This window comes from Oncorhynchus tshawytscha, linkage group LG07 (assembly GCF_018296145.1).
Source record: "Oncorhynchus tshawytscha isolate Ot180627B linkage group LG07, Otsh_v2.0, whole genome shotgun sequence".
Lineage (NCBI taxonomy): Eukaryota > Metazoa > Chordata > Actinopteri > Salmoniformes > Salmonidae > Oncorhynchus > Oncorhynchus tshawytscha.
The window spans coordinates 6,534,725-6,678,903 of NC_056435.1; the positions used below are offsets into that span (position 1 = coordinate 6,534,725).

At 41.2% G+C, this 144,179-nt stretch overlaps 1 protein-coding gene and 1 long non-coding RNA gene across 2 annotated transcripts; one reads left to right on the top strand and one right to left on the bottom strand.

The window, feature by feature from the left end:
* Window positions 1–60,681: 60,681 nt before the first annotated feature.
* LOC112255408 lies at window positions 60,682–96,696 on the bottom strand. Its single transcript, XR_002954248.2, has 5 exons — window positions 96,597–96,696; window positions 89,937–90,693; window positions 69,755–69,837; window positions 61,330–61,383; window positions 60,682–61,200 (listed from the first exon to the last, which is right to left on the bottom strand). It is a non-coding gene; the product is annotated as an uncharacterized LOC112255408 (long non-coding RNA).
* Window positions 96,697–98,918: 2,222 nt separating this feature from the next.
* LOC112253736 (SLIT and NTRK-like protein 6) lies at window positions 98,919–109,227 on the top strand. Its single transcript, XM_024425703.2, has 2 exons — window positions 98,919–99,391; window positions 106,304–109,227. Exons 1-2 carry the CDS (start codon window positions 99,300–99,302, stop codon window positions 108,813–108,815), a joined length of 2,604 nt encoding a protein of 867 aa, XP_024281471.2. The 5' UTR covers window positions 98,919–99,299; the 3' UTR covers window positions 108,816–109,227.
* Window positions 109,228–144,179: the final 34,952 nt, after the last annotated feature.

Below are 144,179 nucleotides of genomic sequence, written 5' to 3' on the forward strand. Positions count from 1 at the left end.
CATGGAAAAACTGGGACATTCAAGGAATTTTGTACATTCCTTACGACATGGGGCCCTGCATTATCATGCTGAAACATGAGGTGATGGCGATGAATGAATGGCATGACAATGGGCCTCAGGTTCTCTTCACGGAACCTCTGTGCATTCAAATTGCCATCGATAAAATGTCATTGTGTGTATTGTTTGTAGCTTATCCCTACCCATACCATAACCCCACTGCCACCCAGGGGCACTATGTTCCCAACATTGATATCAGCAAACCACTCGTCCACACGATGCCATAAACACTGTCTGCCATTTGCCTGGTACAGTTGAAACTGGGATTCATCCATGAAGAGAATAATTCTCCAGCATGCAAGTGGCCGTCAAAGGTGAGCGTTTTCCCACTGAAGTCGGTTATGACATCTAACTGCAGTCAAGTCAAGACTCATGTGAGGACAGTGAGAACGCAGATAAGCTTCCCTGAGACGTCTTCTGACAGTTTGTTCAAAACTTATTTGGTTGTGCAAACCCACAGTTTCATCAGCTGTCCGGGTGGCTGGTCTCAGACGATCCAGCAGGTGAAGAAGCCGGATGTGGACGTCCTGGGCTGGCATGGTTACACGTGGTCTGCGGTTGTGAGACAGGTTGGAAGTACTGCCAAATTCTCTAAAAGGATGTTGGAGGGAACTTATGGTAGAGAAATGAACATTCAATGCTCTGGCAACAGCTCTGGTGGACATTCCTGCAGTCAGCATGCCAATTGCATGCTCCCTCAAAACTTGCAACATCTGTGGCATTGTGTTGTGTGACAAACCTGCATATTTTAGAGTGGCCTTTTATTGTCCCCTGCACAAGGTGCACCTGTCTAATGATCATGCTGTTTAATCAGCTTCTTGAAATGCCACACCTGTCAGGTGGATAGATTATCTTGGCAAAGAAGAAATGCTCACTAATAGGGATGTAAACAAATTTGTGGACACAATTTGAGAGAAACACTTTTCTTGCGCATATAGAACATTCTGGGATCTTTTATTTCAGCTCATGACTCATGGGACCAACACTTTACATGTTGGATTTATATTTTTGTTCACTATATCTGTCGGAATTGGAGACTGCAGAACATTTTAAAAGTGCAAAGTCACTCTGAATTTTTCAAATTTTGCTACACCCATACTACAGTATATACTGTACATACTGTACTGTTCTGTGTCTTATATTTCATCAATCTGATGTTGTGCACTATACTCCGGAGATCTTTAATTATGCAACTATCAATCTTATACAGGAAGGGCCCCCGGAATAATACATTGACCAAACCCAATGATAAATGGAAGACTTTACTCAATATTGTCAAATGTTAAGCTCAATGGCTTATACAGTCATCCGTCACCAGTCCAGCTCTACATGTAATTGGTCAAATCATGTGGTCTGTTAGTCTTGAATGATGGAGGGCGGGGAGAGGGGAAACTGTCGAGTTGAATAATCCCGTTACAGCATAGCCTGTCCATGTCTGACAAGTGTTCACACTGCCCATATTAACCCCATAGAATGCTCCCTAACAAAAATGAACACATCATGTTTCACTCACCAACACTAAAGATTCATGTTCTTAATGTAAGTATAAAACAGACAATACTGTACCTATGCATATAACATACATTGCCTTCAGAAAGAATTCACACCCCTTGACTTATTCCACATTTTGTTGTGTTGCAGCCTGAATTCAAAATGGATTAAATAAAATAAAAATCTCATCCATCTCCACACAATAACCAATAATGGAAATGAAATACCGAAATATCTAATTGACCTAAGTATTCACACCCCTAAGTCAATACTTTGTAGACGCACCTAAGAGCTTTGTACACCTGTATTGCACAATATTTGCCCATTATTCTTTAAAACATGATTCAAGCTCTGTCAAGTTGATTGTTGATCATGGCTGGATAGTCATTTAGATAGATAGATAGATAGATAGATAGATAGATAGATAGATAGATAGATAGATAGATAGATAGATAGATAGATAGATAGATAGATAGATAGATAGATAGATAGATAGATAGATAGATAGATAGATAGATAGATAGATAGATAGATAGATAGATAGATAGATAGATAGATAGATAGATAGATAGATAGATAGATAGATAGATAGATAGATAGATAGATAGATAGATAGATAGATAGATAGATTTTCAAGCTAATTTAAGTCAAAACTGTAACTAGGTCACCTTGGTAAGCAACTCCAGTGTAGATTTGGCCTTGTGTTTGAGATAATTTTCCTGTTGAAAGGTGAATTCATCTCCCAGTGTCTGTTGGAAAGCAGACTAAACCAGGTTTTCCACTAAGATTTTGCCAGTTCTTATGGCTGTATTCAGTTATTTTTTATCCTAAAATACTCCCCAGTCCTTGCAGAAGACAAGCATACGCATAACATGATTCAGCCACCACCAGGCTTGAAAATATGATGAGTGGTTGGATTTTCCCTAAACATAACACTTTGAATTCAGGACAAAATGTTAATGTCTTTGCAAAAAAAAACTGAAGTATTACTTAAGTTCTCATATCACAACCATTAAACTCTAACTGGTGAAATCCCTGAGCAGTTTCCTTCCTCTCCAGCAACTAAGGACGCCTGTATCTTTGTAGTGACTGGGTTTATTGATACACTACCCAAAGCCTAATTATTAACTTAACAATGCCCAAAAGTATATTCGGCATCCAATGCCCTTCTTTGCAAGGTCCTGAAAACCTCCCTGGTCTATGTGGTTGAATCTGTGCTTTAAATTCACTACTCAATTGAGGGACCTTACAGATAATTTAAATTGTAGGCTAAAGAGGTGAGGTAGTAATAAAAAAATTATGTTAACCACTATTAATGAACACGGGGTATATGCAACTTATTATGTGATTTGTTTAGCACATTTGTACTCCTGAACTTATTTAGGCTTGCCATAACTAAGGTGTTGATTACTTATTGACTAATGACAAAAGATATAAGTGCCTTTGAACGGGGTATGGTAGTAGGTGCTTGACACGGTTTGTGTCAAGAACTGCTAAGCTGCTGTGTTTTTCATGCTCAAGTTGCCCATGTGTATCAGAAATGGTCCACCACTCAAAGGACATCCAGCCAACTTGACACAAATGTGTGAAGCATTGGAGTCAACATGGGCCAGCATCCCTGTAGAACATTTTCAACACCTTGTAGAGACCATGCCCTGATGAATTGAGGCTGTTCGGAGGGCAAAAGGGGAAGTGGGAGGGGGTCGCAAATCAATATTAGTAAGGCGTTCTTTTGTACATAGGTATTTTAGGCTTACGGGGCAAAATACAGCTTATTTCCTGAACTGAAATAACCCAACACCAACACACATAAGTGATCCGTACAATTCATGCCTTTTTAATGCTTTAATGTTTAAAAGCTTACGTTGGGTTTTGGGTTTCGATATCCTGCATACACAGCATGTTGTGTCTCTAACTCGCTTAGCTAATGGATGAATAGTCATTTTAGGCCCTGACAGATCTACTGCACCAGCAGGGAGTTGATTGATGTATGTCACTGATGTCTCCCGGACCATGAAGAGATTAAGTAAAAAGCATTGCTGAGATTATGTGCCATGCAAAAGTTGATGTGGCTGATCGCAAATTGTGTTTACCCGGAGATTTATGGGATACTCCACGGACTATATTCATTGGCATGACCTCTGATCACCCTATTTGGTGAATGAGGGTCACGCCTTAATTCCCTCCCCAAGTTCAGTGCAAGTGCAGTACTGCATAACATTTGATTTAGCTACGGTTTAGCTGGGTTTACTGATATACAGTAACTGTAACCACAGATTAAAAATACACATTCTTTAGCCTCTGTGGACAATCAGACTTAATGGACTTTATGGGATAAATCCCTTGTGCAGATTTTGGAGTACGCCACTATATCATGCTGGACATTGTGGCTCAACAAAGGCTTGGAGATTTGCTCTGCTCCTGGACATTACGTACAGTATTGACATTAATTACATATATGGAATGTCTAAGCCTGCCTTGATTACTTATCAGTTCCATATGCCTGTTTGTATCATGGGAACAACAGTCATCATGGGCTCATATACTGTAGCGTGCAGTACTATCATAGCTCACCCTACCTATCATTATTAGGGCTTTCGATGTATACAGTCAGGTCCATAATAAAAGTAGAAATACTAAGCTATATTGCATGCTTACATTTTTGTGGAAATTATACTAATTAATACTGATACAATCCAGTGATATGCGGTGAGAAGGGTGGCTGGATAAGCACTGGCTATTATCAACGCCAGATTTACTTACAAATAAACCTTGATGAAGCACAAGTTCACCATACAACAGATACAGTAGCTCCAACAACCGAAGTGACATAGGCTATTAACCAAAATAGACAATTTTCACCAAATGTAAATACCAACACAAGCAATAGCCTCCGATAGCGACATATTTCATATCATCCAACAAAATTACACACTGCTCAAATCAGGTCAGCCAAAGACTGATGTAGCATCCACTGTTACAATTGATCGGTGGCACTAAAACCAAATATATAGACACATTTAATCAGAATAATTCGCAACGCAAACTCCATAGCCTTTCACAATGGATTTACAATTCTTCCAATGCACCATGTGTGGCGCTTGCAATCACCCCCCCCACACACACACACACACACATAATAATAATATTATCATGTGAAATGTACATAAACAATCGAAATGACTGAAAAATGCAGTTCAAAACGTCAAAAAAGTGTCTCATCAAAACACCATTCTAGCTTGATAAATCAAATGCATTCAAAGAGATGTTAACCAGCAAATTGAAAAGGAAAATGCATTTAGGCCTAACTTCACTTGCTAAAATTAAGTCAATGTAACTGTCCTTCAGGGTGAACAGAGAACAGACATTGTAAAAGTCACAGAAGAACCCCCGTGTCCATTATTTTATTCTGCATGCACACAGCAGGCACACAGTCGTGTGGAAGATGCATCCCCAATACCTCCGTCGATTCCATTTTCACACTGACACACACACACACACGCACACGCACACACGCACACGCACACGCATGCACACACACACACACAAACAGTAGCTGGTGACACAGTTCTACCATGCAGCACACATGCAGATCCATCCATTAGGGCAACCAGCCAGTCGGAGAGCAGAATCCTCCCATACGAGTGTACCGTCATGCAGTCACACACGTAGAAAGGTTTTAGTGTACTTAGTCGCATCTGTCTTGTAGAAGCCAAGGCTCGGGCCCGTATTGAGTGGTGGAAAAAGCTCCATTCCCATTACGTCCACAAAGCAAAAGTAAATGTCCAAGATGTGTAAAAGTCAGGGTAAAAAGTATTAATTGCTAATGACGATCAGACAAGTGTTCAGTCCAGTACTCACTGTTTGCCTGCCCAACAGCTAAGAATGAGGGTGATGGCGGTTGCCTTGCCTGTCATGAAAAAAGTCCCATCTTGTATCAAATCAAATTGTTTTTGACACATGCACCGAATACAACAGGTGTAGTAGACCTTACAGTGAAATACTTACTTACAAGCCCTTAACTTACAATGCAGTTTTAAGAAAAAAAAGTGTTAAGAAAGTATTTACTAAAATAACCTGTAGTAAAAAAGAAAGAAAGAAAAATAATAATTAAGGAGCAACAATAAAATAACAGTAGCGAAGCTATATACATGGGGTTCAGGTATAGAGTCAATGAGCGGGGGCACCGTTTAGTTGAAATAATTGAGGTAGTACATGTAGGTAAATAACAGAGAGTAGCAGCAGTGTAAAAATGGGGGGTTGGGTGGGGACACTGCAAATAGTCCGGGTAGCCATTTCATTAACTGTTCAGGAGTCTTATGGCTTGCGGGGTAGAAGCTGTAAAGAAGCCTTTTGGACCTAGACTTGGCACTCCGGTACAGCTTGATGTGCGGTAGCAGAGTGGACCGTCTATGCCTAGGGTGGCTGGAGTCCTAGGCAATTGTTTGTGCCTTCCTCTGACACCACCTGGTATAGAGGTCCTGGATGGTGGAAGCTTGGCCCCAGTGATGTACTGGGCCGTACTCACTACCCTCTGTAATGCCTTGCGGTCGGAGGCCGAGCAGTTGTTCCTATATGCTGCCTCTGTCTGGTCTTATCTTTCATTATAGTTGACATTTCACTCTTCGAACCCTCCAAACGGCGCTTTACATGAATCCAACTTGGAAAATAGTTTGAGGTGCTTGCTAGCTTTGTTCAGTTCAAGGGGTGCGCGCGCCAAATTATCTGGACCCACCCAAATGTGCAGAGCTTACCACAGGCATTACCCACACAACATGTTTAGGCAATACACATGCACAAAATATGAATATAAAGCTACTTCAAGCTAGGCAAAGCAGCTGGCTAGATAGGCTATTAACCAAAATAGACAAACAATTTTAAACAAATGTAAATACCAATGTAGCCAATATCCACAAGTCATAGCCTGTCCATTAACAGTATTTAGAGTCAGGAAAGGTGTGTCAATGATTTGAATGGATTTGAACAAAAGGCATGAACACCCAGGTGCCTTTCCTGAGGATTTGATGCAGTTTTACCAAATTAAGAAAATCATGTATATAATTATTTATTTTTTGACATATATTTGGCTTTTAATAACAGATTTTGTATTTATAAAATCATCACAGTGAAGGACCAGTGGTCGCAAAGTAGCCCCAATAACATCAAAGATCCACCAACATATTTTACAGTATGAGGTTCTTTTCTGCATATGCATTTTTCTTTCAATGCAAAACACACCACTTGTGTGTGTGGCAAATGAGCTATATTTTCATGTCATCCAACAAATAGAAACGCCTGGAGTTTGCTAAACGGCATTGGCACTTGGATTGGAACCAATGTTATTGTCATATGACATGAAAATAGAGCCTTTTGGCCACGCACACCAGTGTGAAAGATGCATATGCAGTGAGGAACATGCAGTGAGGAACCTCATATACTGTAAAATATGTTGGTGGGTCTTTGACGATATGGGGCTATTTTGCTTCCACTAGTCCTGGGGCCCTTGATAAGGTCAAAGGCATTATGAACTTTACCTATTACCGGGACATTTTAGACAAAAATCTGGTTGCCTGGGCCTCCCGGTGGCGCAGTGGTTAAGGGATATCCTTGTCTCATCGCGCACCAGCCGACTCCTGTGGCGGGCCGGGCGCAGTGCACGCTAACCAAGGTTGCCAGGCATGGTGTTTCCTCCGACTCATTGGTGCGGCTGGCTTCCGGGTTGGATGCGCGCTGTGTTAAGAAGCAGTGCGGCTTGGTTGAGTTGTGTATCGGAGGACGCATGACTTTCAACCTTCGTCTCTCCCGAGCCCGTGCGGGAGTTGTAGCGATGAGACAAGATAGTAGCTGCTAACAATTGGATACCACAAAATTTGGGAGAAAAAGGGGGTAAATTATTTATTTTTTAAATGAAAAAAAAGATATATATCTGGTTGCCTCTACCAGAAGCCTGAAACTTGGCCTCAAGTGTATCCCTCCCAATGTGTTCTCCAATCTCATAAAACATTTTATAAAAAGCCTCAGTGTTGTCAATCTTTGCAAGGTGAGGTATCAAAATGTATTGAAAATAGGGACGCTACGTTTTTATATATTTTTCTTATTGCTCTCTGAGCAGTTGTATTAGAATAAAATAATACTTTTATATTTTTGGGAAGCATAACATTTAGCTCAGTATTTGTATTTATTTTATATAGTCTTTTTAAATCATTTTTATCAATAGTACATGATTGAAATTCTGCCCATCCCTGGCATGTCCTTTATTGGTCGGTATAGGCCGATTCTGTCAAGCAAAGTTGTTGCTTGTGTTCTGTGTTTTTTCCCCCAGTCCTTGTCTGTGGAGGACTCTAAAATAAGAAATCCCCCTTCTACAGATATAATTAATCACTGTGGGAGTAGAAACCATGTAATTATTTAGGTTACCTCGGAATGCTTCGAAGCCCTTCACTTTACATCCTAGAGCACCATTTCACCAGCTACAGTACATAGCCACTTAAGCTATCAATCCTGAAATAATTTTCTTCCCCATAATTTTTTGCTGCTACATGAATAGTTGCAGTCGGTGGAAGTTGCAATTTTTGAAAAGGTTGCTGTATCACCTTGGGTTACTACACAGCTTGCAGTAATGTGTTTTGATTTGAAGAGACCTAATTTGATGGAAAGCACTCCATTGGTACAAGCAATGTAATGGAACCGAGTGATAGACCATTAACATACTCTCTGCTGCAAGCTAAACGTCAGTCATCTGTTTCAGTTCTGATGAAAGCCAATAGAAGTTCAAAGGGAAATAAGTTCAAGCACGCCTCTCTCTCTCTCTCTGTTGAGGAGTAAAGGCTGCAATGGGGAATATGATGGATTTGTCTGGCCTAGAATATGTTTAGACAAGAATACATTCAGCTTGAGACTTCTCTGCAGTACATTTCAGTGTAATTAATTGTTCATGCATCGTTTCACTGAGATCTGCACCAGAAGCATATCTCTTTGGTGTGATACTCTGTACTATACATTGCAATGACTGCTCTAACACAGAACCCAACCGGCTGTGCACGTGTGCCATCGTGCACCATCGTGCATACATGTATTTTGTCCCCCCACACCAAATGCGATCACGACACATAGGTTAAAATATCAAAACAAACTCTGAACCAATTACATTAATTTGGGGACAGGTAGAAAAGCATTAAACATTTATGGCAATTTAGCTAGCTAGCTTGCACTTGCTAGCTAATTTGTCCGATTTAGATAGCTTGATGTTGCTAGCTAATTTGTCCTGGGATATAAACATTGAGTTCTTATTTTACCTGAATTGCACAATGTCCTCTACTCCGACAATTAATCCACACATAAAATGGTCAACCGAATCGTTTCTAGTCATCTCTCCTCCATCCAGGCTTTTTCTTCTCTGGAATTTATATTGTGATTGGCAACTTTCATAAATTAGGTGCATTACCGCCATTGACCTTGTTCGTCTTTCAGTCACCCACGTGGGTATAACCAATGAGGAGATGGGCGTGGGTACCTGCTTCTATAAACCAATGAGGAGATGGGAGTGGCATGACTTGCAGCTCGATCTGCATCACAAATAGAACTGACTTCTATTTTAGCCCTTGGCAACGCAGACACTCGTTGGCGCGAGCGAGCAGTGTGGGTGCAATTTTTGTAACGCGAGCGCACGTGATGTGAGAAGTGTAGTCAGCCTGTAAGTATCCTGTATGCATATTTCTTCCATACCATTTCACATTTCCTAGATTATATGACTCTAATCCCATTTTGAGGAATGGCTGAATGCTATATGTGTCACATGTGCTCCCTCTCCGGCCTCTAGGTCACCAGGCTGCTCATTATGGTGCACACCTGTCACCATCGTTACGCGCATCAGCACATTATGACACTCACATGGACTCCATTACCTGCCCTTTATATGTCACTCCCTTTAGTTCCTTTCCCAGGTGTCATTGTTTCTGTGTCATGTCTGTACATTGTCCGTGTAAATTTATTAAAACACTCACTCCCTGAACTTGCTTGCCGACTCTCAGCGCGCATCGTTACAGAATGACACTCAACCAAAGGGAAGCATCAGGGCATGTTTTTTTGTTGTTGTTTTTTGTTTTGGAGGTGATGTCCGGTCCGGGTGTCAGAACCGGAACAAGCTGGGAGGCCTCAGCTGGTTTGACGGATTCCCAGGCCTCTGCGGGTTCGACGGGTTCCCCTGCCTCAGCTGGCTCGACGGGTTTCGATACCTCAGCGGGATCGACAAGCTGCCATGCCTCAGCTGGCTCAACAGGCTGCCATGCCTCAGCTGGCTCGACATGCTGCCATGCCTCAGCTGGCTCAACAGGCTGCCATGCCTCAGCTGGCTCAACAGGCTGCCATGCCACCATGCCTCAGCTGGCTCAACAGGCTGCCATGCCTCAGCAGGCTTGATAGGCTTGCTCAGCTGGGTGAATAGTTTCCCATGCCTCGACCAAGGTAACTGGTTAGCTGGTTCGTCAGGTTTCTACACCTGAGTGGAGGCGACCGGTCCGCTCCTGAACCCCGGGATCGTCATCTTGGTTGGCATCCTGCGGCTGGAGCCTCGCGTCGGGGAGGGGGTACTGTCATGTGTGCTCCTTCTCCGGCCTCTAGGTCACCAGGCTGCTCGTTATGGAGCACATCTGTCACCATTGTTATGCGCATCAGTGCATTATGACACTCACCTGGGCTCCATCACCTCATTGTGACAACCTGCTGTCATGACGTTGGCCTTGGGGTAGGTTTATGACAGTCATAAATACCTCTTCCCCCCTTTTTCCTCTCTCTACCCTACTGATGTTACATTTGCAAACACATTGGTTAACATAGAGATTCTGGGAACATCAGAAGGTGGGGGGAAATTAACTATATTCTGGTAATCCGACCAATTGAACATATGCTGTGTTACTAAATGAGTATGTTGTCAGTTCGGTTGTCATCTGAGACATTCTCATCAATGATAAGATGACATAAACTCTACAGTTGAAGGTCTACACATCAGAGTTATCTGATTCACATGGAATTGTTGTTCAATATAAATGTTTGAATATGAAATTATTTGTGATGGAATGAAATGTGATTTTAGCTTCTAAAATGTGAGATTTGGGTTTTCACGAGTGAATTAGGCCCGACTCAGTGGCCCGCCCACGTGAAGAGACATAGTTTACAACCTATGAAACACACCCCTTTTCTCCCTTCCTATATAAAACCTTGACGACAATATTACCTCCTGTTCCGAGGATGTGAGGACGACGGTCCGATGTCAGAATCGTTCAGATAATAACTACAGAACGAAGCCAACATCAGAGTGAGCTTTGGTTGCGAATGGTATGAACTTTGAACTCTTATTCACTACAGAAGTGATACCTCCTAGCCGTTGAGTTAGCAACAGCAAATGTAAACGAGGGTTATGAAAGAACAGACAGAGTATCCTGTCTATCACACAACGACGTTATTACAATGTATCCAATTGACCACCAGAGACATTCTTCAAAGGACAAAGGACTCGTTTGGGCAACACGGCCTTCCATCTACCACCAACCTACCGAAGTGCAGCGCAGAGTAAATATTTATTGCATTTTCCTTTTCCAAATGGGTGGTAATTGTGAATTCATAAGATACTGTATTTACGATAGCACAGCTTCGCCCTTTGTTCCTCAGTCTTCCAGCTCTTTCACTCAAACCCAGCCCCTTTTCTTTTGTGTAACAAGCTGCCATATCTGTTCTGCCCACTAGGGACGTTTTCCTTTATGACGTAATTTGTAATCAAGTTGATTAATTATGTGTATGTGTAATTCTGTGTGATTAGTTAGGTATTTAGTAAATAAATAATTAAACCCAATTTTGTATTGCTGATTCAACTTGTTAGCCAGGGTTCTTGAAGATCACCAAGAATTTACAACTTTCAGATGAGACTGTATTAAGGTGACGATTAATAGTGACTGCTATTGATGTAAAATATTACTAGGTCTTTAAGAGTTTATTCGGAAGATAACAGCTCTATAAATATTATTTCGCGGTGCCCCGACTCTTTAGTTAATTACATTTACATGATTAGCTCAATCAGGTGATATTAATTATGTCACTCTCTTTGGTTCTTTCCCCAGGCGTCATTGTTTCTGTTCCTGTGTCATGTCTGTGTGTTGTCCGTTTTTCTTTTTTTGTTTTGTATTGTTTTGTATTGTGTTGTGTTTATTTATTAAAACACTCACTCCCTGAACATGCTTCCCGACTCTCAGCGCACATCGCTCAATATGCAATCATCAACCAGAAAACATATTTCTAAGAAGTAGGCTTTTTTTTAGTAGGTGCTTGAAAAAGTAGTCAATAAACGAGACGTTTTTTGGAAATGTTCACGGTTATTCAGCTCACAGGTCTCCATGACCTACATAAAGACACTGAAGTTTAAGTTTACTATTCCAACGTAGATTGGTGAAATACAAAGTACTGGATACAACACAAACCCTCTGAGAAATACATCATATTTGTTTAATTTAATGAGTATGACCGGTATTCTACAAACTGGCTCAAAACAGAAGGGCATAGCCTCGTCTTCCCCAGGTAATCATAAATTGAATTTACGAAAGGGTAGTAGAGGCGTTTTCACAGTTATTTTATTAACCACAGGCACAAATTGAGTTCCCTAAGTCCCAGTGCAATACAGTATATCTTAAATACAATGGGATGAATAAGGAGAGCACTGGCTCATTGGGATTTCTCATTATCATACTTGTATGGTGAATTGATTCAGTTTGAATAGATTGAAGTTAATTGCAAAGATTATACCTGCAATGGCTTTTTGTATTGAGTGGAATTTTGGTAACACTTTAAAATTTACATAATGCTGATCTGTACAATGCCAATGCATTATGATGAAGTTATATTGCATTATGAGACTTGTCATGAGACTGTTTGTCTTTTGTTTGTTTTTTTTGTTTTTAATGATGTTGTATTACTGTCTCACAATTATCAATTGTTATTTAACTTAAAGGGGCAAACTGGGATTCAAACAACAAAGTGTCACCTCACCACTTCATTGGTCACCAGTTGAGGAATTGAGTAAGACAGTTGAACTAAGTTCAAGAGGCATTTATAAGTCATATTCTTCAATAACCAATTGCTATATATCTATCATTCCTTTAAAAGTCAAAAAATGGATGTAACAATCCCAGATTGTCCCTTTCACTCTTAAAGTGCACCAGTTGTGACATACATTTAAGAAATGATGTCAAACATCATGGGAAGTCACAGTCGGAAAGGTATTCTGTGAGACAGTGAACAAATTATGCTGTGAAGCAGCAAGCACAAAATCCTCAAACCTCTCTCCACCAATTATGATTCACCCCTTTGCTGATAAAGGGTTCAACATTAGTTCAGCTAAAGATGAATACACCATAGTGAACACATCCTTTGGAGTGTTCCAGACCGATTCAGAATTAGAGCGATTAGAGACCTCCGTTGAAATCAGGCAAAGTTGCTATTGTGCAGCGTCAGCTGTTCACGACCAGTAATGTGATCCTTGCCCAATTGGGATAGTACTTGTGTCCAAATGAGAAGTGGCAGGCCTGTCATGATGGTGACAGACCCAGGCTTTTGGCACAGCCCATTGTCTCCAGTCCAGTAAACACAGTGGACACTGATGAGACCGCTATGTCAATTAGACATAGGATACATCAAAGTATTGGGACGACACTTGAGTATCACATTTATTTAGACAATTTCACTATAATTCACATTACTTTTCACAGCTCTAGAACTTATTTCTGACGAAGTGTTTCAGATCTAGGACTGAGGCATCTTGAGATGTTTTTATTTTACTGTACCACTTAGTGAATTAAGAGGAAGAGCAACAGTATGAGCACTAGGTAGTTCCTTCTTTAAAAAACAACAACATGCAAACATATCCGTCTTCAATTACTTTTCTCATATCCCATAAAAGGATATGGTCGCAGGTGTCAAAATGTATTTACATTTTTTAAAATAATTTATTTAATCTTTAAATGTATTTTTGAATGAATTATTATCACTGATGCAGGAGATGCAAAACATTGTCCAGAAAGGTCCAGACATTTTTTTATTTTAAGGAAGAGGAAGTGGTGAAGACCAATTGGAGCCAGGCACGTCCATTACATTGAAATGAAATGCAACCAGCACATGTGTGTTGGGGAGAGAAAAGTCTGTCTATTGTGGAGAAATTCTATGGACTGGCTCACTGAATCAATCTAATCAGTGCATAGGAACTAGTAGATACTGTAGGCATCCGTTTCACAGAGTGGCTGTGTAAACCAAGCAGAAGACGTCCAGGTCACGGTGCAGCGGAGTTAGCTGAGCCAGAAACCAAGAGAGAGATGTTCAAGGACAGACAGTGAGATGACAGAGCAACACAGGAGAAAAGGAGTGTCATTTTACTGAGGGCAAAGAAAATAAAATAAAGGTTGTGGGTGGGTTGGGGAGGTGGAGTGAGGGACATAGATTTGAAGGCAGGGGTAATCGAAACCAAATATGGTGTGTTTTTCGGGAAAGGTACGATCATTCAATACCCACTGCTGTTATTCTTAAAATCTCTGTTCGGTATTGGTAGATTATTTCACAGGTACTATGACCAGCTGATGGAATGATGAGATGTGGTTCACGGTTAACAGAGGACATGCAGATTCGGGAAGACAGGGAGACAGAAATATTACCCTTCTCCTTCATCTTGTGACTGAAACCAAAATGTATTTCAGGAAATAACCTAATGGGCTGGAGACTAAATAACTCACTGTGTACAGTAACAGAAACAGGTATCTATGACACGAGTGAACATCATTAATTCATTTGGGTTTTTAAGTATTCTGAAACTTACTGACATTCAAGTAACCACCAACTATGATCACCTTGATTAATCAGGACAGTATGCTATAACCAAGCTTCCAGTATGCACCTGGCACATCTAGAGTTTTGATGGAAATCCTGCTTAGGCTACAGTTTATGCCCACATCAAAGTGATGGGATGATTGAGACAGCATCAGCTTTGACATATTAAAAGAAAATGGACATTGTCCCTTGTACGCTTCACTCCACCAATGTTGTGTACTGGCAGACAGATACGACACATTTGGTTGAAGTGGCTTTGTCAGTGACAGCTCACCAAAGGCTCTTTGGCATGTCCACTCATCCGTTTATGGAAGAATATTCAGACAGTTGGAAAACTGGTGTAGGAGGACCGTTATCGCACTCAGAAAAAGACCAAGTCAAATAGGATGAAAAGCTGAAACGGCATGCTATTTTCTTGAATTTTCTCAAAAAACAAATCTAATTTACTTAAATTCTGTTATTTTTTATCATTAGTTGTTGCTCTTGACACAGTCAAATAATGCTGCTAATGTTTTCCTGGATCTTAGTTGACCTGCAATAGGCATACATGTCACGCTGGTATGAATGATTCGTGAGACAGGCGCAGGAATGGGTAATAGGGCTTTTTATTTCTTACCCAGAAGACCAAACAAACACGTATACAACACACAGGGTTGAAACCCAAACAAAAGAGCGAGGAGTACCTTGAATAAATAACACACGCGCACAATTATTAACACACGGGACGAGACTCGTAATCATCTGCGCAATCCATAATGGCACGAAAGCCAAAACACACAGTACAGCTACTCACACACACCAACGGACATGGTAAAAATAATCGAAAGGACATTGGTAAACAAAGGGCACACTTATACAATTACTAATCATTGAGAATAGGGGCCAGGTGTTCATAATGAAAGTTCCGGAGGGATCTGTGACAATACAATTGATCTGCAAAAACTTCAGAGGTGCTACAGTGGTATTTCATTTTTGCGGGTATATTTTCTGATATGATTTAGCATGGAAAGGGATCCCAATAATAAGATGTCAACTTGCAGCAAGGTGAACAGAAGTGTTAGGGAGGATGGAAATTGAATTATCTCAAACCTCTGTGGGATTTCATAAAATTGGTCTGTTAGAGAGAGAGAGAGAGAGAGAGAGAGACGAAGAACAGAGAGAGAGAGAGAGAGAGACGAAGAACAGAGAGAGTGAGAGTGGTAGAGAGAGGTAGAGAGAGACAGAAAAAGAGAGAGAGCTTGAAAGAGAGAGAGAGAGAATGGGAGAAAGAGAGAGAAGTCATTATGGCAGAATAAAAAGCACTGTAGCTTTTGGACAGGTTTATCTCTCCTTTTGATAGCACTCCCTCTGAGTTTTCCCAACACAGTGGGCCAGTTCGTTCAGCCAGCACACACATTACCCCAGGCACTCTCTGATCATCTTCATTTGGTTATCAATGCCTTCTATTCAAAATGGGAGCAGAGGTACAACAGAGCCACCCAAACATGTTAATGCCTCAAAAGAAGAGATTCAAGTTACATGCTAGCTAGGCAATGTTTCACATTTGTACACTAACACATTTAATTAATTTAGCTTAACAGCCAAGGGCAATATAAGTTAAAACACACTGATACTGAAACTCAACACTTGTGGTAATCATACACTTGACAGCATCCATTTTCCCCATCTACTAATTGACGATATGTCCCACCAACAGTAACCTATGTGGTTCAACTGTCCAGGGAATAGTCAAATTGTTTTTGACATTACAATTGCAGGTTTCAAGCCATCCACCAGTTGGTCCCAGGACAGGTAATTTCCAATGACAGTGTGGTAGTGTTGGAGGAAATTATAGTTGAAATGATTAATTATGTATACATTTCAATTAGAACCATTTATTCTAATACTATTATGTTATGGTATGAAATGTATGGGTTCTTGGTTAAGCTGTTACTGAAAATGTAAGTAAAACGAATTAATTGTCTGTACCTTGCGGGTTTAAGGGAGGGAGAAAAGTATATATTTTAGACAGATTGGAATGTTTGTTTTATGAGGGGAGTAGAAGAAGGTCTCCAGACCTGAAGACACTGCGCTATTGTGGGGATCGGAGAGAGTGTGTGAAACTGATGACGTCATTTTATGTTCTCTCTTTATAATGTAATGTTCTTTGTATATTGGGTCAGTACTCATCAAGAATAAATGCTGAACTTGTTTTTAAGACTGGTCTCTTGCTAATTCATGCAAAATGATAAACTTACAACTTATTATGAAATAGATAAGAGTGTGAATTTGGTTTTGGCTACAAAACATATAGGAATTTAGAATTCCTCTAACAGGTAGTTGGGGAATCGCCTGACATTTGGTTCCCATGCTCAATGCCTGTTGATGTTCACTATACTATGACATTTTCTGATTCAGAAATGGTTCCCCTCACCACAAATGAAATATTCATCCTCAGTATGAAAGCACTAGTGGGCACCGCTGTAGGTGGGCCTGGCGGGTATCTAAACGGCATTGACAGTTCTTCATATCGTCATTCAGAGGACGTGGAGCTGAGCTGTTTAATTATAAATTGACCTAGGCAAATCCAAAGTTTCAAATCTAATACGGTCTCTGGAATTAATGCTTGCCTAGAGCAATAACAGTAAGTATTAAGGCACTTTCCTGGGCCTACTATCGAGCTCGAGGCTACAGCCCTGAGCCAGCTGGCAATACATTGGATACACAAAGCTCTGAAGACTGAAGAGCTGGAAAGACAGTAGACCTACGTGATTTTGGAGCCGTACGATGCAGATTTCCAAATTAGAAACAAGGTGAAGTTTTGCTTGTTTTCGACAAGTTGCTGTTTTATTCCATGTACTCAATCATGTAATAAAAATGTCGTGTTACATACGAACAATTTAACAGGTACTCATCTTGAAATATCTGTGACGACCCTCCCACTCTGTCTGCCGTATTCTGTCTTTGTTCTTGTTTCCTTATTAGGATGCTGGTGGGCGGAGTTGGGAGGGTCGTCAGCTACATGGGAAACACCTGGGCCAGGTGTCTCCCAGGATAAATAGACCTCTTCCACATTCATGGAAGAGACTCTCTCCATGCAGACACCTTTGTAGATTGTGTTGTGGTTCTTGGTGGTCTTTTGTTTGTTTGCTTTGGCACCTTTCAACACCCTGCATTATCACATTCATGCATGCAAAACACTCACTTATACTACTGATTACTGATTACACACACCATTGTATATTTTCCTTAGTTGCTTTAGTTAATAAATATATATTTTGTTACTCCTTATCTCCACGTTGTCTCCCTTTGTTACGGGCTTTGAGCCGGTTCGTGACATATCGGACACTAGAAAGACTTTTCAACTAAGTGCTGGCGTGCCTGCGATAACTTGCATGGTCGAAATGCCAGAGCACAGTTTCAAGTGCTCACAGGTGTGATCCCAGGCTCTCAGCTTCACTTGACAACTGAGACAAAGCAAGGGGTTCCTGACATGAATTTCTGCCCAATCAAAGTGCTCTCTGGGGCTCCGTGTCTGGCACATTTGGGCCCACCGGCGCTCCCTCTAGTATTTTCCTGTCGGTGTGTAGGAACAATGGCGGCCTGTAAACAGGGTCCCCAGAGCCAACGCAGATCATACAGTAGGCCCTGGCTGCCACTGCTCCAGTGGCGATATGGCTGGTGCAACTAGTCCCTCACCAGTTGAGACGGCTTGAATGTATCACGTGTGGGTGAGGACATCTCCATCCACAGGGAATTGAGTTGGTGTGACTGCATATCCATTGCTTTGTGACATGGATAAGGAGGTAGTGATTTTGGAACCTGGCAGTGCAGACCTTTGTCATGCCTCTACACATGATAATGGCTGTTTAGACTACAGGTGACATCCCATCATGTGACGTGTTTTTGTGCTCTTAGAAGCTCTATGCCCGAGTGTTTGAATTCCTGTTCTATTTTATCTGGGAAGGTATAAAGGAAACACTTGTATGATGAGTTCATATTACTCTCTTTTAATCTTATCTCAATCTTCTGAATCCTAGATTTTCTTTAAGGTAAGATGAGGCAATCTCTATGTTGATGGCCCAAGGCCATCCTGTCTTACTGGCTGTATAGTTTCCACAGAGCCTTTTCATTGCATTATTGCTGCCTCTGGGTAAGCCCTGAGCAAAGTGGCCCCATTCAGTAAACATTACAATGTTCTCTATCTGGATAGAAGCTTCTAAATTCATGTCCTGTACTGAAATGAATTACAACGTAAAAAGCCGATGAAAATAAGTTTACCGGAGAAGTAACCTTAGTAGTAAAAACAAAGAAGCAATCCACAGAATTCAGATATCTACTACATTCAATTTAGATTATTTTTATGGGGCTATAAACGAATAGATGAATTAGTATAGACGTTAATCACACATTATATTTATTAGTTATATCAAAATTGGCTCTCAGTCCTGATTGTTTTTCATAACAGGAACAGTAGCAATAAGAATACTATAAAACATGCTATATTTATAAAGGGATAACGTATCAAACTAAAACATTCCATAATACATCATATTGAAATGAAATGGACCAAAAATGATATAGATGAATCAGATGCAGCCATTTTAGTGGGTTTTTGCCAACATGTCAGACGGTTCCCTGTGTTATAATGTAACCTCTGTGACTAATGTAACTTTAATAGCTAATATCTCCTATGTAATTACTGCCACATCCAGTCAGACGCAGAAAAAAAGGACTGTCATCATTATAATCACTCCAAACATACCCTAGACATCTGTGCCTAAGTGCCTCTCCCACAATGTGTATATGTAATAAGTCTATGTTCAGAGCAGTAAAAGATAGCACTACTGTACACGGTGGGCTATTCAATATGCAAATGCACTGTAACAATAAGAGCAAACATCGATGGAAATGCATGCTTTACATCCCTTTGCGGCAAACCACCAACCCACTGAGTGATTCAACACTGGCAAAGTGGAATGTACATACTCACTAATGCTTGTATTATAGAAGGAAAATGTACTGAGTAAACTCATTGTGAGTGTAGTCTTAGACGAACTGCAGGTGCTTTCAAAGCCTTTTAAGCACGTCTCTGAAAACCTTTTCAAATATGTCTCTCTTTGCCAAGGCACACTTTTTAAATGAGGACTTTTTTTTCTAGGAGGGGAAGCGACTGTCACATTTCCAAAGGGCCATATCTGGGCTGCCTGCTGTGATGTCTGTTTCTTTCCACAATCAGCCTTTACATTCTAAAGAGGCAATGTAATGAGAAAAGTGCATAGGTCTCCTGTCTCTTGGGAGTGGGAATAAATACTTTGAACACACTAAAACACACTAATTAGCTTTTCTCCTTCCTCCGCACTGAGGCTTCTAAAGTGAATAACTGTATTATCTGATAAGTTACATTTTTTTGAAGTAAGTTCAAACTTGACATATACGTAAATGGATTCACATTTAAATCAAATCAAATATTATTTGTCACATACACATGGTTAGCAGATGTTAATGCGAGTGTAGCGAAATGCTTGTGCTTCTAGTTCCGACAATGCAGTAATAACCAACGAGTAATCTAATCTAACAATTCCACAACTACTACCTTATACACACAAGTGTAAAGGGATAAAGAATATGTATATACAGATATATGAATGAGTGATGGTACAGAACGGCATAGGCAAGATGCAGTAGATGGTATCGAGTACAGTATATACATATGAGATGAGTAATGTAGGGTATGTAAACAAAGTGGCATAGTTTAAAGTGGCTAGTGATACATGTATTACAAAAAGATGGCAAGATGCAGTAGTAAGTATTAAGTAGTAGTAAGTATATGCGAAAGTATTCGGCCCCTTTGAACTTTGCGAACTTTTGCCACATTTCAGGCTTCAAACATAAAGATATAGAACTGTATTTTTTTGTGAAGAATCAACAACAAGTGGGACACAATCATGAAGTGGAACGACATTTATTGGATATTTCAAACTTTTTTAACAAATCAAAAACTGAAAAATTGGCCGTGCAAAATTATTCAGCCCCTTTACTTTCAGTGCAGCAAACTCTCTCCAGAAGTTCAGTGAGGATCTCTGAATGATCCAATGTTGACCTAAATGACTAATGATGATAAATACAATCCACCTGTGTGTAATCAAGTCTCCGTATAAATGCACCTGCACTGTGATAGTCTCTGAGGTCCGTTAAAAGTGCAGAGAGCATCATGAAGAACAAGGAACACACCAGGCAGGTCCGAGATACTGTTGTGAAGAAGTTTAAAGCCGGATTTGGATACAAAAAGATTTCCCAAGCTTTAAACATCCCAAGGAGCACTGTGCAAGCGATAATATTGACATGGAAGGAGTATCAGACCACTGCAAATCTACCAAGACCTGGCCGTCCCTCTAAACTTTCAGCTCATACAACGAGAAGACTGATCAGAGATGCAGCCAAGAGGCCCATGATCACTCTGGATGAACTGCAGAGATCTACAGCTGAGGTGGGAGACTCTGTCCATAGTACAACAATCAGTCGTATATTGCACAAATCTGGCCTTTATGGAAGACTGGCAAGAAGAAAGCCATTTCTTAAAGATATCCATAAAAAGTGTCGTTTAAAGTTTGCCACAAGCCACCTGGGAGACACACCAAACATGTGGAAGAAGGTGCTCTGGTCAGATGAAACCAAAATTTAACTTTTTGGCAACAATGCAAAACGTTATGTTTGGCGTAAAAGCAACACAGCTCGTCACCCTGAACACACCATCCCCACTGTCAAACATGGTGGTGGCAGCATCATGGTTTGGGCCTGCTTTTCTTCAGCAGGGACAGGGAAGATGGTTAAAATTGATGGGAAGATGGATGGAGCCAAATACAGGACCATTCTGGAAGAAAACCTGATGGAGTCTGCGAAAGACCTGAGACTGGGATGGAGATTTGTCTTCCAACAAGACAATGATCCAAAACATAAAGCAAAATCTACAATGGAATGGTTCAAAAATAAACATATCCAGGTGTTAGAATGGCCAAGTCAAAGTCCAGACCTGAATCCAATCGAGAATCTGTGGAAAGAACTGAAAACTGCTGTTCACAAATGCTCTCCATCCATCCTCACTGAGCTCGAGCTGTTTTGCAAGGAGGAATGGGAAAAAATGTCAGTCTCTCGATGTGCAAAACTGATAGAGACATACCCCAAGCGACTTACAGCTGTAATCGCAGCAAAAGGTGGCGCTACAAAGTATTAACTGAAGGGGGCTGAATAATTTTGCACGCCCAATTTTTCAGTTTTTGGTTTGTTAAGAAAGTTTGAAATATCCAATAAATGTCGTTTCACTTCATGATTGTGTCCCACTTGTTGTTGATTCTTCACAAAAAAATACAATTTTATATCTTAATGTTTGAAGCCTGAAATGTGGCAAAAGGTAGCAAAGTTCAAGGGGGCCGAATACTTTCGCAAGGCACTGTATGTGATGAGTAATGTAGGGTATGTAAACATTATATTAAGTGGCATTTTAAAGTGGCTAGTGATACATTTTTTACATCAATTTCCATTATTAAAGTGGCTGGAGTTGAGTCAGTATGTTGGCAGCAGCCACTCAATGTTAGTGGTGGCTGTTTAACAGTCTGATGGTCTTGAGATAGAAGCTGTTTTTCAGTCTCTCGGTCCCTGCTTTCATGCACCTGTACTGATCTCGCCTTCTGGATGATAGCGGGGTGAACAGGCATTGGCTCAGGTGGTTGTTGTCCTTGATGATCTTTATGGCCTTCCTGTGACATCGGGTGGGGTAGGTGTCTTGGAGGGCAGGTAGTTTGCCCCCGGTGATGCGTTGTGCAGACCTCACTACCCTCTGGAGAGCCTTACGGTTGTGGGCGGAGCAGTTGCCGTACCAGGCGATGATACAGCCTGACAGGATGCTCTCGATTGTGCATCTGTAAAGGTTTGTGAGTGCTTTTGGTGACAAGCCACATTTCTTTAGCCTCCGGTGTTGAAGAGGCGATGCTGCGCCTTCTTCATAATGCTGTCTGTGTAGGTGGACCAATTCAGTTTGTCCGTGATGTGTATGCCGAGGAACTTAAAACTTACTACCCTCTCCACTACTGTCCCATCGATGTGGATAGGGGGGGTGCTCCCTCTGCTGTTTCCTGAAGTCCACCATCCTCTCCTTTGTTTTGTTGACGTTGAGTGTGAGGTTATTTTACTGACACCACACTCCAAGGGCACTCACCTCCTCCCTGTAGGCCGTCTCGTCGTTGTTGGTAATCAAGCCTACCACTGTAGTGTCGTCCGTAAACTTGATGATTGAGTTGGAGGCGTGCATGGCCACGCAGTCGTGGGTGAACAGGGAGTACAGGAGAGGGCTCAGAACGCACCCTTGTGTTGAGGATCAGTGGGGTGGAGATGTTGTTACCTACCCTCACCACCTGGGGGCGGCCCGTCAGGAAGTCCAGTACCCAGTTGCACAGGGCGGGGTCGAGACCCAGGGCCTCGAGCTTGATGACGAGTTTGGAGGGTACTATGGTGTTAAATGCTGAGCTGTTGTCGATGAACAGAATTCTCACATAGGTATTCCTCTTGTCCAGATGGGTTAGGGCAGTGTGCAGTGTGGTTGCAATTGCATCGTCTGTGGACCTGTTGGGGCGGTAAGCAAATTGGAGGGGGTCTAGGGTGTCAGGTAGGGTGGAGGTGATATGGTCCTTGATTAGTCTCTCAAAGCACTCCATGATGACGTGGTGCTAAGGGGCGGTAGTCGTTTAGCTCAGTTACCTTAGCTTTCTTGGGAACAGGAACAATGGTGGCCCTCTTGAAGCATGTGGGGACAGCAGACTGGGATAAGGATTGATTGAATGTCCATAAACACACCACCACACCACATTTAGAGATTACACATGTGTTTGAGTCTAATCAGGGTACTATTTTCACGATTTGAGATTTATGTTTTTTTAGACCTATTATTATTTGATTTAATATTAAGATTACCTTGTTTTGTGGTAAACTTAAACTAGATAGCACTGTCCAACAGATATCCATACAGACAGGTGGAAATAAGAAGCAAACTTGATCCATGTTATGTCCAGATCCAATGAGGTTATGTTGATGATACTGTGTATCCACTAACTAGTCAGTAGTTATAAAAGGGAAGTAAAGTGGCAAGGAAGGAAAGTGACAAGATACAAGTAACTGCCAAAATAATGGAAACTCTTCAGTAAATGGGGGATACAAAGTATATTGAAAGCAGGTGCTTCCACACAGGTGCAATTCCTGGTTTAATTAAACAATTAATATTCCATCATGCTTAGGGTCATGTATAAGAATGACTGACAAGCAATTATTTTGGCAATTATTTTGCTACCATGGTTAGGATGAAATTGCCCCCATCCATGGGGCACGAGTGGTAACTGAATGGTTTGATGAACATGAAAACGATGTAAACCAAACGCCATGGCCGTATCAGTCACCAGATCTTAACCCAATTGAAATCTTATGGGAGATTCTGGAGCGGCGCCTGAGACAGCGTTTTCCACCACCATCAAACCACAAATGATGGAATCTCTCATGGAAGAATAATATTGCATCCCTCCAATAGAGTTACAGACACATGTAGAATCTATGCCAAGGTGCATTGAAGATGTTCTGGCTCATGGTGGCCCAACGCCCTATTAAGACACTTTATGTTGGTGTTTCCTTTATTTTGGCAGTTACCTATATGTAGCAACACTACCTAAAGTGAAAGGGTAAAAACAATAACATAAAGTAAACTCCTCCGTAGCTCCATTTTGGATTGCTTTATGTTTTTCTATTAAGCTGCACAGTCATTTATTGCCAGTGGATTTTATGTTACATTCCTATCTGGGAAAAGCTAGGAACAGCAATGGCAGGTCAAGCATAAGGTGCCCTTGCTAAGCAATATTCTAAAATTACAGTTCTTATACTGCCTCTGGCCCTCTGCCTGGACCAGGCTATTGTTCCTGCCATATAGCAGCAGTGACATTAAATAACAAGTAAATGAATTATTTTGCAGAGGAGCGAACCAGTGAAATTAATCTAAGGTGCCAGTCTGCTTTGTACCCATGCACTCCACTGATGACATTCTGCATTCTGAAAGGGTTCGAGAGAGGCCGGTTTCATTCTTACATCCTTGGAGTTTCTGGAACACAATGGCTTTTGGGCGATGCGTGTCGATAGATGAAATGAGAAGATGATAATTCCCGTTTCCATTTCTATATTAGCGGATCACATTCGGCATTCATCTTTGTTTACCGGAGACTGCCTCGGCCTCATACATATTTAATGATGTTTCGGACTCAGGCAAGCCGCTGAAGCCTTTATTAGATAGATGGAGTTTTTATTCAATTCAAGACAGTTATGAAAAAGTACAATACCAAGATAGAAAACATTTTTTTCCAGCCACAGAATCACTTCAATTAACACAACCCGGCGCCATTTTGTGCCAACCCTATTTCCTTTTTGGGGGCGGTTATGAACAATTGTCACATGCTTCCTAGGTTCTGGCCTTTCTAGGGAGTTTTCCTAGCCACCATGCTTCTACACCTGCATTGCTCGCTGTTTGGGGTTTTAGGATGGGTTTCTTTACAGCACTTTGAGATATCAGCTGATGTAAGAAGGGCTTTATAAATACTTTTGATTTGATTTGATGATTTTCAAGCTGAAGGTTTTTTCCACTGAACAAATTTCATTGTATAAATACTTCTTGGTCTGTATTTTTAAATTGTCTCAGATTAAGAGTGCTGATTTAGGATCAGTTCGGCCTTTTATATTATAATGAATGAACAGGGGACCTGATCCTAGATCAGCACTCCTGCACTGAGACGCTTTATGAATATGGGCCCTATTCTTAGAATATCAATATGATATTATCTTACTCCTTGAGAATAATCTGGCTAACATGGTTACTCATACTAACTGTGGGTTAGCAAACTGAATAGTAAAATCCCTATCTATGGCATCTGACTGTTTGAATGAATGGACAACTCGCTAGTTATCCATTAATAAGGTTGATTAGTCGATTAGTACAGAGTGAACTCTCTCTTTAAAAGGCATTTTGCACATTTGCATTGACCCATTCCCCTTTGAACAGGCCCAGCGGGACATCTGGAGAAAGCACAAATTAGCAAATAGGAGCAGTAATTTGAACATGTTTGTGCCTGCATGAAATGAGTCAGGTGTTTGCACTGCATGGGGTACGTCAATGTTTCTCTCTCATTCTGTCTATTTTTCTCTCTACCTCCCTCCCATTATATGTCTATCACTGTGTGTGTGTGTGTGTGTGTGTGTGTGTGTGTGTGTGTGTGTGTGTGTGTGTGTGTGATCGCTTGTGTGCTCGCGTATGGATGTGTGGTGAGTTCATTTCATACCATAGAGTGAACCACAACACCATCAATGCCTTGCAAACTCCTTCATACATCATTCCCAACACAATCACCTTTCAGACAGAAAACTATGTCCAGTTATCTCACTGCTCCACCAATTATACTGTGGAAAACAATCATGACATTGGAACATTGAAATAAATTCTAATCTACAGTATGTATCTACATAATGTGGAATCATCCATTAAAAGTCCCTGCGACCATAGCGAAGATGATATGTTAGCTACCTCATTATTGCAGAAAGGAAAGGCAGAAGTAGGGCATTCCCGAAGAGGTAGCTAGCATATGACTGGAGGACAGTCTGCAGAAAAGATGAAGCTTCTACTGAATGTCTTGATCATATCCCTCTGGGCGAACAGGAAAAACAGCCTTCGTTCCCTGTATCTGCCATCAAAGACCCTGTTACGTACCAGTGCTGCTTTTGCTATTGCAAAACATGCAGAGTTATGTTGTGCAAAAAAATATCAATTGCAACTATAGACTATGAAATGATGCACTTCGTATATATTTTAGTTGAAATGTGTACTAATCATTAGGATGTCAATCCAGCGGATAATTGCAGAATCTTTTCATGATGCTTTGAGGACGTCTTGTTCTTATCTACTGAACTCAATGCTGCTTCTGACATTTGGGAACAACAAATCATTAGTACAGTAAGACAGAATCTCTCTCTCTCTCTCTCTCTCTCTCTCTCTCTCTCTCTCTCTCTCTCTCTCTCTCTCTCTCTCTCTCTCTCTCTCTCTCTCTCTCTCTCTCTCTCTCTCTCTCTCTCTCTCTCTCTCTCTCTCTCTCTCTCTCTCTCTCTCTCTCTCTGTGTGTGTGTGTGTGTGTTGTCAGCTCAGCATTGCTTATGTTTGTCCCGGCTCACTCCCTGTCCTAGTAATTACCTCTTCACTCTGATCCCTTAATGCTGGAGTGTGGTTCTCGCCTCCTCTGGGGCTCCATGTGCTAGATAAATAACTATGAGTTAGAAATTGATTAGCCACCAGTTAAATCCTGGGTATTAAACTTATTATGAGAGTCCATGACCTGAGCGGAGTGTACGGAATATGGCTTTAGCTCATCATAGATTGACAGCATGTTACTAAGCCATATTGATTCTCCGTATGGAAGGAGGAGGATATGCAGTGTAGCATAGTATGGAGTAATGTTTGTGCCAACTTGGGTCTTTGTCATTTTCCGGGTAGTATTGCATTTGGGAGCAAAAGCAATCATTTTAGCTATTTTTTCTTCTCAAAATCACAGTTGAATAACTTGTGGAATTACAAGGGGTAGCCAAGGCAATGGTCGCCTTCTCCTTTAAGACTCATGAGCCACTAGAGCTGTAGCTTGGAAAATTACAGCTAAATACGGTAAAACCAGAGCCAAAGAGCTTTCCAGAAATTGCTCTAACGACAATTCCAGGGTCGGGGCCCGGTTGCATAAAACATCTTAAGTGTTTCCCTTAAGGGTTTACCTAGGTAAGGGCATACTTAAGGGATTTGATGTTAGTTTGAAGGCAGGTACGGCAGAAAGAGTATCTGGTTACCACGTCTACTGTAGCTACCTATGTAGCTGGTTGATGTTTTCCTTTTGAAACCAAGGCAGAGGAAAGCAACATTCACTTCCACTATTGCTGTTAACATTGATATCCATATTAAATTAAGCAGTTAGGAACCCTTAATATTAAACTTAATAAAAGGGGAACATTCACCTTAACTTTTGTGCAACTGACTTAAAGTTAAAGAAACTTTAAGTGAAAATATATGGAGGTTAAGACAACAGAAGTCTAATATCCCACCATTGTTTGCAAAAATTGGACAAGCTATGCTAGTTAGCAATGATTCTGGTAGTTAGCAACGGCACTAGTAGTCAGCAACGGCGCTGTTCCCAGATTTGTGATGACATTTTCTTACAAAGGGAACTGCCTCCCAGAGCAAACATCTCTTGTTATACATTTCCTATGTGTATCGATATGAGCCAGAAACATTCATTCTAGTGTCAAAATTGTCTACAAAATGTAAATATGATCATTTTTGTCCTAAACTCCGCATTGTCCAAAACGAGATTTGGAAGTGAGTGCATCAAGTTGGGTATGGATTACTTACATGCCCACTTTTGCCAATGATGTCCAATTGCCCAGAGACAACAAGGTGTGGTCCACACCCAGCAGCTTGTGGTCCACACCCAACATCTACATATGTTGTAGACATATTGTCAAGTCTGCAATGCACGCACACTTGCTCAGCATAGGAGTGAAAATAAGCTTCCATAAAGTTGGTGCAAACTTCTAATGCATTAAACAATATTGTGCAAGATGGCAAGGAATGGATTACATACAACAAACATATGATATGATGGCTGTGACTGGTGTGTGGTGAGTAGCTAGCTAGCTAGCTATGATATTGTAACGTAACTAGCTAAATACATAGCCTCTCCCTAATGTGTGATGTTATGTCATAGAGAGGAAGATTTGCATAGCTAATGTTGCACGTGACGATAAGGTTTGATATAGGATCTATTGTTATTCAGCTTACTATCGATAGATACTGTTTCAACTCAAACTGACTAACTAATAAGATTCCTGCAAGCTAACGTTAGCTAGCTAGCCAATTCATTTAAACTCGGATCACTAATCCAGATTTGCAAGTTAGGTAGCTAGCTACTTTTATGAGAACAGGCATGTTGTTTGGGTTAGCACTAGCTCTCGATAACTTAGGCCCTGGCGCCACTCTGCCTTCATTGTAATGGAACTGGGAGTCATGATCAAGGGCTAGGTTAGAACTAGCTAGCTAGCATTCGGGGGCTTCGTCTGCTACTCGTGCTCAAACGACATGTCTGTTCTCATAAAAGTCTATTATTTATTTTCTAAGCACAAAAAGAAACGTGAGTGCCAGTTTCTTTAGCTAACATGCTACAAATATGTGTTAGCAAGCATTCAGCAACACAACTTTACACAGCTGGTTTTATAGTTGTGGTGTCAGGGTCACTGGCCTGAATCTATTCTGTACTTACAGTCACTCACTCATTTTTCTCACAATATGTTTATTGAGTGACTATATTACTCCATTCACAGGCTACTTACAAAACCTGGTGGCTTTGTTGTTCAGCAGTGTCATGGGACAGAAGGGTGAGGCAGTATGTGGACAGGCACCAGTCCCACTTCAGGTTGGTCACAATTGACCTGGTCAAAATACTATCACTTGCCTGCCCTGGAATTCACCTAACATCAATTAATTTAATCAGTGCTGTGTGTATCAACTCTACCAGGTTTTTCACAAGATGGAGGACAGGAGAGATGGTTTGTCATGGGGGGGGGTGGCAGACCCTGTGTATTCCTTAAACTTGTCAACGAACTGTCTTATATGGGACACCATACGAAGGGATGACGACTAACATGTACCACCAGACAAACTGTATGTATTTTAACTCTGCTGGCTGGACCCATGGTTTGAGGTAAACTTTATCATATCCAGGATGGAGAGCCAAGCAATACACACCACCTGCCACCTGACAGCACCTGTCCATAACCTGTAATACATTACATAGAAGGAAGGGACTTCATCACCCACTGGTGACTTGAAGACAGAACCTCACCTCACCCAGAGAGATGTGCATGTCAGTGTGTGGTTAGACAGCCAAATCCTTAGACTATAAAAATAGAATAGAATGCCATGCTAGTTCTGGGACAGCTGACGTTGTACCAAAGATGTTCATGCTCATTGTTCTATCTGTGGCTGTGCTCTACACACATCTTAGGTAAAGTGTAGGCATACTGTCTTTACAAGCAAATCAATATGGCAGCCTGTTTACAGCAAGCAATGTTTTGTCTTTGTAACACACCCATTGATTTCTTTCTGTTGATAAATGTAACTACACTCAAGCTGGCCATGTTTGCACAATGTCCACATGTAGCCTGGACCTGTAGGGATATTAGTTCTGGGATTTGTCCCCCAGGATATAAGGATGGATGCGACAATGCGTTGGGGACAGTGCGTTGGGGACAGAGAATAAAAGGAGCAGATTTCTGGGTGTGGTAGAATAGATTCAGGGCATAATGTGCAAACAGGGGTATGGTGGGGTGCGGGTACAGTGGAGGTAAGCCCAGGCACTGAGTGATGATAAGAGAGGTTGCATCTCTGGACACGCTGGTTATACTGGGTGAGGTCAACACATGTGTGGGAGGTGGGACAAAGGAGGTATCTGAGGCATGTACAGCTAAGACAACAACAACAGGTAAGATGGTGATGAATGGGCAGAGAGGGTCGGTTAACTACACACAGGACCTGAGTTCGCAGTAAACTAAATCAATGATAACTATCCTAAACAGTATACAAGACATATTGACATCTGAGAGAGACATAAAGCGAGGCATAAAGCAACCACAGGTGTTGATTGGGAGAGCTAGCTAAGACAACAACGGGTAAGACAACAACAGCTAATCAGCTAAGACAACAACAACAGGTAAAATGGTGATGAATGGGCAGAGAGGGTCAGTTAACTACACACAGGGCCTGAGTTCGGAGCAAGGGCCGACGGATAAACAAAGGTAAACAAAGTGGAGTACCATGATAAATGAACAGTCCAGCAGGTGTCAGCTATGTAGCCAAGGGATCATAGGGTCCATTGTACAGCAATATATGGAACAGGAAAGCCGCAGGGTAGTCATTGCTACGCTAGCATGCAGGAGACTTGATTTTTATTTTATTTTATTTGGATCTCTTTTCGTCCCCATTTGGACAAATCTTCCAAGAGTCCTTAAATATTAAAATACAATTTATAATACGAACACATTTCCACATATAACACACTATTACAAACATACATAATATACTAACATAATGACCCAATAAATACTCAAACTAAAAGAATATTGATTCTTCATCTACTATAATCCCACAACATTTCTATCTATTACATTTAAATTGTTTTAAAATTATGTTTAAATGTATATATTGAAAGGTTTCTGGTTTGCTCAGTTAATTTATTCCATTTCTTTATTGCTCTAAATCGAAATGTTCTTTCGATTTAGAGCAATGGCGTTTAAATTTAGCAGGCCGGGGTAAGTAGAAGCGTCTGCTCCGACGTCCAGCAAAGGCCGGTTGAAGGCACAGCGGATGGAATTACTTCTGCGGACCAGTCGTGTTGTTGCGGCGGGGCACCATGTCGAAGAAGGGACCGGGCCAGATGTCAAAAGAGGTAATGTAGTTGTGGTCATTTTGTTTGCTAGCCAGGAGATGCGCCTGGCTCAGGGCTAGCTTCGGGGCTGGGTCATTCAGTGACAGCTAGCTAGCTGTGATGATCAGGAGTAATGGTCCAGGGTTTATGGCAGGAATCCGGCGTTGTAGTGTAGAAAAACAGGTTATTGTCCTCCTGAAAGGTGAATTAATCTCCCAGTGTCTGGTAGAAAGCAGGCTGAACCAGGTTTTCCTTTGCGATTTTGCTTGTGCTTAGCTCCATTGCATTTTTTTAATCCTAAAAAACTCTGCGGCCCTTAATAATTACAAGCATACCCAGTAATGAGTAATGTGTTGTATTGAATTTTCCCCAAATTTTCCCCCTGTATTCAGGACAAAAAGTGAATTGCTTTTACAAATTGTTTGCAGTCTTGCTTTAGATTCTTATTGCAAAAAGGATGCATGTTTTGGAATATTTTTATTATGCACAAGCTTCCTTCTTTTTACTCTGTCATTTAGGTTAAAATTGTGGAGTAACTACAATACAATGTTGTTGATCCATCCTCAGTTTTCTCTAAACTCTGTAAATGTTTTAAAGTCACCATTGGCCTCATGGTGAAGTCCCTGAGCGGTTTGCTTCCTCTCAGGCGACTGAGTTAGGAAGTATGCCTGTATCTTTGTAGTGACTGCATGTATTGATACACCATCTAAAGTGTAATTAATATATTCACCATGCTCAAAGGGATGTTCAATGTTTGTTTTTCATCTACCAATAGGAGTTGTTTTTTGTGAGGCATTGGAAAACCTCCTTGGTCTTTGTGGTTGAATCTGTTTTTGAAATTCACTGCTTGACTGAGCAACCTTACAGATAAGTGTATGTGTGTGGGTACAGAGATGAGGTAGTCATTAAAAACTCATGTTAAACACAAATATTGCACACTAGTGGAGGCTCCTCAGAGGAGGAAGGGGAGGACCATCCTCCTCAGTGAATTTCATACAAATAAAAAAATGTGAACATTGAAAAAGTTATCCTTTTTAGATGAAACTATACTAAATGTATTCACAACACCAAATAATTGATTAAAACACACTGTTTTGCAATGAAGTTCTGCAGTAGCCTCAACAGCACTCTGTAGGGTAGCACCATGGTGTAGCCGGAGGACAGCTAGCTTCCTCCTCTTGGTACATTGACTTCAATACAAAACCTAGGAAGCTCTTGGTTCTCACCCCCTTCCATAGACTTACACAGTAATTATGACAACTTCCGGAGGACGTCCTCCAACCTATCAGAGATCTTGTAGCATGGACTGACATGTTGTCCACCCAATCAAAGGATCAGAAAATTAATCTAGTACTGAAAGCATAAGCTACAGCTAGCTAGCACTGCAGTGCATAACATGTGGTGAGTAGTTGACTTAAGGAGAGAGAAAGACAATAATTTAACAATTTTCACCAAATTAATTTCTTCAAAAATGAAGGAGAATCAAGAGAGAGAGAGAGATTTTGTAATTTCTTTTCACTTTCAGTTTCACTTACTTAGATAGCAAATGCAGCTGGCTAGTTTCGTTACTCAAGTAAAAGTAAAGAGTAGAAGTAAATGACTGAAGTAAATGTGAAAGTCACCCAGTAAAGTATTACTTGAGTAAAAGTCTGAAAGTATTTGGTTTAAAATATACTTAAATATCAAAAGTAAATGGAATTGCTAAAATATAAAGTAAGTATTAATAATTTCAGAGTCCTTACATTATGCAAACCAGACGGCACAATATTTATTCAATTTTTTATTTAAGGATAGCCTGGGGCACACCCCAACACTCAGACATAAATTTACAAATCAAGCATTTGTGTTTAGCGAGTCCGCCAGAACAGAGGAAGCAGGAATGACCGGGGATGTTCTCTTGATAAGTGCATGAATTGGACCATTTTCCTGTGAAAATGTAACGAGTACTTTTGGGTGTCAGGGAAAATGTATGGAGTAAAAAGTACTTTATTTTCTTTAGGAACGTAATGAAGTGAAAATATAGATAGTAAAGTACAGATACCCCATAAAATGACTTAAGTAGTATTTTAAAGTACTTTTACTTAAGTACTTTACACCACTGGTTGTGTGTAGCGGTTATTGTATGGTTTGGCCTGGAAAGGATTTTTCGCCTGGTCACATACAACTGGTGTGTTGTTCATTGAAGTCCACAAATGAAGGGAAAAGGTGAGAGGGAATACAACTGTCACGCCTGCTCCTGCTCTTCCCACCAGCCCTGCATTACGCACACCTGCCTTCCCTTGTCACGCGCTTCAGCGATATTGGACTCACCTGGACTCACTCAACCACCTGTTTATTACCTCCCCTATATTTGTCAGTTCCCCAGCTCTGTTCCCCACTGCTGCATTGTTTGTCATATGTCCATGTTATCCGTGTGCTGACGCTGTTCCTGTCGTGTTCTATGTCTGTTCCCGAATAAATGTCTGACTTCCCATACCTGTTTCTCCTGTCCGGCGTCAGCTCTTACAGAATACAGCAGACATCACACATAGCATCGGGGAGTACTGGCGTTCCGGTTGGTGGTGACGTCGGTCCTGGGTCGCTGCCGATGGAACCGGGGGTGCCTAGCCAGCTCGTCGGGCTTCCACGCCCTTGCTGGCTCGATAGGTTTCCTTGCCCTAGTTGGCTCGGAAGGTGCCAATCCCACGTCGGGCCTCAGCTGGATCATCAGGTTAAGGTTCACCCAGCTGGTCCATGAGTTTTCTTGTTTTGTTGGTGACGTCGGTCTTGGATTCTGCAACCGATGGAACCGGGGGTGCCTAAGCCGGATCATCGGGTTTCCACGCTGCAGCGGGATCGTCAGGCTCCTATGCCTCAGCCGGATCGTCAGGCTCCCACACCCATGCCGGTTCGTGGGGAGTTTACCCCAGCCGGCTTGCCCAGTGCCCATGTCTCGGCCGGCTCACCCAGGTGGAACTGTTGCAACTGTTGGACTAATGACTACACACTAGATGCAGGCAAGAGTGTGCAAGGTGGTATTGAATGTGTCTTTCACTGTCAGATTTTTCTCTTGACCTGTGTGGACCTACGTTGTAAACTTTAATTCATAAGCTAGGTTGTAGCAACCTCATGATGGGTACAGGGAAAATTTGAGTATCATGTAGTAGCCTAAATTTATCGATGTTACATTGAGCTGGGTGAATGGAATATAAATGACAGTCATCCAACATACCATAATAGAAATAAGGCCATGTTGATGGAAGAAAAAAACGTCCTCCCTTGTCATAAACGGCACTGACCGCCACTGTTGCACACAGAGAGACTTATTATGCAACTATTATTATGCAACTTATTATGTGACTTGTTAAGCACATTTTTACTCTTTAACTTATTTACGCTCCCCAAAACAAAGGGGTTGAATACATTTAAGGTTTTCATTTTTAGTACATTTGTACAAATTTCGAAAACATAATTCCACTTTGACATTATAGGTTATTGTGTGTAGGCCAGAGACAACAAATCTCAATTTAACCCATGTTAAATCAGGCAATATTACAACATTTGGAAAAAATTAATTCACTTTTAAAACTGCAAAAATATATTCCCCACCCCATGGCAAAATGTGTATAAATTGCAGGAAATTAGTTGTAAAACTGCAATAAAGAAAAGTATTTATTTACTTTTAGTTAATAAAAAAAAAGTTTGCTAACACATCCGTCTGTCCATATGAAATGATAGTTTTTAATCCCGGAGCTGAGTTAATGTGTAGAGGCTAATTGTATAGCTAATAAACTATGTGTTTGTAGACAGACTAAGGTGAATGAAGCTACAGCAACCAATGTGACAATGGTTGTACAGCAACATTTTCCATTCCTGGAAAGAGGAATGTTATTCGAGCCAAATCCTGCACCGTCTCTGTGGTGCCCGCATATGGCAGCTGTGCGTTCCGACCTGAAAGGTTCAGATTGTCTTTATTATTTGCTGCAGAATCTCAGGTCGGAAGAGTTCTGGCTGTAAACAAGCCATGCGATGCAAAAGAAAGATGTGACTTTTTTTGTATCTATGACATTCACAGGCTGAGCAAATGTTGACAGTACACTATATACACTGAGTATACCAAACATTAGGAAAACATTAGGAAGACCCCCTCCCATCCTCCCATCCTCCCATTTGCCCTCAGAACAACTTCAGTTCGTCAGGGCATGATCTCTACAAGGTGTTGAAAGCGTTCTACATGGATGCTGGTCCATGTTGACTCCAGTGCTTTCCACAGTTGTGTCAAGTTGTCTGGATGTCCTTTCGGTGGTGGACCATTCTTGAGCCACATGGGAAACTGTTGAGACCCAGCAGCATCGCAGTTCTTGACACAAACCGATTCACATGACATCTAATACCATACCACGTTAAAGGAACTTAAATATTTTCTCTTGCCATTCACCCTCTGAATGGCACACATACACAATCCATGTCTCAATTGTCTCAAGGCTTAAAAATGATTCTTTAACCTATCTCTTCACCTTCATCGACAGTGACTGAAGTGAATTTAACAAGTGAAATCAATAAGGGATCATAGCTTTCACTTGGATTCACCTGGTCAGTCTGCGTTATGGAAAGAGCAGGTGTTTTAATCAAATCAAATGTTATTAGTCACATGCGCCGAATACAACAGATGTAGACCTCACAGTGAAAGTCTTACTTACAAGCCCCTAACCGACAGTGCAGTTTAAGAATAAGTTTAAGATAAGAATAAGATATAAAAGTAACAAGTAATAAGGTAATTAAAGCAGTAAAAAATAACAAAATATACAGCGAGGTGCCGGGACAGAGTCAATGTGCGGGGGGCACTGTTTATTTGAGGTAGTATGAACATGTATAGTTGAAGTCGGAGGTTTACATACACTTATGTTGGAGTCATCAAAACTCGTTGTTCAACCACTCCACCAATGTCTTGTTAACAAACTATAGTTTTGGGAAGTCGGTTAGGACATCTACTTTGTGAATGACACAAGTCATTTTTCCAATAATTGTTTACAGACAACAATTGTTTATTTCACTTATATTTCAATGTATCACAATTCCAGTGTGTCAGAAGTTCACATACACTAAGTTGACTGTGCCTTTAAACAGCTTGGAAAATTCCAGAAAATTATGTCATGGCTTCTGATAGGCTAATTAACATAATTTGAGTAAATTGGAGGTGTACCTGTGGATGTATTTCAAGGCCTACCTTCAAACTCAGTGCCTCTTTGCAAAAGGAATCAGCCAAGACCTCAGAAAAGAATTTGTAGACCTCCACAAGTCTGGTTCATCCTTGGGAGCAATTTCCAAAACACTTGAAGGTACCACGTTCATCTGTACAAACAATAGTACGCAAGTATAAACACCATGGGACCATGCAGCCATCATACCGCTCAGGAAATAGAAGCATTCTGTCTCCTAGAGATGTATGTACTTTGGTTCGAAAAGTGCAAATCAATCCCAGAACAACAGCAAAGGACCTTGTGAAGACACTGGAGGAAACAGGTACAAAAGTATCTATATTAACAGTAAAAGAAGTCCTATATCGACATAACCTGAAAAGCCGCTCAACAAGGAAGAAGCCACTGCTCAAAAACCGCCATAAGAAAGCCAGACTACAGTTTGCAAATGCACATGGGGACAAATATAGTAGTTTTTGGAGAAATGTCCTCTGATCTGATGAAACAAAAATATGATATATAATGAAAATAATTATGTTTGTAGGAAAAAGGGGGATGCTTGCAAGCCAAAGAACACCATTCCAACCATGAAGCACGGGGGTGGCTGCATCATGTTATGGGGGTGCTTTGCTGGCGGAGGGACTGGTGCAATTCACAAAGTAGATAGCTTCATGAGGAGGGAAAAATATGTGGAAGCAACATCTCAAGACATCAGTCAGGAAGTTAAAGCTTTGTCACAAATGGGTCTTCCAAATGGACAATGACCCCAAGCATACTTCCAAAGTTGTGGCAAAATGGCTTAAGGACATCAAAGTCAAGGTATTGGAGTGGCCATCACAAAGTCCTGATCTCAATCCCACAGAAAATTCGTGGGCAGAACTGAAAAAGCGTGTGCGAACAAGGAGGCCTACAATCCTGACTCAGTTACACCAGCTCTGTCAGAAGGAATGGGCTAAAATTCACCCAACTTATTGTGGGAAGCTTGTGGAAGGCTCCCAAAACATTTGACCCAAGTTAAACAATTTAAAGGCAATGCTACCAAATACTAATTGAGTGTATGTAAACTTCTGACCCACTGGGAATATGATGAAAGAAATAAAAGCTGTTTTAAATCACTCTCTCTACTATTATTCTGACATTTCACATTCTTAAAATAAAGTCATGATCCTAACTGACCTAAAATATGGAATTTTTACTTGGATTAAATGTCAGGAATTGTGAAAAACTGAGTTTAAATGTATTTGGCTAAGGTGTATGTAAACTTCCGACATCAACTGTAGGTACAGTTAATTAAAGTGACTACGCATAGATGACAAAATAGAGTGGCAGTGGTGTGTGTGGGGGGGGGAAATGTGAATTGTCTGGGTAGCCATCTGACTAGATATTCAAGGAGTCTTTTAGCTTGGGGGTAGAAGCTGTTTGGGAGCCTCTTGGACCTAGACTTGGCGCTCCGGTACCGCTTGCCGTGTGGTAGCAGGGAGAACCATCTATGGTTAGGGTGGCTGGAGTCTTTGACAATTTTTAGGGTCTTCCTCTGACACCGCCTGGTATAGAGGTCCTGGATGTCAGGAAGCTTGGCCCCAGTGATGTACTGGGCCGTTCACACTACCATCTGTAGTGCCTTGCGGATGGAGGCCGAGCAGTTGCCATACCAGGCAGTGATGCAACCAGTCAGGATGCTCTCGATGGTGCAGCTGTAGAACCTTTTGAGGATCTGAGGACCCATGCAAAATCTTTTTAGTCTCCTGAGGGGGAATATGTTTTTTCATGCCCACTTCACGACTGTCATGGTGTGCTTAGACCATGTTAGTTTGTTGGTGATGTGGACACCAAGGAACTTGAAACTCTCAACCTGCTCCACTGCAGCCCCGTTGATGAGAATGGGGGCGTGCTTAGTCAGATTTTTCCTGTAGTCCACAAGCCTCTCCTTTGACTTGATCACGTTGAGGGAGAGGATGTTGTCCTGGCACCACACGGCCAAGTCTCTGACCTCCTCCCTATAGGCTGTCTCATTGTTGTTGGTGATCAGGCCTACCACTGTTGTGTCATCGCTAAATTGAATGATGGTGTTGGAGTCATGCCTGTCCATGCAGTCATGAGTGCACAGGGAGTACAGGAGGGGGCAGAGCACGCACTCTTGAGAGGCCCCTGTGTTGAGGATCAGCGTGGCTGATGTGTTGTTACCTACCCTTACCACCTGGGTGCAGCCCGTCAGGAAGTCCAGGATCCAGTTGCAGAGGGAGGCGTTTAGTCCCAGGGTCCTTAGCTTATTGATGAGCTTTGAGGGCACTATGGTGTTGAACGCTGAGCTGTAGTCAATGATTAGCATTCTCACATGTTCCTTTTGTCCAGGTGGGAAAGGGCAGTGTGGAGTGCAATAGAGACTGCATCATCTGTGGATCTGTAGTGGTGGTATGCAAATTGGAGTGGTCTCAGGTTTCTGGGATGATGGTGTTGATGTGAGTCATGACCAGCCTTTCAAAGCACTTCATTGCTACAGACGTTAGTGCTACGGGTCGGTAGTCATTTAGGCAGGTTACCTTACTGTTCTTGGGCACAGGCACTACTGTGGTCTGCTTAAAACATTTTGGTATTACAGACTCGGACAGGGAGAGGTTGAAAATGTCAGTGAAAACACTTGCCAGTTGGTCAGCTCATGCTCGCATTACACGTCCTGGTAATCTGTCTGGCCCTGCGGCCTTGTGAATGTTGACCTGTCTAAAGGTCTTACTCACATCGGCTGCGGAGAGCGTGATCACATAGTCTTCTGGTACAAGTGGTGCTCTCATGCCTGTTTCAGTGTTATTTGCCTCGAAGCGAGCATAGAAGTAGTTTAGCTCGTCCGGAAGGCTTGTGTCACTCGGCAGCTCTCGGCTCTGCTTCCCTTAGTAGTCTGTAATGGTTGAAGGCTCAGCCACATCTGATGAGAGTCAGAGCCGGTGTGGTACGACTCGATCTTAGTCCTGTATTGACGGTTTGCCTGTTTGTATACTCAGTGTATAGTAATGTACCGCATACTGCACAGTAGCTGTGTGGATTTAGAATAAAGTGAGTATGTTCTCAGAGCTGTTTTGTGCTCGTCAGCAGGAATGCAGTAAATACGCAGATATCTGTAGTAACAGATCCTAGAACAGACAGACATGGCTGTCACGTGGCTCCGGCCCTGGGTGGAGTCATCTGCCGCCGCCTCCTAAATCTGCAGCACCACAACTTGGAAGGTAAGGTTCCCATTTCCCTGCCTCCCTGAGCTGTTCCACAAGCTCTGTGACAGAAAAATGAATATACCTGTTCCCTGTAAATGTCATGTGTTGCAGAATCTGCTAATAATGAATTATGGATGTCAACCGCCATGCAATAATTTAGAATCATGAAGATTTGATAAAGCATTTACATTATATACTGAACAAAAATATTAACGAAACATGCAACATTTTAAACAATTTACTGAATTACAGTTCATATAAGGAAATCAGTCAACTGAAATAAATTCATTAGGCCGAAATCTATGGATTACACATAACTGGGCAGTGGTGCAGCCATTGTTGGGTCTGAAAGGGCATAGGCCCACCCACTTGGGAGCCAGCCCACTCACTGGAGACCCAGGGCCAACCAATCAGAATGAGTTTTCCCCCACAAAAGGGCTTTATTAGAGACAGAAATAGTCCTCAGTTTCATCAGCTGTCCGGATGTCTGGTCTCAGACGATCCTGCTGATGAAGCTGATGGATCTGGAGGTCCTGGGCTGGCGTAGTTACACGTGGTCTGCGGTTGTGAGGCCGGTTGGACGTACTACCAAATTCTCTAAAATTACGTTGGAGGCGGCTTATGGTAGAGAAATAAACATAAAATTATCTGGCAACAGCTCAGTTGAACATTCCTGCAGTCAGCATGTCAATTGCACGCTCCCTCAAAACTTGAGACATCTGTGGCATCGTGTTGTGTGACAAAATACATTTTAGAGTGTCCTTGTACTGCCCCCAGGACAAGGTGCAACTGTGTAATGATCATGCTGTTTAATCAGCTTCTTGATATGCCACACCTGTCAGGTGGATGGATTATCTTGGCAAAGGATAAATGCTCACTAACAGGGATGTAAAAAAATACCTTAAAAAAACAACATTTGAGAGACATAAGCTTTTTGTGCATAGAACATTTCTGTGATATTTTATTTCAGCCCATGGAACATGGGACCAACACTTTACATGTTGCATTTCTTTTTTTGTTCAGTATACAGTACAAGTCACAAGTTTGGACACACCTACTCATTCAAGGGTTTTTCTTTATTTTCACTATTTTCTACATTGTAGAATAATAGTGAAGATATGAAAACTGTGAAATAACACATAAGGAATCATGTAGTAACCAAAAGAGTGTTAAAGAAATCTAAATATATTTTAGATTCTAGATTCTTCAAAGTATCCACCCTTTACCTCGCTGACAGCTTTGCACACTCTTCTCTCAACCAGCTTCATGAGGAATGCTTTTCCAACAGTCTTGACGGAGTTCCCACATACAGGTATGCTGTATACTTGTTAGCTGCTTTTCCTTTACTCTGCGGTCCAACTCATCCCAAACCATCTCAATTGGTTTGAGATCAGGTGATTGTGGAGAACAGGTAATCTGACGCAGCACTCCATCACTCTCCTTGGTCAAATAGCCCTTACACAACCTGGAGGTGTGTTTTAGTTCATTGTCCTGTTGAAAAACAAATGATAGTCCCACTAAACCAGATGGGATGGCGTGTCGCTGCAGAATTCTGTGGTGGCCATACTGGTTGTGTGCCTTGAATTCTAAATAAATCACTGACAGTGTCACCAGCAAAGAACCCCCACACCATCACACCTTATCCTCCATGCTTCACATTGTGAACCACATATGCGGAGATTGTCAGTTCACCTGACGATCTCTCTTCCATTCCTCTCAAAAATTTTAGAAAAGGCTGTTGCAAAGCAACTCACTGCCTTCCTGAAGACAAACAATGTATAAGAAATGCTTCAGTCTGGTTTTAGACCCCATCATAGCACTGAGACTGCACTTGTGAAGGTGGTAAATGACCTTTTATTGGCATCAGACCGAGGCTCTGCATCTGTCCTCGTGCACCTAGACCCTAGTGCTGCTTTTGACACCTAGACCCTAGTGCTGCTTTTGAGACCCTAGTGCTGCTTTCGATCACCACATTCTTTTGGAGAGATTGGAAACCCAAATTGGTCTACACGGACAAGTTCTGGGCTGGTTTAGATCTTATCTGTCAGAAAGATATCAGTTTGTCTCTGTGAATGGTTTGTCCTCTGACAAATCAACTGTAAATTTCGGTGTTCCTCAAGGTTACGTTTTAGGACCACTATTGTTTTCACTATATATTTTACCTCTTGGGGATGTCATTCGAAAACATAATGTTAACTTTCACTGCTATGCGGATGACACACAGCTGTACATTTCAATGAAACATGGTGAAGCCCCAAAATTGCCCTCGCTAGAAGCATGTGTTTCAGACATAAGGAAGTGGATGGCTGCAAACTTTCTACTTTTAAACTCGGACAAAACAGAGATGCTTGTTCTAGGTCCCAAGAAACAAAGAGATCTTCTGTTGAATCTGACAATTAATCTTAATGGTCGTCTCAAATAAAACTGTGAAGGACCTCGGCGTTACTCTGGACACTGACCTCTCTTTTGAAGAACATATCAAGACCATTTCAAGGACAGCTTTTTTCCATTTGCGTAACATTGCAAAAATCAGAAACTTTCTGTCCAAAAATGAGGCAGAAAAATGTATCCATGCTTTTGTTACTTCTAGGTTAGATTACTGCAATGCTCTACTTTCCGGCTACCCGGATAAAGCACTAAATAAACTTCAGTTAGTGCTAAATACGGCTGCTAGAATCCTGACTAGAAGCAAAAAATGTGATCATATTACTCCAGTGCTAGCCTCCCTACACTGGCTTCCTGTCAAGGCAAGGGTTGATTTCAAGGTTTTACTGCTAACCTACAAAGCATTACATGGGCTTGCTCCTACCTATCTCTCTGATTTGATCCTCCCGTACATACCTACACGTACGCTACGGTCACAAGACACAGGCCTCCTAATTGTCCCTAGAATTTCTAAGCAAACAGCTGGAGGCAGGGCTTTCTCCTATAGAGCTCAATATTTATGGAACGGTCTGCCTACCCATGTAAGAGACGCAAACTCGGTCTCAACCTTTAAGTCTTTACTGAACACTCATCTCTTCAGTGGGTCATATGATTGAGTGTAGTCTGGACCAGGAGTGAGAAGGTGAACGGAAAGGCTCTGGAGCAACGAACCGCCCTTGCTGTCTCTGCCTGGCCGGTTCCCCTCTTTCCACTGGGATTCTCTGCCTCTAACCCTATTACAGGGGCTGAGTCACTGGCTTACTGGGGCTCTTTCATACCGTCCCTGGGAGGGGTGCGTCACCTGAGTGGGTTGAGTCACTGATGTGATCTTCCTTTCTGGGTTGGCGCCCCCCCCTTGGGTTGTGCCGTGGCGGAGATCTTTGTGGGCTATACTCGGCCTTGTCTCAGGATGGTAAGTTGGTGGTTGAAGATATCCCTCTAGTGGTGTGGGGGCTGTGCTTTGGCAAAGTGGGTGGGGTTATATCCTTCCTGTTTGGCCCTGTCCGGGGGTGTCCTCGGATGGGGCCACAGTGTCTCCTGACCCCTCCTATCTCAGCCTCCAGTATTTATGCTGTAGTAGTTTATGTGTCGGGGGGCTAGGGTTAGTTTGTTATATCTGGAGTACTTCTCCTGTCCTATTCGGTGTCCTGTGTGAATTTAAGTGTGCTCTCTCTATTCTCTCTTTCTCTCTCTCTCTCGGAGGACCTGAGCCCTAGGACCATGCCCCAGCACTACCTGACATGATGACTCCTTGCTGTTCCCAGTCCATCTGACCGTGCTGCTGCTCCAGTTTCAACTGTTCTGCCTTATTATTATACGACCATGCTGGTCATTTATGAACATTTGAACATATTGGCCATGTTCTGTTATAATATCCACCCGGCACAGCCAGAAGAGGACTGGCCACCCCACATAGCCTGGTTCCTCTCTAGGTTTCTTCCTAGGTTTTGGCCTTTCTAGGGAGTTTTTCCTAGCCACCGTGCTTGTACACGTGCATTGCTTGCTGTTGGGGTTTTAGGCTGGGTTTCTGTACAGCACTTTGAGATATCAGCTGATGTACGAAGGGCTATATAAATAAATTTGATTTGATTTGACCTACCCTGCGTCTCACAAAGACACGGCAGTTAGAACCAAAAATCTCAAATTTGGACTCATCAGATTAAAGGACAGATTTTCACAGGTCTAATGTCCATTGCTCATGTTTCTTGGCCTTAGCAAGTCTGTTCTTATTATTGGTGTCCTTTAGTAGTGGTTTCTTTGCAGCAATTTGACCAAGAAGGCCCGATTCTCTGAACAGTTGATTTTGAGATGTGTCCGTTACTTGAACTGTGAAGTATTTAGTTGGGCTGCAATCTGAGATGTTTATTTGATTTTTTATTTCACCTTTATTTAACCAGGTAGGCAAGTTGAGAACAAGTTCTCATTTACAATTGCGACCTGGCCAAGATAAAGCAAAGCAGTTCGACACATACAACAACAGAGTTACACGTGGAGTAAAACAAACATACAGTCAATAGTACAGTAGAAGTCTATATACAATGTGGGCAAATGAGGTGAGATAAGGGAGGTAAATGCAAAAAAAAAAGTCCATGGTGGCGAAGTAAATACAATATAGCAAGTAAAACACTGGAATGGTAGATTTGCAGTGGAAGAATGTGCAAGGTAGAGATAGAAATAATGGAGTGCAAAGGAGCAAAATAAATAAATACAGTAGAGGGAGAGGTAGTTGTTTGGGCTAAATTATAGATGGGCTATGTATAGGTGCAGTAATCTGTGAGCTGCTCTGACAGCTGGTGCTTAAAGCTAGTGAGGGAGATAAGTGTTTCCAGTTTCAGAGAATTTTGTAGTTCGTTCCAGTCATTGGCAGCAGAGAACTGGAAAGAGAGGCGGCCAAAGGAATTGGTTTTGGGGGTGACCAGAGAGATATACCTGCTGGAGCGCGTGCTACAGGTGGGTGCTTCTATGGTGACCAGCGAGCTGAGATAAGGGGGACTTTACCTAGAAGGGTCTTGTGGATGGGGGGGCTTGGTGACTAAACGGATGGCACTGTGATAGAATGCATCCAATTTATTGAGTAGGGTATTGGAGGCTATTTTGTAAATGACATAGCCGAAGTCGAGGATCGGTACGATGGTCAGTTTTACAAGGGTATGTTTGGCAGCATGAGAGAAGGATGCTTTGTTGCAAAATAGGAAGCCAATTCTAGATTTAACTTTGGATTGGAGATGTTTGATGTGAGTCTGGAAGGAGAGTTTACAGTCTAACCAGACACCTAGGTATTTGTAGTTGTCCACATATTCTAAGTCAGAACCGTCCAGTGTAGTGATGTTGGACAGGCGGGCAGGTGCAGGCAGCGATCGGTTGAAGAGCATGCATTTAGTTTTACTTGTATTTAAGAGCAATTGGAGGCCATGGAACTAGAGTTGTATGGCATTGAAGCTCGCCTGGAGGGTTGTTAACACAGTGTCCAAAGAAGGGCCAGAAGTATACAGAATGGTGTCGTCTGCGTAGAGTTGGATCAGAGACTCACCAGCAGCAAGAACGACATCATTGATGTATACAGAGAAGAGAGTCGGTCCAAGAATTTAACCCTGTGGCACCCCCATAGAGACTGCCAGAGGCCCAGACAACAGGCCCTCCGATTTGACACACTGAACTCTAGTTGGTGAACCAGGCGAGGCAATCGTTTGAGAAACCAAGGCTATCGAGTCTGCCGATGAGGATGTGGTGATTGACAGAGTCGAAAGCCTTGGCCAGGTCAATGAATACGGCTGCACAGTATTGTTTCTTATCGATGGCGGTTAAGATATTGTTTAGGACCTTGATCGTGGCTGAGGTGCACCCATGACCAGCTCTGAAACCAGATTGCATAGCGGAGAAGGTATGGTGGGATTCAAAATGGTCGGTAATCTTTGTTGACTTGGCTTTCGAAGACCTTAGAAAGGCAGGGTAGGATAGATATAGGTCTGTAGCAGTTTGGGTCAAGAGTGTCCCCCCCTTTGAAGAGGGGGATGACTGCAGCTGCTGTCCAATCTTTAGGAATCTCAGACGACATGAGAGGTTGAACAGGCTAGTAATAGGGGTGGCAACAATTTCAGCAGATAATTTTAGAAATAAAGGGTCCAGATTGTCTAGCCCGTAGGGGTCCAGATTTTGCAGCTCTTTCAGAACATCAGCTGACTGGATTTAGGAGAAGGAGAAATGGAGAAGGCTTGGGAGAGTTGCTGTGGGGGGTGCAGTGCTGTTGACCGGGGTAGGGGTAGCCAGGTGGAAAGCATGGCCAGCCGTAAAACAAATGCTTATTGAAATTCTCAATTATAGTGGATTTATTGGTGGTGACAGTGTTTCCTATCTTCAGTGCAGTGGGCAGCTGGGAGGAGGTGTTCTTATTCTCCATGGACTTTACAGTGTCCCAGAACTTTTTTGAGTTTGTGTTGCAGGAAACAAATTTCTGCTTGAAAAAGCTAGCCTTGGCTTTTCAAACTGCAGTTAACTCTAATGAACTTGTCCTCTGCAGCAGAGGTAACTCTGGGTCCTCCATCCCTGTGGCGGTCCTCATGAGAGCCAGTTTCATCATAGCGCTTGATTGTTTTTGCGACTGCACTTGAAGAAACTTTCAAAGTTCTTGAAATTTTCCAATTGACTGACCTATGTCTCTTAAAGTAATGATGGACTGTTATTTCTCTTTGCTTATTTGAACTGTTACCACATGATTCTATATGTGTTATGTCATAGTTGTGATGTCTTCACTATTATTCTACAATGTAGAAAATAGCAAAAATAAAGTAAAACCCTTGAATGAGTAGGTGCGTCCAAACTTTTAACTGGTACAGTATATATTTTTTTGTAAATAACTGTCATCAGGCATTTAGACTGTATCCCAGAGATCAGATCAAAACTAGGATATGTCCTTCTACAAGGAGAAACAACTCATCGGACTAAGCAGCCAGAGCTTGTTACAGAGCAGAAGCGGTCCCGGCTGCCTCACAGATTGAGGGTATAATTCTATATTTGATCTGACAGCTGAAGGCAACTAAAAAAACTGTCACTGGTTATTTTTGCCATCCCTTCTAGGAGCCTAGGAGGTCTATTGTGGAGTGGTTATGATGTGATGTATACAGTGGTGATTTGTAACTGGACTTGGAAATACAGCCATGAGCGATATTTCTTATGACAGTACGTAAATATCATAATATGATTCATTTTGGGTCTGTGTGTGTGTGTACTGTACATGCGTGTGTGCGCGCGCATGTTTGCATGCATGTGTGTACACGTGTCCATATAAGTGTCTGTCTGTGATTATAGGGTGAGATAAGACACAATACAACTAGCATTGCTGCTAGTGAAAACTGTGGTTTATCTGCAGCAATCTAAATGCAAATTGAGTAACTCAAAAAACGCATAAGGTTTAAGTTGAGACAAAACAAGATTTTCCCATCAAACATCAATAACAAGCCTTTTAGGTCATCCTTGAGTGAAACAGTACATGTGTTAATATTATCCCTAATATTATCCCTGTCCCTACATATTTACACTCCCATAATGTATGATGCTTTTGTTATATATACTCTCTAAATAGAGCAGAGAGAACGCCATTTCCTCAGCAGCAATACTATGGTTTACATAGGCAATGGAGACACTGACGGGGTTGCTGGGAGTAACGGCAAAAACAAGAGTTGCCGGTACATGGCCAGGCAGAACCAGTGGCTGCTATGCTTTGGCAGACAAAGTTGAACTCCTGTCTCTTCCAGTGTGGTCCCCCTTACCAAGACTGATGCAGTCGCTGATTGTCTGGGAACTTCCTCTGTCATCGTTAGCGAGGAAGGAGGCACTTGTCAGAGGCTGCATTAAGAGTTCCTTATGAGCTCAGACACTTCGGCAGTCACAGATAAATACAGAGTGGGCACTAGTGAAGTCCTCTTATCCAGGGAGAGAGGATGGCAGGCTGCTAGAGGATGCCAAAATAGAGGGAATGAGAGATTATTCTGTAGGGTAGAAAAGCTGCATTGTAGTGGTTGAGTGGCACCATGACTCAGGTATTGTATTGCGGCTGGGTTTAGGAGTAGTGCTCAAGCATGAGTCGTCATTTCAAGCTGTTGTAATAACCTTAGTCTCCAGGTATGATGCTTGTTTTTAGTGGACACAGTGGTAGCTCTAGTAAGACTATAGATAGACATTTTATAAAACCAACACATCTGAAGCAACGGCAGAGGAGTGATATGCCATCGATACTGCATTGGCTATTACATTTGTAGTAGAAACAACCTTAATACCAATTGGACATGGATTTCAGGGAATAGCGTTCAACTGTATTTGTGCTCGCATTGTGTTGGGCTACGTACAGTATAATCCCCCCCCAAAAATGCAGTCACTTACACTCATTATCATACTATATGATTCTTACATGTGGCCAAAGCAATTCATGTACTGTATACCCATATCATTTTGATGTTCAAAGTATAACAACTTCACATTTACAGCACTGTAATCTAAAGCAGTAGAGCCATCCTGCAAACCTAATTTTGAACAAAACAGAATTGTCTTTAAACCTCACCGTCTGTCTTCCAACTGTGATCGTCTTGAGGGTGGGGGGTTACATTGCTGCTTCTAATAGAATGTCTGTTCCCAGATATCTGCTCTTCGCGACAAACAGGAAACGGGGATCAATTCCACTGATAAAAAGGCTGGTTGAATAAATCAGGTATAAAGCAGGCCCGGGACTAGCTCTGGAAAAAGGCTTCAGCGTAGAGAACAGTATGTTAAGCTTCACCTACTTGTCTGTAAGATTAATGTGGCGCTATTGTCTCCGGCTCTCATCACAACACTTTTATCTTCAGAAATGACAAAGCTTGCACTTCTCATTATGTATGTTTGTAGCAAGCTACATTCTCCTCAGCAGCCCTTGCTTACTTCAATGAGGTCGTTTTGGTGGTGTTGCTTGTGTGTGTGTGTGTGTGTGTGTGTGTTGTGTGTTTCTGTGCGACCTTGTACGTGCTATACTGTATGTGTTCTATAACAATTTGGACATTTCATGTTTTGTCCGACAACACGGTTGTGTGGAGTATTCATTACTTTCAAGGCAACATTGATTGGAGAAAATGTGTTAGATTTTTTTTTAAAGACTAGTGTCGCCCCGTGAATTGGCTGGCTATGAATCAATACTATTTCTGATAGCAGAGATGAAAGAAATATGAAACACAAGTGGTATGAAGCATCATATGATAGTGATATGCAAAATGAGATTGCCAATTCAATCCCTTTCTCCCAATGGCAGTGACACATGCCAGTGAGAAAAACATGGCCCTGGGCTACAGCACCTTAAAGTATTAGAACATCAGAGAGATGAAGGTCTATAATGTCCTTGTCATTAGCATTGCTTTAACAGAAATTAATAGAGGTCAATACAGTTCCAAGATGGCATCGTCTCTCAAGGCACACCATGAGTAAGAACAATGTGATGTAAAAATGTCAATAATATTCATGTGTCAAATTCAATCTATGAATAAAAGATGGGAGATGGGAGCAACATGTCCCATATTTCTGCCATGGGCTTGGAACAAAGCCATAAACTAAGTGATAACAGAAACATTAACTCTGAGTGTAGGTTGTGAGTGCTGATTCTCACCAGATGCACAAAAAAACCTAGAGCAAAGAAATATACATATGCTACATGGCCAAAAGTATGTGGACACCCGTTCAAATTAGTGGATTCGACTATTTCAGCCACACTGACATGTGTATAAAATCGAGCACACAGCCATGCAATCTCCATGGACAAACATTGGCAGTAGAACAGCCTTATTGACGAGATCAGTGACTTTTAACTTTGCACCATCATAGGATGCCACCTTTTCAACGAGTCAGTTCAAATGTCTGCCCCCCTAGAGCTGCCCAGGTCAACTGTAAGCGCTGTTATTGTGAAGAGGAAACATCTAGGACCAACAACGGCTCAGCCGCAAAGTGATAGGCCACACAAGCTCACAGAACGGGACCACCAAGTCCTGAAGCACGCAGCACGTAAAAATCTTCTATCCTCGGTTGCAACACTCACTACCGAGTTCCAAACTGCCTTTGGAAGCAACTTCAGCAACTTTTGTCGAGATCAGTGTGAACTTGATTGGCCTGCACAGAGCCCTGACCTCAACCCCGTCAAAGACCTTTGGTATAAATTACAACGCTGACTGCAAGCCATGTGTAATCGCCAACATCAGTGGCCGACCTCATTATGCTTTGTGGCTTAATGGAAGGCAAGTACCCACTGCAATGTTCCAACATCAGGTGGAAAGCCTGTTATAGCATTAAAGGGGGGACCAACTCCATATTAATGCCCATGATTTTGGAATGAGATGTTCGACAAGCTTTTGGCCATGTAGTGTATCAAATCTCCAATCCCATTGACTTTTCTCACCAGCCTCACAGCATGTGCATTGTTACTACAATGACAGGAAGGTGTAAACCAAGCATTGCAGTGATTTCAGCATTGCAGTCATTTCCGACATTGCTAAAGTTAATCTAAGCACTGCAGTGATTTCAGCCGCTGCTTTAAAAAATCATATTGCTGTCCCTCATGTGACAACAACTGCAACAGCAGTATGCAGCACTTTCCCAGGACACTTGCCAACTCAGTTAATGTTTTTCTGTGCCAGAGCGCTTAATACATTAATTTAAGTAATTATTTGGAAAGTAGAAGCTAAAATAGCTTAGGTTTCTTGGGGTGTAAATCTGTTGATAATTACATGTTAACTCCAAATCCTGTAGGACTGCAGCAATCCAGAACAGAGAACAAATGGTGGTGGGGGGGGGGATGCTGCACATCACACCGCTAAGAAGTCTCTAAAGAGAACCAGTCGCGCGCCCACCATCTTGAATACAAACAAGCACAGGAGGACTTGCCCGGGAAGGCACTTGATTAGATTTGCCGTTGACAATGCATACGTCTTCTCCCCTGTCTGTAGGAGCTTGTATAAGGCCAGGGAAATTGAATCGGTTGAGAGTGTAGTTATTGACAAGGGTTCTCTGTGGCGATGAATGTAATAAGGTATTCCTCGAGAGGGTTAATATATGTGTGCGTTGTCAAAACACAGTGTGCTGCGGCAAGGACTGTATGTCAACACCCTGTTTTCCAAGAAACCATGAGGTATACTTAGACTATTCCATTGACTCTTTCTCCTGATGTCTGAGTGTTATAGTGCCACATCTGCATACCTGGAGGCCCCTTGTAACCAACCACTACTCTGCATTGTTGATGCATTATTCCCTGCTATATGAACGTCATATGGCCTTGCAATTATTAGTCAGCCCTTAGTTGTATTTTAAAAGCAGACATGGATTACTGTACATATCATCCAGCCTTTAGGTCTTTGTGAATTCTCTTGTTTTTATTTTTACATATAGCTCCTCAGAAGGCTTCTGTTCAAGGACTTGTCAGCGTGTAGACTTCCGTACAGATTTTGGATCTTAATTCGACCAGTGTTATCGCAGCAGAATAATCTGCAGCAACCGGATTTGACCGTTTAGTCCATAATGTTGCTTAATCAGTGGTGAGGCTATTAGCTGGCCAAAATTAGGCTACATGAAATGTGCAAAACCGTTAATATGACAGTGTGTTAATGTAGGGTTTCAGTGAATTTATGTAAATCATTAAGCTCATCTGCATGTCCTGAAGTGCAGGAAAATTCTCAGCAACAAAAGAGTGATCAAATTAAGATCCTACATCTGTAGACTCGGATGGATGTATTGATCAACATGTCATCAACAGGCCGACTTACCTCATAAAACAACAATACATTGCAGTAGCGTCATAGAAAGTAGAGTGTATATCTGGCTGGGTGGAGGTCAGGGCCATTATCTTTAAATAAAACATATAGTTATCTTTTTATGAAATGCCATTTTACTCTATATACTGTAGACTTTGATCAGAGTGAAACTAAATTCATCTATTTGCACAAGCGAAACTAGACTGACACATACTGGCGCATTTCGTAATGGTGGTAATTGAAATAGGGAAATTGATTCGATAGACAAGTTTTACGAGGGCATACATTACAGCAGCCTGGATGAGTGGCTCCAGAAAGGCCAGTGAACCCTGAAATGGAATTTCTCCATCGAACATTTCAGATACTCGCTGAACAATGTTCTAATGCATAAGTAACATCCATCGCTACATTAAAGATATTTTTGATCCTTTTTTGAAAAATTCCCTCAGTTAATCTGCATTTATATGCAGTGGCATTAATTATCTCCCTTCCCAACACATGATTGTATGTTTCACTTTGACTGTTGGTTTACAGTATTCAGGGAACAGACCCCAGAGATAAGCATTTTTAAATGAGGATGCATTTGAAGGGATTATGTCTGTCTGCTCACTTTTACAGCAACATATGTCGTAGGCCCTCTACTTGCATTCTATTTGTGTTTGAGCTGTACATGAGTGGGTGTGTGTTGTGGTGTCTGGCTCTGTTTGTGAATATGGCATTGGTAATCTGAGCAAGTAAGTCAAAAAAATAATGTAATTGTGTCTTGTCCTGCATGAAATATATTTGCATAAATACTTTGAGTGCTATTGGAAAAATCCTGATATTACAAAAATTATTTTAGGGTTGAAACACTGGGAACTCGAAATGTGTTGGAGCAAAAATAACAAACCTCATTAAAGAAAAAAAAATGACATAATACTTATTTATAGACGTGTGTCTTATCCCATGGACCTGGGCACCGCTGTGGATTGAATTGAGCCCCTCGAGAGTGCTATTGCTAATTGTATTACGGTTTCTCCCCGTGAAAATCAAATAATACCTATGTGTTATTACCTTTGTGCGAACGAAGGCCACGGTTTCAGAGTAATCTCTCTTCTGCAGTGTGCCACTGACAACAGGAATCTCTTGGGGCTTCAGAAATGGGTCAATGGGACTCCAAGGAAAATGATTAGAATAAATGTCTTCATTTCCATCTAAAAATGACATCTTAATGGATAATGTTAAGACTCCTTTGGGGTGAAAGATAGGATGTGAAGATAAGTTTTTTTATAAGCGATTAAGGGGCCCGTTTTCGGTCAGTGAAAAAGCTCTCACAATTGAGTGTTACCTGGGCAAAGTATGTTTGACCTGAGTACTCAATATCCAAAAAGACAGTAATGAAATCATCAACCTGCAAAGTTTTGGGAAGTGCGTCAAAGATACAAACACAGGCAAGAAGAACATTTGGGTACTCAATGTTCATTTTCATAATGAATTCACCATACTCTGTCTCATCAAGCAGGCTTATTCTGTGGCCCGTGGCTGTAAGATCCATCTACATCAGTGGAATCTAGAATTAATCAGTCTACTGTAATTAGTAATTGTTCACACAGTCGGAGATGTACCACCCAAACTCCTACCTGGTCTCACACTGTGCTCTGAGAATTCCCATTACAAATTAGAGCCTAGCTCTCTGATATCTGCTGCATCTTATCACCGATTCACTGATTTTCCCATTGACTTTTAAGATGTTGCCTCAAAGCATTGACAAGGAACCCTCCGCAGGGGCACGATACACCCATGCACATGGAATACAATGTGATAGTTCATGAAATGGAATAAAATTGCCTCTCCAATATAGTCAATATGCAAAAATCACCACATTACTCATTTTCAATGTAATGCATACTGGACAAAAAGACTGACTTGGGGATCCTACTATATGCAAATGTCAAAGGTATGATTTTAGCATTTCATTTTCTGAAAAGCTTTTACATTTTAGAAGACCCTCATCTCCAGAGAGACTTACAGTAGTAAGTGCATACATTTTCAAACTTCTTCGTACTGGTCCCCCGAAGGGAATCGAACCCACAACTCTGGCATTGCCAGCTCCATGCTCTACTAACTGAGCCACACGGGAAATGCTTATATTATCCGTTGTATTTATTTTCTCAGAACCTTTCCATGTGTCAATCTATCACCAAGTTGCAATTCGATGCTGACCTCTTCTCCGCACCACAGGGCCAAAACTTTACTCCTCTCATCCCAGCGTTATTACCAAGCTTTAAATAAATCCTAGTTTCTATGGCAACCCAAGTCAAGTTCCTATGTGGAGGGAGCTAATGGTTGAAACTTCAGCAGCGGCTAAGTGTTCCTACGGAGTGACACCAAGTCAGCCAGAGATCAATCACCCTGACCAATCATTCCAATAACCTGTCTCGGCGGTACTGGTCTCAGCGGTACCAGTGTTTTCTACCAGGGTATGAATTATTTCACAATACAGAAAATTAAGTTACAATACAACCTACAATCTTCAACCAATCATTTGCATGTCATTTGATGCCATTCACATGGCATCTACTGAATGGTTTCCTCAGACAAAATGTATAGGCATGTATACATATGCATGGGGTTACATGGTTATTTTGGTGCGCTCACAGGAAGACAAGAGAGGATAATACAAGAGAGTATTTAGAATGTGCCTGAGGCTCTTCGGGTATAGACAGTTATTGCTGATGCTGCTGACTACCAGTGCATTATCTACATCAATTATCTTACTTTTCATCTTCTTCTATTGACCTAAAAAGGAATCATTGATATATCTTGGCCTTTTGTGGAGTATTGAGAAAAGATGTAGTGTGAGGATTTCTATTTTGGTCTGTTTTAATCCTAAAAAGGCACATACTGCGCTCTCTTCATATATATTCCACTATTCACCACGGGTTGCAAAATTATGACAATGGAACAGTTTTAACAGTTTTAACAAAACAGTGTATTATCCCAAACGTGATGGGACACGCCTTTAGCCTGGGGTGACAGATCTATTAAATAGTAAATACATTTGACAGCCTAAGTCTGGTTAATTTGAAATACATTATTTCAAACAAACACTAAATCCTGTGTGTGCTTAGCAATGGAAGTTGTGTAATACATTGCCACGTAAATATAGAGATGTCTTTTTGGGTTCTAATCCTCTAGGTAAAGCATGTATCAAATGAAATCCGTGTCAGTAACATGCAGCCATGGACCATCGCATTAGGTTGCAGTGTCGTTATCATATTCATTTGCCCATCGATTCCTTAAGAGCACAGGTGACATTTAGAAAAATTGCATTTGGATAGCTGAGAGAATCTCTTACGTCACTACAGCAAGAACCCCGGTTGGTCAAATAAACCTTAAAAAGTACCCTTTGAATAGAAGAGAGGCCCAGGGTTTTGTGAAAACAGTTACACTCTTGTGGCAAAGAGGACAGACTGACATATCCCTTAATGGTGGACTTAATGAACATAGATGATGCATAAGAAAAGACTGTCCTTGTCCTGGGGATCCAAATGTGCCAGACGACAAAGGATAGTGTGGGTAGATAAAGTGAAATATAGTTACAAAGGCTTGCTTCCTAAATTGGACAGTTTTGGAATTCCAGGTAGGTTACACTTTACTTAAAGGGGCGATCTGCAGTCCCAACAATAACAAAGAGGCACCACACCACTGATTTGGTAAACAGCTGAGGGATGGGTCTGGAAAAAATATAACCACTCTCAAACTCATGGACAGAGCTATGGATACAATATTCATCATTATATAACAATTCTAGTTTTAACCATGTTTTGAGGCTATACAGTGTTTGTTTACATATACAGTGTTTACAAACAAAGGCATAACCCAAGCTTATATTTTGGGTTCTGATGGGGTACGACAGTTGAACTACACGCTTATGAGGCTTCTATAAGTCATATAGTTCAAGAATCAATGGGTATATATCATTGATTTAAAAGTTTAAAAAATGGTATTTAGCAACTGCACCATGCCCCTTTAAGGCCGACAGGTATAATATGGCAATAATGAAATGCGAGACACTGCATAAATTACAGCCAATTCGTTGCATTACAATTCCTCCTCAAAGAGCTGGAACTATTCATTGTTGTGTATTTGAGCCACGTTTTAAGGTCCTCTAAGCGGTTTCTATCTAGCTTCCTTATCTCTGTGTCGTGCATTTCCTTTTGAAATACAAAAATAATTTCCTCTTATCTCTCCCTTTCATAATAAATGGTCAAAGTAAACATGTGCTCATCTGCTTTTTAACAATGTGGAGCCAATATTTAGAGTGCAACTTAGGCATGCAATGTGGTCACTTAGGTAGCAGAACAATGCCTCTAAATGTTAACAGAACACTACATCAGACAGCTTGAACAATTGAAATCGCCACATGAAAAGAAAGCCCACAGTTATCACAAACTACAAAGACCCCTATGGGGGAAATAATTCACTAGTTTAATTCTAGGACTGTTGATCCTAAACCTTTGATGGGGGGTGTGGGGATTCGACTAAGCAAAAAAAATGAATAAAATAATATAAAATATTGAATTTGGCCTTCACTACTACAGCACATAGAAACACATTGAATAACACATTCATAAATGGCAAAACAGACAGTCAAAAAATAGATAAGAAAGCTCAGGAATTTCTTTCGTTTTTTTTTTTTTTTTACACATATTTAACAATGTCTTTCATTGGCACAAATCTACCTCCATACTTCCATATTTTTTTTAACCGGGTCACCTTCAGACGAATCCCATGAAACTTGTGACACATCGTATTCATGAGAATCTCATCTTTCCCTAAAGTGATCATATTAGTTTGTGGACCAAACCGTTCGGACGCTACAGATGTTTTCATGAGAAGACCGATTTCCGGGATGTCTCCTGGTCTGACAAACACAGCTGTAGCTTTTACACTTTCCACGGCAGATGCAGAAGGCCAACATAGGCAGATGCGGTGGATTGAGATGCAGCCCATGCAAAAAAATATATCTCTTGCTTAAACTGACAGATTTTGACGAGGACTATATTGCCACTCCTATGTGCCACATCTTGAATTTAATTTAGTTTCAGAATAGGCGGCAAGGAATAAGTTAGTCCTAAATATTTCAAAAACTAAAAGCATTGTATTTGTTACAAATCATCCACTAAATGTTCATTAAATCTTATATTGAATAATGTGAACATTTTGCAAGTTGAGGTGGCTAAACTGCTTGAGGCAAAACTAGAATGTAAACTTTCATTGTCAAAACATATTGATACAACAGTAGCTAATATGGGGAGAAGTCCGTCCATAATAAAGCACTGCTCTGCCTTCTTCACAACACTATCAACAAGGAGGGTCCTACAGGCTCTAGTTTTGTCGCACCTGGACTACTGTTCAGTTGTGTGGTCAGATGCCACAAAGAAGGACTTAGGAAAATTACAATTGGCTCAGAAAAGGGCAGCACGGCTGGCCCTTAAAAGTACACAGGGAGCTAACATTAATGATATGCATGTCAATTTCCCATGGCTCAAAGTGGAAGAGATACTGACTTCATCACTTGTTTTTGTAAGAAGTGTTGACAGGTTGTGTGTACCGAGCTGTCTGTTTAAACTACAAGCACAGAGTTCCCATGCATACCCTACAAGACATGCCAACAGGGGTCTTTTTCACAGTCCTCAAGTCCAGAACAGACCATTGGAGGCGCACAGTACTACACAGATCCATGACTACATGGAACTCTATTTCACATCAGGTAACTGATGCAAACAGTATAATCAGATTAAAAAACATGGAAAAATACGCATTGTGGAACAGTGGGGACTGTGAAGAGACACACATAAAGGTACAGACACACGCATACGCACACAGGCGCTTGAACACTCACTCTACACACACGTACATTGTAATATTTTTGAATGGTGGTATTATACATTTTGTATTGTAGATATGTAGTGGTGAAATAATGTTATATGATGTACTGTTGTATCTTTTGTTTTATATGCAATGTAAGTGCCTTAATGTGTTTGGAACCCAGGAAGAATAGCTGCTGCCTTGGCAACAGCTAATGGGGTTCCCTAATAAATACATATACAAATACTCTTAAGGATTAATAAACAATTCTCACATCAATTTATTTGAAAATAATCCACAGTATATCTGACTTCCATCTCTGCCAGACGACACCTGGCAATGTGAGTCAACCTCTGAGGAACCGCAGTGTTGAACTGGCATCCTGCCATATAATAACATAAAAAAGGTCCTCAGAAAGATTAATGGAAACATTATGCAGACCAGAAAAATTGTGATTTCAACACTTCAGCTGCACACAGAATTGTACCCTCATTGCCAGTGCGTTAGATTATATGAATTAAGAGGATATTGACTTTTTACAGATGTGTTTTAGATAAAAGAGGTCACTCAAAATTATTGGACCATTTGAAATCTGGTTAACCCTGACTGGTTGATGTTGGGATCATCTTCATACCCAGAACACAGTATACTCAAGCTGTTGGACTCCCCAGGTATCTTGCAGGGACACGTTAAATTTGCATGAGGTGGCGATAGCTTTTGTTGTGGGGGTAACAGCACCAAGGGTTACTCGAGCTGTTAATCTTCACAGTAAATTCTAATCCGCTTTCCCGACAATTGTAACTGTAGCTAATACTCTAAGTAGTTTAAATATCTATTCACTGACCATGTCCAGTGATCCAGAGAAGGAAAGTGCTTAGTAATCATGAGAAGAGCTCTCCACATTTAAGCCATTGATATTAATCACTTTGCAACAATCGGAGGATAACTTTCCAAACAGATGTACTATACTGTTGAAGAATGGGGATTCAAGTTATTGTAAGAGAGAGAGATAGTTAGTTGAAGCATGGGCTATAGTGAATGTAATTTCCAAATATCTACATGATTTTACTATAATAAAAGTAAAATCCAGAATAAACTCTACGGAAACAAGACCATGACAGATTAAATCTAAACTAGAAAAATAAACACCTTCAACTAATGTATACTGTAAGGATCACCGGTGTGTAGTAAATGAAACGGGAATATCATCTGTTTAGTCGCTTGTTGTCACCGAAATAGTTCTCAGAATGTCACGGCTCGAATCTCCACCATATTTCCCCAAATGGAACAACATCTTAGCGAGTGAGTTAGCACTCTTTCCCCAAACTCCAACATCAACAAACGCTCCCTGTCCTACATAAAAACAAAGCGACATGAAACCATATGCCTCCCGGGGGGGAAAACAACAACAAGGAAGCAACTAGTGAAGGCAGCAAGCCCCCTAAAGGAGTCCTCCTTATTCTTTTAGTCAAAGCCTTGGATCACATGAGTCACACTGTGTGTGGAAGGCTGCCTCACGGGCCTTAGATGCACCAGCGCACACTCACCGCCTTGTCTCCTTCAGTCAGTCTCAATCTAATGGGAGGCCTGCTGATCTGGGGAGAAGCCCAGAAAGAAGCCACTATTGCACACATACCCCAAGAGATTCTGACATGGGTACTATGAGAGTACAAATCTCTCTCTCTGTGTGTGTGTGTGTGTGTGTGTGTGTGTGTGTGTGTGTGTGTGTGTGTGTGTGTGTTTGTTTCAGATATGGTGATGCTCCAAGGTGGACATGAATGATGTCTGGGAAAATATTAAACACTTGTGGATATATTTGCAGCAGTGGAGGCTGCTGAGGGGAGGACGACTCAAATGAATGGCCGGAATGGAGACAATGGAATGGTATCAAGCACTTTTTTTGTTTTTGTTTTCATGTGTTTGATACCATTCCTTTCACTCCATTTCAGCCATAATACTCCATTCCAGCCATTATTATGAGCTGTCCTCCCCTCAGCAGCCTCCATCGGAGGCAGACTGTATACCCACAGAAAAGCTGAATTATCCATCACTGTAGCCTAGAATTGAGTGTGTAGGTGGTTGAGAGGAGCTCACAAATTAAACTGACCTCACTGATCTCCATGGTGACAGCCTTATCTTTTGTGCAGGGATCTAGGCGTTGTGGCAACTTTGTGATTTGCCTTTCTCTGTCTGTATTTTGTCACGTGAGCCGACAGTCTGATAAGTGCTTTGGTACCTGTCTTCAAGGTTGACTTTGCCTTGGGGTCTGTTCATCTGGCTGCCACATCAATTCCTGTTTTAGAGAGAAGATATTTTTGTGAAGCCATTCCAATAAAACATTCAGTTTCAAATAAATATCCTAAAACATGTCAACAATCAATGTATAAAGATAACACGACTGCACACCTTGCAATAGCAATTCGTAGAGTCCATTGTGTTAAAGTTCAAATTGAGACATCTAGACCAAGCTTCATCTGCACTGCGTTAAGAATGACAGATCACCTGTCATAAAGTCTGTTGGCAGTTCAAACCAACCAGCACTAATACAGTATTCACTACTGTAAAGTGTGAGACATTTGAATGTTAGTTGAGCATGAAGGAGGAGCGAGTCTGAAACAGTAAGGGCAATGCCTGCATTCCTAAACAACTGCAGTGGTTCATATTGAATGCAGGGGCAAGGTGAAGGATCTGTTATTTAGTGTTTGGTACAACACAAGTAGACCTTACAGTCATTGGTGCTAACCTCTGGTTGAACTAACATCCTATTGTTTGCTTTTTGGCTCATGTTTACTCTTTAGGTCACAGGAGTGAAAGAGGCTGATTGGCCCACATGGGAAAGTGGTTAGGAAATATAGGCCAATAGGTGAGAGGAGACATCTCTGAGACTGGGAGGAGTGGGAGGGTCAGTGCTTTGTGCCAGATCTTTCTACCTTACATTTTATTTGAAAGATCTCATTACAGTTCCTTCCTCCACTTGGGTGACCGTTGGCATGGTTGACTGGATGTATTTATCATGTGGGTATAGGTTAAAGCCATAACACAGTTTATACCATATCTATTTCATGTCGTATGGATAGCAACAGCAGATACCGCCCTCTCTACTCTGAATCAATTTTGTCCTGGACATCCATCATCCCCAAATTCTTATAGAAAAATGCTAGCAAAGTTTGTCCACAAAAGTGAGTAAAGTTCATATCCACACCCATTCCATGACTTGACTTGTTCTTTGAAGGAAATACAGATAAGCATAGAATGGACTGATAAGCCAGTGTCCGGTATGTGATTGAAGGCAGTGTACAAGCGAAGTAAAGACTCACCGGCTCCATGGCAATCGGTCAACAACATAGCGCTTCCTTCAATATGAGACTGCCAAAAAAGTTGTGGCCAGAGAGAAGTTACACATTCAGCAGTTGCAAGTGGGCTTTCAGAACAAGAGGAAAGTGAAGGATTCAGAAGCAAGAGAAAATGCCTCTGTTAACTTTGATCTAGCTGTAACATTAAGTGTGAATGTGATGAGCTTTAGATCAAGTGTGGAAAAGTGTCATCATTTATATCATTGTATTAATCCACTGGCATCTCGAAAGGTATAATACATTGGCTGTGCAGATGATTTCAATGCATCCAATGTTTCAGAGAGACTAAATGAGATTACAAAATTACACAAGGATCAAATACCATAAAACATGACCTAGGTCAAAGGTTGTCCCATTTCTCAGAATACCTCAGACAAGTTGTACTTAAAAAGGCTGAATTTGATACGAACCAACCAAATTCAACTACATTTTGACAGATCCTAAGACAGGCTGACATGGAATAGACAGGTTGGAACAAGATTACAAATCAATGATTTACTAGTCTACTCAGAATGTACAAACTTTTCAAGGAAAGACTCACAAGGCACAACTTTGTTCTCCAGACAGAACCTTTTAGTGATGTTTAACACGGCGGCACGCTACAGACAATGATTGATATTGCAGACGCAGCAACACCTGTCTGACACGTAATGGCGTTTCAGTTGAATCCCTTTGTTGATGTCCAATAAATTCACCTGCAAGGCAAGCCTGTAAAAGTTTGTTGTTATCTATAACAAAGACCATCAAAGGGAACAGACCCACCGTTTTTGTTCCTCTACCTTGTGCATTGGTTATTTAGAATGCTTGTTCTGCACCACATGTTGGCACATCTGTGAAAAGTACAGCACAGCTGCCATAGCATACTGGCGGGACCATTGATGTAGCTGGTTCCAGGGCAATAATGAGATGGATATGAGGACCGGTCCAGAAGGTGGTATCAGTGGGCTCCTCCATTACCAGGAAACCGGTAGCCTGAAGAACTGGAAGCATCGGACAGAGGTAATGCTGACCTGGACAAGGACAAGCAAGTGGTGCCAATTAGGGTCTTTGGTTGGTGCCTGGATCTCACAAATATAAAAATCTGGAAGAAACTATGTGAACCCTGACAGCATACCATGTGTGTTGTATAGGGGACTAACCATCTTTAGTAGGGGCTTTTGGTTCCCTGAGATGGCAAAGACTGGTGTGTGTATCTGAAGAAAAAAAAGAAAAATCAATTATTGTCAACAACTCACGCAACACAATTTTGCACAGAGAACTGTGCAAACAGATAAATGCAATTATCTGTTTGTGGGAACTGACATAATTAAAGATAGTGCTGTGTATAATGTAACTATGTTTGACAGATGAAAATGAAGGTACATGGCTATTTTTTTGTGCAGCTATCCATCCAGTATAAATGGTTGTTTAGTATTCTGAGGCGTTATGTCATCATAGTGTCCATCTTAGTTTGAAAGTTAAAGCATTTCTGCTCTGAGGTTGGAAGGTTTGAGCAATGATAACTGATTAGAACACAGCAAACTGCATAATGTAAATACCATTCATGTATAGCAAACTTACCAGGGATATGAGTTTCAAAAGTTTTGATTACTTAGCTTAATGAATGTTCCATGGAATCGTCAATCTGTCCAAATGTAATTTATAGCTTGCCAGTCATACGTGTTTATCATGACAAGTAAGTTAATAACTTTGATGTGTCCTTATTTTGTGCCTTCATACATTTCAGGTTTTTCTTTTAAAGTAAGAGACTCACTATGTCTTCAAAATTCCAATATGCTTTCACTGATACACTGCATAAGACTATCCAAAGACTATAACCATAGTATGCATAATACACTAACGCAATCTTCGCAATCAAATTAATGAAACAGAAAGGTTAACCTTGCTTTTATTTATTCTTGAAAGGTTTGAAATAATCACTCTATTGTATGAGTGTCAAGAAATGGACAGGCTTTATATCCCGAGAATACTGTATTTCTCCCCATTTAGCCTAATCATGACAGCAGTTATTGACCAAATGTCAAATACTCCCAGCTCTACCTTAATGAGTGGCACAATTAGGCAGAAATTGACACACTATGGGCTTACTCACTGACGTGTAGCACAGGTCTGGCCTCGATGATCTGTGTTTTGCAAAGGGGGCCTTTTTCATACCATGCACTAATGCACCGTCATTTGCTGACGACACAACGGTGGTAGGCCTGATCACCAACGGCGATGAGATAGCCTACAGGTAGGAGGTCAGAGACTTAGCAGTGTGGTGCCAGGACAACAACCTTTCCCTCAACGTCAGTATGACCAAGGAGCTGATCGTGGACAATAGGAGAAAGAGGAGACAGCGTGCCCACGTCCAGATCAACGGGGCTGTAGTGGAGTGGGTCAAGTTCCTTGGTGTCCATATCACTAAGGAATTAACAGGAGGCTGAAAAGATTTGGGCCTTAGGATCCTCAAAATGTTCTACAGCTGCACCATTGAGAGCATCTTGACTGGCTGCATCACCGCTTGGTATGGCAAATGCACCACCCTCGACCGCAAACCACTACAGAGGCTGGTGCGAACAGCCCAGTACATCACTGGGGCCGAGCTCCCTGTCATCCAGAACCTCTATACCAGGCGGGGTCAGAGGAAGGCCCGTAAAATTGCCAAAGACTCCAGCCATCCAAGTCATAGACTGGTCGCTCTCTTACTGCTGGAACAACAGTACAGGAGCATTGTCTCTCAGACCATCAGGCTCCGAGACAGCTTCCAACCCCAAATCATAAGATTTAAATAGCCATAAATAGTTAATTAAATGGTTACCAGGACTATCAGCACAGACCCTATGTTGCACTGACTCTATGCACACTCACAAGACTATATACATGTATACACACTACAGTATCTACACAACACAAAAACACATTCACACACATACCATTTTACGCTCAGCATATGCTGCTGCTACTCTGTTCTTTTATTTTATTTTTTCACCTTTATTTAACCAGGTAGGCCAGTTGAGAACAAGTTCTCATTTACAACTGCGAATTGGCCAAGATAAAGCAAAGCAGTGCGACACAAACAACACAGAGTTACACATGGGATAAACAAACGTACAGTCAATAACACAATAGAAATGTCTATATACAGTGTGTGCAAATGAAGTCAGATTAGGGAGGTAAGGCAATAAAGGCCGTAGTGACGAAATAATTGCAATTTAGCAATTAAACACTGGGGTGATAGGTGTGCAGAATATGTATTTTACTCGTATTATTATCTATCCTCTATCCCTGCAAATTGATCTGCTACTGGTACTCCTGTATATAGCTCCACATTGATCTGCTACTGGTACTCCTGTATATAGCTCCACATTGATCTGTTACTGATACTCATGTATCTAGCTCCACATTGATCTGTTACTGATACTCATGTATCTAGCTCCACATTGATCTGTTACTGATACTCATGTATCTAGCTCCACATTGATATGTTACTGATACTCATGTATCTAGCTCCACATTGATCTGTTACTGATACTCATGTGTCTAGCTCCACATTGATCTGTTACTGATACTCATGTATCTAGCTCCACATTGATCTGTTACTGATACTCATGTATCTAGCTCCACATTGATCTGTTACTGATACTCATGTATCTAGCTCCACATTGATCTGTTACTGATACTCATGTATCTAGCTCCACATTGATCTGTTACTGATACTCATGTATCTAGCTCCACATTGATCTGTTACTGATACTCATGTATCTAGCTCCACATTGATCTGTTACCGACACTCATGTATATAGCTCCATTCTTGTGTACTTTAATACTCGTGTGTTACTATTCTTCTTATATTATTTTTTAACTCTGCATCATTGGGAAGGGCACGGAAGCAAAAATGTCACGGTGAAACCAACACCCGTTGCATTCGGCGCATGTTTATTAAGCACATTTTTCTTATTTTCAATGACGGCCTAGGAACAGTGGGTTAAACTGCCTGTTCAGGGGCAGAACGACAGATTTGTACCTTGTCAGCTCGGGGGTTTGAACTTACAACCTTCTGGTTACTAGTCCAACGCTCTAACCACTAGGCTACCCTGCCGCCCCATGTGACAAATACAATTTGAATGAGCACAACAGCCTCGTCTCTATGTTCCTTGATGTAATTGTCTTTCATATGAAAATTCAGCATATAATGAACAGATATTGAACCAAATGGAAAAAGGGGCGGACCGGGAAGGTTGATGACGGGTAAAGAGAGTGACTACAGCCAGAACTGCCTAGTTGGAGATTGATATGCACATGCATCCTGGAGTGTTATTGGCTGTTCATTAGTATGTGCCTAGGGCTCTAACAGTATGGAGTCTACAGTACCTGGAAAGGACTCATCACGCATCCATAAAGGCTGAGGTGACTCACACAGTGTTCATTAGGTGCTTCTAGAGGTCTGCTAACTGGTGAAATAGGAGAAAATGGCGTATATTGTGTTGATGTGTACGTGACCAAAGACGGACGGATCAACAAGACAATACAGACAAGACCAGACTAAAACAAGATGGACAGACAGACACTAAGGCACAGCCAGAGAGTTCTTTTCTGGTCTCTATCCCAATGTCTGCCACTGCTGCATAACAAGCAACATGATCAAACTCTAATGATTGAGGTTGGAAGTGTTCTCTGAGTTGAAGGCACTGACAAGGTTTCTGTTAGAAGTGCCAATTAGGTCTAATTATAGTTAATCATCCATTGTTTGGTCTACAATGTAATCATAAATGCAGAATTCAAGAAAACAAATATATTAAACACAGCCACATCCTGTCATTAGCCACACATATGCATTGAGAGGAACCTAGCTTTGCACAAAAGGATTGGTGATGAAGTAAACTCTAACCAAAACTCTGTTCCCTCTTCTCCCATCATTCATTTCTCCAAAGAGGCCTGTCAGCCATGATAATACATTATCCATTCATCTACACGTCATTTCTACCTCGGCACATAATGGAAAAACAAAAAGGTCAAACAACAGAATTTTGTGTTTTCCACCTAAAGTGTGCCATTCAGCATTTTAATTAACTAGCGAGCCTACGAAGAATGAATGAGCTGCAAACGGTAAAACCCTTGTTTCGCCCTGAGTCATACACTAGAGAGGCAGGCAAGACGGCGTGGTTACATTAACAAAATGGTGAAGCCGAAGAACAATGATCCCCGATCCCTAGGCGGAGGGGTTGACGTCACAAACACTGAGCCATAGTGAATATACACTTATTACCATGCCCCTCCCTCAAGATGGATGATAGTTAGGTTGCTCTCGATTCCCTTTGAGGGTTTATCTCCCCCCACTGATATTAGTTAGGATGCGACCCCTCTGGCGAAAATAGAAATCGTACATCATATGTCATGTCACACATAGCAGATGCATGAAACATACTACACAACTACTGCTTTCTCTTGGTTCCTGTCTGGCTGAACTGAATCTCCTGTGTCTGTTGTTGAAGCATCACAATGGCTTTTAAACAAAGGCAGACTCTGAAGGGAGGTGTTAGCCAAAGTGGGGCTTTGTGAATAATTGCTGATACCATGGAGCAGCTAGAGACAGCATGCTGGCAGGGAGGCACTCATGGTTGACTAATGATCAGCCTGGCTTCTACCCCAAATGAGAAGTGACAAGAATCCAAATGAGTGGCAACCGGCTGATGGACTACAATACCCATGCAAATGCAGGAAGAGTTCCATATGTGGAATCATGGGAACTGTAGTGCCATATCATCATTGTGTATATTATATGCCCTGGTCATCAGCTGTACCTCCCATGGATGGATAACAAGCTGACTGGAGAATGAAATTGAGGTTCAAAGTGAGCTAGTCAGGGCCAACATAGTTTAAAGTAGCTGTCCAGTGTTTCCAGATTTCTATGAAATGTGATCTATAATGAATTACATACACTTCTTCCATTTTTAAAATTTGATTAACTATGTTAAAAAGCAACTTTACTGTGTTTGAATAGTGTGGGCATACCCCAACAACAGAATGGTGTGGGTGTATATGGCTCAGTAAAAATATTAATGAAGAGTAAACAGCTGATTGGCCATCTCAGCCAATGACCCAATGAGATGTCTCGACCAAAACCTAACATCATCCTCTATGACAAAATAGCAAGCATTTTTTAAATGGTCTGTTTGAGATTCTTCATTTGAGGTGGTGGTTTTCTACGTGTTTTTTTCTTTCATTTATGCTTTGGCCACAAATACAAGTATAGCACGAGTCAACAACATTATTCGGGTATGAGTAATCAGCCAGCCTGATAGAGGTTACAGAGTAATGTGTGGTTTGACTCACACACTTCCTAGAATATGTTAATGTAAATGTAATAACAATTTATCCTTGACCTGTTTTGTTTAGTGCATCTTGTACACTTTCTATGAAGTGAGTGAGTCAAATCACAAATGAACTTGGCTCTAAGGCGTACTTTCAATCAGATCAAGCGTTAACCGGCAATAGCATACACCTGCATAGCGGATGTTTTGGAGGGTGGAACTGCATTGGAGCTGTTAAATCGGCAAACAGCTGCTCTTGTCATTGTAACAAAGCCACAACCGCCACACTCGTGTTTGAAGTTCAGAAATAATGACGCTCAAATTGACAAATCATTAAACAAAATAATGAGGGTTTCTATCATCCTAATGGAGGTTAGGATTACACCTCACATTCCAGTGTTCAAACTTGTAAACACGGCTGCATGGGTTTTCTGTTATTGCTACTCCATGCAGCTAATGGCAATGTCCGCTGAAGATATAATGTCGGGAGCCAATTGTGGATTTGACAGCTCTAACAAAGTTCCACCTACAACACAGTCGAAACAACCGCCATGCTGATGTCGGCTAAAGCAGATCTGATTGAATAGAGCCCTTAGTCTTGTTTATAAATACGGACACTAAAACAGAAAGTCTGCAGAGAATCAAGAGCCTCTATTTTGCTCACAGAAAACAGAACTGGAACTCTGCACACACAAAAGTCACACGCAAATGGGGAGATAATTATTTAAGTACTAAAAGGTAACTCAAGTGCATTACAAATGTGTGGGCTAATTCTTTAGAATCCTTTGTCGCCACATTGTATATATTTATTTTTTACTATTTTAAAGTAAAATGGTGTCGGATCACTAACTGAAAGCCACATTCGTGGAATTTAAAATATTTATTTTAGCTGTTAAAATGTTTTTTTTGATAAAGAATAATTTAGAAGAAATGTTCTAAAAAGTCTCACGATGTGCATCGACTTCAATATGAGTTTAAAAGGTAAAAAGGTCCACCACTTTCAATTTACCTTGTGCTAATTTAGTCTGACTGTCTTTTTCATTGAAATTGGTAAAGCACATCCATACATAAATCATTTGAATATTTGTACCGTGCAATGAAAACGTAGAACCGCTTTGAAATGGGATAATGTGAAAGATACTTTAGTGGCAAATTAAGTTAATGGAATATAAGATGACAGCCCTAGGCATCATATAGGCCTACTGAGATATACCTCAAGATTAAAGCAAAGGTGAATTTTTCACAAGAGTGGATGAATAGCGCATTGTTTGTGTGCATTAAGACATCGATTTGGTCTTTAGCTTTTTTTATGTTGGGTATTTCATGATGCAACTTAGTACTGTCATGATGTGGAATGGAAGAACCTGCAACAATTAAAAAATACATATCCTATTACCCTGATATTGCTAAAAGCTCTAGGCATTGTGCGCTGATCTAAAATCAGCTGTCTTTAACATAACCCTAACCTTCACTAATAGAGGTTTAAAAGCAAAACTGACCCTGGATCATTGCTTAGGGCTAAATTTAAATCTACACCAGGGGGAGGGGGCGGAGGGGCTCTAGGGTTGGGAATATAATAAGATCCAACCAATGAGAGACTACTTGAAGTACTTTGGGGACCATACAAAGATACATGGCTTTGAGATTAGAACCCTAGCCCTTATTTTTGAACCTCGGTAAATTTGAACTATCTGACCCTTCGACCTACAGTTAATGATATCCTTTGAATTACCCCCCTAGTTTTAGAAAAGTGCTTGGTAATTGAAACCATAACAGCTCTCTTAGCTGGCCAAGCTACAGTTAGCTAGCCATTGACAACTTTAAATAAAGAGCTTTAAATAAAGAGTTCTCTCAAAATTCAATATGCATTATTTATATAGTTATGGATCATAAAAGTACACCTATATATATAAAAATATATATATAAATACACCTATATATATATATATATATATATATATATATATATATATATATATATATATATATATATATATATATATATAAATATATATATATATATATATCATATTCAACATTAATAACAATCCATAGGGAAGTCTAACATGGTAATATATTTGGAAGGACCAGTAATTATAAAACTAGGCCATATACCAATGGGAGATAATTAACAGCAGCAAATCCCTATGAGGTTTTCAGGAAAAAGAGTCTTTGACAAAGCCATTCAATTATGTCTGTCCCACTGGGTCTGGGTATATAGAATGTCTATATTAGGTAAATGACAAATGGAAGGTTCCAATCGGAATGAGCCATGTGAGGGTATAACGGACTGTGGTGGACATTGAACCGCCAATGAATAGGTAGCCGTTAGGCCGTTGTCTTTGCCACTTTCTTTGCATCTTGTCAATCTTACATTGACATAAAGTGAACATGTTGATTTATAAGAAAACACAGCTACAACACAATTTAGTAATTAGTATAGAGTTAAAGGAAAAGTCCACTTCCCCAAAAATACATTGTTGGTCATTTTTATACATTTGAAGTCGTATTGTGTCCATATTCCACATTGTCTCTCACAGATTGAGTTAATTTGTTTTCTTAGAAAAGTGTGTATTGACCTGTATACAGTACCCTGCATCATGCTCATCTGTTTAATGAGGAATTGTATTAGTTAAGAAGTCAAGCTGATAAAGAGTGACTTGGCCCACTATATACAGACTAGACCTCAATGTCTAGTTGACCTTACATTCTCTCAGAAAGAAAACTAACTGCAAAAATGATACATGCTGTAAATGCATCACAATTTCATTTATAAGCAAATGTCACAATGTATAAGCGTGATATAACAGGAGCTTTCTCTCTCACACACAAGCATGTGCACACACACTTTTTTTGGCGGGTGCCCTGTTGTCACCAAAGATGGTGGATAAATGAAGATGACCCACTCAGGCCGTTTACTATTGGAAAAATTGGTTAGTTCCGACCTGCATGGCTCTACCTTAAGGCACCAATGCATTAGCAGCTGGGTCTGGTCTGATTAGTTCATTGACTGTATATGAACCAGACATTTTTATTTTTACATTTATTCATATATTTTTCTATCAGCTTTTTTTTGGATTGCTTTTGTATAAGTAGTAATTAATTGGTCATCTTGAAAATTGGCTCCGGAGAGGACGGTAGGCATTTTACGTGCCACCAGTCGATTGTGTTTTTTTGTTTGTTTATTTGCGTTGTTTTTGGAATTTATTGTTGCCACTACTGTCTCTTATGATGAAAAAAACATATAGACATCAGGACTATGATTACTCACCACCGACTAACAGAATCCTCCTTTTCCTTTCACGACATGAAGAATAAACTGCTTCCTCAGGAACAGGCCCTGAACCCCGTGATCTGCATGAAGAGGAGGCGGAGAAAGAGAGGGCGAAGGTTTAGGCTGCCTTCTGAGAATTTCTTAGGTGATAGAATAAACCCCCACTTCCCTCCATTCTGCTAGCAAACGTGCAATCTTTGGACAATGAAATCGACGAGTTTCACGGAAGATTAAACTACAAACGGGACATTAATAACTGTAACATCTTCTGCTTCACAGAGTCGTGGCTGAATGACGACAACATCAACATACAGCTGGCTGGTTATACGATGTACCAGCAGGATAGAACAGAGGCGCCTGGTAAGACAAGGGGCGGTAGTCTATGAATATTTGTAAACAACAGCTGGTGCATGATATCTAAGGAAGTCTCGAGCTATTGCTCATCTGAGGTAGAATATCTCATGATAAGTTGTAGACCACACTACCTACCGAGAGTTTTCATCTGTATTCTTTGTAGCTGTTTACATACCACCTCTGTCAGAGGCTGGCACTAAGACAGCATTGAATGAGCTGTATTCCGCATAAGCAAACAAGAAAACGCTCACCCAGTGGTGGCGCTCTTAGTAGCCGGGGACTTTAATGCAGGGAAACTTAAATCCGTTTTACCAAAGTTCTATCAGCATGTTAAATGTGCACCCAGAGGGAAAATAACTCTGGACCACCTATACTCCACACACAGAGACGCATACAAAGCTCTCCCTCACCCTCCATTTTGGCAAATCTGACCATAATTATATTCTCCTGATTCCTGCTTACAAACTAAAATTAAAGCAGGAAGCACCCGTGACTAGATGAATAAAAAAGTGGTCAGAGAAAGCAGATGCTAAGCTACAGGACTGTTTTGCTAGCACAGACTGGAATATGTTTCGGGATTCCTCCGATGGCATTGAGGAGTACAATACATCAGTCATTGGCTTCATCAATAAGTGCATTGATGACGTCGTCCACACAGTGACTGTATGTACATACCCCAACCAGAAGCCATAGATTACAGGCAGCATCCGCACTGAGCTAAAGGCTAGAGCTGCCGCTTTCAAGGAGTGGGACTCTAACCCGGAAGCTTATAAGAAATCCCGCTATGCCCTCTGACGAACCACCAAACAGGCAAAGCTTCAATACAGGACTAAGATCGAATTGTACCACACCGGATCTGACGCTCATCAGATGGCTGGGCTTGCAAACCATTACAGACTACAAAAGGGAAGCATAGCCGAGAGCTGCCCAGAGACACGAGCCTAGCAGATGATCTAAATTACTTCTATGCTCGCTTCGAGACAAATAAAACTGAAACATGCATGAGAGCACCAACTGTTTCGGAAGACTGTGTAATCACGCTCTCCGCAGCTGATGTAAGACTTTTAAGCAGGTCAACATTCACAAGGACGCAGGGTCAGACGGATAACCAGGACATGTACTGCAAGCATGCGCTGACCAACTGGCAAGTGTCTTTACTGACATTTTCAAGCTCTCCCTGTCCGATTTGGTAATGCCAAAATGTTTTAAGCTGACCACCATAGTCCCTGTGCCCAAGAACACTAAGGTAACCTGCCTAAATGACTACCAACCCGTAACATTCACATCTGAAGCCATGAAGTGCTTTGAAAAGCTGGTCATGGCTCACATCAACACCATCATCACAGAAACCCTAGACTCATTCCAATTTGCATACCGCCCCAAAAGATCCACAGATGATGCAATCTCCATTGCACTCCACACTGCCCTTTCCCACCTGGACAAAAATAACACCTATGTGAGAATGTTATTCATTGACTACAGCTCAGTGTTCAACACCATAGTGCCCTCAAAGCTCATCACTAAGCTAAGGTCCCTGGGACTAAACACCTCCCTCTGCAATTGGATCCTGAACTTCTTTACGGTCCACCCCCAGGTGGTAACAACACATCCGCCACACTGATCCTCAACACAGAGGCCCCTCAGGGGTGTGTGCGCAGTCCTCTTCTGTGCTCCCTGTTCACTCATGACTGCACGGCCAGGCACGACTCCAACACCATCATGAAATTTGCCGATGACACAACAGTGGCCTGATCACCGACAACGATGAGACAGCCTATAGGGAGGAGATCAGTAACCTGGCCATGGTGGTGCCAGGACAACAACATCTCCCTCAATGTGATCAAGACAAATGAGATGATTGTGGACTACAGGAAAAAGAGGACCGAACACACCCCCATTCTCATCGACAGGGCTGCAGTGGAGCAGGTTGAGAGATTCAAGTTCCTGGGTGTCCACATTACCAACAAACTAATGTGGTTCAAGCACACCAAGACAGTTGTGAAGAGGGCACAAAAAACATATTCCCCCTCAGGAGACTGAAAAGATTTGGCATGGGTCCTCAGATTATCAAAAGATTCTACAGCTGCACCATCAAGAGCATCCTGACAGATTGCATCACTGCCTGGTATGGCAACTGCTCGGCCATCCGACTGCAAGGCAGTACATCACTGCCTTGCGGTTGGAGTACATCACTGGTGCCAAGCTTTCTGCCATCCAGGACCTATAAACCAGGCGGTGTCAGAGGAAAGACCTAAAAATTGTCAAGGACTCCAGCCACCCTAGTCATAGACTGTTCTCTCTGCTACAGCACGGCAAGCAGTACCTGAGCGCCAAGTCTAGGTCAAAGAGGCTTCTACACAGCTTCTACCCCCAAGCCATAAGACTCCTGAACATCTAGTCAAATGGCTACCCAGACTATTTGCAGTGTCCCCGCCACTCGCTCTTTACTCTCTGTTGTCATCTATGCATAGTGACTTTAATAACTCTACCTACATGTACATACTACCTCAAATAACCGGTGCCCCCGCACATTGACTCTGTACTGGTACCCCCCTGTATATAGTCTAACTATTGCTATTTTACTGCTGCTCTTTAATTACGTGTTACTTTTATCTCATATTCTTATCTGTATTTCTTTTAACTGCATTGTTGGTTAGGGGCTCGTAAGTAAGCATTTCACTGTAAGGTCTGCACCTGTTGTATTCAGCACATGTGGCTAATACAATTTGATTTGATTTGAATGAGTTTAAGACACATTTTGACCGTTAATGGCTAGCTAGCTTGGGGACTGTTTGGATTCAAGTGAATTAGAATGCAACTGGCTTGGAGAGAGAAGCAGAAAAAGTGATAAGACTGCATGCAGAGATGGCTCGGTCTAGTGGATAAACTACTACTCTGACTGTTAATATTGTGTGGTGAGCTTCCAGCGCCATTGTGGCAGCATAGTTTAGCATCACCCAAGTGGGTGCTACATGGTGTTAGTGGAGAGAGGAGTGGCTAGCCAGCTAGCTAACTGAACATCTACATCCTGGAGCACAGAGGACATGAGCGGACAGCTAGATGCGGTGCTCAGGCTCCAGATCTGACTGTCTTTCTACTCTGACTGGCTCCCTTCTCCAGTCATCCATCAATCAATGCATCCTCCGCTCGAAATGCCATCACATCTGCTTCAACTCTATCATCCATCATCTGTTCCAGTACCATTGCTCTCAACAATGTATCCATTTGTTGTTGTTTGTTTGCTTGTACTTGTATACACAATTCAGCTTTTAGCTGCCACGTATGCAAATAAAAAGTAAACATGCACACGCACGCATACACACACCGTCTGTTGTCATCCAATCCATATGCAATTTCACTCAGCATGTGCATGGATCCAGTGTACTAAATGGGAGGGATGGGGATAATAACTGTGTCTTCCTAATGGGCGGGAGTGACAAACAGTTGTCATGAAATCAACAAGCCATGTCGAACTATGAAGCAACTATAATCTATACCTACTGTAATGTGTTGATCTATTTCTTTGGGGGGAAAAGTGTCTGCTAATGGCATATAATTCTATTACACAGAAGCACATGACTAGCTGCCATGACCTCTTTCCTGTGCTCAAACTGTCATCCACCCTTTGAATTGAATTACAAGCTTATTAAATAGCAAGAAAATGCTGCTTATAAAATTGGGAGGAACATCAATCTTGGACTTCATATCAACCTCAATGTCTTCTTTGAAAGGGACACAGTTCAGAAGTGTGCGGGTTGTTATGGTACAGAATTTCATTGGCCGACAACAAATTTTCACCAAACCAGAAAATAAGTTGTTGAACACACAAAGGTTTGATTGGCTCAGTGCACGCAGTGATTTGAGATCCAATTGGGGAGAGAGGCAACGGATGTTCGGGTTCATGCTATGCTATTAACATTCAGTATGGGTGATAAATTCCTAAACACATGGTCCTGGGGCTTGCAATCGAGACCGAAGTGTTGCAGTGGATTTTAATTAGCCATTCTACTGTTCTAGCTCTTGTGGCAAATTAAGCCCTGCATGGTTTCAGAAGAACAGTGAGAGATCAGCTCAGGTACATGCACTGAGTCTGTATCTAGCACACCAGAGAGACAAAGAAATGGGTCAGAGGGAGAGAAACGGGAACATAATGCTACCATGTTTGACCAGAGTCCCTGTATACCTGCCCCCTTCAATACTTGCTAAAAAAAACACATGTTGCCTGGCTAAAAATAAGCTTGCCACAAGGACTCGGAGACGTGTCCAAGGCAGATAGATGTTGGCCAGGCCAGTTGGACATATGACAGGATATTCAGGGATGTACACTGTCCTTGTTAACATTAACAAGCTGTTTGTTTTTTTCCTAATATGAGAAGTCAACAATGACCTTCCCAACAGTGTCTCTCACTATCAGTTTCAAAGTTGGAAAGGAACCGAAACCAAGACAGTACTGGTAATAACGATGCTTTAGTAATTGGGATTAACAACCATGATTTTGCAATATCACAATTTCTTTTACGTGCGAAATATTGGTGCTTATATAGCGGGGCAAAAAATTATTTAGTCAGCCACCAATTGTGCAAGTTCTCCCACTTAAAAAGATGAGAGATGCCTGTAATTTTCATCATAGGTACACTTCAACTATGACAGACAAAATGAGAAGAAAAAAATCCAGAAAATCACATTGGAGGATTTTTAATGAATTTATTTGCAAATTATGGTGGAAAATAAGTATTTGGTCAATAACAAAAGTTTATCTCAAAACTTTGTTATATACCCTTTACTGGCAATGACAGAGGTCAAACGTTTTCTGTAAGTCTTCACAAGGTTTTCACACACTGTTGCTGGTATTTTGGCCTATTCCTCCATGCAGATCTCCTCTAGAGCAGTGATGTTTTGGGGCTGTTGCTGGGCAACATGGACTTTCAACTCCCTCCAAAGATTTTCTATGGGGTTGAGATCTGGAGACTGGCTAGGCCACTCCAGGACCTTGAAATGCTTCTTACGAAGCCACTCCTTCGTTGCCCGGGCGGTGTGTTTGGGATCATTGTCATGCTGAAAGAACCAGCCTCGTTTCATCTTCAATGCCCTTGCTGATGGAAGGTTTTCACTCAAAATCTCACATTACATGGCCCCATTCATTCTTTCCTTTACACGGATCAGTCATCCTGGTCCCTTTGCAGAAAAACAGCCCCAGAGCATGATGTTTCCACCCCCATGCTTCACAGTAGGTATGGTGTTCTTTGGATGCAACTCAGCAATCTTTGTCCTCCAAACACGACGAGTTGAGTTTTTACCAAAAAGTTCTATTTTGGTTTCATCTGACCATATGACATTCTCCCAATCTTCTTCTGGATCATCCAAATGCTCTCTAGCAAACTTCAGACGGGCCTGGACATGTACTGGCTTAAGCAGGGGGACACGTCTGGCACTGCAGACGTCCCTGGCGGCGTAGTGTGTCACTGATGGTAGGCTTTGTTACTTTGGTCCCAGCTCTCTGCAGGTCATTCACTAGGTCCCCCTGTGTAGTTCTGGGATTTTTGCTCACCGTTCTTGTGATCATTTTGACCCCACGGGGTGAGATCTTGCGTGGAGCCCCAGATCAAGGGAGATTATCAGTGGTCTTGTATGTCTTCCATTTCCTAATAATTGCTCCCACAGTTGATGTCTTCAAACCAAGCTGCTTACCTATTGCAGATTCAGTCTTCCCAGCCTGGTGCAGGTCTACAATTTTGTTTCTGGTGTTCTTTGGCAGCTCTTTGGTCTTGGCCATAGTGGAGTTTGGAGTGTGACTGTTTGAGGTTGTGGACAGGTGTCTTTTATACTGATAACAAGTTAAAACAGGTGCCATTAATACAGGTAACAAGTGGAGGACAGAGGTGCCTCTTAAAGAAGAAGTTACAGGTCTGTGAGAGCCAGAAATCTTGCTTGTTCGTAGGTGACCAAATACTTATTTTCCACCATAATTTGCAAATAAATTCATTAAAAATCCTACAATGTGATTTTCTTTCTCATTTTGTCTGTCATAGTTGAAGTGTACCTATGATGAAAAGTACAGGCCTCTCTCATCTTTTTAAGTGGGAGAACTTGCACAATTGGTGGCTGACTAAATACTTTTTGCCCCACTGTACATGGCAGTAGACATTCACTTTGTATGCTGGGTGAGCACACACAAAAAGTCACCCAGAAGTACTGTAGCAGCAGGGAAATTATTGGTTTTACTATGACATATTTCAGTGGTGCATGACTGCTTTATTTTCCTCATTAATCTTCTTACTTTAGCCATTATTTCTGTTGGTCCCAATCTAAACGTAATCTTCTAAAAGGTGAGATTTATCCTCACACTACGGGGCCATTATCCCCAGCGTGAATTAAGCAAAGAGACATGTATTTAATGTATCTGACACAATATACTAAAGACCCTTAATTAAAAGCTGTGTATCTGCTAGTCACCCCGACATACCGATACACAACTGATAATGCAAAAGAACGGGTGCTAAGTTGAGGAAAGCGTATACTGTACCAGTGAAAAGTTTGGACACACCTACTCATTTTGTCACATTGGTATGAATGGATTTGGGAGACAGGCGCAGGAATGCGTAATAGTTTTTTTATTAAGCCCAAAGTACGGCGTGCCGTGTAAAGGCACGGGGACAAAGACCAAACAAACACGTAACAAAAACATAGAGTTGAAACCCAAGCAAAAGAGCGAAGAGTACCTCAAATAAATAACACATGCGCAGAATGAATAATACACGGGACAAGACCCATAATCATCTGCGCAATCCACAAGGGCACGAGAGCCCAAAACACAAAGCACAGGTATTCACACGCACCAATGGACATATTAACAATAATCGACAGCACTATGGTGAACAAAGGGCACATATATACAAATACAATCATTGGGAATTGGGACCAGGTGTGCGCAATTAAAGTTCCAGAGGGATCTGTGCAATACCCCCCCCGGATGTGCAACGACACCGATCTCGAAGACGATCACAGGAATGCAGTGGGGATCAATCAGGACCCGATGCTGCTGCCGAAGATGCGTCGTGTTGGACGGGCCAGTTGCCACTGCCGACGTTACGTCGGGGTCAGACGGACCAGTAGCAGTGGAGTTGGACGGACCAGTTGTGGAGGCGTCGGACGGGCCAGTTGTGGCTGCTGAAGTTGCATCGTCAGACGGACCCATGGTGGCGATGACGGACGACCCAGTTGCAGCTGCCGAAGTTGTGGAAGCACAGGAAGGACCAATCACAGCGTCGTCAGACGGTCCATTCCCGCTGTCTCCCTCAATGGTCCATTATTCTGTCACGCTGGCATAAATGATTCAGGAGACAGATGCAGGAATGCGTAACAGTTTTTTTATTAATCCCAAATGACGGCATGCCCTGTAAAGGCCCGGGGACGAAGACCAAACAAACACGTGACAAAAACACAGAGTCGAAACCCAAACAAAAGAGGGAGGAGTACCTTGAATAAATAACACACGTGCACAATGATTAACACATGGGACGAGACCCGTAATCATCTGCGCAATCCACAAGGGCACGAAAGCCCAAAACACACAGTACAGGTACTCACACGCACCAACGGACATAATAACAATAATCGACAGCCCAATGGAAACCAAAGGGCACACTTATACAAGTACTAATCAGTGGGAAAAGGGGACAGGTGCACCTAATGACAGTTCGAGGGATCCGTGACACATTTTTACTACATCGTAGAATAATAGTGAAGACATCAAAACAAGGAAGTAACACATATGGAATCACATTTAATATTTTAGATTCTTCTAAGTAGCCATCCTTTGCCTTGATGACAGCATCGATAACTCTTGCCATTCTCTCGACCAGCGTCACCTGGAATGCTTTTCCAGTCTTGAAGGAGTTCCCACATATACTGAGAAGTTGTTGGCTGCTTTTCCTTCACACTGCGGTCCAACTCATCCCAAACCATCTCAATTGGGTTGAGGTTGGTTGATTGTCGAGGCCAGGTCATCTGATGCAGCACTCCATCACTCTCCTTCTTGGTCAAATAGCCCTTACACAACCTGGAGCTGTGTTGGGTCAATGTCCTGTTGAAAAACAAATGATAGTCCCACTAAGCACAAACCAGATGGGATGGCATATCGCTGCAGAATTCTGTGGTAGCCATGCTGGTTAAGTGTGTGTTGAATTCTAAATAAAATCACTGACAGTGTCACCAGCAAAGCACCCCCACACCTCCTCCTCCATGCTTCATAGTGGGAACCACACATGCGGATATCATCCGTTCACCTACTCTGCGTCTCACAAAGACATGGCGGTTTGAAGCAAAAATCTCAGATTTGGACTCATCAGACTAAAGGACAGATTTCCACCAGTCTAATGTCCATCGCTCGTGTTTCTTGGCCCAAGCAAGTCTATTCTTCTTACTGGTGTCCTTTAATAGTGGTTTCTTTGCAGCAGTTCGACCATGAAGGCCTGTTTCACACATTCTCCTCTGAACAGTTGATGTTGAGATGTGTCTGTTACTTGAACTCCTTGAAGCATTTATTTAGGCTGAAATTTCTGAGGCTGGTAACTCCAATGAACTTATCCTCTGCAGCAGATGTAACTCTGGGTCTTCCTTTCCTGTGGCGGTCTTCATGAAAGCCAGTTTCATCATAGTCCTTGATGGTTTTTGAGACTGCACTTGAAGAAACTTTCAAAGTTCTTAAAATGTTCCATATTGACTGACCTTCATGTCTTAAAGTAATGCTGGACTGTCATTTCACTTTGCTTATTTGAGCTGTTATTGCCATAATATAGACTAGGTCTTTTACCAAATAGGCTATCTTCTGTATCTTCTGAAACGCATTATGAAGAAAATAAATTCCACAACATAACTTTTAATAAGGCACACCTGTTAATTGAAATGCATACCAGGTGACTACCTCATCAAGCTGGTTGAGAGTATGCCAAGTGTGTACAAAGCTGGCATCAAGGCAAAGGGTGGCTACTTCTCAGAATCTCAAATATGAAATATATTTTGATGTGTTTAACACTTTTTGGTTACTATATGATTCCATATGTGTTATTTCATAGTGTTGATGTCTTCACTACTATTCTATAATGTAGAAAATAGTAAAAAATAAAGAAAAACCCTGGAATTAGTAGGTTTGTCCAAACTTTTGACTGGTACAGTATGCATTGGAAAATAACATACAAACAATAGTGTTTCCTGTGTTTCCATTGTGCATCCTCTAGTCACCCAGTCCCACCAATACACACCTGCTAATGAAAAATGATGGGTCTAAGAAGCTGAAGAAAGCATACAAGAAGTATAACCAAACACTACTGTTTTCACCCACTGAGGTATGCTCCTTCATGACAACATCAAATGCTGTATGTGTCTCTGAAAAGAGAAGTTCAACTGAGGAGGACATTACATTAGACTTCACCATGTGACCCTTGGATACCACCGTGCATAAGTATTCAAACTGTACAGTAGCAGGACTCCCATCTGGACAGTGAATAGACATGCAGGCGGTGGAGAAGCTGTGGCAGGAAAAACAGGCATAAGGGCACGGCTTTACAGTGTGTGTGTGCTGTTGGGGTGGATGTGCATGGCTGCATGTCCCTCTATGACAGCTCCCTGCCTGTGAATCATTCCGAGCCCTTTGGGCACCATCCACAGGCTGGAGAGAGAGAGAGAGAGAGAGATCCACCCACCATGGCCAAGGCTAACTCCTGTCCTCATCCTACAGCATGCCTTACAGAGGAGCCCTGGGATGACACTGTTCATGATATATAATACTGGCAAATGAGAACATTAAGTTCCCCCTCAACGAGGCACAGCTGATAATCACTGTGATATGCTCAATAGGGGACTATATATATACACATACACACACACACACACAGACACACACACAGACACACACACACACATTGCTGGTGGATGCTACATCAATCCAATGTTACATGCTCCCCTCAATGACATTGCATAATAGTCCATGTCTTGATACAGTGTGTGGGCAGGAGCTAAAATAGGACAAATCAACAGAAAAACTAAAGACAAAACAACAACGTAACATGGCAGAGCTTTGTTTTAATCTAATTCTGCCTCTGCTGCTGCATGCAAGGAATGACATAACCATCTCATTTGGTTACTTCTCTGTTGTCTCAATCTTTCAATGCCCCCATGCTGTTACTTGTGATACTACAGCCTCACCCTACACTTTGTATTCAAGCACAGTTCATTGTGAGATAATTTCCATCATTGGATGGATTGGTTAGAATGATCTAGAACATTCTGGTCCTTTAAGGCTATTGTGATTGTGATTGACAGATATGAGTACATACACTTGATTGTGTTGCTGGTGATATTCATTCCTCTTTGATCATAATACACTATATGACCAAATGTATGTGGACACCTGCTCATCGAACATCTCATTCCAAAATCAGCATTAATATGGAGTTGCTCCCCCCTTTGCTGCTATAACAGCCTCCACTCTTCTGGGAAGGCTTTCCACTAGATGTTGGAACATTTCTGCAGGGACATGCTTCCATTCAGCAACTAGAGCATTAGTGAGGTCAGGCACTGATGCTGAGCGATAGGCCTGGCTCGCAATTGGCGTTTCAATTCATCCCAAAGGTGTTAGATGGGGTAAAGATCAGGGCTCTGTGCAGGCCAGTCAAGTTCTTCCACACCGATCTCGACAAATCATTTATGTATGGACTTCACTTTGTGCACAGGGGCATTGTCATGCTGAAACAGGAAAGGGCCTTCCTCAAACTGTTGCCACAAATTTGGATAGAATCATCTAGAATGTCGTTGTATGCTGTTGCATTTAGATTTCCCTTCACTAGAACTAAGTGGCCTAGCCTGAACCATGAAAACTGGCCTCAGACCACTATTCCTCCTTCACCAAACTTTACAGTTGGCACTATGCATTCGGGCAGGTAGCGTTCTCCTGGCATCCGCCAAACCCAGATTCGTCCGTCGGACTGCCAAATGGTGAAACGTGATTCATCACTCCAGAGAATACGTTTCTACTGCTCTAGAGTCCAATGGCGGTGAGCTTTACACCACTCCAGCCAACACTTGGCATTGCACATGATGATCTTAGGTTTGTGTGCAGCTGCTCAGTCATGGAAACCCATTTCATGAAGCTCCGGACAAACAGTTCTTGTGCTGACGTTGCTTCCAGAGGCAGTTTGGGGCTCGGTAGTAAGTGTTGCAACCGAGGACAGACTATTTTTACACGCTACGAGCATCAGCACTCGGCAGTCCCGTTCTGTGAGCTTGTGTGGCCTATCACTTTGATAGGCCACACCGTTGTTGCTCCTAGACGTTTCCACTTCACAATAACAACACTTTCAGTTGACCTGGGCAGCTCTAGCAGGGCAGAAATTTGACGAACTGACTTGTTGGAAAGGTGGCATCCTATGACAGTGCCACGTTGAAAGTCACTGAGATTGCATGGCTGTGTGCTTTATTTTATACACCTGTCAGCAACGGGTGTGGCTGAAATAGCAGAATCCACTAATTTGAAGTGGTGTCCACATACTATAGCTGTATGTTGAGTTCAGATTGACTCAAGGTTAATGAGAGGTCAACGCATACTCGACTTTGGCATTAGACATCAAGTGGAGCACTACGTACTTTGGGTAATAATGGATTTTCCATTTGTGTTTTCCATTTTTAATACGCCAGGATATTCAAGGATTATTTATCTGCATAATAGGTCTTTGGATATCAGTCTCCTCTGGTCTTCTTCCTTTGTAAACAGCCGTGTGTCCTTGTGTTGTGCTAAGGGGGGAATAAACAGTCCACTTAATGCAGGGAGTGATTTTTATTATTTATTTCCTGTCTTTCTTTGTCCTTACTTTTTCCCCTTTTCTTTTAGAAACTTTTAATGCAGTTATACTTTTGTGTATGCCTGTTTCCAGTTCAAGTAGGGTAAAACTGTGTGGTTGTGGTAAACAACTGCTATGGTCAATGCTAGACCAGACAAAAAAAATGACCATGCTAATTTGGAGAGATCAAACACAACACGGATGTCAACAAAAGCCCATAGAAAGGCCAATAGGATATAATTCTACCATACAGTCCTTGAAGAGGAGGGAGGAAGGCTGTCTGATAATGGTGGATAACTGACGTCAGAAGTCGATTACTCTGTCCAGGGTTGTAGGGAGTCACTGAATGGGAGAGGATGAATGATAGAGACTTCAGAGTTAAGTAACTGCCTTGATTAGAGTGCTCTGCATATTACTGGGGGAAGTCTGAAAGGAAGTGGGGACTATTTGCAGAGATTTCTGTCAAGCTATGTCTTTTTTTACTGATTGAAGACTATTTGAAAACCATAGAATATTTTTTTTACAATGACATTTAGCAAAAACATTTGCTGTTTTCCAGATTGTGCATAGCAATGTATTGATTAATTTAAAAAAAAGTGGTATGCAAATAATTAAAATTGAATTGGGCCTTAGGCTAGGGGCAGAGGAAGGCCGGACAAAATGCATGGGTTTCTGGAGCTAGCATGTTCTCCAAAAGCCACACAGTAACTCATGGTTCTGTAGCACAGCAGGTTTACCATCAACTCCCATGCTCCTCTTCTGGTTCTGTAACAACTTGGCATGTGTAGGACTTGAGTCATGCTTTTGCTTGTTGTTGTAAAGGCTGGGAGCTATAGTAGTGTACATATGATTTATTTCCCCTGACGCCTGAAGGGGGCGCCATGGAATACACTAAAATGTCTATTGCTTTATGGAAACGACACTGTGAACAGCTACATACAGCCATAACAAGATTGTGTTTACACATTTTTACAACATTTTTTACAAGCTATAGCAAGTTCATGCATTTTTAAAGCAGATAAACTTAATCTGCGGTAGCCCAGAGAATATTAGTATGGGTTCAGCATCAACATAACCTGTGGCGTTATCGCTAGGGCTCACATGTTGTCCTTGAAACAGTACAAAACTCCTGTAAACACTCGTAATCCCTAGAAAAATAGGTGGTTAAGATGTGCACAATGATGTCCCCTCTAGATAACACCGTAGAATTCCATAGAGATAAATAACCCTGTGCAACATTGCTACAGAAAATGTTGTTATTTGCTCTAAGAAGATGAACGAACTAATGAAAGGAATTTATATGCAGGATTTGCTCCATAACTCTTTCTAAATGAGTGTTTCATCATTCTTATAGAGGATAACTGCTATCCAATTGCACACCTCAAAATCCCAGTGTGGAGCATTGGGACTATAGCATGACTTCCATAATATTTTACTGTATAATTTCCGACGTAATTGACCTAAGGGCCCGCAGGGGTCATTAGAAACATACTTTCCCAGTATGTGTTTTATTGCGGCTGTTAATTTTATGACGGTAGTTAAGTAAAGTAGAGGTGCTACTGCCAGCTAGCATGCCGCTTGGATCAGCGTTTCATCCTCGCAAAAATATTTGTTTTTCTACCATGTCTGAGCCTCTGACGCTGCTTCCGTATTTCAAGTGCTATTTAGGACTGTGGGGTATGATTGAAATGCATGTGCCTCTGCAGGGACATCTCATCCAGGGGACACAATGCACTCAGTGTTTCCTGGTCATGTGAACGGCATGTTTATGCCCCATGAATGGAGGAAGGGATCTGAGAGAGTCAATGCAGGTGGTTGTTGGGATATACGACCCGAGCCACTGGCAATCTACCAAAATGGACCTTGCCCAAAGAGGTCCCACATTTAGCCAATACAGCTGATGGAATTTTGATCCACGAAACGTGATGCATATCAAGGCATTACCAAATCGTATGTTATAAGCAATGACTGCAATGACCTATATGTATGGTCAGTCATACCACTACAGACTGTGATGTCATTGACATTTTAACAGCAGTCTAACATCACTAAATTCTAACAATTGATGGTTAATGTAACCAATCACATCCTAAATTGATGGAGAGTTTTGCATGTTTTATAAGTAGACCCCTTACAGAGGTGAAGGTGACACTTAGCATATAACCCTTCTTTATTTATCTGGGGTGAAAACACAAAACCTCTCTTGGGTTTTTCATTGTCATCTCAGCATTTAAGCTGGACATAGACCACGTACTTCTAAACACTAAGCATTACCATATCACACCCGGGGAGATAATCAATAATGCCTCGAGGTCATGCACTGTGTTACATAAATGTGCCGTCCATCACTAAAACAATTAACAACAGGAAGAATCTGTCAGTCAACCTTCACCCTTCCCTTGCCTCAGCCCCCCTCCACCTCCCAACGCAATGCCCACACAATTGGGTAATGGTGGGTGTGCTAGCCAATCCCCTTCAATAGTCCCAGCCCCTGCATCGCCCTCAAATGAGTGCTGTGGCGCTAAGCCTCTGTTTGCCCCCACAGCTTAGCCATTAATAATGGGAAGGGATCCACCCCGCGGTGACCTGGGAGATGTAGTCTGTTCCGTCACAGTGGTGTTGCCAACTAAGTGCGGCTAATTGAGAGGGACGGATGGGGGTATCGCTGTGTCTGGGTGTGGGGAGAGGGAGTGAGTGTCTTGCTGCATTATGTGCTATGACGATCCTGGGAGCACTCAAAAGATGGAAAAATAATGATGATATTGTAGTAAATTTGGGGGAGGAGGGGGTAGCCCCAACTGGGACTCCAACCCGGATCTAGCAACTGTCAAGCCAACACCTTAACCATTATGCCACGATGTCTGAACCAAGTCACTAGGTGTTGGTTTAAGGTTGCTACATTGGTGTCAGAAGTGGGAAGGCTCCCATGATGCCATCGGAGAGGTGTACACAAGGGAGGGACTATGTCCTTCCTTCAAGAGAGCGTGTCCCCATACCTCTCTGTACCAAGTCCCTCTCGTGTACACGCCTCTCCGATGACCTCACGGGAGCCTTCCCATGTTTGACAACAATGTAACAAATTTCGGCGGTAGCCCTGACAGGGACTCAAAACTGGGTCCAGCGACCGTCAAGTCATCACCTTAACCATTACGCCAAGAGGTCAAAACCTCTTCACGAGGTCACTAGGAGTTGGGTTAAAGCTGCAATATGGACCTTTATGGAAGACCTGACCAAATTAGGCAAACTATTCTAATTTTAGCAACTAGGAAATGGCTGAGCGAAGAAGCTACAACATACAGATTTACGAATGCGCACACACACGCACAAACACTCCGCACAAACACCCTCCACCCCACACACACTCACAAAAAGCCTACACCCCACACACACAAACATCCTCCACCACACACACAAACACCCAACACCCCACACACACACAAACATCCTCCACCACACACACACACAAACATCCTCCACCCCACACACACAAACACAAACACCCTCCACCCCACCCACTCACACAAACACCCTCCACCCCACCCACCCACTCACACACACACACACACACACACAAACACACTTCACCCCACACACACACACACACACACACACACAAGCACCCTCCACCCCACACACACGAACGCACACACACACACACACAAACACACAAACATGTACATCCTCTAAATGCATGTACTTAGAGTATTTATATTCTCCACAGCCACATGGTAAGTGCTTTGAGCACAGCCACTACAGTGACTGATGTATTTATGCATTCCCTGACCAGGGTGCAAAGACAGGAGATGAGCCGCTATCCAGGGGAGCCCAGACTCCAATGTACGTCCCACTTCCTCCCATCATTCACTCTGCTGCCTCTCTCATCGCTATGTGTTCACTCATCTGGGCACTCTACTTACAGCTGTACTCAGGCCAGTCACCATGAGCCACCAACGACTTCTGTAACATCCGTTTTGAGCAGTGCCTTCATCCGAAAGCTACAGTACCCACGATAAGGATGGCTGTATTTGTTTCTGTTGATGTTGTTTGTCGTTGAAGGATATCCTGCTCACTACGTGAATGTGGCATTACAGGTTACAGTGTGGAATAGACTTGTATATTGTGTTGTGTTATTATCTAACTAATCATTGTGCAGGTCATTTGTTATCTAGAGGGAAAACAAATGCAAACATCCAATCTGGCAATGCGGTAGGCTACTATATTTTATTATTCCTCACTCCATGGTCCCCACAGCATGACATACAGGGTTCCTTTTCAACTGCCGTGTGTCAGCAAACAGCTATGGGCATCTTAAGTCTCCAAACACCCTGGAGAGCCTAATAGCTGTCCGTCATCAACCAGGAGTGTGTCAGCTCTCAGCACTTAATCAAAGTGATGAAATCAAACTGGCTCTGGCCTGACAATGCTTATGCCTCAAGGGGAGGATGGTAACTGTCCTATAGATGCTCCTCAATGTCACCAGTGATGTGAAACTCAATTGTTGGATGTGTTTGATTTAAAACGCCGCCAGTAAAATTTGGGGAATTAAAAACGAATTCTAATTTTGTTTAGTTGAGAAAGGGGGGTTGTGTGTGTGTGCTCATATGTGTGTACATAACATGTGTAGGGGAGGGATTTAACCCTCTATGACTTAATTATTTCAAATATTTTGGGAAATTCAACAGTGCCCTCTCCTGTACACTGATGGTATCCTCTCCTAAATGTCCTTTTCCAGGACAGTAAAATCACCCAACACATATTCGCTTAGGGTTTTGCTCAAGTGAGAAGAATACAAACAAATCACATGAATGTAGCCCTGTAAATCTTCTAGTCTTAGGAAAGAACATAGAGGACTGAACACGTGGGTCTTGTGTTACTGGTTGACCTGAACGAGTCGATCTTTAAAGCTCCATTTCCACCAGATGTAGCTGAGTACACTTCAAGTTCCCCCGTTGACATTGTTCTATTGAGCCACCTATTATCCGACAATGCAAATGTAGAAGATTGAAAGGATTCAAAGCCGCACAAAGGCAGAGTGTGCTCTGTTGACAAATGGATACACTCAAGTACATGTCCTTGTCGACTATACAATTTAAATACATACTGGTAAGACAGTGTACCATAAAATATGGATACATCTATGCAGACAAACAAAAAAAGACAACAACAATCACTCGATTTGTCCTGAAAAAGCTCATCCACAATCTACTCTGTCCCATGTTCAAGACATAACAGATCACTCCCACTGGACACAGACGTCAGTTCAACATCTAGTTTTGATTAACATTTGGTTGAGTTGTCAACTAACCGTGAATTCAATGGGAAATCAACAACAAATGTCACCATGTCATTAGAGTTAGGTTAAAAGTTACGTGAAAAAAACGAAATGCCCTTACTTTGATGACTTTTTGCAAATCCAATCAGTTTTCCACGTTGATACAACATCATCACACAGATTTGGGGGTTTGAAATGACTTGGAAACAACATTGATTCAACCAGTTTTTGCACAGTGGGCAGTGTCTCAAACTACAGAATATTAGATGAGGTAATTGACAATCCCTAAACCAGCATGTATCCAATTTGAATACAATGTGAAAAAACAACACATGAACTGTAGTGTTGTAGACAAACAGATACCGCTGTTGTCAGCCTTATCTGCTCCAGGCCCCAAACGCCACGTTTTACATAATGTTTTCCTGGTGTTCGCCTGTAATTAGGTGTCAGATATCGGGCATTTGAAGAGGCTAGGCAAATCACCTTCATTACCAATGCTGCTCATTATCGTAATGAGCCGATTTCATTATCGTTTGAGGGACTTTTTTTTATCTCTGCCACCAAACGAGGCTTGTTGTTCAGCACTCCAGGGGAGCTACTTGAGTTGACTCACAAGGGGGTTCGGGTCGTGGTGATGACAGGTGTTGTGAGGAGTTTCTGACTGCAAATAACTAACTATAATCCCCTCCTGTTGGACTCTAGTGACGACTGTACTGCTTTCAGCAGGAATAGTCCTACTACATTGGGCCCCGTTGAGCTCTCTGAGTCTCTCTGATAAGTAGTCCATCTGTTTTATGACCTTTAATGGCAGATCAAACTGCTTAACATTGAACAATTTTCAAACCCCACCACACATGCCTCCAAACCAAATCTTTGGCTTAATCTCCTCTCCCCGACGACCTTTTCTCTTTGTTTGCCTCGTCTGTCGCTAATTGTCCTCAAAACGCTCTCCATTAGCATCACAAACAACTCACAGCCGACGCCAGGTCTTATCTTTTGGACTGATCTTTTCTCCCTGTGTTCCCATTCACTGGCTGGCTCTAAAGAGCAAGGCCTCAGCTGGAGTGACCCGTGCAGTCGTGCAGGGAACGCTAGGTACCAAAGCCGCTGAGGTGCATTTAGGAGGATTTAACATTTGATGGGGGCTCAGAGGAAGTGATGGGAAGCTATGGTAGACGACCTCTAAAGCCAGAACAGCCTGAGCCGGGTATTAGCATTCAACAGTGTGCCAGTCAGGGTCCCTGGGGATGACTTCCTGGTCACAGTCGGCAGATGAAGGTCATTGGTAATAGGAGGTGGAGGTGTACCTGCAGCAGAGGCCCTGTGTGTGTGGATGGAGGGGTAAAGAAGGGCTACAGGAGCTGGGACTCATTGGGCAGGTTTTGCAGCACAAGAATCTGAGACAAGGTATACACGCACACACAGACAGAGAGAGAGAGAGAGCGAGAGAAAATCACAGCGTGTACATTAAAATGTGCAGCAACTATACTGCAAATACGTTCTATATGGAACAGGTTGTGGGTGCACTATGTCAATGTAAACAGTAGCTAAACATTGTAATATTAGTTCAAATTGATTCAAGAGCTTTACCAAACAGAAGCAGCCCCCTACTGTGTACATATACTGTACGTATTTTAGATGAGGGCAAATACATCCAGAAATGGTTCTGCACACAATCACCATGCCTGAGAACATGCAGTATTTCCAGCACTCGTCCACAGTGTGCACTGTGCAGTGTATACACAGGTAATTGCTGTGATTAAGCTTTGCAGTTGACAGAGCTGTCAAAAGTGTGTATTTCCTCTCACTACGGGTCCCCTACACACATATAATGTATTTGAATGTAAATAGTATGGATTTGAAGGCTCTACTGACTCTTAACTTTAAGATTAGCAAATTGTCACATGATATACGGTATTGTGTTATATAAGTTATATAAAGTGTATTTCTTCACATCCAACCCTTGTTTTTGTTTGACTAGCAACATCAAAATCAAATAGCAGACAGACAGACAGACAGACAGACAGAATTAAATGGCAGGATTGAATTATTGGAATATATTAATAAGTGCATACGTAGTTCAGACACAAAGTTCTAAAAGCTCAAATGCTATCCCAAATAAACAGTTCTCTGCTATGCTTTGTTTTGTACACTGTTTGAGTAGATACGGTTCAATCAGTAGGTGCAAGCAGCCAATGTAGTTTTGGATCCCTCACCCCCGAAACTGCTTCTGTTTGAATTTGTACGGCAAATCACCAGAAGGGGGCAATGCAAACCAATGGAAATACCATGCTTCCTGTGAATTTGATTTAGAAATGTCAAGCTTTACAGAAGGGAGTATTAATCAAATCATCTGTATCGTTGAGAAAGCAACTACCATACTACTGGAGACATGTGCCTATTGTGCAAGCTGACAAAAACGTTGAAAAATAAATGTTTGTCCATAATGTCACCGACTGAACCTACAGTAGATGTACCTTTAGATAAGCAAGGTTTGTCGGATGTGGTCAACCACGGCAGGCTCTCAAGACTATGGTGATTCAGTTGCAACCCAAGCCCCTTTAATTAACACACAACCTGTCTGCTTGCGGGACCGATGGACCGCGCCGCCCCACCCATTACACAATGACCTAAATGGGACTGGAGAGGAGTCTATTACGAGAAGGGAGGACAGGCCAGGACCAACAGAAATCGAGCAGCATGTGGTGTGAGGCCTTACCCTGAGGCTGTCCAGCCCTTCTACACGACCAATACAAGCTGTCCACTCTCACTGATCTGCTTCTGTCCACAATAGGCCACTTCCTGTCTAGAAAGAGGAAGAGGGTGATGGGGGACACAAGTCAGTAAACAACGTAAAGTACACACAAAGGGCTTTCATTCATGTACAATAGAACACCAATTGTATTGGCGACCTTGGACCATAAAGAGGTGTTTATTTTTAATTAAACAAGCCTCAGTGGGACAATAAACAGGATATTGCCAGGTAGTCCTCTTTTGTCCTCGTCGGTGGAAGGGGAGATATTGCCAGGTACTCAAATTTTTGTTCTATTCAGTGAAAGGGGAGGTACAGTCTGTCACACGACTATTAGTGAGCAGCGTATCAAGTGAACGTCTCTGGGGTAATAAGTGTGTAGACAGGTGTCTCGTTGTCCAATCTTCTGGAAAATGACCACAAAAAAGCAATATCAATCTTACTTTGCATGCTGTTCTTATTGTTCGCATAGTATGATTCAGCACATAGAAAGCCTATATGTGAGCTTGCTAAGTCAATAATAGGTTAATATTCAGCAGTGTGTAGCAGAGGTAATTTGGCGAACCAGGCCTGAATGATGACCATCCTCAAACCTGGAGCCTGGAGACTTTTGTTCACTTCCAGTCAGAGTTAGTCTGGAGTTGCCTGGGTGACTCTCGTTTGATATTCGGTCAGTCTCGTTGGTGCATGTGACTCAGATCACACAAGTGATATCTGTCAGCTGCTGCAGAGAGGGGGAAGAGATGACAGAGGGTTTAAGTGTAGCACGGGGTGCTTCCAAGGCATAGGCATTAGCTCTGGGAGCTAAGAAGAGTCTTCAGTCCTCATGCAAGGTTACCCACCACAAATCTCAATTCTCTTTCCTTGATTCCACAAGTCCTCTCTCTCCACGCCTCCTTCTCAAATCGCATTGGAGGTTCCTTCCGTCTGGCCTTGTCCGACGCGATTTGCGAAGGAGATGAGGAGAGAGGACAGGAAGAATAAAGGAAATACAATTGAGATTTACCCATATACTCATGTGGTGGGCAGCTTTGCATGAGACCTGAAGACTCGTGTTAGCTGCCAGGGCTAATGCTTACGTCTTAAATTGTTCAGGGTTCAATACATGCCACAGGTTTGATTAGTCACATTAAGCAGTAAACAAGAGCTCAACAGATCCAATACTGATCAGCTGATGTGCAACAATATCCTGAAATAAGTCCTAACAGCCAACCTACTGTTTTGCACCATTGCAGCCTGAACATGACCTGAAAATATCACATTGTGTCCTAGTGTCAGTGGGCCTGTGTAATCATGCCTATCTATCCCTGTTGATGGAACAATTTTACCCAACTTCCTCTTTCTCCCCCTTGCCCGTTAATGGTATTCTACAAAATGCTTAATTTATTTCAAATGTTGCACTTCTGGTGATGTTGCTGTGTTTATCCATTTTGTCTTTAATGTTGTCATTTCCCAGTAGTGTCCTGCAATTTGTGTATGCTTTTGGCAATCATATTATTTGAGTATTTTTCTACCGTGTGCTTTCCCAAATGAAAGCAGAGCTAACTTGGTCACACGCCGTGACGCTCATGGAAAACTTTTGTTTTCTCACAGGTCACCTACCCAAACCTTTTCTGGACACAAAGATTGTTTTCCCCATAATTTCCCTTTATCTCTGTTCTCTATTTGCAGATAACATATTTGTTCTGCCAACAATTCCTCTCACTGAAGATTACATCCCAACAGATTCGCAGCCACTGCAATGACCCAGACTGCTAGTGTAGTCGAGCTGATAGACCAGCCACACACACTTCCAGGACAAATGTAGATGTTTTTGCATCATAGTATTATAAACACTATTTTCTCACAGCAGGTTTTCAAATTAATTGAGTCATTCCGTACAATAAAGACAACAGAATCCTCTTAGAGTGCTATATTTTATCCACTCTATTATCTATTAGTAATGTCTATATGATGCTGCCTACAGTGCCTTGCGAAAGTATTCGGCCCCCTTGAACTTTGCGACCTTTTGCCACATTTCAGGCTTCAAACATAAAGATATAAAACTGTATTTTTTTGTGAAGAATCAACAACAAGTGGGACACAATCATGAAGTGGAACGACATTTATTGGATATTTCACTTTTTTAACAAATCAAAAACTGAAAAATTGGGCGTGCAAAATTATTCAGCCACTTTACTTTCAGTGCAGCATACTCTCTCCAGAAGTTCAGTGAGGATCTCTGAATGATCCAATGTTGACCTACATGACTAATGATGATAAATACAATCCACCTGTGTGTAATCAAGTCTCCGTATAAATGCACCTGCACTGTGATAGTCTCAGAGGTCCGTTAAAAGCGCAGAGAGCATCATGAAGAACAAGGAACACACCAGGCAGGTCCGAGATACTGTTGTGAAGACGTTTAAAGCCGGATTTGGATACAAAAAGATTTCCCAAGCTTTAAACATCCCAAGGAGCACTGTGCAAGCGATAATATTGAAATGGAAGGAGTATCAGACCACTGCAAATCTACCAAGACCTGGCCGTCCCTCTAAACCTTCAGCTCATACAAGGAGAAGACTGATCAGAGATGCAGGCAAGAGGCCCATGATCACTCTGGATGAACTGCAGAGATCTACAGCTGAGGTGGGAGACTCTGTCCATAGGACAACAATCAGTCGTATATTGCACAAATCTGGCCTTTATGGAAGAGTGGCAAGAAGAAAGCCATTTCTTAAAGATATCCATAAAAAGTGTTGTTTAAAGTTTGCTACAAGCCACCTGGGAGACACACCAAACATGTGGAAGAAGGTGCTCTGGTCAGATGAAACCAAAATGGAACTTTTTGGCAACAATGCAAAACGTTATGTTTGGCGTAAAAGCAACACAGCTCATCACCCTGAACACACCATCCCCACTGTCAAACATGGTGGTGGCAGCATCATGGTTTGGGCCTGCTTTTCTTCAGCAGGGACAGGGAAGATGGTTAAAATTGATGGGAAGATGGATGGAGCCAAATACAGGACCATTCTGGAAGAAAACCTGATGGAGTCTGCAAAAGACCTGAGACTGGGACGGAGATTTGTCTTCCAACAAGACAATGATCCAAAACATAAAGCAAAATCTACAATGGAATGGTTCAAAAATAAACATATCCAGGTGTTAGAATGGCCAAGTCAAAGTCCAGACCTGAATCCAATCGAGAATCTGTGGAAAGAACTGAAAACTGCTGTTCACAAATGTTCTCCATCCAACCTCACTGAGCTCGAGCTGTTTTGCAAGGAGGAATGGGAAAAAATGTCAGTCTCTCGATGTGCAAAACTGATAGAGACATACCCCAAGCGACTTACAGCTGTAATCGGAGCAAAAGGTGGCGCTACAAAGTATTAACTTAACGGGGCTGAATAATTTTGCACGCCCAATTTTTCAGTTTTTGATTTGTTAAAAAGGTTTGAAATATCCAATAAACGTCGTTCCACTTCATGATTGTGTCCCACTTGTTGTTGATTCTTCACAAAAAAATACAGTTTTATATCTTTATGTTTGAAGCCTGAAATGTGGCAAAAGGTCGCAAAGTTCAAGGGGGCCGAATACATTCGCAAGGCACTGTATGTGTGCAAGGGGTTCTACAATGAATTGATGCTCAAAGGTAATACTGCATCAATGAGTGGCACCTCAAAACATATTGAATTACGACAACTAGACTTGCTTAACATCTGCATCTACTTAAAATGTTCAAATGGGAATGCTATACCAGATAAATCAAATAAAGTGTAACTACAAACAATCATGATACGAAGAAGGAGAAAGATAACTCTTAGAGATGTTATTTGCTATTGGACAGGAAACACAACTCACTATGCCAAACCTTCATGTTCACTTCCCTCATCATTGGTAGCCTTTGAGCTCATTTGAACTTTGACACAAGCAACATCAAAAAGAGACAGCATGCTACAGCCTAGTGTTTTGTTGATATGCATCATAGTATAGTAAAATGCTTTTTATTTGGAAAACAATCAGAAAGCAGCAAAGTCAAATTTGACATACTCTGTTGTAACTTTTATGGATTTAAGAATAGATCACAGAACAATCTGTTTACAATCTTTCAGAAAAACTTTTTGTTTGATGCGAAGATGTTCCACTGTTTTATTCCAAATGGTCCTCAACTGATGCTTCAGAAAAAAACAAATCAAACAGATCAAAACAAATCAACCATATCAGTGACAAGGCAGCAGTAGGCCTGGGGTATATTCACAAGGGACCAAACTGAAGCAATGTGGCCGAAACGAGAAGGGAACTTTCTGACCTTTATGGTCCAATAACAATAATAACGCTTGTTTTTTTATTTTCTGTTGCAAAACATTTGTTACGACGCAAAGACAAATGAATAAACACATGGGCCAGCAGAATCCCTTTCTTGAGATGTACACTGAGTGTGCAAAACATGAAGGATACCCCCACCCCACTTTTGCCCTCAGAACAGCCTCAATTCGCCAGGGCATTGACTCTACAAGGTGTCGAAAGCGTTCCACAGGGATGCTGGCCCATGCTGACTCCAATGCTTCCTATCAGTTATGTCAAGTTGTCTGGATGTCCTTTGGGCGGTGGACCCTTCTTGATACACACAGGAAACTGTTGAGTGGCACCTACTACCATACCCCGTTCAAAGGCACTTCAATTTTTTGTATTGCTTAAATCTTTTGTCTTGCCCATTCCCGCTCTGAATGGTGCACATACACAATCCATGTCTCAATTCTATTCAAGCTTAAAAGTCCTTATTTAACCTGTCGTCTCCCCTTCGTCTACACTGATTGAAGTGGATGTAACAAGTGACATCAATAGGGGATCATAGCTTTCACCTGTATTCACCTCATCAGTCTGTCATTGAAAGAGCAGGTGTCCTTAATGTTTTGTGCACTCAGTGTTGGTCTGCAGTGCAACACATCTCCCATTAATATTGACATTGGGATTTACAATACAATTATGTGGAAGTCTGAGTCACATAATCACATCTTAAGTCAGTATCCACAAAGTGTCTCAGAGTAGAAAATTGGTTGTAAGTGCGGAAAATAGAGACATTGTACTCCCACCTCTTATAGGTGAAAATAAAAGATATGCGTGAAGCCTCTTTCGTCATAAGACACCCAACCAGTCGACAGATATTTAGGAGCCCTCTTGACCTGGCCTAACCAGTGAAGAGTTAGCAGCAAGTGTCTTGATATTCGAAAAAGGGGGTGAGGCAGTGGCTCCTGTGGTATATGCAATTGCTTTGGAGTTGTTGACAGAACGTTTTGATCAACCCATAAGTCATCTAGACCTACACGCAGCACTTGACAATGATTACACATGAGGCCTGTTCCACACGATAGGCCTAAATACCTAGAACCGCTAGGCTAATACATGAACAGGTAAATTATTTTTCTTCAGATTATTGCATTTCATACGTTATGTTAATTCAAGCTATACCTCTTGAGCGCAATATCACGTTGTTAAAAAATATGCCTAAGTTGAGCATGCCAACTGAAGCCATCTATGGCTTATGTTAACTTTGATTCTGTTTGATGAATATGATAGACCTTTCAAACGTTGTGTGCAACATTATCGGCTTGTTACTCGACGCCTAGTGTGCCAAAGCGATTTAGAGTTATTCAATGGTGTGATGTTTGAAGAGCGTCTTGTTGTATCGGTGATATTGTCAAGATTTCGCTTTTGACAACCATCAGAATTGGTACGGAAAAAAGGTTATGCATGCCAACATATCAGGCAAGAATAAAGGGCAGGCAAAGTGATCAACCAACATTATTGACCCCTTTAATGAAAAGAAATGTTAGACATTATGGACTAAATGTTTCAATCCTGTTGATACTGGATCATTTTTGCTGTGACAATACAGGGCAAATTAAGATCCTGTCACCGTGGTAACTTTGTGGTGCCTCAAACTGTCATGAGAGAGATGAGTCGACTTTACTGTCTGAGCAGTGTCTTAACATCCTCCTAAAACCTACTCTGAGCTGGGAGTTTTTTGGTCTTTAAAACAGGTTAACAGGATTCCTAGGACCTTTTTTTGAAACCGTTTTTTTGTTTGTGGCCCCTGGATTTATAGGACCTGTATGTCACATTGTTAGTGCCTGCCTCTGATGATTGAAACTGAAAAGGTCAGAATTTCAGGACATGTCTTTCCGCATTGCTGTGTGCTGAGAATCTGGTATTGCACCGTCAATGCACAGTAATACCCATAACCCATATATTTTGTTGTAATATTTGCTAGTGGTGGGTGCATGATTTCTATGCAATTGGTATTAACATTTTTATCAAATATTACAGTAATATAATACCATTATGATTTTCTCAAAACGTTTACATTGTGATGACAAATTCCATCTAATTACTACAATAAATCAAACGTTCCCACACTTCTGGCATTGGAGAGAAGTAAAGGAATGTTTATTTATCTTTTCCTACTCTACTGTAGGACCATCAACTACATAGAAAACAATCCTCTGTCAGTGTGGCTAATGCATTACTGGACTGTGAAACTCTGCCAGGACAGGTTATTCTGCTAGTTACTGAGAATGTGACAAGTTGGGACCTGCTTCCTGTGCATTTGTCTCTTATCATGGGAAATGATGTGCTCACCTCACTAACCTCACTCATCTCACATCCCTCATCGTCATAATTTCATGTTTGATGAAGGCTGGTTCTTGAAACCAGTTACGTAGATAGGCTCTCCGTTGTGTCACCAATATGTCTCTGTAAACGAAACAGAGAAAATAAATAATGGAACTGTCAGAAGAAGCTGTCATCTAAAGCTTTGAACTGACATATATAATACTTAATGTATATAGGCATCAGTTGATACCATTTTTCATCACAAATAAAGACAGGTGACCACCTTGACTGTCCCCTAAAGATACATATATTAGTGCACATTCGGTACATACTGTAATTGATTGTCTGTGATCTCTACTATCAAAATGTTATCTACAATATCAGTGTGTTAGGGCACAAGTTTAACATGCATACCCTGAATATGATCTCTGAACTCATTTGGGGGAGGGTTATACCAGTTTACAGACACCTGTGTTGCCTACTCAGATTAAAATCCCAGTGTTTCCCAGATTGTCTTATTTCTACAGGGTAAACTTGGGTTCTCATGTAAAATGGCCAGTAGTGACATGCCTACGAGGAAGACAAAGAGGATCAGTGTGGGGTAACACGGTTGAGTCAGACTGTGACAGTGTGTGGGGATTGTCAACAAAAACAATGAGGCACATCGTGCCTTCAGGTCAAAACAAACAAACTCTCAACAAATGTATAACTTTCAGTGAGATTCAGTTTGCTCAAAGGTGCTATATTTGCATCACCATAAGAAAACACTGAAGCTAGACAGCTGGGCTCTAAACTTTCTGTGATACCTGCATATTGATATTTTGTCAGATATTTACCTGAAAGACTGAAATTCAATCAATAACGGATAATGCCTCAAACCACAGAAAACATAAACGTGCGTTAATGCACACAAAAGTAAACAGTCCACATCGGTGACCAGTCTCATTCAAATACCTCCAAGACCTCTACTTTCGAAAGCTGTTCATGAGGATTCGGATAACTGTAATTTACTTAACTTGGGGACCAATTTTGAATCAAATGAGATGTTTACGAAGCAGTAAACCAAATGAACAAATGTTGGACTAAATAATCTAACTACAGATGGATTATTCCAGGTGTTACCTAAATATCTTACCCCATGAGAGTATAATATTGTAAGTGAAGCCCAATGCATCTTCAGATCAGAGAATCATTCTTTGAGCATCTTCAGATCAGAGAATCATTCTTTGAATCTTCAGATCAGAGAATCATTCTTTGAACAGTTTCCAAATGCGCCTGACACAATCAGACAGAGATATAGTAATGGTATAGAACTATGAGGTTCAATTAGAGTCAGATCCCATCCAAGCTCAGGCACTACTGACCAGAAAATCCAACCATTGATCTTTCACTTAGGATGAAGTATGCACAGAGTTCAATCTGTTTGTATGTATAGGCCATTGTATCATAGACTGTGTACGGACAGTCGTTTTAAGGATGATTCCTTAGCTGTCTTAGCTTCACACCTTCACACATAACGTCCCATTGTATGAGGCCTCAGTGAGTGACAGGTAGAATTGTAATGGAAAGAATACACTAACTGGTAGTGTTGATGGAATGTAAATAACCAATAATGTGTATCTATGTGCTTTCAGGATGAGAACACATTGTCAATGCGGGTGTCCTAAACACATTTACATTGCATTATTCATGACAACTGTCAAACTTGTCAACTGTCTTTAATATCTAGTGGGTGAAACCATATCCATTGTCTCCTGTTATTTTGAGCATGAATAAAATATGATGTGTTGAACACCTAGCATACTGCTAGCTTCCCTGATAGGAACTATAAAAAGCCAGCCAAGGTGAGGCTTTATTTTACTGTAAAACAGAGAGTTCAAGAGACCAGGAAACATATGTAAACACCTTTACAAGGTAACCCCTGCACAGTAAACATTCCTTGTAGTTCACTTGAAATATTAGGTTTCATGCTTACCACACATAGCCATAAAGCACACGTCTGCACACGCCTACACACGCCTACACACACCATTTAAATACTTTAGAATCTGCGATTTCTGACAGTTGCATGACCCAAAGTGATATTCACTGTGATCATGGCTCCCCAAAACAGTCATCTTCACACAAACAAAAACATAAATAAAGCAGATCAATAAGTTACATTACAGATGCAGGTGAATCTCCAATGAATCTATATATACACATTAGAAATCATTATATTATATCAACATTCGTAGGGTTACTGTGGGAAATCTGACCTTCAGAACCAGATACCTTCTCCTAAACGCGTTCCACTTCACCATGCAATGCCATAAAAGTCTGTGAGTCTCGGGGGGAGGAGCCCAGAACAACTACAATACTTCGGAGCTTTCCACCGCTCAAAAGCATGCAAATACTAAGGCTCAGTATTCCAAAAAGGCTCTACAGCTACACTCACCCTTTAGTGGCTGGTAACTTAGCACAGAAGAAGTTAACAGAGAGGACTGACCAGGGAGACTAATAAGGATCTACATTAATCAATTAATTAATCAAAGATAAAGTGGAAAGGCCAACACATCCCAAATTGCTTCGGACGGGTCGTGTCGGGTTGAACACTTTGCAATACCGGATTGTAAACGCCGACAGTCTAATAGTAAAACAAGAGGTGACAAAAGTAAACGTTATTTACACCAGTATGCCTAGCCTATTCTCTAAAGAAGATGCTGTAAAATTTAAATAAACGGTTTGAGGGGAATTTTGATGCCTCGCATCCTTACGTCTCCACATGGATCAACCTCTCTAACCCAAGCATCATTTGGATTAGCCACAGTCTTTCTCACTCTGCACAACGGGTAAGTAGCCTATCATATCATCTGAACGAGAAGTCTCACAACTGTTATAAATTCGTTACTTTCTATAAATAGTTTGACAACCTTTCTTTAGACTGGTAGGACATATAGTCACTTTAACTTCCTGCGTCTATCTTGTGTGGTATCCAGGTGTCCGTTCGATATGTCGAGGTTTGATCGGACTAGCTGAGGCTCGCTTTCCTCCAAATAACCTACATATATCAATTTTTATTTAAACGTCCGGAAGTGTTCTGGCCAAAGCGCTTGTGTTTTTCGAGATTGCAGTTGGAAAGACAACTTCAACAATTGTTATCCTCCATTTGCAAATTGGATTGTCTGATTCAATAATTATTTAGTTTGTGAGGGCAGTTGAATTAGTCGAAATAAAATTGCTAAAGTAACGTTACACCTGGGTCGACAAGAAACATTCAGGTATTTTACGCGCACCTGGCGCACCGCCATGCATTAAATTCAGCTGCAGGTACTACAAATCTCCAGCAACGCATTGATTTAGCCTACTACAATCAATCCTCCTTGGAACATGGAACATGATTCAGCATAAGCTCACCTAAACTGTTCCCGAGCGATTTCTATTGGTAATAATAGCACACACGAGTCTTACCAGCTTACTTGACTCAAAATGTATTTGTGCAGACGTTCTAATTTCAACATGTTTTGTGTGTAAATCAGTTTAGTTAGGCTACCTCGTAACTGGGGGCATTTATAACATCGCTCTAACATGGAAGGTACCTCCATGCAACCAGAATGCAATTGCTCAGCTGTGCACTGTAACTGCAGATTAAATATTGTTTGAGAATGTGTCAAATAAAATACACAGGCCTAGGTTTTAAATGTAATTACATTTTAGTCATATGTGTAGAAGAATATAATGCATTGGGAACAGAATAAAATGTGACTATGGATTCCATGTAAGTGCATGGTCTTTGAGCTAAATTATGACCAAGTTGATTTGGTCATCACATTTATGCACTCACTGTGCATTGAAATCTAACTTAAAGCATGAAGAAAGTGGTTACAATATATGGTTATTGAGCTAGATTGTATTCCTGCTCTGGTAGGATCATGTAAATTCCCATTTGGACTTATCACCCGTGAACACCCACTAACTGTATTCCTGATTCGGCAAGTCATTGAGTATTAATTAAGAACAGGGGAAAAAAACAACAACAATCAAACACACATGCAGACCTTATGAAATAGTTGCAATGGGACACCGAGTGAGTGACCTTTCATCAGTCTTGACTGATCGAATGTAAATATCATCCGTGGACTGTGGGACTGAGGACCATGGTGACGTCTCTATAGATGTATGTGGGAGTAGTGGTTTCCCTGTAGGACAAGCACATCACTTCTAATACACTGGAATAGGGAACTGTCCTTCCATTAATTGGCCTGGGAACATTGCGCAGAGGTCCTCCACCGGGTGCATTTTCATGCACTGCACAATATAGTGTGCAGAAGCTCCTAATTTGCTCTCATGGCTTTCGAGTTGAGTTTCTCTCTGCCTTGCCTCCCTTAGAGTCCTTCAGCCATGAGCGTGGCATCCGGTGTGCAGTAGTAACAACCCCTAGTCTAGCCTCCAGTCTGCTGGCTAATCTACTTCTGTACAGAGACACTGTGGTCCTTAGCTTTCAACAATATGGCTCCATAATATAACTAAATAAGCAGTAAGAGGTCATATTGCAAATGGTGAACATACACTTAGTTGTGGCCCCCTTTTGCCCGTAGAACCGCCTCATTTCATTGGGGGCATAGACTCTACAAGGTGTCGAAAGCGTTCCACAGGGATGCTGGGATGCTCCAATCCTTGGCACCTACTACCATACCTGTTCAAAGGCACTTAAATATTTTGTCCTGCCCATTCACCCTCTGGATGGCACATATACACAATCCATGTCTCAATTGTGTCTAGTCTTAAAACTCCTTCTTTAACCTGTCTCCTCCCCTTCATCTACACTGAATAAAGTGGATTTAACAAGTCGAAGTCTTCATCTGGTCAGTCTATGTCATGGAAAGAGCAGGTGTCCTTAATGCTTTGTCCACTCAGTGTGTATGTCAATACACATGCCAATACCATACACCCTGCAGAAATATATAAGCATAAACTAACAGCACTTATCTATCCAGAGGGGTCATTTGAATCATGATGTTGATTTGAGACTGGAAGGTGGTGTATGTGACTTGAAAATGTCATGTTTATGTTGTACAAAGTGATTATACTGAAATCACAGCCTTTTGTTTTTGGTTGGGTTTAAGTGTTCTAATCTTGGTTTGTGTAATGGATCTACACAGATTAAAAGGATACCAACGACTAGGCTACGTTAGGATATTTCAACATCCCGTCATTTTGGATGATGCTTCTGTAGAAAACAAAATTTGTTGAGACTTTTACTCTCCCTACTTTGTGTGGCGGGGAAAGATAGTGACTTGTCAAAGTTATTTATCATGAGTCATTTAAAGTTGACTAGTTTTACAAGATCTCCCAGGTTTGGGCATGTCTGTGGTTTTAGTCATGCAGCTCAGTGCTATTATGGAAGATCTTCTTCCCTTTTACCTTAATGACTTGAGTAAAGACAACTCTTAAACAAATCACGGGCCCTATATAACCCAATGACGGCTTCTGTCAGTGTGTGTGATATTCTCAAATGGCCTCATCCAAAGTCTCCTTTAAAACAGAATAATAATACATTTCTGGTCTAACTAGGGAGTAAGGGAGGGGTATTCCTTTGGTCCAGATTCTGCTGTGTACTGTTTTACATTACTGCAGAGCCAAGTGCCTTGATTGTGACAATGTTTCGCACGTCTGCAGATGTCTATCTTGCTAAACATATTTAAAGTCACTTGGTACATCTGACTGATAATCCTTGTGGAAAAACAATTGCACCAAATTAGTTAAAACAGACCTTTTGAAATGCACGCCTGCTAAAATTGTCTTTATCAGGGGAATTGGTGTCGTGCTGCTATTATTAGCATATCACGCATATGCTCGCTATCAACGAGGTGGGGCGCACCAGCCGAGCACACTGTATAGGTATGTGCTGCATTGTTTATTGTGGCAAGCCCTGTGCACGGTGGCGTTTATCGATCAGGCACCAATTATAGCTATCTCATTGGGGGATCAGCTGTGTGTGTGTGTGTGTGTGTGTGTGTGTGTGTGTGTGTGTGCCGCAAGATTGGCCACCTGAGTGGAGCTGGGGTTTGCAGCATCATGGACGCCTGCTATCGCTCAGCCACTGTGTGTCCTCCGTTATCAATGCTGTGGTGGGGCATCGGTGTTTGGTTGTATAATGGATGACATTGCTTTGGAAGACCACCTGCTCTGGAAGAAATGCCAAAATGTGGAATATATTGGGTATATTTCTGTGAAAGTCAAAGCCTCTGTTCATAGTGATTAAGAGAAATCTTGGCCTTTCAATTATTATGTAAAATACAGAAGCCTTTCATAACCACCCATAATTATACACTGAGTGTACAAAACAGTAGGAACACCTTCCTAATATTGAGTTGCACACTCTTTTGCCCTCAGAACAGCCTCAATTCATTGGGACATAGACTCTACAAGATGTTGAAAGCGTTCCACAGGGATCCTGGCCCTTGTTGACTCCAATGCTTCCCACAGTTGTGTCATGTTGGCTGGATATCCTTTGGGAGGTGTACTATTCTTGATACACACGGGGAGCTGTTGAGCATGAAAAACCCAGCAGCGCTGCAGTTCTTGACACACTCAAATCGGTGCGCCTGGCACCTACTACCATATGCGGTTCAAAGGCACTCCACAATCCATGTCTCAAGGGTTAAACATCCTTCTTTAACCTGTCTCTTCCCCTTCATCTACACTGATTTAAAGTGGATTTAACAGATGACATCAATAAGGGATCATAGCTTTCACCTGGTCAGTCTGTCATGGAAAGAGTATGTTTTGTACACTTAGGGAATACAATAGTAGTCTTGTTAGTGTTGTTGATGGTGGTATTAGTAGAAGTAACAGTAGTGGTAACAGTAGTGGTAGAAGTAACGGTAGCAGTAGCGGTAGTGGTAGGAGTAGGAGTAGTGGTAGGAGTAGTGGTAGGAGTAGGAGTAGTGGTAGGAGTAGGAGTAGTGGTAGTGGTAGGGTAGTGGTTGGAGTAGCGGTAGAAGTAACAGTAGTGGTAGAAGTAACAGTAGTGGTAGCAGTAGAAGTAACAGTGGTGGAAGTAACAGTGGTAGCAGTAGAAGTAACAGTGGTAGCAGTAGAAGTAACAGTGGTGGAAGTAACAGTGGTAGCAGTAGAAGTAACAGTAGTGGTAGAAGTAACAGTAGTGGTAGAAGTAACAGTAGTGGTAGCAGTAACAGTAGTAGAAGTAGTGGTAGTGGTAGAAGTAACAGTAGTGGTAGAAGTAGCAGTAGCAGTAGTGGTAGCAGTAGAAGTAACAGTGGTAGAAGTAACAGTGGTAGCAGTAGAAGTAACAGTGGTAGCAGTAGAAGTAACGGTAGTGGTAGGAGTAGGAGTAGTGGTAGGAGTAGCGGTAGAAGTAAGTGGTAGAAGTAACAGTGGTAGCGGTAGAAGTAAGTGGTAGCAGTAGAAGTAGTAGAAGTAACGGTAGTGGTAGCAGTAGAAGTAACAGTAGTGGTAGCAGTAACAGTAGCGGTAGCAGTAACAGTAGCGGTAGTGGTAGCAGTAGTGGTAGAAGTAACAGTGGTAGAAGTAACAGTGGTAGCAGTGGAAGTAACAGTGGTAGCAGTAGAAGTAACAGTAGTAGAAGTAGCGGTAGTGGTAGAAGTAACAGTAGTAGTGGTAGAAGTAACAGTAGTGGTAGAAGTAACAGTAGTTGTAACAGTAATGGTAGAAGTAGCAGTAGTGGTAGTGGTAGCAGTAGAAGTAACAGTGGTAGCAGTAGAAGTAACAGTGGTAGCAGTAGCAGTAGTGGTAGAAGTAACAGTAGCGGTAGTGGTAGCAGTTTGAAGTAACAGTAGAGGTGTAGTGGTAGTAGTAGCGGTAGTGGTAGCCATAGAAGTAGCGGTATCGTTTGTATCCTGCGTCTACAATGCTTATAGGCAGAAAAGCGCAGCTATATGAGATAATGATTAACGCTTTAGCATGTATGTCATTCCCCTTTACCGAGGATGAGTCTTCAAGGCTATATCAGTGCCATGTAAACTGCTCTGCTCGGGCAGAGGAGAAGTATTAGGAGCATCAGTCACTGCAAATCAATTTAAATGGACAAACAATGGTCTCAAATGGCAATGGCTGTATTTTCCAAAAGCTATGATTTGCTATGACTTAATAACAGGGTTGATATACTACATTGTGAATATTCCACACCACTGTGACATTTACATTCGAGTCATTTAGCAGACACGCTTATCTACACAGACTTACAGGGGCAATTAGGGTTAAGTGCCTTGCTCAATGACACTTTGACAGATTTTTCACCTAGTCAGCTCAGGGATTCAAACCAACTACCTTCTGGTTACTGGCCCAACACCCTTAACCGCTAGGCTACCTGCTGCAGTTGTGTTAAAACACAATCAGTGATGCAGGATGAGGGTGCTATGGAATCATCAAGCGGGAACCCCATTTTGGCGCGAGCACTCTGCCTAACAGATTGCACTTGAGCGCAATAGGAAGTACATGGAACAAACAGTGTGAATGACCTATTTGTCTGGCGATATATGGACAAGGATCATTGTGTATATTACAAGGGCTGCAGGGGACGGGTGATACACGTTTACTTCTGAGGTTTTTCGTTCTTTTTCCTTCGTTCAGAGTGCACTATTTTCCCAGTACATTTTTTATGACCTCCCACTAGCAGAGTAACTGCTTGGTGATGAGTTGGCCTTGCTTACATGCATGAGAAGGCATTATAAGGCTTCACTGGCCTCCAATGGATCTGTGTAGTTGCTTCACCACAAGCTATACACATTTGATTCTGAAAATAGATGTGGGACTGTTTTTTTCTACTCTCCTGACCCTGTTGTCATCCATTGTATAATACACCCAGTCACTTTTCAATAGTTTATATTTTATTTTTTTATCTTGTAATTCCCCCCCTCCCCCATCCACATAAAGCATTTAGTGATAAAGCATTCAGTCTTTGATCGGTGAAATTATTTTATTCCACCAATGCAGTGCAGCGCTGTCATCCAACAGTGTGAGGCCTGTCATACCTCACAATACACCCAACCTACAATATCAAGCTAGTTCGGCATCTAGGGAGAATCAATGAAATCGCATCGCTTCGTGTGATGATCACACTGCTGTGTGAAAGATTTCGAAAAGGAAAATTGCGTTGGTGAGAAAATACATGTTTGCTCATTTGAGGATTTTTTAAAATGTATTGACGCTGGTTCTTCTTGGGTTAAAAACATGGATCAAATCTATTCTAGGCCATACCCAAGTGTATTATTTAAACAGATGAAGTTTTCTACATTACCTTGTATATGAGGTATTGTGGCCATGTAAACAAGATTCCAATGTTCACTAGGCCATGCATGTTTTAAAGAATATGAATTCCTCACATTCCTTCAAAGATAACTGTATGCTCCCTTCATGCATATGATACATCACTGCATAATTCATTTAAAGTTGATTGTGTATTCAGTTTCAACTTCATTTTCTATACTGTGAGAATTGCATTGATCTTATGATCCAGGATTAAAAGTATATATGCACAGTTCGGAAAGAATGGGTCCATGTATTTCTATAATAGGAGACCATGCTTTATTGTCTGTCTAAAGGGACTGATAATCTAATCAAAGTAGTTAAGATACTTATAGCAACAATATGTAAACAAATGCTTGTGATTATTGACTTAATCCATGTTTTTGTTGTTTTCAAGTCCATTACATTTTGGTAACATCTTTCTCTCCCTCTCTTCCCTCCCTCCCTCCGTCCTTCTTCTTTATGCTTTGCAGATACAACGGACAGAAAATGCTACCCCGCATCCTTTTCCTTTGCTCATTTTTCGCTGCTGCTTGTTTCCAAGACATCCACCCCTCCAAGGTATTTCTGAGTGAATCCTGTGACTCATTGTGTACTTGTGAAGAAAAAGATGGCATCCTGTATCTTAACTGTGAGGAGAGAAATATCAGCAAGATCTCCCAAATCAAAGTGCCGTCAGCTCTACCTTTCCACCTCAATCTGTACAAAAACGACTTGGTGGAGTTGAATGCAGAAGACTTGGAAGGTTTAAAGAATGCCGTTTCACTTCATCTCGGGGCTAATAGCATACAAGAGCTTGAACCTGGCGTCTTTAGTGCACTGGGCTCCTTGAAGAAGCTCCACATCAACAGTAATTTCCTGGTCACATTGAAGGAAGACACTTTTCACGGCTTGGTAAATTTGGAGTTTCTCCAGGCGGACACAAACTTCATCCGAGTGGTCGAGCCGGGGGCATTCAGCAAACTCATCCGCCTCAAAGTTCTGATCCTCAACGACAACGCCATCGAGTTTCTTCCCAGCAATATTTTCCGGTTTGTTCCGCTCACCCACTTGGACCTGCGGGGGAACCAGTTACAGACCCTGCCTTACGTTGGCTTCCTGGAGCACATTGGGCGGATCATGGAGCTTCTTCTGGAGGACAACGACTGGATGTGCGATTGTGAGATCCTTCACCTGAAGATCTGGATGGAGAACATGCGGGCCCAGTCGGCCATTGGGGAGGTGGTCTGCAGCAGCCCCCACCACCTCAGGGGCACCATCCTGGCCAAAATCAAACGGGATGTTCTCTGCCCCTCTCACGCTGATATCAACTTAGAGGAGCCTTCCAAGTCACTGGACATGGTGGTCACTCCGTCTTCCAAAGTGGCAGAGATTCCGAAGTTAGAGGATGTCGTAAAGATTCCGACACCCTCTTATGTTCCAGGGAGTCCTTGTGTGGAGCACTGTTCTTGTCACAATCACCCTGTGGCTGGGTTTTTAATGCATTGTCAGGATAGAGGGATTCAACGGATTTCAGATATTGGAATACTTGAGCAAAGCCCTACCAAGCTGGTGCTTACAGGAAATATGATTCAGAGACTGTTGAAATATGACTTTGTCACATATGACAGTTTAGAGTTATTGAATTTAGCCAACAATCGAATTGATTACATTGACAATGAAACTTTTCTCAGCTTAAGCAATTTGAGAAAACTTTATCTCAACGGCAACAGAATTGAAACCCTTTCCGCGACCATGTTCATTGGACTCCACAACCTTGAATACCTATATTTGGAATATAACATTATCAAAGAAATTGTTCCAGGAGCTTTTAATCCTTTGCCAAATCTCAAACTCTTGTCTTTGAATAACAATCTGCTGACTAGTCTCCCATTGCAGATATTTCGCAACGTGCCCCTCACCAAACTGAACCTGAGAAAAAATCTGCTCATGCACCTGCCTGTAAGCAACGTGCTGGACCAGCTTGACTCTTTAGAGCAGATTTATTTAGAGGACAACCCCTGGGACTGCAGCTGTGACTTAATCAGTCTCAAACAGTGGGTTGAGAAGCTGAGGAAGGACACAGTCGTAGGTTCCATTTTGTGTCACACACCGAGAAAAGTGGAGAAGGCTGAGCTGAGGGCCCTTAGAAACGAGTTGCTGTGCCGCGGCCTAGTGACCTACTCCTTGCCCACGGATGAGGACGAGACAACCACAGTGGCGACTGACGGCTCTAGGAGCGGTTTCTTCAGCTCAATCACGGACTCAGTTCCGCTCTCCGTTCTGATCCTTAGCTTGCTCGTCATCTTCCTCATGGTCATCTTCTGTTCAGCAGGGATTGTGGCATTCCTCGTGCACAGACGGCGAAGGAGGGTGAAGAAGAAACAGGCGGAGGAGCAGCCGCGGGAGAGCAGCAGCCCCATCCACCTGCAATACAGTATGTACGGCCAGAAAACCACCCACCACACACTGGGGCAGAGGACCGGAAGCACTGTGTACGACGAGCGCTCACACAGCCCCATCGTCCAGATCTGCCGCAACCCCACCTACTGCACTCAGCATAAAGAATATGAGTCCGACCTCAATGAACTGGACGAACCAAAGCACATCTGTCGTAGCATCATGGAGACAGAGAATACTTCCCCTCTTACAGGCTCTAATTTGAAGTTCAGAGCTGTGACGTCAGACTGCCCAACTGAGTTCGTAACACTCGGTGACGCGAGCTCCCTCTATAAAAACATACTAGAGAGGGAGAGGGTTAGGGAGCTGCAGCAGCTCGGAATTACTGAATACCTCAGGAAAAACATGGCCCAGCTACAACCAACGGTAGAGATGCAGGTTCCAGGACACCACGAGGAACTGAAATTAATGGAGACTATTATGCTGTCGAGACCGAGGAAGGTCATGGTGGAACAAACGAAAAACGAGTACTTTGAACTCAAAGCTAACCTACACACCGAGCCAGATTATTTGGAGGTTCTGGAGCATCAAACTGCATTTAACTGATATAAAAAGACAATGGTTTTATATTCAACTCCACAAGTGCCTTGTCCAAAACTGCCATCTTATATTTTCAGTCGAAGACCTACATATCCCACAGCGGTCTTGGACATACAAGTCATTTGTAGCACAGAATGTAATGTATATTTGGCAATTTCTTCGTTTTGTTTTCCTATACAGTGCCTTGCAAAAGTATTCATCCCCCTTGATGTTTTTTTCCTATTTTGTTGCATTACAACCTGTAATTTAAATAGATTTGGATTTCATGTAATGGACATACACAAAATAGTCCAAATTGGTGAAGTGAAATAAAATAAAAAGAACTTGTTTCATAAAATTCAAAAAAAGAGAGAATGGAAAAGTGGTGCGTGCATATGAATTCACTCCCTTTGCTATGAAGCCCCTAAATAATATCTGGTGCAACCAATTACTTTCAGAAGTCACAATTAGTTAGATTGCACACAGGTGGACTTTATTTAAGTGTCACATGATCTGTCACATGATCTGTCACATGATCTCAGTGTATATACACTGGTTTAAGGGGAAACATTTAAATGTCTTGGAATGGCCTAGTCAAAGCCCAGACCTCAATCCAATTGAGAATTTGTGGTATGACTTAAAGATTGCTGTACACCAGCGGAACCCATCCAACTTGAAGGAGCTGGAGCAGTTTTGCCTTGAAGAATGAGCAAAAATCCCAGTGGCTAGATGTGCCAAGCTTATAGAGACATACCCCAAGAGACTTGCAGCTGTAATTGCTGCAAAAGGTGGTTCTGCAAAGTATTGACTTTGGGGAGGAATAGTTATGCACGCTCAATTTTTCTGTTTTTCTTTGTCTTATTTCTTGTTTGTTTCACAAGAATGAAATATATTTAGTATCTTCAAAGTGGTAGTAGGCATGTTGTGTAAATCAAATGATACAAATCCCCCCCCCCCAAAAAAAAATCAATTTTATTTCCAGGTTGTAAGGCAACAAAATGGAAAAATGTTAAGGGGAGTGAATACTTTCGCAAGCCACTGTAGACAGACAGCACTTGAAGTTGCTGATATAACATATCTTTCCCAAATGTAATTATCGGGAAGGCAAATAAGTACGGCAGGGGTAAGTTTTCGTTACCAGTTTAGCTTAGATCTTTGGCAGGCCTCATTGTTTTCCACAAATTCTGTCAGGCTGTTTCAATCATATGCCATAATCAGCATGCTCAAAATGCCGTAGACTCAACAAAATGCCAACATGTATTCTGAGTCGCAATGATGGAGTGCACATTAGTGCTGTCGTTCATTAGATTTAGCCCTTGCATTATTTCAATACCACATTTTGCATTCCAACCAGTGGGAACGTGTTTATACAAATCCATTTTCCCCAAACTTAGCACTTAAAAGTCCCAGTACATATATAAATCATATCTTGCATCTGTACAGAAGAAATGCATTGCACTAATCAAATGCCATTTAAAAAGATGGTGCATGACAATCTACTTACTTTTCAACAGCAATTTCTGTTTATCATTGTTCCTTTCCTGCTACTGAAGGGGACAGAACTACTGATGTGTATACGAACCTTTTTGTATGAGTGTCATTTTTACAAATCACAACTGACCAGTTTCTCTCAGCATGATAAATGTTCAGGATATATGCGTTCGCTTTATTATTCTGATCGAGTAAGCAACCCTGTTCAACTCTGAAAATGTTTTATGTAAACTTTATTTTATACCAATGTAGATCAAATTATTTATTGTCATTTTTGTATATATGTCACACATTCTATGTTATTTTGTGCCTTCAGTGTTGTGCAGGTGAACATGTATTAAATGTAAATAAAGAATTGCAATACTGCAAACTTTGAACAATCAAGATTCAATACAATAGGTAAGCTCTTCAGTCCTCTAAACAGATTGCTTGCAGGTATATTGCAAAGCCTGTTGCAAAAAGACTACATTAGGTCATGAGTTTAGCATAAAAGTGACCAAACATCTAATATTATAGCACATTATGTGCTCAACAGGGGAGTGGGTGAAATCATGATGCTATCCTGCACAGAGGGCACTTAAGATAGTAATGACATTACATTGTTATTCACACTCTTATGCATGTCCCCAATGCTGCTGCATGTTCTGTATTCCTCCCATGGACATACAGCACAGCATTATATACCATCTGTGTGCTTGTTTGAATAAATCAAGCTGATAGGTAGGTTCATCCTGGTCATTTTACTCTAAGTAGAATTTCAAATGAATTGCTATATATATCCACACAGACGCACACACCGAAAATCTCTTTCGTGTCAAATCCATGCTCAAGCCTGGCTTCCCTCATCGCCCAATATGGCATGTCAAGTCTTTCCAGTTCTCTGCCTTGCAAACACAAGTCTGTCATTTCCCCCTTGCATTATTGGACCCCCTTCTGAGATTGCTTATCCACAGTGCTTAATTACTGCACAACAATGGGGTATAGAAAATCCCCTCTGCACTGCTCCACACGACTTCCATTTCCATCCTAGCTGGTGATTTAGTAGGCTGTTCCGGTGCTTCCATTATACCTCATAATTGACAACTAAAACTGCTCACACGCCACCCCCCCTCCCCCTCGGTGAACTGGGGTTGGAATACGGACACAGCGATAAGGCTTGGGATTTTCTCCTTTGAGAATGAAGGGAAATGTGCTCCGGTAGGTCTTTCTCTGTGACGTTTACCAAAGTGCAAAACAATGTTCCTTTGGGGGGAAATGTTTTCAGTATTTTGTGCTCATGAAACCCTTGTGGGTGTTAATATTTCAGCAATGGAAGTCGAAGTTAGAAGTCGAAACTGCTCAACATACAGAGTGCCGACAGGGGAGTAGAAAAAGTTCATTTTATGTCAACATTGGGGTAGAGATAAAATATGTATGCAGTGATTGTCTAACTGGCTCCACCTTCAGTCTATATGAAATGAATCCAGCCCAATGCCTATTATGGATGACTAAGCATGAAGGCAAGGGGCTATTTGTGGAAAATTCTAAACATGTGCAGGTATATTCTTTCCAGATGCTACATTTTGGTGCAAACTAGCATGTACAGTAGACATTCCCAGCCCTACCATTTTTCACACTACATTATACATGAAATACAAACCACGATATGTGCGGTGAAAAATAATATCAAAACAAATATTTTCTATGGGCGGAGACCACGGCACATGATGTTTATATAGTAGTTCAAACTACAAACCTGTTATTTGAAGAGGACTTGGCCGACTTGAAACCTCTAGTTCAGCTACTGACGTGCCGACAGTTCGGTCTTTGGAGGACGTAACAAAATATACATACTTTCGGCACTGCCACTGACAGCCGGAACTGCAACAAAAGCTGGCGTTAATATTGGAACACACACAAGACGTAGGCCTCTACTGTAAAATCAATCTTACATTACATTTCTTCTCATCTAGAAATCAACTATTGTACCCGAGTCAGAGTAACTACATGAAAGTGTCAGTGCTGAATATCTTACCCCTCTCCTTTATACTCAAAGGTACATTTTATTTCAGTAATAGACCTACTTGTACAGCTAGCTAAAGTCAATCATATGAGCCATACATAGTGGGATGTGAAATTGCCAACCCATTTGCTAATAGCTACTTTTCAGACAATCTACAGTGGATCTCTGGACAGTAGACTTTGTAAAGTAAGTGGCTAATGTCTTGTCTTTACCATTTTCTTTTACAGAATGCCCTCTGCCCTGCAGTTTTGAGCAGTACACTGATGCCTATAGTTCCACCACGACCCAGCTGAGAGTTACAGTATTTGTACCGTATCACTGCTTTCAGTGGTGTAGAGAAGCTAGACTCATGACCCCAAATGTAACTGTGAATTATGAATATTTCGTCTGTTGGTTTGGACAAGAGCACTCTACCAGAAATGGTCTAGTTGGATTATGTAAACCTTTGAAAGGAAGGCACCAGGGTCACTGCTGTTTATATACTCCTACTTAACAAAGTTATCAGAACATCAACGTTTCACATCCAGTCACAAAACAGACAACTGAATTTGAACCCTGGTAATATAAGTGTATATACAGCCATTTTAGAGGTTTGTTTGTAGGTGATGTCACCTCATTATTTGTAGAACGCGCCGACCTTGCACCGCAGTAAACATTCTGAAAAAGCTCTATTTAACCACTCTAAAGCGTCAGTCGATACGATACACTTTTTATGCTTGAATTCATCCATTGAAGTGAATTCCACAGAGGTTTCATTAGAACACATTATTGATTTTCATCTTGTTCACGAATAGTTCAGGCTATCAACAGCCCCTTATACAGTAAGCTAATGAATCCATAGCCTTTAGTGAAGCCAAATGCATACATGCATTCATCGTCTAATGTACGCCGCCACAGGGAACCTTCATCAATATATACTGATTACCTTCACACGGGTTCCTTAACCTAGAGGAGTAGCTAACGTTAGCTAGATATAGATTAGCTTACACACAGCATAAATCCATGGAAATGTTGGAAATATGAATAGAAAGCTATTTTCAGTACCCCCTCCCCACACACACACACCCTGCATATGACATTAAAATATTTGTAGAAGCCCTTGCAGCTACTGATATGGCTGAAACAGTGCACACGTATCACATATTGTCTTGTTAACATGAGGTTCATATACTACAGCCCTGCATGCTCAAAGCTTCCATGACCCACATGAAACATCTCTCTCCACATTGTAAACTGTGAAAAAGACTAATACATTAACCGAGCATACTATTGTGAGGCCGTGAGGACTGACTCTAGTGTTTGGCCCTGCGCGTGCTACAATGTTCTGCATGTTCAACTTAATGTGCATTCGTGTACGACATGCCTGCCCATGAGGAGACAGAAGTCACATTGCTGAAGTCACACCCGTGCCCTATGCTTCGAAACGAGACATTCCTCATAAGATGATCGAACAGTGAAACTATGACATTGCCCACAGTGTTTCTAATAATATTACAAGAGTAATGATCCACTTAGATGAGGTCTGGATTTGGATTTTTTTCAAGTGATCACTGATGCTCTTTCACGGCTGAGACTGGAGAGTGTAAAGCACCCTTTCTTGTACCCGACCGATGATGCAATGAAATGTTTAATGGTTTGCCAACATATTACTATCTGTGCTCGCTCCCAGCTATCTCATTCACAAGCCATAGTCACGCACAGCACAAAGAGGCGGCGTGCATGTCTCTCTCCCTCTCTCTCACTCTTCCCCTCTCTCTTTCTCTCTCTTCCTTTCTTCTCTCTCTTTCTTTCTCTCTTTCTCTCTCTCTCTCTCTCTCTCTCTCAATCCATTTTTTTGGGGTGTGGATGTTGAGGCTTTCTGTATGGGGAATGCTCATAGCTCTGCAGCAATGTTCTGGCAAACATGCCTTAGATCTTGTCTGTGTTCCATCACTTTTGAGGAATATGTTTTTTCAATATTTTCAATAGGCTATCATGTAGTATTGGCCTGCAGCAACCTGAAGCAGGATTGTACATGTATCTTCTCTTTTAAAACAGCTAACCCTGATAAATGTATGTAGTTCGCAGATATAGATTATTGCATTGCTTTTTTAGTAAACCTATGCAAAGCTAAAGGTCGAAGCCATTTGAGTAATATCTGATCCAATGTAACGTACTGTGTGGCCTTCGTTTGTCTTACCTTCAACAATAACATGTTGGGTCCTTCTTAGTGTGTATTTTTGTCCTGACAAAAAGGAGGTGAAATTTTGGTGAGGCATTTGTGACTCATCCCAGATGTTCCAGCTCATAATCACCATTGTCACTCGCATCCGTGTTGCCGGATGCTAAACTGTACATATTCCTTGAAACATTTTTCACTCATCTATTTCTACATCTTGGTATAGCTTAATACTTGTGTTGTTGTTTTATTTTATTTTTGTAAGTATTTTATATTACAATAGTTATGTAATTATACTCATTTTCTCTTAAAATGTAACTACATTATGATAATTCAAACATCCTATGTGATGTGTCTGAATCTGGAACAACTACTACTGTGTTTTCGCCATTCTGTTTTGTTGGCATGCTGATAGTCATTTTATAATGAGCAGCCCTCAGGACCGCAATGGTACTCTGATTGACATCATATGGATTCTGTGCATTTCACATAAAATTTGCTAGATTAGCAAGCAACCACTATGGAACACTACAAAAACAGTGTTGTATGTCAGTTGTGCTGCCACATTCATACTGGCTGGAAAGCTAGAATCCCCATTATCTCACAGTACTATCTCAGTTATTCGTTTTAGTCCATCATATTTGTTACTCCCTGCATAAGTTCAGAGTGAATGTCTCTTTGAGCATATGCAGCTTTAAGCATTAAGGGTCCCAGCTATCCGCAGAACTTCTGACATCACAAGTCACAACAATGAAGTCAGCCCTCACTTGTTTAGAGACCCCCAGATTTCACTAACAGTTTAATTTACTCTCTCTTGACAGAGACGGATGTATAAGTAGGCAACAACGCTAGCCTTCCTGTGCCGTTGTCGCTTGCAAACGTGTTCTACCTACAGCTGTAATTGATGCTGTTTCTCCAGGAGTTTGGGGCGGATGTAAACACTTAATGGGAAGCGTGGCCGTGTTACCATCCCCACCCGACTGGCGTGTTGTTGTATCCAGGGTGCAACGAGCGGTCGGCTTTAGTTTACACCATCGCGAGTTTCAGGTTGTTTAGAGATGAATCGTTGGGCCTCATTGCTACATGGCCAAGTCCATATCCTGCACACACAGGCACCATCGGGGCCCCCTTCTATGACATTCCGCCATGATAGAAACCAAAACATGTGTTCTCTATTCCGCCAAAGCTCTCAGCTGAGTATAATTTGTTCATGATGAGGCAGTTTGAGGAGTAAGCTGGAAGTTAAAGGGGGCTGTTGTCGAGAGTGGTGTGCGGGTGTTATTTGGAGGGACTACTGATTTGAAGTGTTAGGTAAATCCCTGCTTGCGACACACATGCCTTTTTTTCTGACCCAACCTGATTTGAATGTGGTGTGTGTGTGCCGGGGTGAAGAGGACACGGTTAACACCGTTGACACTGTGCTGACATCTATCTCCGGCTGTGTTCCACCCCTCCCTACCAACCCACTCATCTCCTCTGTAACCCCTCTTCTCTGCTGGAGACTAGCCTGTCTTGTCTGTGATGGCTGCAGTGAGAACCAAAGTTAGACTCCTCCTCTACCCTCTTCCACCAAGCCCCATGCCCCACGCCCCATCTCTGCTGTGTTCCTCCCCTCCCCTCCAACCCACCAACCCACTCATCTCCTTTGTAACCCCTCTTCTCTACGGGAGACAGGCCTGTCAGGGCTGTGATGGCTGCAGTGAGCACCAGAGTTAGACCCCCTGTTTGAGGAAGCTCCACGTGGACTGTCTGCTCTGTCACCCCCCGAAGCTATTTTTAGCCGCCTCACTGCACCTTCAAAATGAGCTATAACCTCCCAACTTATATTGAATGTGATTATGCAGTCGCGATGCCTCCTTGAGAAGTTAGATTGGTAAAAGATTAGCTCTCCTTGAGACACAACGTTGGAAGGTCGTCGACTCTGAATTCCTTTGTAACGTTGGAACTTGTTTGGCATCTCTTTGTGTACTGTACCTCACTTAGTCGAAATAACTTAGGCATGTGAACAATTTGTAAAACCTTACTCTAAGCTGTCCAGGCATCTCAGCGTTCCTGTCACCTTGAGAACGTTCCACGGAGGCCTTTTCATCCTTCAGTCATAACATTGTTTTCCTTACTGTAGCCTTGTTGTCAGCTATTAGACGATGGTGAGATAAGGAAGATATTTGTCATGTGTTTGGAGTGTGTTAGCATCTGAGAACACAAATGTAAGTTCCACCTTTGTTTTAATATTAACATTATTTTATTATTTTTGTCTCTAGCTTGGAGGCACATGTATTTTGGGATGTGTTCTGCTCTCACAGAATGAACTCTAAGGAAGAATATTGGTGTAAAAGCATTGGACGGCTAGGACTATACAAACTGAACCGCTAACTGAGGCACTGCAGATAAATGGAGAATGTTTAGTCGAGGCTCAATGGCACAAATCTATTCAGGTAGAAACTGAATATGAAGCATGGACTCAATGCTCTGTCATATGAAATAGAGAATTGTGTACTTTCAGTTTCCCAATTATATCAAAAACATTATGTAAGATTTCTCCTGTTAAATATGACCACATTTGGGATTTGTCTTCTTCACATGTGCTTACATCTCAGTACCCAGTGCCCAAGCCCACTCATTTCTGTGGAACATGTCACATCACAAATGTTCAGACAAGGCATGGCTGTGTTATCCTGTCAGCTGTAAGGCTGCATTAATGTTTCGCAGGTGTGCCTCATGTTCAACTAATGACAGCTGCCCTTTCATAGAGGAACAAAGGCTAAATCCCTTGGGGAGATCTCATCCACAAATCACATGCCCAAAGGTAGAACAACATAGGAGATGTACTCCCTTTACCTCAAGACACCAAGAAAGACTATTACATATGGAGGTATGGTGTATTTTTTGATAGAAGAAGAATATCGTTTTTTTTTTTTTAAATAACAGCCAAGAGGAAAGGCAAGCAGATGTGTATATTCATTCTGTGTTGTTCTGTGTTGTTCGGGTCAGTGGTGACTGAAAGATAGCAAATCAATTGTGGGAAATGTAATCCCATGCAGGCAGTCTGATGTACATAGAAATGTATGCATTTTTCTAAATAAGCATGACTAAATGCTTCCTCGAGGTAATTTGTTTGGCAATTTACAGTTATAAATGAGATTTGAATGATGCAACAAAAGGTTTCTTTCCTTTTCTCTGCTCGCTAATTTCTTGACGGACGTATCTTATTTCAGCCAAGTGGTTGTGAGGGTTTGAGGTGTTCTGTGGAGATTACGGATCAATGGCGTCCTTCTTCTTTCCACCAATGTTCTTGTTCAAAGATTATTCAAGTGGAAAAGCTACATTTGCAGCTTCACTCAGCTGGAATGCTGTGAAAGGAGAGAAGATGATCAACGCTCGGTCTGTGTTTGCGTGTGTGTGGGTGTTTGTGTGTCACAGTGGCATCATTCCCATAAGGGGCACAAAGGCACGTGCCCCCACAGATTTGTCCTGTTTTAAAACATTTCAGATGTTTAATTAATTACTAAACTTCATTATTAAGCCCACTTCTTATTATAATTATTTCTAAAAACATCTTTCAGTGGTATTTTGTGGAGGAGGCACCCTGTCTGGATCAGGCAAAGAGTACACCCCCTATTCTCCCTAGTAAATGGTTTCATCCAAGGTGCAAGGAGCACACATCCCTAGGCAGAGAGCTAGATGCTCTAGTCCTTGCAGTATCGTCAGTGGAAGAGGAGAGATAGTGGACTGTAGAGTAGATTGACAAACAGCGTTTGATTTGATTTGAGCTATGAATTTGATCAAGCTATGTAGCCTATTGATTCCTTCTTAATGAATAAATCAAATGAAAACAATTTGTTGTTCCTCTGTCTAGGAATTCATGGACATTTTCCAACGTGACATTCACAGACAGAGCTTTACATGCAAAGATTGACAGATATTTATATTGTTCTTCTCAAAAATCAAATGGCAATAAGATACACAATTGACTAAAATTGCTTTAAATCTTGGGTTATGGTACTATAGACCAGCGGCGCAGTTGTTAATTAAAGAATCAATGTTTTACGGTTTTCATGATTACACGTATAATTGGCTGTATAGTTACTCTGTATGTGTATGTTAGATGTGTTTATACAAACAGCTGTGTATCTACAAGGGCCAGGATATCCTGTGCGTGCCAAAGGGTTCGATAATTGGACCTTTGTTTATTTCTAATCTATATTTTCCTTTCTTCTTTTTTATTTTTATTTTTTTTACATGTTAGTAATTTAGCAGACACTCTTATCCAGAGCAATTTGCAAGAACAATTAGGGTTAAATGCCTTGCTCAAGGGCACAGATTTTTCACCTAGTCAGCTTGGGGATTCAAACCAGAAACCTTTCGGTTACTGGCCCAATGTTATTAACTGCTAGGCTACCTGCCACCTATATCCATAGCCTTGCTGCTGTGTCTTCGACTGTACTTCTCATACTCCTTGCTGATGACCAATTTGATTTTTATCACACAATATTTTTTATTCACCAATTAATGAAGCCAACTCAGGCATGGCCACATTTTCAGAATGGTTCCAGATAAACAAATGATCTTTAAATGTTAAAGAATCCAATTTTATTGTATTCACTAATAAGAATAAGAAATATTGTTTTTTTTTTAAAAGCCAGAATCTCAATTGGTGAGAATGAAATGGAACAAGTCACATCCACTAGATTCCTCTGAGCTATAATTAATGAAAAGTTATCCTGGAAAGATCATGTTTGTCTGCAGCAAAAGTGATGAAATATGTTGGTATCATCAGAAAGATTAGTGGTTTGGTTCATCAAGCTTGCTTCTTAACTCTATACTATAGCTTCATTTATCCATATCTCATTTACTGTAATATTATCTGGGCCAGTATATATATCTCCTACCTACACATATTATTGATCATCCAAATCAATTTGCAAGACTAGTCACCTCCTCTAATTACTTGACTCCATCTGCACCTTTATTTAAGAAACACCATATCTTGTCTATTTACAACATTAGTGTACTAAAATCATGCACTTTCATCTAAAAAAATACTCATACCTGTCAAACAGTTTACCTATGCCCTTCAATGGATTCTTCCAGGTTAACTCTAAAAATCCATCTATATAACACCCTCCCCCCTGCCGCACCTCACATACTCTATCAGATATAGAGGTACCATACTCTGGAATTCTTATCTTCACATTGCCAAAATGTCATCATCCCTCAATAGCTTCAAGTGAAGAGTAGGGGTCAGCCTGATGAACAAAATTACTCAGTAATCTCCTCCATATAGCCCAACTCTCACACACTCACATGCACACACACACACATTGAAACAAAACAAATATATATATGTGATTACTGATTAATTAATTCATCCATTTAAAGTTAGTAGGTTTTGTTCTCTGTTGTAGCAAACCTTATTTTATTTTTCTACTTATGTATTGTATATTGTTTTTTTGTGGTGTGGTTTTCATATAAGCCCTTGGGCTTCCAACCACAACTGCACAGCATTTAATTTTGATTGTATTTATTATTATTTTCTGTATTGTTGTCTATCATTTGTTTTCTTTGGTGCAAATAAATATATAAAATACATTTGCATCATTAATTAAAAGGTTACGGTATGCTTAGATAACCTGAGACAAATATATATATATATATATATTTTACATACATACATACATACATAGAATTAGGCTCTAGATTGGAGGAAAGGGCTGTTTCAGGTGTTACAAAAATGCAAAAATCTCCAAATTCCAAACCACCCCCATCCATCTTCACAAACTTTTAAGCCCCCACTAAAATAATGGGCGTGTGTGTCTGTGTGTGCGTGTGCTTTGTAAGACTCTGTTTGAGCTCAGACTGCAACTGTATATCAACCCTTTACATAAAATATTTACATAAATCTGAATGAATAACTCAAAATCATAACAACATTCATGACACTTTCTACATCATCCAGCCATTTGAGAGCTTTTGGCTGTAGCCTAAATGCTGTTGCTAACGCCGTGACAGGCCACGCCGAGTCATCAATGACGAAGAGGCAGCGACTCCCTGTGGAGGGACTTCATGCACTCAACATCCAAGGGATTAGCGACGTGAATTGTGTGAACTCAGTGAGAAGCCCAGTTACATTTGATTCATACATTCTCTGATGGATCTTGTAATTGAGTCCTGGGGAAAAAGGACACGTGTGTGTGTGACATGGACAGAAACTTGGCTCTTGAGTCATTTTCACGCTGTTGTCTGCCAGTAGGAAGTGGCAACATCGTCCAATGGAGAGTCTCTTGGCTTGTTTGCGGACTACTAAGTTGGACGGTGTCTGGGCTAAGGAAATAGGTTCAGTACACCATGCTGTAAAGATGATGGACTCAAGAGGGAGTGGCATGTGGAAATACATTTTTGATTAATAGTTGTACCCATGTGGCCCATTTTGCCTTATAAAGTCCACCTCGCCAGACCATGAACTCTTTTGTTTCGTTTTTTCCAAATGCGGGACAAAAGTGTCAGCGTGAGGCGACATAATGTGCCGTAATAATACCACAATTGTCCTCGTCACCCACGTTACATCCTGCTATCATTAGTTTGTGCTAGATAATGACCTTGTTGTTTGTGTGTTCTGGGGCTGTCACTGGTTATCTCTCTAATGGCCCTCAAGAATATCTCTCAGACTCTTGCTGACGCCTTGGCTCCTTCCCTCAAGGATTGACTAGCCAGTGGCCGAATAACACTCTGCCCAGTCCACTGATACCCTGTCACAACCCTTCTGACCATCTATCTCACTTCCATTACACACTCTCAAATAACTCATGTTATTAATGTGACGCTCTTTATCACAGGGCTGATTGTGATTGTGGAATTGGCAGGGTGTCGTGGAGGAAAGTGTGTCTGCAAGAGCGTGGAAAATAAGGTTGTTTACACCTTGAGGCTCTGTTTGAGAAAAAGAGAACTGTCAATTGACAAGTATGAGTTCCATTTGACTGTATGTGTGTATCTCTCAGAGTTAAGCTCCTGCATGATTGGCTTAAAAAGCAATGAAACAATGGAACCTGTCCAACTTCTGCTGTTGTGAGTAGACATTAATTGCAGGGCCTGTGCATTTCCCCCCATAAGTCTACAGACTAACTGTCAATCTGCTGTATTCCATATGCAAAGCCAAGTCCATTTCGGTGGAAACGGTCAAGAAGGTGAGGTTCCATATCAGCTGTCAAATGTAGCAGGGCTGCTATATAACACAGCACAACACTTTCCAGAATACAACACCTTTAACAATACAACACTGGGACCTTTATTTCCCACACAATAACATTGGCTGGGTGTAATAGAGGTAGTGGGAAGGGAACACAGTCGCTACCTCGCTATCCAAACAAGCTACATGAATTGAGATGCAAACTGAAGTGAAAAATAAATTCAGCACCTCTCAGAGTGCAGAGGAGGTTGACAAAAACGCGTCTTTACTGATAAAACAAACGCATTTCAGCCCTCAGCCTTCGTCACCTTAGCCTTAATCAAACCCTGATGAAGGCTAAGAGTCTAAAAAATAAAATAGAAGTTAGTGAAAGTTAAACTCAGAGAGTGACTTCTTCCTTCCTGCATCACTCGTCAGTGCGATTTAATGAGTATAGACCGACCCGGATGGAGGATGGCACTACCTTGTCCTCTCACATTATCCTGACAAAGAGAACTGCATTTAATATTTCAAGACTGTCCTTCCTTGTAACCCCCTGAAGGTTTCATGAGGTATTAGCGGTGCCTGGACTCAGTGTATCACTCTGGGGGGTTTGAAGACAGACACAACATCTGCCCGTTGTTTACACCTAACCTCTAAATTGCATTTTTTTCTCCAATTATTTGAGGTTTTCATGCCGTTCTCCTCTTAAGGATCGGACCCTTTTTTAAATTTCAGCCTAAAATGACATACACAAATCTAACGTCCTGTTGCTCAGGACCTGAATACATATGCTTGATATCATTTGAAAGGAAACACTCTCTCGTTTGTGGAAACGTGAAATGAATGTAGGAGAATATAACACATTAGATCTGGTAAAAGATAATACAAACAAAAAAACATGTTTTCAAATTTTTTTTTCAAACATCTTTGAAATGCAAGAGAGGGGCCATAATATAATATTGTTGTTTGGATGGCAGCAGTGTGTGTGCAAAGTTTCAGAATGATCAAGCGAAGCATTGCAATACTGGACAATATTTTGTATCAAGTCTGCCAAATGTGCCGAATTGGTCAGTTGATACATTTTCAAGTACATAAATTAGAGAACATACAAACATGATATGGTAATACAAAACGTAAGTTGACACACTCCGAGGAATGTCATACGTGATGGATCATTTGCTTTTACACAAACTTTCACAAATCTACATGGCAGGATGTGGAGCCAGAGACAGCAGGGGTTCAAACTGTAGAACCCAGTTCATACATTTGAATGTAAAAAGGGATTTTATCAAACAAAACTATGCTACATTATATCTCTGGGACCCTCAACGGTGACAAATCAGAGAAAGATTACTGAAACATTATTTACCTTCCGAGGTGAATGTATCAAACCAGTTGCTGTGATAAACGTTTTTGGTTGTTGTACACTAGCCTCAAACAATAGCCTGGTATTTTTTTCACTGTAATAGCTACTGTAAATTGGACAGTGCAGTTAGAATAACAAGAATTTAAGCTATCTGCCAGTATCAGATATGTCTATGTTCTGGAAAGTTTGCTGTTACTTACAACGTCAATGCTAATCACATTAGCACTAATCACGTTAGCTCAACCGTCCCGGTATAGGGACACCAATCGCGTAGAGGTTCATAGGGTGGATTTAACTGGACAATACTGCCAAGTCACGAGGAACTTTACAAGGAACCAACTATGAGACCTCAGTTAATTAATGGGGCAATTGATGAATTGTAGTTGAAAATTCTTATTATTACATCCTTGGATTGTTTATGAACCGATTCACACAATGGCATAGTAGTGTGACTGAAGTGTGCCTGTTAAGGGTTCAAACATAGACCTACACTTTGTGCTTGTGGTTAGCTAGGTACCCTGTGTGTGAATTTCAGTGGCAACATGTTTTGCTCTAGGGACGAGCTGGCCCTCAGCTTTCCCATGATACCAGTTAGGGTATCATGACTTCCCATGATACCCTAACTGTAACCATTACGAGTGAAACCGCTAACTTGACCACGGTCAAGTGAATAAATGGAACTCTAATCCACACCAAATGTTTTGAACTACATTCTCTTAATCAGAGCCTGTTTTTAGAATATCTCTGGGGCAATCGCATGCATACAATTTCGTTATTACCCCAAACCCAATATTTCCATTAAGCCATATGAAGATCGAACCTGGGTATTGTATTGTTGTAAACAAAAGTCAACTTGGAATGATTGAACCCAGATGAGAGGGGACACACATCCAGGGAGATTACTTAAAGGAAGTAGCCATAGAACTGTGGGAAAAGGGCACTCAGCCTTCCAGATGGCTGCTCTGTAAAACCTATGCACAATTACCTTCAGACATCTGGGGCCCATATTAGACCCCATCCCCCCTCTCTTCGACTCTCTTCTCTTCTTCCATCAAGGTTTACCTTTCTCTCTTTCTACTTTTCCCCCCAGCTTTCACAGACTTGCTGCTCTCACTTTCCTCTCCTTTGACCCCTGTCATAACACTCGTCCCAGAGCAGCAATAATATAGCTACTTTGCTGTTCAAATGACCTTGTTATGTTTTGCCTTCAGTGTGTTTCTAGGGACTTTATGTGTCCGTGTTTGACTGCATTGGTAATGGACATCAGGCAAAGATACATTTATCCGGAGATAATGCAATGTTCTTATCACATGGGGGAACATTACTTATTTATTTTGGGATTTTTTTTATCTTATTTGCTCATTTCTTTATTTATTTGATTTTGATCAGCATTGTTGGGAAAGGGCGTATGTATTCGGCGCATGTGACAAATATAATGTGATTTGATATTTCAATTGATTCACTGAACTACCTAATTTAGTTTAATCACTTATGGCATGCCGGCGTCACGTAATACCATTTATTAAAGGTAACAGTGCTTAACAATCAACGATTGTGTGCTACAATCATTTAAACAACATTCTGGAGGATTAACCAATTACTAATTTCAATCTATTTTTATGGATTCTCAAGCATTGGTTTATTCTGGTTACAAAAACACTGGGATCTGAACGTTGAGGCAAACCAAATAAAGTAGCGGAAAAACTCTCAAAGGGTATAGTAAGACAAACACGCTTGGGTAGGGGGGATTTGGACTAAAAATAAAGAAAGAGGCTTGAAGCAAACACGTCCTGCTTGTGCCTCGGCAAAGAGAATAATAAATAATTTCTCAGTCACAGGAGGTTACATCTCCTTGTGATGATTATAGGAGCCAGAGGAGTAAACCTATCCCAGGAAAGTTTACCATGGCCCAGATAGCACAGGTAGCTGTCCTTACCATCTAAATTAAACCACAGAGGAAAAGTCTGCATGATCTAGCATTTTCTTTAGGTTCTGGTTGATAAACAGCACACTCGAAAAGTTTAGTTGACTCAAAGTTCTTACTTAAGTTCTTACTCAAGTTTACTCTTTGCTCGGTGTGTGGTTTTAGGATAGCGGGAACATTCCAATCGAGGACCATGGTAACCCTGAGTTGATAAACACTAGTCAGAGTTTGTGAGTTCCACAATGATAAATTAGCTTTAGAACTGGAGCCTGGAACAGGAGTGTCTTCACCTACAAGAGTATTGACCCTTCTGTTCCCTGATGGCTTTCATGAAAATGGGACATTTATTCTTAGATACTTTAGGGAGTAATTGAGCCATATGTCATCAGCATTTTCATCTCAAACAACTTCCTTTGCCTTATGTTTCAGTGCAAGCACCTCCCAACTACATACGGATTTCAAACATCTACATCATTGTCTATATCTGTAATCACTAATGAAAGAAGGAATACATAACGGATGTAAAGTGTAAGATCTATTTCCTTTATTCAACAAGGCAACCAGCATATCATATGCCACTGGGGACATATTATATTAAGGTTAATGAATTGTGGAAATATTGAACCCTCACAAAATATTGAATTATTATGCCATATCGAAACATTATTTAATATGTGCAAATACCAGATTCTAATGTGAAGGGTCTGATGTCTCGTATAGATCAAGCTTGGATAGGCTTAAAGGGATGGATCAACGTATCTGTTAACGGATCAAAGGCCAGCAGCCAATGGCATTTCCAAGGAGCCCGCGAAGCTCAGTTGCTTGTGCTGTTCATGTAGGGATGTCTAAATAAGCTCCCTCTTACCAGGGTTGGGTTACTCTAAAATAGCTTTTACTCTTTGTCTCCTTTCCTTCACGAAAACAGATACATAAAGCTGTCACTCTGATTCCTTTAAACCTATCAACTGCTCTTATAGCAATGGCCAAAGAGGAAATGGGATAAAAAGAGTGAACTGTCTAAGACTGTTGGGACATGGCCCAGGTGTCTATTTCCAGAAATGGGATAGTGAGGCTGTCAGGTCTGCCACGTGACTCCCTGACCTTTGACCCCTGACAGTGGCAGGAAGTAGGGAATGTGAAAGGCCAAGGGCAGAGTAAATTATCTCTAAAGGAAATCGGTCCCAAGTGCGAGGAAAAATCATTCAAAGAGTAGCATGTTGCCCATGTCATCATAATACCCCTTTGGAAGTGGATTGAAGTCCAATGGAAACCATGCCCATTCTGACTGACTGTCATTCTACATCATTGTAATGCACCATGTAGGCTAGTCAAGGTGCTTCAGCCACATATTGCAGAAAAATAACACTGAAGTGGTCAGGATATTGTTATATTTATTGTAAACATTTAATAGATCTACTAGACCTTAGAATATATCTACTAGACCTTACAGCATAATATATATCTACTAGACCTTAGAATATATCTACTAGACCTTAGAATATATCTACTAGAACTTAGAATATATCTACTAGACCTTAGAATATATCTACTAGACCTTATAATATATCTACTAGACCTTAGAATATATCTACTAGACCTTAGAATATATCTACTAGACCTTAGAATATATCTACTAGACCTTAGAATATATCTACTAGACCTTAGAATATATCTACTAGACCTTAGAATATATCTACTAGACCTTAGAATATATCTACTAGACCTTAGAATATATCTACTAGACCTTAGAATATATCTACTAGACCTTACAGCATAATATATCTACTAGACCTTAGAATATATCTACTAGACCTTACAGCATAATATATATCTACTAGACCTTAGAATATATCTACTAGACCTTAGAATATATCTACTAGACCTTAGAATATATCTACTAGACCTTACAGCATAATATATATCTACTAGACCTTAGAATATATCTACTAGACCTTATAATATATCTACTAGACCTTAAAATATATCTACTAGACCTTAGAAATATATCTACTAGACCTTATAATAGATATCTATTAGACCTTACAGCATAATATATATCTACTAGACCATATAATAGATATCTACTAGACGTTATAATATATATCTACTAGACCTTATAATATATATCTACTAGACCTTATAATATGTATCTACTAGACCTTAGAATATATCTACTAGACCTTAGAATATATATACTAGACCTTATAATAGATCTACTAGACCTTAGACTAGATATCTACTAGACCTTATAATAGTTATCTACTAGACCTTATAGTAGATATCTACTAGACCTTATAAAAGATATCTACTAGACCTTAGAATATATATCTACTAGACCTTATAATTGATATCTACTATACCTTACAGCATAATATATCTACTAGACCTTATAATAGATATCTACTAGATATTACAGTATACTATATCTACTAGACCTTATAATAGATATCTCCTAGACCTTATAATAGATATCTAATATACCTTATAATAGATATCTACTAGACCTTATAATATATATCTAGTAGATTTTACAGTATAATATATCTACTAGACCTTATAATAGATATCTACTAGACCTTATACTATAAATCTACTAGACCTTATAATATATGTCTACTAGACCTTATAGTAGATATCTACTAGACCTTATAATATATATCTACTAGACCTTACAGCATAATATATATCTACTAGACCTTATAATATATATCTAGTAGATTTTAATAGTATATCTACTAGACCTTATAATAGATATCTACTAGACCTTATACTATAAATCTACTAGACCTTATAATATATGTCTACTAGACCTTATAGTAGATATCTACTAGACCTTATAATATATATCTACTAGACCTTACAGCATAATATATATCTACTAGACCTTAGAAAATATCTACTAGACCTCATAATAGATATCTATTAGATATTACAGTATAATATATCTACTAGACCTTAGAATATATCTACTAGACCTTAGAAAATATCTACTAGACCTCATAATAGATATCTATTAGATATTACAGTATACTATATCTACTAGACCTTATAATAGATTTCTACTAGACCTTATAATAGATATCTACTAGACCTTATAGTAGATATCTACTAGACCTTATAATGTATATCTACTAGACCTTACAGCTTAATATATATCTACTAGACCTCATAATAGATATCTATTAGATATTACAGTATAATATATCTACTAGACCTTAGAATATATCTACTAGACCTTATAATATATCTTCTAGACCTTAGAATATATCTACTAGACCTTAGAATAGATTTACGTGGACTTAGAATAAAACAGGTCTCAAAGGACCTACAAGGTATCAAACGACCGCTTGTGCTCATTGCTGAAAGTTGCTTAAAGTGGCTTCAGAACATCCTCCAATGAGCAAGCCTCAGGTACAGTAGGACTTTTTTTGTGTCCTACAATTGCTTTAGAATAGGTTCAAGTGGCTTCAATGAGATGATTTATGCATGCAGGCCCAGTTCAGCAGAAGAGATGACACCAAGTGACAGTCCACTCTATGACTAATGTATGAGTCACACCAAAGCATGTTTATTTAAGTCAGTGTAAATGTGAGCTTCTCTCATGTAGGGATTGGTTCATTTACAAGAGGAATGAGCAACTTTGATGAGGGGCCGCTTTGGCTTGCGGGTCTGCGTACCCACATAGCAGTCAGAGTCGGCCCTAGCCTTTCGGAGGCTCTAAGCCAAATGTTGTTGGGAGCCCAAAAAACCCTGGGATCAGTGAAGAGATTTTTAAAAACAATTTTATGCAAAAAAAAATTTTTTTGTTATGGTGCGTAGAGAAAATGTTACCAGTTTTAAAGCAAGTTTGCTGCAAATCCACACATTTTGCCAACGGCTGGAGAGAAGATTTTGCAATATTAAAACTAATTTCATGCAATTCAGCTAATTTTGCCATGGAGTGGAGAAAGAAATGCCCAGTTTTACAGGTTATTTCCTGCTTATTATACACATTTTTATACCCTAATGGAGACAGTTTGTCTGTCGAAACGTTGGACATAAATATTTTTGCATCTGAGCTCCTAGAGTGTGCGGCTCTCCTTTATTTTTTTAAGTGTTCCACTCCGCTAGCTAGCACCTCGCCTAAATAGGTGTGCGTTTCTTTCGTCTCTAGATTATTATACACATTTTACCATAGGGTGGAGACAAATGTTTGCAGTTTTTAATATGATATCTGATGATCTTATCAGCCCCCCACATCTGACTGACATGCCCAAAGTAAACTGTCGGTTACTCAGGCCCAGAAGCCAGGATATACATATAATTGGCACCATTGGACACTTTGAAGTTTGGAGAAATGTTAAAATAATGTATGCGACTATAACACAATTGAAGGGTAGGAGAAAATCCAAAGAAAAACCAACCAGATTTTTTTTTGTTGAGAGAGATCCCATGCTCTTTCAAAGGAAAGCTATGTGTCCTATGCAATTCCAGCTCCCAGGTTGCAATTCCTATGGCTTCCACTAGATGTCAACAGTATTTGTTCAAGGTTTCAGGCTTGCTTCTTCCCAAACGAGGAAGAATTTTGAGTTTTGGTACTGGGAGTCAGAGTTGAAATTCAGTCTGTGCGCACATGACGAAGAGGATGCGCACTTGCTTACTTTGCTTTTCTATTGAACATACTTCTTTCTGTTTGAAATATTATAGTTTAATTACATTTTACATTTTAGATTGAATATCAGAGGAAGATTTTCAAAAAGCAAGTGAATATTTCATCGCTATTAGTGATTTTACGAAGCCTGTGCTGTGTGGCATCGTCCTCAAACAATCTCATGGCATGCTTTAGCTTTAAAGCCTATTGTAAATCGGACAGTGCCGTTAGATTAACAAGAATTTAAGCTTTAAACCAATATAAGACACTTGTATGTACCTAGATGTTTAATATCCATAATATGTATGATTATTTATTTGAATTGCGCACCCTCCAATTTCCCCCGGAAGTTGTCGACAGGTGTCCCGTTGACGGGACCCCTAGCCCTACGATCCCACCATGTCAAACATACAAATTGTCTATGGGCACTTGTAAATTGTACCTGCATTGCATGATTCTATCAGCCCGGTTGTGACTTTTTTAATGCGTCAGGTAATTAAATGCGCATGAAATGGTTGGAAACGTCGTTAGTGACTGAGAAAAACTGCTGATGAATTTTATTGAAAAATAAACTATTGTAAAAATAGATAATTCACCCAAAGCTTAACATCTGTCATTATTCCACTGTTATCGCTCCACAGCTACAACCGGTAACGGTAAGCAAGTCTATTATTACCCCTGTACGTAGCCTAGCCTACTCTGGATGGAGGCCAGGTACAGAGTCCTTCATGGGAACTTCCTGGTTGTGTAAACCAACTAACTGATGTTTGAGTGGAAAAACAAAAGCAGATCAGTCTCCTGGCTGTGACTTAAAACAGACCCCACCACTCCATATGACCATATAGACTCGCTGTCGACTGTAAACGTCATCCATTTTTAGAACCGTTAACAGTCGACATGAACCAGAACACGGTTTAAAGCCTTGTAGAAGGGAACAGTCTCATCTGATCTGTGAAGCGCTATTAGATCCTGTTTTATTATTGTAATGGCACTTCAGAAACATTTATGATAAAAGCAGAACTGTCATCCAATTGTGATGAATGCAAAAGGAAATGGTTTTATTCTTGAGGTTTGTAATGATTGTTGCTTTAGCTATTAAAGGTGCAATCAGTAGTTGAAAAAATAACAAAGTGGTTTCCCCCCTCTGTTTTAGTAAAACGCTGATGAATGGGCCTAGAAAAATGTAGGCTAAGCACTCTAAAATGCATAAACAGTGCTATGGACTGACAATTTCATATACAGTGCCTTCAAAAAGTGTTCAGACCCTTTGACTTTTTCCACATGTTGTTACGTTAGTCTCATTCTAAAATAGATTAAATTAAAACATGTAAAACTCGGCAAACTACACACAGCACCCCACAATAAAAAAGTCAAAACTGCTTTTTGGAATGTTTGCAAATATATTAAAATGTTAAACAGAAATACCTTGTTTACATAAGTGTTTAAACTCTTTGCTATGAGACTTGAAATTGAGCTCAGGTGCATCCTGTTTCCATTGATCATTCTTGAGATGTTTCTACAACTTGATTGGAGTCCACCTGTGGTAAATTCAATTGATTGGACATGATTTGGAAATGTACACACCTGTCTATATAAGGTCCCACAGTTAACAGTGAATGTCAGAGCAAATACCAAGCCATGAGGTCGAAGGAATTGTTCGTAGCGTTCCGAGACAGGATTTTGTTGAGGCACAGATCTGGGGAAGGGTACCAACACATTCCTGCAGCATTGAATGACCCCAAGAACTCAGTGGCCTCCATCATTCTTAAATGGAAGAAGTTTGGAACCATCAAGGCTCTTCCTAGAGCTGGCCGCCCGGCAAAACTGAACATTCGGGGGAGAAGGGCCTTGGTCAGGGAAGTGACCAAGAACTTGAAGTGGAATTATATTTTTCATTTTTTTTTCTAATTAATTTAAAATTAAAAGCTGAAATGTATTGAGTCAAAGTATTCAACCCCTTTGTTATGGCAAGCCTAAATTAATTCAGTAGTAAGTCACATAATTGGTTACACGGACTCACTCTGTGTACAATAATAGTGTTCAACTTGATTTTTCAATGACTACCAGATCTCTGTGCCCCACATACAATTATCTGTAAGGTCCCTCAGTCGAGAATTTCAAACACAGATTCAACCACAAAGACGAGGTTTTCCAATGCCTCGCAAAGAAGGGCACCTATTGGTAGATGGGTACAGATGAAAAAAGCAGACATTGAATATAACTTTGAGCATTGTGAAGTTATTCATTGAATTACACTTTGGAAAGAATCATAAGGAATAAGGTTTTGAAGTGTCTGTCCTACATCTCGGAGATATCAGAAAGGTAAGAAAGTATTTTGGTTTTTCGGACACATATTTTACTTTTTTTTTGTTGTCACAAAACTAGCTCCATATTTCCATAAAAATGTTAACTTGTTCCAGGTTACCTTCAGATGAGTCCTGTGACAGATATGGGGGCCGTAGAGCAAAATGGAGAACACCGTCGTGTTCGAGAGAGTCTAATCAGTCCATAGAGTGGTCATATTTTGAGATGCAGCCCATGCAAAAAAACATATCTCTAGCTTAAACTGACAGATTTTGATGTGGATTTTTTTATTATGTTAAATAAATTGATGCACGGGTGAGTCAATAGACTCTGATTGAATAAAGTATGGTAAAAACAGACATTGTACAACACAAGCCAAATCATAACACAATGCACTCTCAAAGTAGCCATATATTTGAATTTTTGACATATTTTTCATTTGATATGACATATTTATTTCAGTTGACATCCTGAGCTCATTCGTCATCCATATTATTATTTTTTGATGACATAACTGTCAATTTGCCATGCCCTAGCCATATTGCCTATGGTGGGTTCTGGAACAGAAGCCTGTGTCTCACTATGGCATTTCCTGTGAACACTGGTGCCCATTCATTCACAGCTAAATCACTTTGAAATCAACAGCAATGATCTGCGGTCATCTGTGTGACTGCATGAGAAAGCCCCCAATGCTTATCACATCAAAAGAAGGGGAGTTCCATAGACAGACAATGGCATGGAAAACCCTATCATGACATATACAGTACAGTGTATTGATGTGATCTCAGAATAATTACGTATTGATGTCCAAACAAAAATAGACAGAATAGCCTACTAACAGTAACACATTGAGTAAAAACTGCAATGAACAATGACCAGTTTAGTGATCTTCTAAACTGCAATGAAATTATTCAATTGATCTTAAGTAATTGCCTTTTGTGGACAATCAACTTTCATCTGATCATGTGATGCATCCTACCTTAAAACACAACAGAGAACAGCAGTGTTTGATAGAGTATGTAAGCTACTTCTCAGCCGCAGTCACCAGTCACGTATTAAGACAATATGAGAACGACAAAGGGAGATATTTCCCTCAGTCTGACCCGTCAACTGACTGGTGCCTGCTCAGAGGGACACTCCAGGGGCATCTCCGAACACTGGCATGACAAGTATTGTGCAGATCGGCAGTTTTTGCATAATTCTCATGGAATGGTCTAAATGACTTGTGCTCGCCATGAATATCAATGTCAGCCATGTCAGATGATATTAGATCTGGGATGGCTTGATGTGTGTCATCCAGCTGCATAATTAAGTCAAGATGTGACTCTGCCTGGGCAGGAAGAGTGATGTTGATGTTGATGCAGACCTATGACATGACATGCATCTTAACATATTATGTATTATGTATGATTTATAATAGCCACCTAGTACATTGAGACATTGATCTGATCATTTGCATATAGTCATTTTAAGGACTTAGCTTTCACTTATCAGTCAAATCAAGTTCATATCTTTGGGACAAAATGTGAAAACATGTGATTTGCATTCATCAAGAATAGAATATATCCATGGTTGCCATGGCACTGTGAGGTCGCCTGGGCAGAGAGCTCTGTAAATATTGTACATATTTTTGTTATTTAAGTGTTTTTTGTTAATTCATGAATTGATTACATTTGTAAAGCACTTTTCACTGTACAGAATTATCTCAAAGTGCATAAAATAAAAAATAATAACCAAATAGAAATGTTTCACAAATAGGAAGGGAAACTGACACAAAGAATACAGCTGACACTACAAGGGACAAGGACACTAAGGTATCAACAGAAAGTTTTCCTAAAGAGAACAGTCTTTAGGCTTGTTTTAAATGAGCCTAGAGTCTGTGGGGCCTGCAGGTGGTCCGGGAGGGCATTCCAGTGGCTGGGAGGCTTGTTGCATTTTTTAAATGATCGTTTGGGGGTTGACTGCTCTCGGGTTTGATCACTTACGTTGTGTGGTCTCGACTCTCCGAATTCCAGAATTGGAATGAAAAGTCTACCTTTTTGGCTTATAGCTAGCTAGCTATCTGGCTGTTTGGCTGTTTGGATTTAAAATAATGCAGCCGCAGCTTTTTTCTTTCATCTGTCAGGAAGAATAACACTCAAGGACTGCATGCTTTGTCCAGAGGTGGCAGAGGCTCAGAGGCTGATCTTAACCACTGCCAGGATATAGTGGCTTTTGTGCACTTTTCATTAGCCGTGGCATCGCCCAGGTAGGTGCTACATGTTCAGCCATGGAGGACCAGTACCTACAGAGGAGCGGCTCCTATGGCAGAACTGACCGTCGGTGGAAGGAGTTGTGGTGCACTAATAAAGAGCCTCGGGCCTGTCTGTCAGACTGTCTTTCTTTCTCCCTGGCTTAACCATCAATGTTGAAGCTACACTTAATTCCCAATCCAAACGACCTTTTTGTGATCTGAAGCGTTGGCTAGAGACACTAGAGACATTGAATCTCCATCTCCATCGTCTTCATTGAACTGTTTCTTCGTTAGTTTTGCTCTATGCACTTTAGGGACTAAAATGGAAATAAGCTTTTGACTTTGTGTTATCCCTGTCATGTTTTTAAAATGTATGTACACTGTATATGTTTCTTTTTTAAAAACTGTAAATACTATAAATTGAAATAAAAATCGGATTATTTTTGGGACTGGGAAGCCATGGGTAGACTTAGAACCAGTGCCCTTTGAATAGTCTGTTCATGCCAACTCTCAACAAGCAAGGCCACAGGCTCTGGCCTCTTTTAAGAGCTGTAGAGTACATAATGTATTCACGATTATAACAGTAGGGCTGGTGACGCAGTCTTAAACGTTACCTTCATCTGTAAAAAAAAAGATGCCTTACTAATTTCATATTGTGATATCAAAACACTTGGGTGAGACTGAAATAAGCAAAGCCAGAGAAAGTAACTATCTTAATTCTGTTGTGCCTTTAAAAGCATAGACCAAAGCTGCCTTGAGCTATTTATAGTCATTCTATGCAGTTGTCATTGCAGTGATTTTGTTAGATATTCAAATTAACCAAGATGGTCCATCTGCAGAAACTACACCATGTCTCCAGGGAGATGTTCTACCTTGTATTATTGGTTCTGACAGTATTTCAAGGAAGATTCACTGCCCCTGTGGTTATTTTTTAAGTTAAAATGAAAAGTTAGGACCTTGTTTTCGCCCTCGGTCCAATTGTTGCGTGCACACTATCCCTCTCCGGGTTAATTGCAAAGACAAGCACACAGTGTGAAACGTGAAGAAGTATCTAGGATTTTGGAGATCTCGTCCTATGTCAGAGTTTAGGAACAGTGGCTTTTGTGATGGATTCTATTGTTTCAAAGCAGTGTGGATGGGTCCCTTGAAACCCACCATAGCAATGTTCACGCAGTAACTACTCCCTGTGCGCACACACTTCTTGTAGGTTTGGTTCATAAAATGGGTATACACAATAATATATGCTGAGATCTTTAATCAAATATCTTAATTGGCTGAAGATTGAGTGAAAATGTCTAGTAATTACTATTATTTAAAATGCATACAGTACACATCTTTGCCTATAAACGCAGCAGGAACAAGGCATTTAGCTACATATAGAGCATGACGAAAGCTTTATGAAGGAATGTAATCCTTACAATGTTATTACTTACAATTGCATGGATAGTACCCTTTGGTCAATATTATGTAAGCTTGTTTACCTGTGGACTTCACGCTGTGTGTATAGTTATATAATGCATGCAGTATGAATGTAAGCTGTGTTAAGACTTTTTCAGATGTAAAGTGTTCCTCATTCTGTCTTCTCGCAGGCCTTAAAAGTGTCTTTCAGGTGAATGATATTTTGAACAAGCAATTAATAATTCATTGCATTTTAAGTTAGAACAAGCTGTGATAACCTTCAAAGAGAATTGTGTATTCTCACAAACATTTCCTTCCAAACCTTCATTTAAGACTTGTTCGGGGCTTCTTGGTCCTGGTAGACTAGTAAACTTAAATGTTTACTAAATTCTATTTCCTTTACTCTCATTTACTTTTCAGTCCAAACAAATTGCAGCTTTCAGTGCTAGCTTTTGAACAGTTAACAGTGAAAATGAATGGTAGCATATTGTGTAATTGTATGTAACATACACAGTCATTTCAGCCAACCATAACCACAGTGATACTGATTTTTATCCAAGGGAAAAGGGCATATTATATAATGGGGTTTTTTGCAACCAAGATCAGGGTACTTTTTCATGGAGCAACAGCATCAGTTGAGCATCACACTTCTGAGGAGGAACAGAGTAAACCCTGATTTAATTAACTATGGATTAAATCCTGCGCAATAGAAACACAGAGATAAAGGAAAGCTATGAAATGCTACGGTCCAATTTATCATTCATGTGTATATTTACACTCTGAAAAGGGGGCCTCAGTGAGCAATGAGCAAAATACACTGGAAATGTGCCACCCAAAATCAGCTATTTGTGCAAAAACGGAACTGTAACGTCAACTAGTTGAAGAGTAGCCCTGTGTTGACAACTCATACTAATAGTATAAGCCTAAGGCAAATGTGTAACATGCATACCAAACAGGTCTGTGTAAAAAAAACTCTGTATGCTTCTCAAATGTTCTAGAATATCTCCATAACTGGAGGGATTAGTCCTCAATACAACTGACACAGTTATAGAACACGTGAAAGGAAGATATACAATACGTATCAAACTATGTTATACAGTACTCTACACGTGCATTTGAAATGTAGAACCATGATAAGCTATACTACATATCCTTCCTTCTTCTTCTTCTTCTTCTTCTTCTTCTTCTTCTTCTTCTTCTTCTTCTTCTTCTTCTTCTTCTTCTTCTTCTTCTTCTTCTTCTTCTTCTTCTTCTTCTTCCCCCTGATAAGTGAGTCCAGTTTCTCTGGAGGAGCTGGGCTGACATGTATTTTACATGATACATGTTGGACGAAGTGGCCACCAACCACTGCAATGCATATACTCTAAAAGGCAAGACATGGCCCGAGCATACAGTTGGGGCCTGTACAGTAGATTACACATGACGTCTTTCCCATTGCTTGTAGCGTTTGTGCTGTGGATCACGCGTTACGTTCCCATGGAGCTTGGGAACCTTTTAATGTCACAACGTCAGGGAGAATGGACGAGAACCAATATGAGCCTACATTAGGGATGGGCAACTGGCGGCCCCCCTTTTGAAGGCCCTCGGATCAACCCCCCACCCACCCCCCCCAAAAAGTATATATACATGTAAGTTAGAATAGTAGAATACTTACTGTTGCAAGTTAGAATAGTCAAATAATAGAATACACAAGGTGCAACTTCAACATTTGGTTGTGAATCTAGAGTTTTTCTCTTGTTTTGTCAGTCACTGACAGTCACTCAATTAGCCAAAGTCAGCTAACGCACATGTGGGAACACAGACCTGCACGATGAGTTCCGACTTTTTTGTGGCCCCCACCCCCATCAAAGTTGCCCATCCCTGGCCTAGATCATGATAGGATGTTGCCTTTGAGGACCATGGGAATTATATGCTATTTATTCTACTGGTTGACCTTGTCACTACCCACTTTATATTTGTAGATACAGTGTAAATACAGTCCTTTATTGCTATGCAACTACCTCTTACTTCTAATAGTGATTCATGTACTGCACTGTTGAGGGAGCTAGCACATGCTGTAAACTGTCTATGTGCTGAATACAATTTGATTTGATTACTTAAAGTAGAGGGAACGACAGTGCAATTGCTGCCATTTCCCTTAGCCCCATCTCGGTTGTATTAATCTATTGTTTAAAAACCTCTACGAGATCGGTGTTCCCCCCCTTCCCCGCCCACGGGACGGTTGAGCTAACGTAGGCTAATGTGATTGCCATGAGGATGTAAGTAACCAAAATAAATCTCAGGACATAGACATATCTGATATGGGCAGAAAGCTTAAATTCCTGTCAATCTATCTGCACTGTCCAATTCACAGTAGCTATTACAGTGAAATAATACCATGCTATTGTTTGAGGAGAATGAACAATTATGAACTTGAAAATGTATTAATAAACCAAATAGGCACATTTGGGCAGTCTTGATAGAACATTTTGAACATACATTATATGCATTGGTTCATTGGATCAGTCTAAAATCCTTGCACATACATTGCTCCCATCTAGTGGGCAAAATCTAAATTGCAGCTGGGCTAGAGTAATACATTATGGCCTTTCTCTTGTATTTCAAAGATGATGGTATTATCTTTTCCAAAATCTAATTTGCTATATTCTCCTTCACATTTCCACAAACTTCAAAGTGTTTCCTTTCGGTATCAAGAATATGCATATCCTTGCTTCAGGTCCTGACCTACAGGCAGTTAGATTTGGGAATGTCATTTTAGGCGTAAATTGAAAAAAAGGGTCCGGGATGCTCCTTAAAGAGTGAGTTGCTGTTCCATTTATAGTGAAACAAGGCATATTTAAAAAGCTGCCTCGTCTTGTATCAACGACGACAAATGGAGAACTGAAAGCCTCAAGTCAAGGGAAATGCTTCCTGCATTGCTATTCGTAATTAGAAGATCATCCAAGAGAATCAACCGATATAACATAACTGTGATATCACAAAAGTATGCGTGCATATATGTTTAATTGTAAACTTTTCCTGGCAAGATATGATGATGACATATCATACAGCGGGGAGAACAAGTATTTGATACACTGCCGATTTTGCAGGTTTTCCTACTTACAAAGCATGTAGAGGTCTATAATTTTCAAAATCCAGAAAATCACATTGTATGATTTTTAAATAATTAATTTGCATTTTATTGCATGACATAAGTATTTGATACATCAGAAAAGCAGAACTTAATATTTGGTACTGAAACCTTTGCTTGCAATTACAGAGATTATACGTTTCCTGTAGTTCTTGACCAGGTTTGCACACACCGCAGCAGGGATTTTGGCCCACTCCTCCATACAGACCTTCTCCAGATCCTGCAGGTTTCGGGGCTGTCGCTGAGCAATACGGACTTTCAGCTCCCTCCAAAGATTTTCTAATGGGTTCAGGTCTGGAGATTGGCTAGGCCACTCCAGGACCTTGAGATACTTATTACGGAGCCACTCCTTAGTTGCCCTGGCTGTGTGTTTCGGGTCATTGTCATGCTGGAAGACCCAGCCACGACCCATCTTCAATGCTCTTACTGAGGGATGGAGGTTGTTGGCCAAGATCTCGCGATACATGGCCCCATCCATCCTCCCCTCAATATGGTGCAGTCGTCCTGTCCCCTTTGCAGAAAAGCATCCCCAAAGAATGATGTTTCCACCTCCATGCTTCACGGTTGCGATGGTGTTCTTGGGGTTGTACTCATCCTTCGTCTTCCTCCAAACATGGCAAGTGGAGTTTCGACCAAAAAGCTCTATTTTTGTCTCATCAGACCACATGACCTTCTCCCATTCCTCCTCTGGATCATCCAGATGGTCATCGGCAAACTTCAGACGAGCCTGGACATGCGCTGGCTTGAGCAGGGGGACCTTGCGTGCGCTGCAGGATTTTAATCCATGACGGCGTATTACTAATGGTTTTCTTTGAGACTGTGGTCCCAGCTCTCTTCAGGTCATTGACCAGGTCCTGCCGTGTAGTTCCGGGCTGATCCCTCACCTTCCTCATGAACATTGATGCCCCACGAGGTGAGATCTTGCGTGGAGCCCCAGACCGAGGGTGATTGACCGTCATCTTGAACTTCTTCCATTTTCTAATAATTGCACCAACAGTTGTTGCCTTCTCACCAAGCTGCTTGCCTATTGTCCTGTAGCCCATCCCAGCATTGTGCAGGTCTGCAATATGATCCCTGATGTCCTTACACAGCTCTCTGGTCTTGGCCATTGTGGACCGTTTGGAGTCTGTTTGATTGAGTGTGTGGACAGGTGAGAGAGACAGAATTCTTACTGGTTGGTAGGTGATCAAATACTTATGTCATGCAATAAAATGCAAATTAATTACTTAAAACTCATACAATGTGATTTTCTGGACTTTTGTTTTAGATTCCGTCTCTCACAGTTGAAGTGTACCCATGATAAAACATTACAGACCTCTACATGCTTTGTAAAGTAGGAAAACCTGCAAAATTCGCAGTGTATCAAATACTTGTTCTCCCCACTGTATATGACATGCTTTGTGTTGAAATAGTAGTCTCACAGGCGTTTACTGTAGACATTCTTGTTTATGTGTTCAGGAGCAGATTTGTGCTATAGCCTGTGAAATGTCATAACCCAGAGGGGAAGCAAAGTCTGCAACAACCACCTCCCGGAAGTGACCAGACGGTCCAACACACACTCTCAGAAGTTCCCTTGGTCCGGAACTCAACGTCTCCAGCAAGGGAAACAGAAAAAGTTTCATGTTTGATGTGTAGTTTTGTCTTCTTTCTCTGTTACCTCAAGACAGTACTTTTGTTCCTTCTCATTGGTTAAAGTGAACCACATGTCTTCAAGATGTGTTTATTAACGACATTCTCAAATCAAAATCAAATCAAAAAAAATTATTTGTCACCTACACGTGTTTACCAGATGTTATTGCGGGTGTAGTGAAATGCTTGTGTTTCTCGCCCCAACAGTGCGGTAATATCTAACAAGTCATATCTAACAATTTCACAATACATACAAATCTAAAGTAAAGGTATGGAATTAAGAATATATTAATACGTGGGTGAGCAATGCCAGAGCGGCATAGACTAAGATACAGTAGAATAGGATATGTTTCAGCTGGAGTGTATAAACATATCAGAAATATCATGTCCTTTCTCTTTCACTTATCCTCATCCAAGACAGAAGCCATAATAACATGCTCAATGATTGCTTCAAGACTGTTTTGGGCCGTGTTGTAAATAGAGAACATTTAGCTCTGTTGACGTTAGGTGAGAGGATTTTGGGCCTATTAACATGAAACCCAAAGCGTAGAGATTATGAAGCAATTTGCTTGTTTTAGGGCTATTTTGGGGAAGACAGGATTAATCTTTTTCCTCGTTGCTTTCCACTGAAGATTAGCATGTTGGAGTCGTGAGTTGGGCAATCTAATTTGATTTACATAACATCAATTTCCCTTTTTCAAATTGTATAAATATTAGAATATGCATAATATTTAATCACAATCAATTAACCACAAGATTAGTATGACACGCCTTTAAATATACCCTTTCTTCCCTGCAGAAAAAAAATTGCTTAAGGCTTAAACAGAAAAAATAGACACTTTGAATTTACACTAATTTTAATGCGTGAACAGCCCTCAAGGGCCTAGTCCCTGAGAACATACTGTATCTAAGTGAGTTGTGTAAGTGAGTTGCGTTTGTTAAGATTTGGTTGGGATTAAGCTTGTATTTAGTTTCAGCTAGTTATGATTGGAGAAACAGGATTTATCCATATCATGTTTCTCCTGTATACGTGCACTGCTATGTGCAATATGCTTACTACAGAGGTACTTCATCTTTATAAGTCACACAGAACCGTGGTCCAGTTGCATTACACACATTTACCACAATGTCATGCGATACTGTAATTGTACAACATACTCTTCTCTAGGAGTGAGTCACTTTCAAAGCCACACAACCTTGTAAGACTATTGTAGACACAAGGCTGTTGGTAAGGGATCCACATTTCTATTCTCCCCAGTGAAATGCAAGCCTCAAAAGGGATTGCTGGAAGGTGAAAGTCAAACTGAAAAGCATTCCACAGGTTCGGGGGCTGTTGACCATATCAAAGCTCTATACCTAGGCGGTGGCATGAAACAGATACTGTGTTTCATTGCTGTCATCTTTGTTCCAGATCATCAGGTTTTGCCGTGTATTATGGCACTCTGTGGTTTAATGGTTTGGTGAGACTTGGTTTGACCCAACATGACTGAGGGGGGTTTTAAGGCACATTTAACTGTATTGGCTAAGTGCCATTGGTTACCAACAATCTGTGTCTTTCCAGAATGTCACATACTTGCCATAGTGTGGTTGAATGTCAACCTAATTTTACTTGGTGTGTGTGTTTCTGTGTGTACAGTGCATTTGGAAAGTATTCAGACCACTTGACTTGTTCCACGTTTTGTTATGTTACAGCCTTGTTCTAAAATGTATTAAATTGTATTTGTTTCTCTCTCATCAATCTACACAATACCCTATAATGACAAAGCAAAAATTGCAAATAAACTTAAATATCACATTGACATAAGTATTCAGACCCTTTACTCAGTACTTTGTTGAAGCACCTTTGGCAGTGATTACAGCATCGAGTCTTCTTGGGTATGACGCTACAAGCTTGGCATACCTGTATTTGGGTAGTTTCTCCCATTCTTCTCTGCAGATCCTCTCAAGCTCGGTCAGGTGTGATAGGGAGCGTTCCTGCACAGCTATTTTAAGGTCTCTCCAGAGATGTTCAAATACAGAGATCCGGGCTCTGGCTGGGACACACAAGGACATTCAGAGACTTGTCCCGAAGCCACTCTTGCGTTGTCTAAGGTTGTGATCCTGTTGGAAGGTGAACCTTCACCCCAGTCTGAGGTACTGAGCGCTCCAGGGCAGGTTTTTATCAAGGATCTCTCTGTACTTTGCTCCATTCATCTTTCCCTCGATCCTGACTAGTCTCCCAGTCCAAGCAGCTGAAAAACACCCCCGCAGCATGATGCTGCCACTGTTTTTCATGAATCTGAGAGTCTTTAGGTGCCTTTTGGAAAATTCCAAGCTTGCTGTCATGTGCCTTTTAGTGAGGAGTGGCTTCCATCTGGCCACTCTACCATAAAGGCCTGATTGGTGGAGTACTGCAGAGATGGTTGTCCTTCTGGAAGGTTCTATCATCTCCACAGAGGAACTCTAGAGCTCTGTCAAAGTGACAATCATGTTCTTGGTCACCTCCCTGACCAAGGCCCTTCTCCCCCGAATGCCTAGTTTGGCCCGGGCGCCAGCTCTAGGAAGAGTCTTGGTGGTTCAAAACTTCTTCCATTTAAGAATGATGGTGGCCACTGTATTCTTGGGGATCTTCAATGCTGCAGACATGTTTTGGTACCCTTCCCCAGATCTGTACCTCAACACAATCCTGTCTCAGAGCTCTATGGACAATTCCTTTGAGGTATTATGTGTAAATTGATGAGGATGTATTTTTATTTGATCCATTTTAGAATAAGGCTGTAACTAAACAAAATGTGAAAAAAGTCAAATGGTCTGAACAATTTCTGAAGGTACTGTATGTGTCACACCCTGACCATAGTTTGCTTTGTATGTTTCTATGTTTTGGTTGGTCAGGGTGTGATCTGAGTGGGCATTCTATGTTGGATGTCTTGTTTGTCTATTTCTATGTCTGGCCTGATATGGTTCTCAATCAGAGGCAGGTGTTAGTCATTGTCTCTGATTGGGAACCATATTTAGGTAGCCTGGGTTTCACTGTGTGTTTGTGGGTGATTGTTCCTGTCTCTGTGTTTGCATCGGATAGGACTGTTTTCGGTTTTCGCACATTTGTTGTTTTGTTAGTTTTTTCATGTACAGTTTCTTTATTAAAGTACAATGAATAACAACCACGCTGCATTTTGGTCCGCCTCTACTTCACCTAAAGAAAACCGTTACAGTATGTATGTGCATGTGGGGGGGGAATGTGTTTGTGGTAATGTGCGTTTGTGTGTGTGTGTGTGTGTGTGTGTGTGTGCACGCGTGTGCATATGCTTTGTTGCCTTAGCGTAAACCTAGAGGACAACAACAATTGTCGTGCTTTCACTATAGATGGTCGATGCACTTTTAGTTGTGAAGAAGTTGTTTCACTTCCTCCATGCCAGTGATACTGTCACTTGTCATCATAGTAATGCACCTTAATGTCGTTCCTTCAGATAAGTGTTCTAAACTCAAGGGCATTTAATGACAAAAACATCAGATGTAGAAAAATGCTGCAACATATCTAAGAACATAAGTCATCTTTCCTTCTGCTCGCCCCTCAACAACAGTGGTGTTGGAGGTAGACAGTTGACTTTTAGAACAAAAGCACAATGATTCAAGAAGTGATTTGAAGGATAAAGAACATTTTCAACATTCAAATGAATTTACATTCCGAAGACAAGCTGACCATCCCATGCAGTCTCCTTTGCTCGGAAATAACGAATAACAAAATGTGGGTATGATAAAATCCCCTTATGAATATATTACACTTGTGTTGTTTGTTTGCAGATACATTTGTATCTCTGTACATCTAGCCTATGGGCTATGTTTTGCTGCTAATCTGTGACGAGACGTCAAAATACACAAGACAGGTTACACTATTTAGTACAGATTTAGGTCCACACTCACGGCACTGAGCCTTCGGTCTACTGTACCTAAACTCACGCACACTGTGCACACCTAATTGCCT

Bases quoted from the DNA above. Each gene is read 5' to 3' on its own strand.
- LOC112253736 (XM_024425703.2), top strand. From the start codon at position 99,300: ATGCCTCGCATCCTTACGTCTCCACATGGATCAACCTCTCTAACCCAA. The intron at 99,392-106,303 runs GTAAGTAGCCTA...TATGCTTTGCAG, and splicing joins TTTCTCACTCTGCACAACGG to ATACAACGGACAGAAAATGC.